Raw genomic sequence first — 144,179 nt, forward strand, 5'->3', positions numbered from 1 at the left:
CGCTGACATATATACAGGTGTGTGTGGGGAGGGGGCGCTAATATATCTATACAGGTGTGTGTGGGGGGGTGCTGACATATATACAGGTGTGTGGGGGGGGCGCTAACATATATACAGGTGTGTGTGGGGGGGGCGCTGACATATATACAGGTGTGTGTGGGGGGGGGCATATATACAGGTGTGTGTGTGGGGGGGGCGCTGACATATATACAGGTGTGTGTGGGGGGGCGCTGACATATATACAGGTGTGTGTGGGGGGGTGCTGACATATATACAGGTGTGTGTGTGTGGGGGGGCTGACATATATACAGGTGTGTGTGGGGGGGCGCTAACATATATACAGGTGTGTGTGGGGGGGCGCTGACATATATACAGGTGTGTGTGGGGGGCGCTGACATATATACAGATGTGTGTGTGTGGGGGGGGCGCTGACATATATACAGGTGTGTGTGGGGGGGCGCTAACATATATACAGGTGTGTGGGGGGCGCTGACATATATACAGGTGTGTGTGGGGGGGGCACTGACATATATACAGGTGTGTCTCTGGGGGGCGCTGACATATATACAGGTGTGTGTGGGGGGGCACTGACATATATACAGGTGTGTGTGGGGGGGGGCACTGACATATATACAGGTGTGTCTCTGGGGGGCGCTGACATATATACAGGTGTGTGTGGGGGGGCGCTGACATATATACAGGTGTGTGTGGGGGACGCTGACATATATACAGGTGTGTGTGTGGGGGGGGCGCTGACATATATACAGGTGTGTGTGTGGGGGGGGCTGACATATACAGGTGTGTGTGGGGGAGCGCTGACATATATACAGGTGTGTGTGGGGAGGGGGCGCTAATATATCTATACAGGTGTGTGTGGGGGGGTGCTGACATATATACAGGTGTGTGTGTGTGGGGGGGCTGACATATATACAGGTGTGTGGAGGGCGCTGACATATATACAGCTGTGTGTGGGGAGGGGGCACTGACATATATACAGGTGTGTCTCTGGGGGGCGCTGACATATATACAGGTGTGTGTGGGGAGGGGGCGCTAATATATATATACAGGTGTGTGTGGGGGGGCGCTGAGATATATACAGATTTCTGTGTGTGGGGGGGGGCACTGACATATATACAGGTGTGTGTGTGGGGGCGCTAACATATATACAGGTGTGTAGGGGGCGCTGACATATATACAGGTGTGTGTGGGGGGGGCACTGACATATATACAGGTGTGTCTCTGGGGGGCGCTGACATATATACAGGTGTGTGTGGGGAGGGGGCGCTAATATATATATACAGGTGTGTGTGGGGGGGCGCTGACATATATACAGGTGTGTGTGGGGGGGCGCTGACATATATACAGGTGTGTGTGGGGGGCGCTGACATATATACAGGTGTGTGTGGGGAGGGGGCGCTAATATATATATATACAGGTGTGTGTGGGGGGCGCTGACATATATACAGGTGTGTGTGGGGAGGGGGCACTGACATATATACAGGTGTGTCTCTGGGGGGCGCTGACATATATACAGGTATGTGTGGGGAGGGGGCGCTAATATATATATACAGGTGTGTGTGTGGAGGGGGGGCGCTGACATATATACAGGTGTGTGTGGGGGGGCGCTGACATATATACAGGTATGTGTGGGGGGGCGCTGACATATATACAGGTGTGTGTGGGGAGGGGGCACTGACATATATACAGGTGTGTCTCTGGGGGGCGCTGACATATATACAGGTGTGTGTGTGGGGGGGCGCTAATATATATATACAGGTGTGTGTGGGGGGGCGCTGACATATATACAGGTGTGTGTGGGGGGGCGCTGACATATATACAGGTGTGTAGGGGGGGCGCTGACATATATACAGGTGTGTGTGGGGGGGCGCTAACATATATACAGGTGTGTAGGGGGCGCTGACATATATACAGGTGTGTGTGTGGGGGGGCGCTAATATATATATACAGGTGTGTGTGGGGGGGCGCTGACATATATACAGGTGTGTGTGGGGGGGCGCAGACATATATACAGGTGTGTAGGGGGGGCGCTGACATATATACAGGTGTGTGTGGGGGGGCGCTAACATATATACAGGTGTGTAGGGGGCGCTGACATATATACAGGTGTGTGTGGGGAGGGGGCGCTGACATATATACAGGTGTGTGTGGGGGGGGGCGCTGATATATATACAGGTGTGTGTGGTGGGCGCTGATATATATATATACAGGTGTGTGTGGGGGGCGCTGATATATATATACAGGTGTGTGTGTGTGTGGGGGCGCTGACATATATACAGGTGTGTGTGTGTGGGGGCGCTGACATATATAAAGGTGTGTGTGTGTGGGGGGGGGGCGCTGACATATATACAGGTGTGTGTGGGGGGGGGGGCGCTGACATATATACAGGTGTGTGGGGGGCTGACATATATATACAGGTGTGTGGGGGGGGCGCTGACATATATACAGGTGTAACATAGAACAAAAGGTGTAGATTAACGGCCTATAATACACCACTCAGCGCCAAATCTTTCCTACAGCTATTCAGCAGTCCAAACGTTAATATATCAACTTTCTAGTTCACTATACAGTAAAGAGGAATAATACTAAGCAGCTGTTAAAAAAAATAAAAGATATACAAACAGTAGTATAAAAATATGAAAGTCCAATTCCTGTATGATTCAGATACTAAAACAGCACTGAAATTAAAACACATATCCTGCGGCCAACGCCACGTCAGAAACAAGTCTTTTGTGCAGTGATGATAGAGGAAATAGTTCAAAAAACGTTACAGGTGATCATTGATGATTGTTTAAAGTGTTGTCATAGCACCTTCCACCAAAACTCTCAGATTTCACCGCGTGAAGCACGCTCCCCTCAGGGGGTTAAACTCACCAGAAAACTCTAATGAGAAAGCCTTTAGAGTAAATGTTCCTCAACCAGTTAAATCTGCATCCTCACCATCCACAGAGATCCAATGACATAAGGGCTCCAAAAACATCATAAAATACAAGAAAATTGCACATAGCATAATCCTGTTTTATTGAGACGTTTTTCACAAATGCCAGAGAACCCCCCTATTTTAAACTACGTACACATTAAAAATATCAATCAAGCAAAACAAGTAGTAAAGAACAGCTCTGTCACTGTTTCCTCCGTCCAACGAGTCAGCGTGTGTCTTCCTGTGGGAACTGCAATCGCTTCCTGTTATGGAGCCGGCCGTCGGTGGAGCATAAACGTCACTTCCGGGTGATGACGTGTAGGTCACGTGCTTACGCGTTTCGTCATTTCCGACTTCAACAGAGGGCGTGACCACACGACATCCAGATGGGCTTTTATCTCCCCACCCTCTAGCGCATCCGCCAATGCGGCGCCAGCAGCCAAACATGACGGTGCTTGTCACTATGCACAAAGGGAGACGGAGGAAATATAATCATACAATAATATGCCCTAATAAAACCTCATTTAAAACAACTTAAAGTGGTTGTATACCCACTGTTTTTTTTTTTTTTTTCTACACCTGCAAAGGAAAAGGCATAATGAGCTAGTATGCACCGCATACTAGCTCATTATGAGATACTTACCTTAGAACGAGGCGCCGGCATCTCCACGCCGAGGGAGCTGACATTTCCCCTCGGTGTGTCTTCCGGGTATCGCGGCTCCGGCGCTGTGAGTGGCCAGAGCCACGACGTCGTCACTCCCGTGCATGCGCGCGGGAGACTTCTGTCCAGCAAGCTCCGGAGTTTGCCGGGCTGTCTGCTGAGAATCCCCTGTGCGCATGCGCCGCTGCAGTCAGCGGCCCATTGCGAGGGGAATATCTCCTAAACCGTACAGGTTGAGGAGATATTTTTTTTACCTACAGGTAAGCCTTATTATAGGCTTACCTGTAGGTAAAAGTAGAAAAAAAAGGTATACAACCGCTTTAAAAACAACAATAGAACGCATGCACTCTGAGCAATTGAAATGACAGCATCCTGAACTGGCATATGTAATAAATGACAGATGAAATGAAACATTATGGATAAATAATAAACCGTTACATTGGCAGACATAAAATAATTATTTCATATACCCATATAATAAAGATGTATGTCTTAATACACCTCGAGCAATTGATAATAAATATAAATATATTCTCTATATATTGTACTGTACTCCAATAAATTAAACACATATATATTAATTAAAAAATATATATATAAAATATAGAACACCAGCTCAAAAAAAAGGAGACATATTAAAATTCACTAAAAATTAATAAAAAATAATATAGTGAATTTAAAATAAATTTTAATTTTTCAAAAAAAAAAATTAACCAATGGAGAATAAATTAATAATCACTAATATCATAATCACTTGTCCAGATCGACATTTAACCCTTCGGCAATAATGTATCTACCAAGAATATCCATTGGGTCTGACGTTTGGATAATTCTCGCACCAGATTTGAGCCCCTCCAAAAAGGTTTTTAAATGGTCAATACCCCAAAATTTTAACCCTGAGGGGTATTGATTGTGAAGGATTTTAAAATGTAATGACACATTATGATCCTTAAAACCTAATTTGATATCGGCTATGTGTTCTGCGATCCGGATTCTCAGTAATCTTTTTGTGCGGCCTATATAGATTAACCCACATGGGCACTGCAGGGCATAGACAACGTATGCAGTGTTACATGTGAGGAACTCCTTGATTCTAAATTCTTTATTGTTAGATGTAGACATAAATCTATCGAGGGCTCTCAGAGGTCTATTAACTTCCCTACATGCACGGCATTTCCTACAAGTGTAGAAACCATCCCTATCCCAAAAAGGTGGAAGTTTGGATGGGGGATCAAACACTTTTTTCACGATTTTGTCCGCATAGTTCGGTGCCCTTCTGCAAATAAAACCAGGTTTCGGTGGAAGTGCTGGTTTAAGATCTCTATCCATAAGGAGAATATGCCAGTGAGACAAGAAAATAGCTTCATCTTCCTTATATTGGGCCAGGGGCTGCAGAGCTGGACGAAGGATCCAGAAAAAGAAGGAGAGAGCAGGATTAGGAGGAATTTTCAATCTGACTGACGTTACCCTGACTCATAAAGAAACCAATATCTTGAATCTGGGTCTGAAGTGTGGCTTAAAAAGACCTATCAATAAATTCGATGTTTTTATAGATGTACATAAATATATGAGAAAGATGAATATGAAGAAATATTTTTTAAATAAAAATTCCCAGCTAGTTATCAGTGTCTCGTCACTACCAACTAGGGATGAGCTTCGAGTTCGAGTCGAACATTAGCTGTTCGAAAGTTCGCCGAACAGCGAACAATTTGGGGTGTTCGCAGCAAATTCGAATGCTGCAGAACACCCTTTAAAAGTCTATGGGAGAAATCAAAAGTGCTAATTTTAAAGGCTTATATGCAAGTTATTGTCATAAAAAGTGTTTGGGGACCCGGGTCCTGCCCCAGGGGACATGGATCAATGCAAAAAAAAAGGTTTAAAAACGGCCGTTTTTTCAGGAGCAGTGATTTTAATAATGCTTAAAGTCAAACAATAAAAGTGTAATATCCCTTTAAATTTTGTACCTGGGGGGTGTCTATAGTATGCCTGTAAAGGGGTGCATGTTTCCCGTGTTTAGAACAGTCTGACAGCAAAATGACATTTGGAAGGAAAAAACCCATTTACACATAGAAGTTCATTGATAAAAACGGCATGGGAATTCCCCACAGGGAAACCCCGAACCAAAATTAAAAAAAAAAAGACCCTTCAGGTCTGGTATGGATATTAAGGGGAACCCCGCGCCAAAATTAAAAAAAAAAAATGACGTGGGGTTCCCCCTAAATTCCATACCAGACCCTTCAGGTCTGGTATGGATTTTAAGGGGAACCCCGCGCCAAAAAAAACAAAAAAAAAAACGGCGTGGGGTCCCCCCAAAAATCCATACAAGACCCTTATCCGAGCACGCAACCCGGCAGGCTGCAGGAAAAGAGGGGGGGACGAGAGTGCGGCCCCCCCTCCCGAACCGTACCAGGCCACATGCCCTCAACATTGGGAGGGTGCTTTGGGGTAGCCCCCCAAAACACCTTGTCCCCATGTTGATGAGGACAAGGGCCTCATCCCCACAACCCTGGCCGGTGGTTGTGGGGGTCTGTGGGCAGGGGGCTTATCGGAATCTGGAAGCCCCCTTTAACAAGGGGACCCCCAGATCCCGGCCCCTCCCCTGTGTTAAATGGTAAGGGGGTACTTACCCCTACCATTTCACTAAAAAACTGTCAAAAATGTTAAAAATGACAAGAGACAGTTTTTGACAATTCCTTTATTTAAATGCTTCTTCTTTCTTCTATCTTCCTTCATCTTCTTCTGGTTCTTCTGGCTCTTCTGGTTCTTCCTCCGGCGTTCTCGTCCAGCATCTCCTCCGCAGCGTCTTCTATCTTCTTCTCCTTGGGCCGCTCCGCACCCATGGCATGGGGGGGAGGCTCCCGCTCTTCTCTTCATCTTCTTCTTCATCCTCTTCTCTTCTTCCTTCTTCTCTTCTTCATTTTCTTCTCCGGGCCGCTCCGCATCCATGCTGGCATGGAGGGAGGCTCCCGCTGTGTGACGGCGTCTCCTCGTCTGACGGTTCTTAAATAACGGGGGGCGGGGCCACCTGGTGACCCCGCCCTCTCTGACGTACGGGACATGACGGGACTTCCCCGTGGCATTCCCCGTGACGTCACAGGGAAGTCCCGTCAAGTCACCGTGCGTCAGAGGGGGGTGGGGTCACCGGGTGGCCCCGCCCCCCGTTATTTAACCACTTCAATACCAGGCACTTAGACACCTTCCCGCCCAGACCAATTTTCAGCTTTCAGCGCTGTCGCAATTTGAATGACAATTGCGCGGTCATGCTACACTGTACCCAAACAAATTTTTTATCATTTTGTTCCCACAAATAGAGCTTTCTTTTGGTGGTATTTGATCACCTCTGCGGTTTTTATTTTTTGCGCAACAAATAAAAAAAGACCGAAAATTTTGAAAAAAAACAAGTTTTTCTTTGTTTCTGTTAAAACTTTTTTGTAAATAAGTACGTTTTCTTCTTCAATGACGGGCACTGATATGGCTGCACTGACGGGCACTGACGGGCACTGACGGGCACTGATACAGCGGCACTGATGGGCACCGATGAGGTGGCACCAATGAGGTGGCACTGATGAGGTGGCACTGACGGGCACTGATGATGGGCACTGATAGGCGGCACTGATGGGCACTGATAGGCAGCACTGATGGACACTGATAGGTGGCACTGGTATGCGGCAGTGATGGGCACTCATAGGTGGCACAGATGGGCACTTATAGGCGGCACTGATGGGCACTCATAGGTGGCATTGATGGGCACTCATAGGTGGCACTGATAGTTGGCACAGATGGGCATGGATGGGCACTGATAGATGGGCACTGATGGGCATGGATGGGCACTGACAGGTGGCATGAATGGACACTGATGGGTGTCACTGATGGCACTGCTTATTTGCAGTGATGCCCCTAAGGGTGGCATTGCTGGGCATCACTGCAACATAATGGTGCCAATCAGTGCCCATTTGTGGGCACTGATTGGCACAGATTTGGCACACTGGGCACATGTGGATGGCCATGGGGTACATACCTGGCCATCCACATGTTGCCCCTTCCCTGGTGGTCCTAGTGGCGATCCCTGGTGGTCCAGTGTGGTGATCTGCGGGGGGGCTGCGCTGATAAACAATCAGCGCAGACCCCCCCTGCCAGGAGAGCCGCCGATCAGCTCTCCTCACTCGCATCTGTCAGACGCGAGTGAGGAAGAGCCGATCAACGGCTCTTCCTATTGACAGCGTGATCAGCTGTGATTGGACACGGCTGATCACGTGGTAAAGAGCCTCCGCCGGAGGCTTTTTACCAAGATCAGTGTAGCGGTGTGTGATCGCCGCGATGCGCGCCCCCGGGGGCACGCTGCGGCATGTTATCCTGCTGGACGTCATATGACGTCCAGTCAGGATAACAGAACCACTTCCCGGACGTCAATCCGCTATAAGGCGGGCGGGAAGTGGTTAAGAACCGTCAGACGAGGAGACTCCGTCACACAGCGGGAGCCTCCCTCCATGCCAGCATGGATGCGGAGCGGCCCGGAGAAGAAAGAAGGAAGAAGAGAAGAGGATGAAGAAGAAGATGAAGAGAAGAGCGGGAGCCTCCCCCCATGCCATGGGTGCGGAGCGGCCCGAGAAGAAGAAGATAGAAGACACCACGGAGGAGATGCTGGACGAGAACGCCGGAGGAAGAACCAGAAGAGCCAGAAGAACCAGAAGAAGATGAAGGAAGGTAGAAGAAAGAAGAAGCATTTAAATAAAGGAGTTGTCAAAAACTGTCTCTTGTCATTTTTAACATTTTTGACAGTTTTTTAGTGAAATGGTAGGGGTAAGTACCCCCTTACCATTTCACACAGGGGGGGCCGGGATCTGGGGGTCCCCTTGTTAAAGGGGGCTTCCAGATTCCGATAAGCCCCCCGCCCGCAGACCCCCACAACCACCGGCCAGGGTTGTGGGGATGAGGCCCTTGTCCTCATCAACATGGGGACAAGGTGTTTTGGGGGGCTACCCCAAAGCACCCTCCCAATGTTGAGGGCATGTGGCCTGGTATGGTTCAGGAGGGGGGGCCGCACTCTCGTCCCCCCCTCTTTTCCTGCGGCCTGCCAGGTTGCGTGCTCGGATAAGGGTCTGGTATGGATTTTTGGGGGGACCCCACGCCGTTTTTTTGGGGGGTTTTTGGCGCGGGGTTCCCCTTAAAATCCATACCAGACCTGAAGGGTCTGGTATGGAATTTAGGGGGAACCCCACGTCATTTTTTTTTTTTTATTTTGGCGCGGGGTTCCCCTTAATATCCATACCAGACCTGAAGGGCCTGGTATGGAATTTAGGGGGACCCCCACGTCATTTTTTTTTTTTTAATTTTGCTTCGGGGTTTCCCTGTGGGGAATTCCCATGCCGTTTTTATTAATGAACTTCTATGTGTATTGTCGGCAATGCAATAGCCGCAGGTAGTTTTAAATGGGTTTTTTCCTTCCAAATGTTATTTTGCTGTCAGACTGTTCTAAACACGGGAAACATGCGCCCCTTTACAGGCATACTATAGACACCCCCCAGGTACGAAATTTAAAGGGATATTACACTTTTATTGTTTGACTTTAAGCATTATTAAAATCACTGCTCCTGAAAAAACGGCCGTTTTTAAACCTTTTTTTTGCATTGATCCATGTCCCCTGGGGCAGGACCCAGGTCCCCAAACACTTTTTATGACAATAACTTGCATATAAGCCTTTAAAATTAGCACTTTTGATTATTCATGTTCTTGTCCCATAGACTTTAACGGTGTTCGCGTGTTCAAGCAAACTTTTTTCCTGGTAGCATGTTCTGGTGTGAACTGAACAGGGGGGTGTTTGGATCTTTTTTTACAGAAAAGTGTGGTACAAACAAGAACATTCTTCAGCTTTTACAGGAGATTGATCTAACCGAAAGAGAAGAACTTTACCTGGTAACCACATCCCTTTATACCATCACACAGCATGATGATGCTTTATTAGCCCTTCACTGGGCCTTATGCCAGAGGGATGATATAACGCACAGCCAGAAGATCTTCATACGGAATGCCCTATATTTCTGTCTAGGCCACAACTAATTTTGGTATAGTGGAAACTTCTACTCCCAGAAACGAGGCGTTGCAATGGGTGCAAAATTCGCTCCCAGCATAGCGAACTTATTTATGGGTGAATGGGAGGACAAAACAATCTTTTCTGTTAAGAGGTATCAACTACTACTATATAGAAGATATATCGATGATCTGTTCTTTATTTCGTCAGGATCACTAACATCAACTGCAACACCAGCCATATAAGATTGACAAGTAAAATAAGCAAAAGTAATATAAATTTCCTTGATGTCAATATCTACAGGCAAGGGAATAAATTAGGTACTAGAGTACATTTCAAGCCCACGGACTCAGTTATCTACCTACACAAAGTGGACCTCACCCGATGTTGCTAAAAAATATCCCCAAAGGACAATTAACCCGAGTGAGGAGAAACTGCTCGAATGATGAAAATTTTGATTCCCAAGCATTGATTGTCAAGAAAAAATTCATAGAAAAAGGCTATTCTGAAGAACATTTAGATAGGATCATTGAAGGTGTTGCCTCAGTTCCGAGAGATGAGTACTTGAAGGATGCAATTCATCTCTCTAATGCTACTAATCAGGAATGGAGCTTAATTTCAGGCTTCCATGCCCAATATAAGGAAGTTGAAGCTATTTTCTTGTCTCACTGGCATATTCTCCTTATGGATAGAGTTCTTAAACCAGCACTTCCCACTAAACCTGGTTTTATTTACAGAAGGGCACCAAACTAAATAGTGAAAAAAGTGTTTGATCTCCCATCCAAACTTCATCTTTTTGGGATAGGGATGGTTTCTACACTTGTAGGAAATGCCGTGCATGTAGGGAAGTTAATAGACCTCTGAGAGCCCTCATTAGATTTTTGTCTACATCTTACAATAAAGAATTTAGAATCAAGGAGTTCATCACATGTAACACTGCATACGTTGTCTATGCCCTGCAGTGCCCAAGTGGGTTAATCTATATAGGCCGCACAAAAAGATTACTGAGAATCCGGATCGCAGAACACATAGCCAATATCAAATTAGGTTTTAAGGATCATAATGTGTCATTACATTTTAAAATCCTTCACAATAAAGGCCCCTCGGGGTTAAAATTTTGGGGTATTGACCATTTAAAAACCTTTTTGGAGGGGCTCAAATCTGGTGCGAGAATTATCCAAACGTGAGACCCAAAGGATATTCTTGGTAGATACATTATTGCCGAAGGGTTTAAATGTCGATCTGGACATAAATTGTTTTATTAGTGATTATTAATTTATTCTCCATTGTTTTGTTTTTTTTTTGAAACATTAAAATTTACAGTACAATATATATATATATTGAATATGTTTATATTTATTATCAATGCTCGAGGTGTTTTAAGACATACATCTTTATTATATGGTTATATGTTATTGAAATAGTTATTTTATGTCTGCCAATGTAACGGTTTATTATTTATCCGTAATGTTTCATTTCATCTGTCATTTATTACATATGCCAGTTCAGGATGCTGTCATTTCAATTGCTCAGAATGCATATGTTCTATTGTTGTTTTTAAGTTGTTTTAAATGAGGTTTTATTAGGGCATATTATTGTATGATTCTATTTCCTCCGTCTCCCTTTGTGCATAGAGCCGGCGGTGTCCGTTTGCCATAGTGACAAGCACCGTCATGTGTGGCTGCTGGTGCCAGATTGGCGGATGCGCTAGAGGGCGGGGAGATATAAGCCCAACTGGATGTCGTGTGCTCATGCCCTCTGTTGAAGACGGAAATGACGAAACGCGTAAGGACGTGACCTACACGCCATCACCCGGAAGTGACGTTTGCGCTCCACCGATGGCCCGCTCCATACCAGGAAGCGATTGCAGTGTCTGCAGGAAGACACACGCTGACTCGTTGGACGGCGGAAACGGTGACAGAGCTGTTCTTTACTACTTGTTTTGCTTGATTGATATTTTTAATGTGTACGTAGTTTAATATAGGGGGGTTCTCTGGCATTTGTGAAAAACGTCTCAATAAAACAGGATTACGCTATGTGCGGAACTTTTCTTGTATTTTATCACGTTTTTGGAGCTCTTGTGTCATTGGATCTCTGTGGATGGTGAGGATGCAGATTTAACTGGTTGAGGAACATTTACTCTAAAGGCTTTCTCATTAGAGTTTTCTGGTGAGTTTAACCCCCTGAGGGGAGCGTGCTTCACGCGGTGAAATCTGAGAGTTTTGGTGGAAGGTGCTATGACAACACTTTAAACAATCATCAATGATCACCTGTAATGTTTTTTGAACTGTTTCCTCTATCATCACTGCACAAAAGACTTTTTTCTGACATGGCGTTGGCCGCAGGATATGTGTTTTAATTTCAGCGCTGTTTTAGTATCTGAATCATACAGGAATTGGACTGTCATATTTTTATACTACTGTTTGTATATATATACAGGTGTGTGTGTGTGGGGGGGCTGACATATATACAGGTGTGTGTGGGGGGCACTGACATATATACAGATGTGTGTGTGGTGGGGTGCTGACATATATACAGGTGTGTGTGGGGGGACGCTGACATATATTAAGGTGTGTGGGGGGGCGCTGACATATATACAGGTGTGTGTGTGTGGGGGGGCGCTGACATATATACAGGTGTGTGGGGGGGCGCTGACATATATACAGGTGTGTGGGGGGTGCTGACATATATACAGGTGTGTGGGGGGGCGCTGACATATATACAGGTGTGTGGGGGGGCGCTGACATATATACAGGTGTGTGGGGGGTGCTGACATATATACAGGTGTGTGGGGGGGCGCTGACATATATACAGGTGTGTGTGGGGGGTGGCTGACAAATATACAGGTGTGTGTGTGGGGTGGGGATGAAATATATACAGGTGTGTGTGGGGGGTGGCTGACATATATACAGGTGTGTGTGTGTGGGGTGGGGATGAAATATATACAGGTGTGTGAGGGGGGCTGACATATACAGGGGCGTGGGGGGGGCTGACATATATACAGGTGTGTGGGGGGTGGGGATGAAATATATACAGGTGTGTGTGTGTGTGTGTGTGTATGGGGGAGAGCTGACATATACACAGGTGTGTGTGAGGGGGGCTGCCATATATACAGGTGTGTATGTGTATGGGGGGGCTGACATATATACAGGTGTGTGTGAGGGGGGGCGGGGGGCCCAGGTCTAAAGCTGTGTAAGGGGCCTAAAAATTTCTGATGGCTGCCCTGCTTACTGCTCACCATCTCCGGTCCTGAAAATTATTTCTTGAAAAGTGACTCTGAAATGTGAGATCTCACCACTCAGCCCAACACAACAATGCTAAAGTTCACATAAGTTCAAGGTAAACTCCTCACTGTCTTGAGGCAAATGACTCGCTGACCTCTATAATAAGTGGAGCAGTAGTAGTTGTCAAAACACATACATGCTTCAGTTTGCCGGAAACACATCTTCCATAGGAATAAGTAGTTACATACATAAAGAGAATGAGATCACTCTGTGAGTGGAGGTGAAGTTTGGTGGCGCTCAGGTGCAGGGTTCCCCTAAGAAGAATACAAAACAACCAAGGAACATTGGTTCCTTGGAACATCAACATTACCCAACTGGGTGGTCCTCACCTCACCTAAAGGTGCATGATCTTCCGTTGTAAGCCTTTGGTTGTTTCATGTCATGAGTCCAATTTAGTACTTTGACTGAGGCCAGCTTTAGACTTTTGCCGTGCAGTAACATACTGTATCATGGACATGTTAGTGTACCTGATTCTGATCACCCCCTAATTACCCCTCTTCCCCCCCCCCCCCCCCCCGTCACACTGACAACAAGCAGTTTATTTTTTTCTGATTAGTGCATTGGTGTCAGTTTGTGACAGTTAGTGTGGTAGGGCAGTTAGTGTTAGCCCCCTTTAGGTCTAGGATACCCCCCTAACCCCCCCTAATAAAGTTTTAACCCCTTGATCACGCCCCATCGCCAGTGTCACTAAGCAATCGTTTTTCTAATCGCTGTATTAGTGTCACTGGTGACGCTAGTTAGGGAGGTAAATATATAGGTTCGCCGTCAGTGTTTTATAGCGTCATATACTACCTAATAAATGTTTTAACCCCTTGATTGCCCCCTAGTTAACCCTTTCACCACGGATCACCATATAACTGTTACGGGTGACGCTGGTTAGTTCGTTTTTTTTTTATAGTGTCGGGGCACCCGCCGTTTATTACCCAATAAAGGTTTAGCCCCCTGATCGCCCGGGGGTGATATAACTTAGGTTTTAGGGTCAGATAGGGTCTGCGTCTCCCCAGGCAGCGTCAGGTTAGCGCCAGTGCCGCTAACACCCACGCACGCAGCATACACCTCTCTTAGTGGTATAGTATCTGAACGGATCAATATCTGATCCGATCAGATCTATACTAGCATCTCCAGAAGTTTAGGGTTCCCAAAAACGCAGTGTTAACGGGATCAGCCCAGATACCTGCTAGCACCTGCGTTTTGCCCCTCCGCCCAGCCCAGCCCACCCAAGTGCAGTATCGATCGATCACTGTCACTTACAAAACACTAAACGCATAACTGCAGCGTTCGCAGAGTCAGGCCTGATCCCTGCGATCGCTAACAGTTTTTTTGGTAGCGTTTTGGTGAACTGGCAAGCACCAGTGGCCTAGTACACCCCGGTCGTAGTCAAACCAGCACTGCAATAACACTTGATGACGTGGCGAGTCCCATAAGTGCAGTTCAAGCTGGTGAGGTGGCAAGCACAAGTAGTGTCTCGCTGCCACCAAGAAGAAGACAAACACAGGCCCGTCGTGCCCATAGTGCCCTTCCTGCTGCATTCGCCAATCCTAATTGGGAACCCACCACTTCTGCAGCGCCCGTACTTCCCCCATTCACATCCTCAACCAAATGCAGTCGGCTTCATGAGAGGCATTTTCTTTATGTCCTCCCGAGTACCCCTACCCAACGAACCCCCCCAAAAAAGATGTCGTGTGTGCAGCAAGCACGGATATAGGCGTGACACCCGCTATTATTGTCCCTCCTGTCCTGACAATCCTGGTCTTTGCATTGGTGAATGTTTTGAACGCTACCATTCACTAGTTGAGTATTAGCGTAGGGTACAGCATTGCACAGACTAAGCACACTTTCACAGGGTCTCCCAAGATGCCATCACATTTTGAGAGACCCGAACCTGGGACCAGTTACAGTTACAAAAGTTACAGGTGATATATGCCGAAGCGTGGGGGAAGCAGAGGGCGGAGGAGCGATTTGCTCCTACCTTTTGCGGGAGGATGCCCCCATGCTTTGGCATATATAAATGGTGCATGTATGCCCATCATTAGAAGTGGGTGGATGAAGGGAGGTATTCTAATGATGGGCATACCCACCGATCAATCTCTTTTTGTCGTTCAGCCCACAGGCTGCATGAAAAAAAAAAAGATTACAATATATGCCCAACAAGGACCAGCAACGTACTGGTATGTTGCTGGACTTTGAGTGGTTATACCAGAATGATGCCTGCAGGTTTAGGTATCATCTTGGTATCATTCTTTTCAGCCAGCGGTCAGCTTTCAAGTAAAAGCAATCCTAGTGGCTAATTAGCCTCTAGACTGCTTTTACAAGCAGTGGGAGGGAATGCCCCCCCACCGTCTTCCGTATTTTTCTCTGGCTCTCCTGTCTCAACAGGGAACCTGAGAATGCAGCCGGTGATTCAGCCAGCTGACCATAGAGCTGATCAGAGACCAGAGCTCCAAACATCTCTATGGCCTAAGAAACCGGAAGCTACGAGCATTTCATGACTTAGATTTTGCCGGATGTAAACAGCGCCATTGGGAAATTGGAAAGGCATTTTATCACACCGATCTTGGTGTGGTCAGATGCTTTAAGGGCAGAGGAGAGATCTAGGGTCTAATAGACCCCAATTTTTTCAAAAAAGAGTACCTGTCACTACCTTTTGCTATCATAGGGGATATTGGGGATGTTTACATTCCCTGAGATAACAATAAAAATGATTAAAAAAATTAAAGGAACAGTTTAAAAATAAGATAAAAAAGCAAAAAAATAATAAAGAAAAAAAAAAAAAAAAAAAAAAAAAAAGCACCCCTGTCCCCCCCTGCTCTCGCGCAAAGGCGAACACAAGCATCGGTCTGGCGTCAAATGTAAACAGCAATTGCACCATGCATGTGAGGTATCACCGCAAAGGTCAGATCGAGGGTAGTAATTTTAGCAGTAGACCTCCTCTGTAAATCTAAAGTGGTAACCTGTAAAGGGTTTTAAAGGCTTTTAAAAATGTATTCAGTTTGTCGCCACTGCACGTTTGTGCGCAATTTTAAAGCATGTCATGTTTGGTATCCATGTACTCGGCCTAAGATCATCTTTTTTATGTCATCAAACATTTGGGCAATATAGTGTGTTTTAGTGCATTAAAATTTAAAAAAGTGTGTTTTTTCCCCAAAAAATGTGTTTGAAAAATCGCTGTGCAAATACTGTCTAAAAAAAATAAATGAAACACCCACCATTTTAATCTGTAGGGCATTTGCTTTAAAAAAATATATAATGTTTGGGGGTTCAAAGTAATTTTCTTGCAAAAAAAAAATATTTTTTCATGTAAACAAAAAGTGTCAGAAAGGGCTTTATCTTCAAGTGGTTAGAAGAGTGGGTGATGTGTGACATAAGCTTCTAAATGTTGTGCATAAAATGCCAGGACAGTTCAAACCCCCCCCCCCCCCCAAATGACCCCATTTTGGAAAGTAGACACCCCAAGCTATTTGCTAAGAGGCATGTCGAGTCCATGGAATATTTTATATTGTGACACAAGTTGCGGGAAAAAGACAAATTTTTTTTTTTCCTGCACAAAGTTGTCACTAAATGATATATTGCTCAAACATGCCATGGGAATATGTGAAATTACACCCCAAAATACATTCTGTTGCTTCTCCTGAGTACGGGGATACCGCATGTGTGAGACTTTTTGGGAGCCTAGCCGCGTACGGGACCCCGAAAACCAAGCACCGCCTTCAGGCTTTCTAAGGGCGTAAATTTTTGATTTCACTCTTCACTGCCTATCACAGTTTCGGAGGCCATGGAATGCCCAGGTGGCACACCCCCCCCCCCAAATGACCCTATTTTGGAAAGTAGACACCCCAAGCTATTTGCTGAGAGGTATGGTGAGTATTTTGCAGACCTCACTTTTTGTCACAAAGTTTTGAAAATTGAAAAAAGAAAAAAAAATTTTTTTTTCTTGTCTTTCTTTATTTTCAAAAACAAATGAGAGCTGCAAAATACTAACCATGCCTCTCACCACATAGCTTGGGGTGTCTACTTTCCAAAATGGGGTCATTTGGGGGGGAGGGGGTTTGTGCCACCTGGGCATTCCATGGCCTCCGAAACTGTGATAGGCAGTGAAGAGTGAAGAGTGAATCAAAAATTTACGCCCTTAGAAAGCCTGAAGGCGGTGATTGGTTTTCTGAGCCCCGTACGCGGCTAGGCTCCCAAAAAGTCCCACACATGTGGTATCCCCATACTCAGGAGAAGCAGCTAAATGTATTTTGGGGTGCAATTCCACATATGTCCATGGCCTGTGTGAGCAATATATCATTTAGTGACAACTTTGTGCAAAAAAAGAAAAAATTGTCACTTTCCCGCAACTTGTGTCAAAATATAAAATATTCCATGGACTCAAGATGCCCCTCAGCAAATAGCTTGGGGTGTCTACTTTCCAAAATGGGGTCATTTGGGGGGGGGGGTGCCATCTGGGCATTTTATGGCCTTCAAAACTGTGATAGGTAGTGAGGAGTGAAAGCAAAAATTTACGCCCTTAGAAATCCTGAAGGCGGTGATTGGTTTTCGGGGCCCCGTACGCGGCTAGGCTCCCAAAAAATCCCACACATGTGGTATCCCCGAACTCAGGAGAAGCAGCTGAATGTATTTTGGGGTGCAATTCCACATATGCCCATGGCCTGTGTGAGCAATATATCATTTAGTGACAACTGTTTGTAATTTTTTTGTTGTTGTCATTATTCAATCACTTGGGACAAAAAAAATGAATATTCAATGGGCTCAACATGCCTCTCAGCAATTTCCTTGGGGTGTCTACTTTCCAAAATGGGGTCATTTGGGGGGGTTTTGTACTGCCCTGCTATTTTAGCACCTCAAGAAATGACATAGGCAGTCATAAATTAAAGTCTGTGTAAATTCCAGAAAATTTTCCCTAGTTTGTAGGCGCTATAACTTTTGCGCAAACCAATAAATATACACTTATTGACATTTTTTTTTTACCAAAGATATGTGGCTGAATACATTTTGGCCTAAATGTATGACTAAAATTGAGTTTATTGGATTTTTTTATAACAAAAAGTAGAAAATATCTTTTTTTTTCAAAATTTTCGGTCTTTTTCCGTTTATAGCGCAAAAAATAAAAATGGCAGAGGTGATCAAATACCATCAAAAGAAAGCTCTATTTGTGGGAAAATTTCGTTTGGGTACAGCATTGCATGGCCGCGCAATTAGCAGTTAAAGCGACGCAGTGCCAAATTGTAAAAAGTGCTCTGGTCAGGAAGGGGGTAAATCCTTCCGGGGCTGAAGTGGTTAATGTGCAACATGCCAAGTTAATATACATTGTAATGTGCATTAACCTGGTACAAAGGCTTGAAAGCCATCTAAAAATTGAGATTCTCAACAAATCTCCAGAACTGACACAAAAACACCGTTCTTTAAAGCCCAACTCCAGACAATATTTATTTTTGGTTTTGGATGGTGTGTTGAAGGGTTAGAACCTCTAACAGACCTTACTGCTCATCATCTCCGGTCCTGAAAATTATTTCTTGAAAAGTGACTCTGAAATGTGGGATCTCACAACTCATGTCAACTTTAGCATTGTTGTGTTGGGCTAAGTTTAGTGTAAACTCGTCAGTGTCTTGAGAAAAATTAATTGCTAACCTCCATAATATGTGGAACAGTTGTGGTTGTCAAGACACATGCATGTTGCAGTTTGTCACAAACAAATCTTCCATGGGAATGAATAGCTACATACATAAAGAGAATGAGATCACTCTGTGAGTAGAGGTGACGTTCAGTGGAGCTCAGGTGCAGGGTCCCCTTGAAGACAATACATAGCAACCAAGGGATTAACCTACCCAGTATCCATATGAGAGATGGGGCATCAACATTACCCAACTGGGGGGCCCTACGTCACCCAAAGATGCATAGTCTTTGGTTGTAAGCCTTTAATTGTTACATGTCATGAGTCCAATTTAGAACTTTTTTAATTCCTTTATTTCTGTTTCAAGATGGTACAGTTTAATAGTCAAAAAAACAAATGACAGTGTATACAAGAAAAACAGAAATGTGTAACAGAAAGGATTAGATGTTATATCAGCAGTGTCAAATAACGATTTCCTTGGTTATGCACTCTGTATAATACATGTAAGGGTGAGGCAGTATGACGGAGCTGTGCGTGTGCAAAACCGGGGAGGTTTCCAGACTGTTAATTACTTAATAACCCACTTAGGCTAGTATAGCTACCAGGGCCATACAGTGAGAAACGCATTCACAGCTGACTGGGAGGGATGCCTCCCGAGTGCCAGCTGAGCCCAGCCATGGGACACAACAGACGGGTGATGTAAAATAAGATATTCATAGTATCTGAGAAGACCAGCCCATGACTGGGAGAAATTTGGGCAAGGGAGGACTAGGGGAGAGAGGAAAGGCGGGGGGGGATAGGACTCCCCGAATGGGGGGGGGGGGAGGGAAAGTGAGGGGTAGGCAAGAAGGTAGCGGGGTAGAGGGGTGAAGAGGGGGGGAGAAAGGAAGATGGAGACGGTGCCCCCAACTAGGGAGTAGCCCAAGCCCCAGGGATTAATCAGGCTGTGCAACTTCTCGGAGGTCTGCTTCAGTGTAGATGTAATGTTGCCATGGTCGCCATGTCTCCCGGAAGGCCTCCTCCCTCCCGTACAAGGTGTTTCTTAGTTCATTCACCTTGGCAAACCACTGGGATTTCGTTGGTGGAGTCTCCGATCTCAAACACAAAGGGATGCATGCCTTGGCGGCATTCAATAACTGGATGGTAAGGGAGGCTTTGTATTTCTTGATGGGTCGCTTAAAGAGGTGCAGCAAGCACGCCCCGGGATCTCCCTTCAAGAGAGACATTAGTCGGGTGCCTGATTGTGCGTGCCACCTCCAACCAGTAGGGTTTGATTTTGGGGCAGTCCCAAAAGATGTGGAGCATCGTTCCCTCTTCCACACCACAACGCCAGCAAAGACTGGAGACTTGCGGGAAGAAACGGTGCAGAGTAGTAGGCACTCTATACCATCGGGTCATAATTTTATAGCATGTCTCTTGGACTCTGGTGGCCAAGGATGACTTCTGGGCAAAGTGTAAGATCTTCTCCCTCTGTGAGTCATTGAATCTAACTCCTAAATCCGCTTCCCACTTAGAGAGGAAAGGGGGGATAAACCATTCTGCTGGCAAAATCAGGGAGCAATAGATTAGAGATAGACAGCGGCGGGTCGGTTCTCTGCGGTGGCAGATTTGTTCCAGTTCCGTGAGCTGGCATGTTATGCCCAGGGTCCGTGCGCACTGGCATAAGAAGTCACACAGTTGGAGACCGCTCCAGTAGTCCAGTGGGGGGTCTGCAGCCGACATCCCCGCTTCTGCTGTGAGTTGGCTGTCTGGGCCCAGAAAGTCGTGGAGGTGAAGCCACCCCCCCGCAGTCATGCGCCTAAGAAAGGGCCTTGACGACCGGGGATTGGCACCATGGGGGTGGGCATCGGGGATACTGAGGAGTGTCGGAAGGCATCTCTAACCACCTCTATTGTGCTTCCTAGAGTGGGATGGTCAGTGATGTCCCTCGGCAGAGGAGTGGCGATCCATGGCCAGCTCTTGGCCATTCTGTCGGAGTCCTCCAACTCCATTGCCACCCACTGTTCAGCCTCCATGTGGCAATGTCAGTCGACCACTCTAGTGAGATGTGCCGCCCTGTAGTAGGCCTTCATGTCTGGGAGGCCGACTCCGCCCCTGTGCTTTGCCATATGGAGGAGTTGCAGTCTAATACGTGGTTTTCGATGCCACCAGAAAAAGTCGCGAAACATTGAGTCGATTTGTTTAAAGAATGGAGGGGGGAGGTGGATGGGAAGGGCTTGTAGCAAGTAAAGCACCCTAGGCAAGGCGGTCATCTTAATGGCATTGCATCATCCAAACCATGTTAAAGTAAGGGAATGCCAGTGGTGAAGGTCCGTTTTGAGACGTAGGAGTAATGGGGCGAAGTTCGCCTGATATAAGTCGGCAGGGTCAGAGGTAATGTCTACTCCCAGATAAGGAATAGTGTTGGTTGCCCAGCGTAGTTGGTATTCTGAACGCAGGAGGCGGACAATGTCTTTGCCCACTGTTATGTTAAGTAGGGAGGATTTGGTTAGGTTGATTTGAAACAAAGAGAGAGACCCATACTCCTGTATGGAATGAAGTAGGTTAGGGAGCGAGGTCAGTGGGTCTGTTAGCCAATTTAGAACTTTGACTGAGGCCAGCTTCAGACCTTTGCCTTGCAGTAATTTACCATGGACATGTTAATGTGAATGGAATGCCAACGCAACCAAACCAGAACAGGAATTCACACAGAGCATCTCAAGGTTATGGACCCAATACCCATCAGTTATGGTGTGTTGTGTTACTGCAATTTTTTTTTTTTTACCTTTATGTTTATTTCTTTTTAGGTGAGAGATTGCAGAAACCATGAGCAGAAAGTAAAAGTACGTTGCCATTGAACATTGTCAATAAGCCAATGCCTATGGAATACAGAACACACGTGCTCTAGAACAGAGATAAGGTAGGGATATATAAAAAATGGGCAGGGGGAAACAAACAGAAAAAGCCTATGTAGATCTTAGAAAATGTATGGTTCAGAACTGGCTTAATTTGAGTTCTTTAGATCAAAGTCAAGAAGATTCATCTCAATTCTGATACCTATTATAAGGCATGCAGGGATAATGACGTCTCCATGCGGACCTTTGTGACCAGAAGGACAGTTGCCTTCCATATTTGTTGCCAAACATTAATCCAATCTGTTTGCATATTCAGGTTGTGCACAAAGGACATGCTTTCAGGGGGTCCTTCTGTTTCCAGACCATCGCTATAGATCTCCTGGTAGCAATTATGCCGTAAAAAATAAAGCCACCGTGAAAAAAATGGTGTGAAAAAGTAAGCCACCCGACTCTTCCAGATTGATTTAGCAATAACTGTCACTACTTAAAGCGGAGCTCCACCCGGAAGGGGAAGCTTCTCTTGTTCACACCCTCCACTGCCACATTTGACACTTTTTTGGGGGGGAGCTGGTACCAGACTTTGACAGGTATACGCCCCCACTTCCGGGTGGGATCGACACTGTGATATCCAAGTATGTCCGGCCACTCCTCCTGCCCCCCCGCTGCCTTCTGGGATACACACACATGGGTCCCAGAAGATGGCGGGACCTTCCAGAAGGCACAGCACGACTCCTGCATGCGCAGTAGGAAACCGGCTGTAAAGATGCCGTCACCTGCACCCACAAGCCGAATGAAGAACCGACATCGCTGGATCCCTGGACAGGTACAGTCTGGAAAATAATTATTTGATCAGCTGCAGATTGTGTAAGTTTTCCCACTTACAAGGAAAATAAATGGTCTACAATTTTTATCATAGGTGTATTTTATACGATAGAGACAGAATATCAACCAAAAATCCAGAAAAAACATGATACAAATGTTAAAAAAAAAAGGTGTGACCGGATGGGCGGGTGTGAGTGGCGCTGCGGGATGGAGTGGGTAAGAAGGTGCTGTGTGTCCTCCCCCTCCTTTACCCCCCCTGCTCCTCCGGTCAGTGAAAGCTCAGGCTGAGCGGTGCTGCGGTGGAGAGTGTGCAGCATACGAGCCTTGAGCGGTGAGCTGTGTCCCGCTGGACGGAGAGTGTGGAGACGCGAGGCGCTCTGCTCCTGCTTTTCCTATCTTTACTGATTCATTACCGATCTCTGCAGAGCGGCCGAATGCTCTGCGGGACAGCTGGGAGTGACGTCACACGCCGCCGGGAGACACTCAGGAAGCGGCAGATAAGTGGCGAGGGCGTGCTGTAACAGTCAACGCTCGTCCATTGGAGCAAGATCTGGAGATTCTTCAAGGGATCCAAAGGATGAGACCCTTTAAAGGATGAGTATTTGATAACCTAGTACAGATGTAACAATCCTGCTGCTGTCTAGTGGAACTTTCCCTGCATGGTGGCTGGGACTGAAGTGTTAAGCACAAGTTAAGTGTCCTGTTTTTGGGAAAAGGAAGGGAAAAGAAAAGAAATTGATGTCTTTTGCAAGACTTTATGCTATTTAATTAGCAAACTGTTAAAACTGTCATGATGTTTGATTCCATAAGTGGGTAATAGGAACAGGTGCGAAAAAGTTCGTCATAACAGTCCCTGTCCCCTTTTTTATTTTCTCTCCTTAAATTAATGGGTCGTTACCTTAACTGCAGTGTACCTAGGCATAAGGTCGACCCAGAACCCACACCAAACTGAGAAGCTTGTAAGCGAGTTACTTTTGAGACTCTTAATTGCTGTACTAGCGAAGGTGCAAAGCAAAGGTGCACATGGTCCCAGGATTCTGGACTTGGGAGCTTAAACTGTCCCTTAGCTATTCAATTCCCTACTTGCAAAATATTTGATATCCGTGTCAGCTACAAGGCCTATATGTGTAAAGAACTGCTGGAATATTTTGTAAGAATAACTGGAATATTGTACGTGCTAAGCTCACTCATGCCCTACTTTTTCCTTGAAGCTATTTCAGCTACCTTAGAGGTTATTGCATTTAAGTGGAGCTTGGTTAACAGTAGGACATTGTAGCGCTAACCCTCGGTCGGAACCAACGGAGAGGCCGGCCGGGAGTGCAGCCAGGGCCGTCTTTAATATTGATTGGACCCTGGGCAAAACTTTTCTTGCCCCCCCCAATGCAGTTTCACTCACCACCTGCTCTGAGACATACATTAAAAAGCAGCTAGACTCAATATCGGTTTACTGAATCAGATAATCAGATCAGGCAGCTATTGCGATTGGTTGCCAGAGGTTACAGTATCATTACCACTCACTTACTGGTTGCTAGAGGTTACAGCACACATGACGGCACACTGAATAGTTGTAGAGGTTACAGCACATAATTTCTGCTTGTTGATTGGTTGCTAGAGATTACTGTGGATATGACCTCAGGGGGGCATGATATACATATCAATGCTGCCAGCCGACACTATTTACATATGAATGCCATCACTATTTACATAAGAATGGCGATATTTACACGTAAACACAGGGTCTGACAGGTGAGTACACAACACTAGGGCAGAACTGGGCAGCATTAGTAGCAGCACTTCACACTGAGATATTGGGACACAGCACGGGACTAAAACCTCGAGGGATGAGGGAATTTAAACCAGGATAGTTGGCAAGTATGAGGCAGCTTCTTTGGGCCCCACAACAATGATAGGGCCCAGGGCAGCTGCCCCTTTTGCCCTGCCTTAAAGACAGCCCTGAGTGCAGCGCTATTTTTGGCCGAACTAACAAAAGCGTGTAGCAATACAGGGTGCTGGTCATTGTTGTGACTACCAATTGCTGTCTTATTGCTTGGGTGTACTGGGCGTTTTTTTTTTTTTTTTTGTCAGGAGTATATGATGCAGCATTTGCGCCCTGCAAAGGATAAAAATCCTCAGCAATCAGTGGCGGCAGCAGCAGCAGCAAAATTGGAGCAATATGCCCACTCCCCCGCTGTGACCCCCCCAAAGAAGGGGTCACAATCTAAAACACAACAGGGGGGCATTTCCGATAGGAGAAGTCAGGGCCAGCCCCAGGTCCAGTCGCAGCCAGCCGTTGTAGCATCAATGGCCCAGTCAACCAAAACAAATAATAATAGAAGCCAGGGGCCGAGTGCTCAGAATGCAAATATGGGCATATCATCCGACCCTACCCTACCCTCAGAGAAAGAAACAACTCTAATGGATGTATTCATGGCAGTAAGCGTATGTAGTAGTTTGCTTAAAGAACTTTGTGAACAGATGAAGGGAGTGAAAGAAGATTTGACACTGGTCAGACAGGATCTACAAAAAACTGCAGAAAGAACATCAGCCCTGGAAGGAAGAATTAGCCTGCTGGAAGATGATATGTCCCCACTAGTTAAAGAAATGAAAAAGATGAAGGAACAAATAACCAAGCAAAGCCTCCAAACTGGATGAAATGGAGAACAGAAGTCGAAGGGATAATGTGAGGCTGGTGGGTCTGCCTGAAAAAAGTGAGGGTGTTAATCCTATGATGTTCCTAGAAAATTGGCTGAAAAGAATCATTTTCAAATACGTTACATAGTTACATAGTAGGTGAGGTTGAAAAAAGACACATGTCCATCAAGTCCAACCTATGTGTGTGATTATGTGTCAGTATTACCTTACATATCCCTGTATGTTGCGGTCATTCAGGTGATTATCTAATAGTTTCTTGAAGCTATCAATGCTCCCCGCTGAGACCACCGCCTGTGGAAGGGAATTCCACATCCTTACCGCTCTTACAGTAAAGAACCCTCTACGTAGTTTAAGGTTAAACCTCTTTTCTTCTAATTGTAATGAGTGGCCCCGAGTCTTATTAAACTCTCTTCTGCGAAAAAGTTTTATCCCTATTGTGGGGTCACCAGTACAGTATTTGTAAATTGAAATCATATCCCCTCTCAAGCGTCTCTTCTCCAGAGAGAATAAGTTCAACGCTCGCAACCTTTCCTCATAACTAAGATCCTCCAGACCCTTTATTAGCTTTGTTGCCCTTCTTTGTACTCGCTCCATTTCCAGTACATCCTTCCTGAGGACTGGTGCCCAGAACTGGACAGCATACTCCAGGTGCGGCCGGACCAGAGTCTTGTAGAGTGGGAGAATTATCGTTTTATCTCTGGAGTTGATCCCCCTTTTAATACATGCCAATATTCTGTTTGCCTTATTAGCAGCAGCTTGGCATTGCATGCCATTGCTGAGCCTATCATCTACTAGGACCCCCAGGTCCTTTTCCATCCTAGATTCCCCCAGAGGTTCTCCCCCCAGTGTATAGATTGCATTCATATTTTTGCCACCCAAATGCATTATTTTACATTTTTCTACATTGAACCTCATTTGCCATGTAGTCGCCCACCCCATTAATTTGTTCAGGTCTTTTTGCAAAGTTTCCACATCCTGCGGAGAAGTTATTGCCCTGCTTAGCTTAGTATCGTCTGCAAATACAGAGATTGAACTGTTTATCCTCCAGATCGTTTATAAACAAATTAAATAGGATTGGTCCCAGCACAGAACCCTGGGGAACCCCACTACCCACCCCTGACCATTCTGAGTACTCCCCATTTATCACCACCCTCTGAACACGCCCTTGTAGCCAGTTTTTAATCCAGGTACTCACCCTATGGTCCATGACAACGGACCCTATTTTGTACAGTAAACGTTTATGGGGAACTGTGTCAAATGCTTTTGCAAAATCCAGATACACCACGTCTACAGGCCTTCCTTTATCTAGATGGCAACTCACCTCCTCATAGAAGGTTAATAGATTGGTTTGGCAAGAACGATTCTTCATGAATCCATGCTGATTACTGCTAATGATATCGTTCTTATTACTAAAATCTTGTATATAGTCCTTTATCATCCCCTCCAAGATTTTACATACTATTGATGTTAGGCTAACTGGTCTGTAATTCCCAGGGATGTATTTTGGGCCCTTTTTAAATATTGGTGCTACATTGGCTTTTCTCCAATCAGCTGGTACCATTCCAGTCAATAGACTGTCTGTAAAAATTAGGAACAACGGTCTGGCAATCACCTGACTGAGTTCCCTAAGTACCCTCGGATGCAAGCCATCTGGTCCCGGTGATTTATTAATGTTAAGTTTCTCAAGTCTAATTTTAATTCCGTCCTCTGTTAACCATGGAGGTGCTTCCTGTGTTGTGTCATGAGGATAAACACTGCAGTTTTGGTTACTGAAGCCCCCCGATTCACTCGTGAAGACTGAGGAGAAGAATAAATTCAATACCTTTGCCATCTCCCCATCCTTTGTAACCAGATGTCCTTCCTTATTCTTTATGGGGCCAATATGGTCTGTCCTCCCTTTTTTACTGTTTACATACTTAAAGAATTTCTTGGGATTTTTTTTGCTCTCCTCCGCTATGTGTCTTTCATGTTCTATCTTAGCCGTCCTAATTGCACCCTTACATTTCTTATTGCATTCTTTATAAAGTCTGAATGCTGAGGATGATCCCTCAACCTTGTATTTTTTGAAGGCCTTCTCCTTTGCTTTTATATGCATTTTTACATTGGAATTAAGCCATCCAGGATTTTTGTTCACTCTTTTAAATTTATTACCCAATGGGATACATTGGCTAATGCCCTTATTTAATATGCTCTTAAAGCAAACCCATCTCTCCTCCGTATTCTTTGTTCCTAATATTTTATCCCAATTTATGCCTTTTAGCAAGGTTTGTAGTTTAGGGAAGTTGGCTCTTTTGAAATTCAGTGTCTTTGTGTTCCCTTTATGTTTCCTATTTGTGTGATTTATACTGAAACTAATTGACCTGTGATCGCTGTTACCTAAATTGCCCCGTATTTCCACATCTGTGATTAGGTCTGTATTGTTGGTAATCAGTAGATCCAGTAATGTTTTATTTCTAGTTGGTGTATCTACCATCTGAACCATAAAATTGTCCTGCAAGACATTAAGGAACTGGCGAGCCTTAAATGAATGCGCGGTTCCCTCCGCCCAGTCTATGTCTGGATAATTAAAATCCCCCATTATGATAACACTTCCCATCCTTGCTGCTAATCCAATTCGTGATAGGAGATCCGTCTCTACTTCCTCCTTCAGGTTAGGGGGCCTATAGCATACTCCCAGTATTATTTTCCCCTTAGCTTCATCCCTTTGGAGCTCTACCCATAAGGATTCCACCTCCTCTCTAGCTCCCTCAGTGATGTCATCTCTCACATTCGCTTGTACATTATTCTTGATATATAGGCATACCCCTCCCCCTTTTTTACCCTCTCTATTCTTGCGGTATAGGATATACCCTTGAATGTTTGCCAGCCAAACATGAGAGCTGTTGAACCAGGTCTCTGAAATTCCCACAAAATCCAAATCCTCCTTGTACAACAGTATCTCTAGTTCACCCATCTTGTCTGCCATGCTCCTGGCATTGGTGAACATGCCACATAGTTTAGACCGGTCGCATATTGTCCTCGTATTGGGTGTTTCAAAATTGCAACTAGGATTTGCTACTATACTCACCTTGTGTTTTTGTGCTTTGGTTAACCTACCACTAATGCCCCCCAACACTACCCTCTGGAATATCATCCGCGCTGGCTATCACTGTCTCTGAACCCTCCCCCCCATCGCCTAGTTTAAAAACCCCTCTAACTTTTTGGCCATCTTCATTCCCAGCAGATCTGCACCCTCCTCATTTAGGTGCAGTCCGTCCCTTCTATAGTACCGGTTACAGACTGAGAAGTCGGCCCAGTCCTCCAGGAACCCAAACCCCTCCTTACTACACCAGCTCTTCAGCCACTTGTTTACTTCCCTAATCTCCCTCTGCCTTTCTGGTGTGGCTCGATGTACCGGTAGTATTCCTGAGAATACTACCTTGGAGGTCCTTTTCCTCAATTTAGCACCTAAGTCCCTAAAATCGTTCTTTAGGACACTCCATCTGCCTCTGACTTTGTCATTGGTGCCAACGTGCACCATGACAGCCGGGTCTTCCCCAGCCCCTCCCAGTAATCTGTCCACAAGATCCGTGATGTGCCGAACCCGAGCGCCCGGTAGACAACATACTGTTCGGCGCTTCAGGTCTTGGTTACAGATTGCCCTCTCTGTCCTTCTAAGAACTGAGTCCCCTACCACCAGAATCTGTCTTTCCTTTCCCTTTGCTGCCCCCCCACTCTCACTGGAGGAGTTCTTCCCCTGGCAGCTAGGAGAGTCCCTCATCTCCAGCAGTGCTGGTCCCTGACTGGTTTCACCAATGACACTCAATGGAGCGTACTTATTGGGATGCTCCAGTCCTGGATCGGCCTCTCTGGCACTTCCCCCTCTACCCCTCCTGACTGTCACCCATCTACTCTTTGCTAGTGCCTGCACCTCTTTGTCTCCACCCGCCTCTGTGCTGGCCCCTGCCCGCACCTGCCGTGTACATTCCTGGCTCACCTTTAGTATGGAGGGACTTCTCAGTGCTGACAGTTGCTTCCCTAGATTCAGAACCTGGGCTTCCAGGGAAACAATGTGCTTACATTTTGCACAGCAGTATTCACCCTCGATCGGATGATCAAGGAACGCATACATGCGGCAAGATGTACAAAGAGTCGCCTCTCCACACCCGCCGGGCATCGTACCTATTAAATTTAGTGAGGATTTGGGGATTTTACCCTGTCCAAATTACCTAACAGCTAGCTTCCTGGCACTAATATTCAAGACAATACACAGGTACACAACAAGACAATACACAGGTACACAACAAGACAATACACAGGTACTCACAGACCTACGTGCAATCGCAGAACAGTCGCAGACCTACGTGCACTCGCAATACTCAAGTATACAGTACGCAATACACAAGTACTAACGATCCACACACACTACTCAGACAACACTCAGATACTCACACTACACAGGTAGTATGACCCCTGTTATAGCCTCCTGTTTTAAACTCTAGTTTTTAACTCCCACTTATACCAAGTTCCACAGCCAAAGACTGAGCACGCTCAGACTGAGTTCTACACCCAGTTAAATAGGCACCTGTGAGCAATTAATCACCCCCCTTAATTGATAGGCTGAAGGAACCAGAGGAAAAAAAAAAAAAAAAAAGCTATTTAAAAAGTGACAGAAAAAGGCAAATGAAAAACTAAAAGGAAAAGCTCCAAAAATGCACCCCAGCAAACCCAGCAATCAACAAGCAAGACTTATTCACTCTATAATTCTAGTTTTTAACTCCCACTTATACCAAGTTCCACTTACACAAAGTTCCACAGCCAAAGACTGAGCACGCGCTCAGACTGAGTTCTACACCCAGTTAAATAGGCACGTTCTCGATAGTAAGAGCACACAGGGTCCCCTTTAGGGCCCCTCCAGCTGAGGGTCACCCTAGACCTCTACTTATGAAGTTTCTTAATTACCAGGACAAAGTGATGCTGCTGCGAAAAACAAGGGAGGCGAGAAATATCTTTTTTAATAGTGTTAAGATATCGTTTTACTCTTATTTCTCGCCGGACCTGCAGAGGCGTAGAGCGGAGTTCATACAGTCTAAACGTACCCTACAAAAATTTAAGCTGTTCTATGCCCTTCTTTACCCAGCAAGACAACGTGTAACAGCACTGGGGGGAACCCAGTTTTTTGAATCTCCAGCTGGAGTTGAGAAGTGGCTGGAGGAAAATAAAGTGAAATTTTTTAGATACCCTGTAGAGGGGCAGGTGTGGTGCAGGCTGTATAGGATATCAAGATGGTATTATTGCTATGGTTTTAGTTTTTTTTTTTTGGGGGGGGGGGGGGTTGTTACACACAGTTGCTGTATGAGGAGTGTTAGATGGGAATGAATTATGGGAGTCAATGTGTGATACAGGTAGTATGGGAACCGGTTACTTTAAAACCCCTGGGGGGTTACCTAGATAGGTGGGGGGGAGGGGGGGGATTGGAGGTAGAAGAGGGGGGGATATTTAAGTTCGGAGGGGGGGAGGGAAGGTGGGGGGGCACGGGGTAGGGTGAGAGGGGAGGGGGGTGGGGGGGTGGTAGGTTTGGTAAAGCACTCACAGAAAGTAGTTATACCACTGGAATTTACCTAGGTTGGATCCAGGATTACACACAAAATTATGTTTGCAAGAAAATGCCACTTAAGCTACACAAGAAAGGGTTTTGTCAGTAATTACTTACTTAGATTGGTTACGATATGGCTATGATAAGCATGTCACTTAAACTCACTAATGAATTGGAAGTAGTAACGGCACCGAACTTACTGTTTAAAATATTGAAAGATAGAGGGGTGTTAAAGTTTCAGATTATAATGAATTTTTTTTTTTTTTTTTAGATATGGTCACCTGGTTAGTATATATATTTATTTGATATCCTGATGCAAGTTAAAACATTAAAAATAGGCTCCTGGAATGTCAGGGGACTGGGGACACCTCTCAAAAGGATGGCAGTACTCTCCATGATGGAGCAGAGTGGGGTAGACCACTAAAAATACACTCCAGCAACTACAGTCAAGGAAATATCAATGCCACCTTTCATGCGGTTTACTCCTCATACAGTAGGGGGGTAAGCGTCATGGTGAAAACAGGGGTGAATTTTTCCTGCAGGCAATCCAGTATAGACGAGGGGGGTCGATATATTTTTCTATATTGTTCAATTGATAGTACTATGTTTGTGGTGGTAAATATATACATCCTCCCGCCCTTTAACTTGGAGGTCTTGCTTAGACTGAATGAATTTCTGTTAGATAAAAAGGGGGTGCCGATCATAGTTGTTGGCGATTTCAACGAGATCTTGGATAGTAGGTTGGATAGATTTCCTGTACGGTCTCTCTCTAAGTCCATGGTGAAAAGCCGTTTGAGTCAATTCCTGGATGAAGTGGGGTTAATAGATCTGTGGAGGGTGCGAAACCCGGGTGTCTTGTAATTTTCTTGTTACTCAGCTTCGTACGCTGCCCTCTCAAGGATAGACCTGGTTATTGGGAATGATAGAGCATTACAGATTATTGAAAGAATTATATACTTGCCAAGAGGTATATCAGACCACTCCCCCATGGTGGTTACATTGAAGATAGGAGGGAACAATCCCCGGAAGGAGTGGAAAATAAATCCGTATTGGTTCGAATTGATTAAAAATCCAGATGGGGTTCTCCCTAAATTGAGAGAGTTTGTTGAAATCAATGAAGGAACGGCACCGCCTGCTGTGATGTGGGGCGCTCTGAAGGCCTTCTTTAGGGGTGTTCTAATACAGCACTTGGCCAAATTTAATAAAGAGGCTAGGATTGGGGAAGAAAAAATGTTGAGAGGTGCTCGAGGCCGAAAATAAATATATTAATGACCCAACCCCCCGAACGGGAAACATTTTGGCTAGATAAACAACAAGAGTATAAGGTAGTCGTTATGCAGAAAGCAGAGACTCGGTATCTCCTCCAGCGCCAGGCTTCCTCGTGGAGGGTGAAAGAGTGGGAAAGTTGTTGGCACAGTTGGTAAAGTCCAATACGGCTCCATCCACTATCCTTGCCATTAAATCTACAGGAGGAGATATATTTTCAAATACTCCAAAGATAGTGCAAGTATTTAGGGACTATTATAAAAATCTTTATACCTCTCAGAAAAAAGGAATGGAAGATCTGATGGAGGAATTCTTGGGAAACCTAGTAATACCATCTATATCACAAGAGGAAAGGGATCTTTTAGAAGCCCCAGTAACTCTTGCAGAACTGCAAGTAGCGATAGCCAGTATGGCAAACTCAAAATCCCCCGGCCCGGATGGCCTTCCAATAGAGGCCTATAAATATTATGGCGATGTCTTAATTCCAGAGTTGCTGAAAGCATTGGAAGGGGCACTCAGGGGGGGACACCTGCCTGCCTCGATGCTGGAGGCAACTATTATAATGCTCCAAAAAGATGGGAAGGACCCCCTGGACGTGGCCGCTTATAGGCCAATCTCCCTTTTGTGTACTGATGCCAAAATTTTGGCTAAAGTCTTGGCAATTAGATTAAATAAAGTTATCCATAAACTGGTCCATATGGACCAAGCAGGATTTATTGCCAATAGATCTACAAGTCTGAATATCAGAAGGGCCTTTTTGAATTTACAAGCGCCTACGGAGAATGTTCAAGAGCTGTGTTGACCCTAGATGTGTCCAAAGCTTTTGATAGTGTGGAGTGGGGATATATTTGGCGAGTCCTGGGGAAATTTGGATTTGGTCCCTCGTTTATCGGATGGATCAAAATGCTCTATGATAGACCCAAGGCAAGATTAAAAAAATGGCAGAATTCTATTAATAGGCGCCTTACAAAACACAATAATCGAAGCACTGGAGGCTGATTCGTTTCATTATGAATATCCAACAATCAAACTGATAATGAAACTTTGGAAAACAGTTAAAAAACAGATGAGATATGATGGGTTTACTGACTATACTCCCATCTGGAATAACCGAAATCTACAAGAAGTTCTTAAAGTAGGAAAAGTTAGAGAGTGGGAAAATCAAGGAATTAAAAATCTAAGACAACTTTATATAGGTAATACACTAAAGAAATTCCCAGAGTTGGAACGTGAATTCGATCTCTCACGAGCACCTTCTTTTCTTATCTTCAACTGGAGCACGCCCTCAAAGCTCAATTTAGGGAGCAGATTCTAGAGTGGAAAGAAATGCCCTTATTCCAAAGTATACTTCAAGTAACCCCCATTAAGGGGTTAATATCTAAGATTTATGGTCAATTCAGCAATACAGTTAATAAGGGGGGGTTACTGCAAGCTGTAAGAGCGAAATGGGAAGAAGATATAGGAGTACTGTCCCAGGCACAGTGGGAGAGAATCTTGGAGATAGGGCCCCTGCTATCAGTCTCCCCCCCACAGAAGATTTCGCACCTGATGCTGTTAAATAGAGCCTATTATACACCTAAACGGCTCTTTAAGTTTGGAAGAAGACCTAATGATAGCTGCCCCAGATGTCGGGGGACGGGGGATCTTATCCAAATGTTGTGGAGATGCCCCAAGCTGTTCCGTTACTGGGAGGGGGTGATTAATAGTCTGAGAGATATTTTTGGTATTTCATTGGAGGAGGCTATAGTATGCAGGGGCGTAACTAGAAATAGCAGGGCATGGGGCCCCCTGCAAACAGCCCCCCCACACACACAGCTGCCCTTGTGTCAATGCAGCGTGACCTGCGCCACATACAGCGTGACCTGTGCCCAATGCAGCGTGACCTGTGCCCCATACAGCCTGGTCTGCCTGTGCCCCATACAGCCCCACCTATGCAGAGGAAGAGGCAAGCCACCAGGATCAGCAGAGAGCGGGATTGCCCGCTGTAATAGCTTTCATTTGAATTTCCCGTCTTCCCGGGGCTCATCGTCACATAGCTCCACCTCTTGGCCCGACGCCTTTGATGACGTCACATGTCCCGCATTGGATTGGCGTTCTGTCTATCAAAGGCACCGGGCCAAAAGGTGGAGCTATGTGACGTGAGCCCCGGGAACACTGGAAGTTCTAATGAAAGCTCTTACATCAGGCAATTCAGCTCTCTGCTGATACGGACAGCTCGCCTCTTCCTTTCCTCTCTCTTCCCCTGGCTGGGAGACTGTGCCGGCGGTGCTCTTATCCTCACTGGGCCCCACTCGGCTGCGGGCCCCATAGCGCCCGCATGGGTCGCTATGGTGGTAGTTACGCCCCTGATAGTATGTATCCTGGGGTATAGACAGGTACAGGGGGAGAGGAAAAGTACTACATTGTCAATTTTGAGATGTCTGTTTCAAGCTACGAAAATTATAACATTACGGTGGCAGTCTAAGGAACCCCCCACAGTGAAAGACTGGATTGCCACAGTAAATATAGCTCTTTGTAGGGAAAGAACTGAGTACATTAAAAGGGGCAATCTCCAGGAATTTGACAAAATGTGGAGACCGTGGATGGAAAAGCTGGGCCGCCCTCAATAGGAAATATAGGTAATAAAGTAACGGTAGACAATACCAACCTGCCTAGTATACCAAGGCAATGTAATGGTAGATCGAAACAGGCTCCATAGTGGGGTTAAATCAACAGGCTTAACAATCATGAATAGAATCCTAGCCGGAAAAAAAAAAAGAGAGAAGGGAATTTTTTTTTTTTCCTTCTCTCCAACGTCTGTCTTTCTTTTAGGTTAGACCTGTAATCAAATTACGAGTTCTCTGGTAGGGGAGGGGGGTGGGGGTGGGGGAGGTGGGAGGGAAAGGTGTATAACCTAGGAACTATGACCACGATAATCAGTTTAGGTTATGTAATACTGGCAATGGGAGCTGGGCGCGGGGAGCCCCTTAGGCACTTTATAGACTCACAGGCTGGTATATGACTTCCAGGCTGGTATATGTAACCTCTATATCTCTATTCACTTACTATATTTAAACTAGTCAAGGTTCAATCCCTTTTGGTAAAAGAAAGGGAGTGGGAGGGGAAGGAAAAAAGGGGAAGAAATAAATAAATAATAGGCAAAGAAAGCAAATAAGATAAAGCTATAAGAATTTACCACAATGATGTGAAAACGAGAAGGAGGAGACGGTAAAATGAACGTTGAACTCATTTTGCTTCTTGATAATATTTGCTAAAGTGGTAAAAAAAAAAAAAAAAAAGAAAAAGAAAAAAAAAAAAAATGTTAAAAAAAAGGAGTTGCAGTTCAGTGAGTAAAATAAGTATTTGATCCCCAAGCAAAACACGTACTTGGTGAAGAAACCCTCGTTGGCAAGCTTGTAGTTGGTGACCAGGTTTGCACACATCTCAGGAGGCATTTTGGTCCACTCTTCTTTACAGATCTTCTCTAAATCCTTAAGGTTTCTTGGCTGTCTCCTGGCAACTAGAAGTTTCAGCTATATATATTTTCTATAGGATTAAGGTCTGGAGGCTGGCTAGGCCACTCCATGACTTTAATGTGCTTCTTCTTGAGCCACCCCTTTGTTGCCTTGGCGGTATGTTTTGGGTCATTGTCATGCTGGAAGACCTATCCATGACCCATCTTCAGTGTTCTGGCTGAAGGAAGAAGGTTCTCAATCAAGATTTTACAATACATGACCCCCGACCATTGGCCCCTCAATGCGGCATGGTCGGTCTGTACCTTTAGCAGAGAAATAGCCCCATAGAAGTTGCAGAGAACTGCAACTTAATTTATAACATTTTTTTGTGTGTTTTTTTTCTGATTTTTGGTTGATATTCCGTCTCTATCTTATACAATACACCTATGATAAGAATGATAGACCCTTCATTTCTTTGTAAGTCAGCAAACTTACACAATCTGCAGCTGATCAAATCATTATTTTCCACACTGTAAGTGCCTTATATTAAAAGTCAGCAGCTACAGTATATGACTTTGAACTTTTTTTGCCCAGACTGGAGCTCCTCTTTAACCGCATGCTGACCAGCCGCCGCAGTTATGCTGCGGCAACATGGCTCAGCTGCGTGAACCGTCGCCATGGTACGTCTCGCCACACGCGCACGCCCCCTGCTCGCCCACGGAGCCAATGCGAGTGCCCGGCAGTCTCCATCACCACCAGGCTCCCGCGATCGCTTGGGGCACACGGAGAACCGGGATCTGTGTGTGTAAACACACAGTTTCCGGTTCTCTGAGGGGAGAACAGACAGATCGTCTGTTCATACAGAGTATGATCAGACGATCTGTCATGTCCCCTGCACAGTCCCCTCCCCCTTCAGTTAGAACACACACTAGGACACACTTAACCCCTTCACTGCCCCCTAGAGGTCAACCCCACCTCAAAATTGTCGCTCTTTTTTTGTTTATATTGCAAAAAATAAAAACTGCAGAGGTGATAAAATACCACCAAATGAAAGCTCTATTTGTGGGAAAAAAAATTTGTTTGGGTGCAACGTCGCAGGACCGCGCAATTGTCAGTTAAAGCCGCGCAGTGCCGAATTGCAAAAAGTGCTCTGGTCTTTGGCCAGCCAAATGGTCCGGGGCTTAAGTGGTTAAGATGTTGAAGTAATATATATAACGCAAGGCTTTCTTTAGTCGATATTGTCTTGCAAAAAATACTTTTATTTTCTATGCAATCTAAGGCCAAAACAACAAAAAGAAATGAGTGTTTTTTTCTGTGATTTACATATAGTTACATAGTTACATAGTAGGTAAGGTTGAATAAAGACAACAGTCCATCCAGTTCAACCTGTGTAGGTGTGTATGTACGGAAAATCATTTCCCGTATCCCCGTATATTGTTTTTGCTAAAATGCACGTCCAAGAGTCTAAAACGATCCATACTTCCTGCCGACACCACCGATTGCGGAAAAGAGTTCCACATCCTTACCGTCCTGACAGTGAAGAAACCCCCTGTGCCGCTTAACCACCTCAATACCGGGCACTTACACCCCCTCCCTGCCCAGGCCATTTTTCAGCTTTCAGCGCTGTCGCACTTTGAATGACAATTACGTAGTCATGCAACACTGTAACCATGTGAAATTGTTATCATTTTCTTCACACAAATAGAGCTTTCTTTTGGTGGTATTTAATCACTCCTGGGTTGAAAACAAAATACCAAAAATTTTGAAAACAAAATATTTTTCTTAGTTTCTGTCAGTAAATTTGGTAAATAAGTAATTTTTCTCCTTCACTGATGGGCACCAATGAAGTGGCACTTATGGGCACTGATTAGGTGGCACTGATGAGGAGGCACAAATATGCCGCACTTATGGGAACTGATAGGTGGCACTAATATGTGGCACTGATGAGCACTGATAGGCGGGACTGGTGGGTGGCACTGGTGGGCACTGGGCACAGATAGGCAATACTGATGGACACAGATAGGCGGCATGGATAGGTGGCACTGATGAGCATTGATGGGTGGCATTGATGGGCAGCAGTGATAAGCATTGATGGGCAGCACTCATAGCCAGCACTGACTGGCATCACTAATGGCCACTGATTGCTGGCACTTGTGGGCACTGATTGCTGGCAATTGTGGGCACTGGTTGGCACTGATTGATGGCAGTGGTGGGCAATCATTGCTGGCACTGGTGGGCACAGAATTGTAATCAGGGCACTGATGATCAGTGCCCTGATTACATACCTAGCTGTCCCCTGTGAGGAGATGCCGCAGATCGGCTCTCCTCTCCTCACACTCTGTCAGAAGTCTATGGTTCAGTGCAGCAAACCCAGGAAAGCTGCTGGTGCACTGCGCTGCACCCGGGAATCAGTGTCAAAGCAGCCTGATAATCCTTTTTTTTATAAGTGCTAATATGACCATTGCAAAAGTGCAGTGTATGTGATGTTTAACCCCTTCAGGCTAACATAACACATATATGCCGCATGACTGGACTGTTTTTTATTATCCGTGGGGCCACATATATGCGTATATGTTTTTGTGCTGGGAGCGCGCCGCACAGCACATTTAAAGCACAGACATCGGGGTCTCACCGAGAGTTCCGGGTCCCATACTAAAGATCAGCAGTGGTGGCCCCTAATGCAGGGCGCGTGGGTGCCACCCTCTAATCCATGCAACTGGCCCCTAATCTCCATGCAGGGTGCCAGACGCATGAATTTCAACAGGTTTTTTTTTTTTTTAAGCACATGATTAGAGTCTGAGGCTCTAATTGTCTTAAAAAAAGGGTGGGCCCGGGGCGCAGAGCACTGCGCTCTAAGCCCACCCAGTTGTGTGACAATAGTGAATTAATATTCGCTAGTGTCTTCCTGATTCTCCTCCCGGACAATTAGGAAGCGGGTCCTGAGACCCGATAGGCTGAGAGGAGAAGCGAACGTGTTGGCCGGGAGTAGAAGCAGGAGGGAAGAGGAGGAGGTGCAGGGGGAAGCCACTCAGGAGGAAACGAAGCGGGAAGCCGCCAAAGCTGTCCGTGACCTGGATGGGATAAGTGCGGGGCTGGCAGGCGCACGGACAGATGGACGGGTGAGCGGGGGCGTCAGGTTGGTGGTGGTTTGACCGACTGACTCCCGTTTCCGAGTCACCTGATCGCTGTGATAGTCTCTGATTGGCTACCACAGTGATCAGTCACTGTCAAGCCCGCCCCTCTGTTTCTCTCTCTGTGAATGGAGGGGAGAGATACATTGTATATCTCTCTCTCCTTGACACCGTCCACTGCTCAAATTACCCTGATCAAAAGTTTACACACCCCAGTTCTTAATACCGTGTATTGCCCCCTTTAACATCAATGACAGCTTGAAGTCTTTTGTGGTATTTGTGGATGAGGCTCTTTATCTTCTCAGATGGTAAAGCTGCCCATTCCTCTTGGAAAAAAGCCTCCAGTTCCTGTAAATTCTTGGGCTGTCTCGTATGAACGGCACGTTTGAGATCTCCCCAGAGTGGCTCAATGATATTGAGGTCAGGAGACTGAGATGGCCACTCCAGAACCTTCACTTTATTCCGCTGTAGCCAATGACAGGTCGACCTCGCCTTGTGTTTTGGATCATTGTCATGTTGGAATGTCCAAGTACGTCCCATGTGCAGCTTCCTGGCTGATGAATGCAAATGCTCCTCCAGTATTTTTTGATAACATACTGCATTCATCTTGCTATCCATTTTGACCAAATTTCCTGTGCCTTTGTAGCTCACACATCCCCAAAACGTCAGTGATCCACCTCCGTGTTTCACAATAGGAATGGTGGACCTTTCATCATAGGCCTTGTTGACTCCTCTCTAAATGTAGCATTTATGGTTGTGGCCAAAAAGCTCAATTTTGGTCTCATCACTCCAAATGACTTTGTGCCAGAAGGTTTGAGTCTTGTCTCTGTGCTGTTTGGCGTATTGTAAGCGGGATACTTTGTGGCATTTGCGTAGTAATGGTTTTCTTCTGGCGACTCGACCATGCAGCCCATCTTTCTTCAACTGCCTCCTTATTGTGCATCTTGAAACAGCCAAACCACATGTTTTCAGAGAGTCCTGTATTTCACCTGAAGTTATTTGTGGGTTTTTCTTTGCATCCCGAACAATTTTCCTGGCAGTTGTGGCTGAAATTTTAGTTGGTCTACCTGACCGTGGTTTGTTTCAACAGAACCCCTCATTTTCCACTTCTTGATTAGAGTTTGAACACTGCTGATTGGCATTCTCAATTCCTTGGCTATCTTTTTTATATCCCTTTTCTGTTTTGTACAGTTCAGCTACCTTTTCCTGCAGATCCTTTGAAAATTCTTTTGCTTTCCCCATGACTCAGAATCCAGAAACGTCAGTGCAATACTGTATGAAAGATGAAAAGAATAAAAAAATTGCACTACCCATAAACACCTAACCAAAAATTTGATGCAAACCAAACCTATATAAAGTCCTGTGTAGGAGTGATCAACAATGTGAATAATGAATATAAAATAAATAAATAGATAAAAATCACAAATAACTGATTAAATAGAAACCAAAATTAATATTAAGTCCATGTGAAATAAGTTGATGGAAATAAACATCAATAATAAAAAATAAAAAACCATAAGTGCATAAATTAAATTGATCTTAAGAAACATAACATGAGCAATTGAATAAAAAATGCACCGGTGTACTGTGAGGTGAAGTCCATAAACAATAAATAATAATAATAATAAAAAATAATAATAAAATAATAGTAAAACAAAAAAAATGTTGTCCTCAAAAATCTGTGAATAAAAAGAAAGGCTGTGTAGAATCCACCACCAATTCAGCAGGAATGCGCCCTTACCAGAGCACCATGATCCCACATCACAGAGGATCAAGGAGAGCATGTAATAGACCACAAATTGGCTCCACAAGACAGCAGGCACGATCACAGGCTCTGGAAGACCACCTCACAACCAATCAGATCAACGTGTAGGTAACGTGGTACATAGAAGAAATAAACGCTCCAAATAGTGTGAAACCCAACAGCAGTTTATTAGTAAAAAAGTAATGCACTTACAATGTTGTATAAAAAGAAAGGCATGAAGTCTGGTGTGCTGGCCGTAGCACAAACAGACAGCCTGTTCCTTCTGGATGTACGAATGGAGCACGAGGTGACGTCAGTGCGTCGCTCCGCCCTATGCGTTTCATAACAACTTACGTCATCCAGGGGCACGGGCGGCGCGCTGCGTCACCTCTATTTATACAAGAAAAGCGTGTCAAGCCTCGTTCCGAGCCGACACATACCCACGGGCATGCACAATGGCGCAAAAAAGTGTCCAGCACACCAATCCAAACACAAACACCCAGAACAACTCAAAACAAAGGCTTGAACATTTAAAAGTAGTTAAAAATAGTCCACAGCCGAGCCAATATGGTCCGGATCAGATGCAAACCCCAATTAAAAAATAAACCTAAGGTGGATACAGAACACTATCGCATCGCCCACCCACATACCGGAAATACATCCAATGTATGTAAGGGTGCCACACTCAGCATTACGGCTGAGCGACACCCAGTGGGCAACACGAAAAACGTCCAAACCAAATAAAAAATCAAAAAAAAATTTTTTTTGTCCCAACCACACCAAAAGCTCACAGCAACATGGTTATTTGGTATAGATAGAAATAAAGACATGTATAATTCATAAAGAACATGTCCAGCTAAAATAATAACAAGTGGAATACCTAAATTAATAGCAAATTGAATATCTCGATTCAACCGCTATGAATAATAAATGCAAAAGGTGTGAAGGCTCAAAACGAGAATCAATCACAGACAAATAAAATCATACAATATGTACAGTAAATAGTACTTTAGACAACGGTTGATCACAACCATAATCATATATAAAAGATACCACCATAAATTAACAAATAAAATATAAATGTGGAGAATAACAGAAACCAGCAGACTAAGAATTATTAATGAATGCGTTAACGTCAGTATCCACATTCAAACCAAAAGGTACGTAAGTTTTGAGACGGTATACCCAAGACATTTCTTGTTTGGAGATCTCACTAATCAGTGAGCTACCCCTCCAGTGGGGCTTGTACTTGTCTATCCCCATATAGAGTGTATTGGAGGGGTCTCTGTGATGCACCTCATCATAGTGTCTGGAGACTGAATGGTTTTTAAAGCCCTTTCTAATATTGCTGATGTGCTCATTTAGTCTGACCTGAAGAGCCCTTTTGCTCCTCCCCACATATTGTAGCTCACATGGGCATTGGATGAGGTAGACCACACCCTCAGATGAACAAGTAATAAAGGGTTTAACTTCAAAGGCCCGGGAGGTACTAGTGGATACAAACTTACAGATCTTTCTGTCCTTACACCTGTTAAGGGAGCAGACTTGACAATTCTTGCACCGATAGTAACCAGTGAGGTTTTGAAAGAAACATCTGTTCTCTCTCGGGGGATCCAGAACATGGGAGCAATTCTATTCCCAAGTGAGGATGCTCCATTGAAAACTATCTGCGATTTCTCTGGTAATATATCCCTCAAAATCTGATCATTACCTAATAGGTGCCAGTGCTTCTGGATTAATTTCTTAATACGCCTGAACAGGGCTTTTTTCCTCAAACAATAGGTGCTGGAACTTAACCACGGCCCCACAAAACCCCTCCCCCACACACACCCTCCAAATCACATCAAATAGTGGGTGTCTTCAGTCAAATTTCACGAAAACAGTAGGAGGGTCTTAAAGGGGCATTAAATACCAGGATTGCATTACATACAGAGTGTAGAGCTGTCACTTGTAAACACAGAAACCAGACTTCTGTGTTTACAAGTGATTGTAGTGAGCAGGCACCAAAGGGTCTGAGCCAGAGGTGGTGGAACTGAGTTCCACCAAGTTCCCCCTGAAAAAAAGCCCTGCTCCTGAATTGCACCGAAAACGTCGTGATAAACGGCAGGGACATTTTTATCGTCCACCACCCGCTGCGGTTTATCCACCAAGAGTAACGATCTGTCCATATCCCTTACCCTTTTTACAGTTTGGGACAGTATTTGTGGGTCATAACCCTTTTCCTTTAAATCGAGTCGACAAAACAGCTGCCTGTTTGTCAAAAACATCGACCTCAGTACAGTTGCGCCTCAACCGAGGAAATTGACCAAAAGGAACAGCTCTAAGCCAGGGTTCATAGTGGCAACTGTCTGAGGAGATGTAGGAGTTTCTACCCGTCGACTTGAAATAAGTAGACGTGATGAATCTCTCCTCTTTAACTGTAATAGTCAAATCCAAAAAGTTGACTACCTCCAAACTTGCTTCAAAATTCAATTGAGTGCCCCTATTATTGTCATTAAGGAGTGCCATAAAGTCTAACAGGTCAGACTCATTGCCGTCCCATAGGAGAAGGACGTCATCGATATATCTAGCTCACAAGACCACTTCTGGTCTGTTATGGGCTTATGGATGAAAGGTGCAAGGGTCTGTCAGGAGTCCAGAAACTCCTCGTTGACCTTTTATACACACAAATTACAAGCAAACAGATCACAGGTGAGGATGGTTACCTTTAATAGCCCTTCCAATTCCTTTGTGTCAACTTGTGTGCATGTTATGAGGCCAAAATCACCAGGGTGTGTAAACTTTTGATCAGGGCCACTTGGGTAGTTTGTTGTGATTATGATATAAAACACAGTTGATTGATAATAAATGGCTTCAGCCAAACACCAACCATGAGTGAAAGAAAAGTTTTTTGTGTTATCATTCATATTCTCTGAAAATTAGCCAAGAAATCATAAATTCTACCAGGGTATGTAAACTTATGAGCACAACTGTATCAACATTTCTTGTTTTTATATTGTTTTGTATGGATTATTGGAAATCACGTTCAGTCTTTTTTATATGTAAAATAAAATAAGATTTTTTTTTTTTCCGTAAATGTGTGTATTGCCTTACCGGTACCGAGATAGTCCTCTATTTCTCAGTGGAGACCGGAACGGATTCTTGATTTTTTTTTTATAGGTATCAAGAATCCGGTCACTACAAACTTCAGAGTAACAGGAAGTCTTTTCTCCTTTGTACAATTGTTAGCAGATTGTAATCAATGGAATGTGACAACTTATATTTCTATCAATGAGTATCATGTGAAATAGTTATATGCCGATAAATACGGTAATTACATGCTTTAGGTAAACGGCCAATTTCCTCTTACCTATACAAAAAGCAGAATTTGTGTTGGGGGGCGGTGGAGGAGTACACAGTGTCGTTTTCATGGTGACGGCTGTGGCCAAACACATGAAGAGGTATATATTAGGGCACAAAGCTTTGGGGGTGTCACAAGTCTCCTCCAGCTCACAATGGCAGCACAAGCAAGCATCCTCCTCCTGGCCGCTCTCTGCATTGGGACAGGTAAGGGGGCCACTGATGTCCTATAATAATTCTTATTAGGATACTAAAATGGTGTATGTCAAGTCAAAAACTTTTTTAGCGAGAGTTACATTTTTATTTTATTCATTTTATTTATTTATTTTTGTCATTTAGGCAGTTTTTTTTTTTTTTTTTTTACAATTTAGTGTTCTTTGGTGTTTTTTTTTTTTTTTTTGCATTTGATCATTGTTTATATACTGTCACTTTTTAATTTCATTTTATTTTTCGCTGTCTGTTTTAGCTTTTATTTTTCTGTGAAAAAACATTAATATATTGAGGCTAATGAGGGGGCCAGTATTTTTAGAACAAGAACAGATAAAGTATAGAAGGAAGGATCTTCTGCCATTTAAACCAACTGAACCCCTAAAAACCACCAAAAACCACCAAAAAAATGCATATAAACAAATAATATAGCATAAAAAAATATAGCTATGTTGTGTTGTAAATGAGTGTTTATACAAAACAAAAAAAACAATAAAAATATTGTTAAATAGTATAGTTAATAAAATATTGTTAATATAAATATATAAAAAAATAGCATATTAAATAAATGTATTTATTAAATAAATGTGTTGTAAATGAGTGTTTATACAAAAAAAAACCAATAAAAATATTGTTAAATAGTATAATTAGTAAAATATTGTTAATATAAATATATGAAAAAATAGCATATTAAATAAATTATATAGCATATAAAATTGCTATACAAGTCATTTTGAAATTTGATCAAATGAAAAGCTGCCTTTCCATTCTAATCTGAAGTTGTAATTTTTAGAAAAAGGTTAAAAAAATGAATGTGACATGGCAACTTATTACCACATTAGAGTAGTTATTATTATTATTATTTTTTTTTTTGGGGGGGGGTTATTTAGGGTAGTTTCGTTTTTTTCATTTAGAGTTCTTTGGTGCTTTTTCACTTTTTTTGAATTTGATTATTGTTTTGTATACTGTCACTTTTTAATATTCTTTTTTTTTTTTTTTTTTGCTGTTTGTTTTAGTTTTTATTTTTTCTGTGAAAAAACATAAAATATTAAGGCTAACGAGGGGGGCAATATTTTTAGAACAAGAGCAGATACAGGGTAGAAGGAAGGAACTTCTGCAAGTCTTAAAACCCATCAAAGACCAAAAAAAAAACCAAAGACAGAAAAAAAAGCATATAAACAAAATAGTATAGCATAACAAATATAGCTATGTTCTATTGTAAATGTGTGTTTATACAAAAAAACAATAAAAAATATTGTTAAAATAGTATTATAAATAAAATATTGGTAATAAAAATGTATGAAAAAAAAAAACACATTAAAAATCTAATCTGAAATTGATGAAATTTTAAAAAAGTGTTAGAAAAAAATGAAATGCGATACTGTTACTTATTACCATATTATGGTAGTTAAAGTATTATATTTTGAGGTTGAGGTTATTTAGGGTAGTAACCAGTAGCGTTGCCAGGGCCGTGACCTACCTACACTGACGGTAGTGAACTACCTACTCTGACCTACCTACACTGACGGTAGTGAACTACCTACACTGACCTACCTACACTGACGGTAGTGACCTACTTACACTGACCTACCTACACTGACAGTAGTGACCTACCTACACTAACGGTAGTGACCTACCTACACTGACATTTACATACAGTGACCTACCTACAGTGACCTGCCTGACCCACATACACTGACATTTACATACACTGTCTGACCTACCTCAGCCGTGGTGTGCGGTGTCACAGCAGCCAGGCAGTCAGTCAGAGGAGGAGAGCGGCCCACCCGAGCGCCGAGCGGGGATCTCACAGTGGCGCGGCGGCCGCATTGTAATTCCCGCCTTCTGGAGCCTGCAGCGCCTATGATGGACGTCACACGTCCCACGGTCCCAGCATTGGACCAGGGGAACGTCCATCATAGGCGTTGCAGGCCCCAGAAGGCGGGACCTGCTATGGCACTTGGCCAAACTCGGCGGCGCTCGGGATCAGATCGGTCCCAGCGCTCGCCACTCAGGGCTTACAGTTGTGAGCTGCATGCCTGAGGCTCGGGGCTTTTCGGGGGCACATTCGGGACTTCAGCCACATCTAGCCACCCCCTCCCGACGCCCCTGGTAGTAACCTGGAGGAATTTTGTACATCGGTAGTGTATGGATCGCCCTCAGAACTGTCGTTTATTGCTTGTGTGATTGGCTGACTGATTTTCTCAAAAAAACTGCGCCAAGATGCATGTCAAATTTTTAGGCACCCCCTGCAACAGGAATTTCTTTTTTCCTTAGGATGCTAAGCATTCATTACTTCTAAAGGGGTGCAGACCCTGCAACTTTATTCATGACGTCACTGAAAGTGCAACAGGTGGTTATAATGAACATAGCCCCTCCCTCCTCCTTCACCATTTAGGATTCAATCTAGAAAGGACATGGTGGAACAAAAAGCTTTTTCTTTAGAACAAAAAAAAAGAAGGTAGGACTCTGCAACAAAATTTGTTAAAATCACAGATCACCCCGTGCTAAATTCAAAAGGGAAGTTACACTTTAACCACTTGACCTCCGGAAGATTTACCCTCCCCCCCGGCATGACCAGGCCATTTTTTGCAATAGGTCACTGCCTTACTTTAATTGACAATTGCGCGGTCGTGTGATGTTGTATACAAATAAAATCAATGTCCTTTTTTCCCCCACACATAGAGCTTTCTTTTGGTGGTATTTGATCACTATGTAACTCTGTAACCACTGCGGTTTTAATTTTTTTGGGCTATAAACAAAAAAAGACCAACAATTTTTTAAAAAAAAACTATATTTTTTTATTTTCTGCTATAAAACATTCCCAAAAAAAAAAATAGAAAAAATCAAATATCTTCACCAATTTAGGCCAATATGTATTCGGCTACTTATTTTTGGTAAAAAAAAAAAAAAATCCCAATAAGCGTATATTGATTGGTTTGTGCAAAAGTTATACTTATAAAGTTGTATCTCCAAACAATGGGACAGATTTCCGGAACTTTTATTTATTTATTTATTTTTTTACTAATAATGGCGGCGACCAGCGACTTATAGGAGGACTGCGATATTGTGTAGGACAGTCGTACACTGACTGACACTTTTGGCACTTTTTGGGGACCAGTGACACTAATACAGCGATCAGTAGACATGTGCAATTTGTTTTGTTCCAAATTCGTTTTGACAAAATTCAACAGATTCCTTAATTCGGAAATATTCGAATTGATGAAAACTCGTTTAACAATTTTTTTTCCGAAAACGAAAATTCGAAAACTCAGGAAATTAGGAATTTCGGAAATTCAAAAATCCGAAATGCGAAAATTTGTAAATTAATAATATATTGTTAAATAAAAAATATATGAACAAATAGCATATTTTTAAAAAATGATATAGCGTATAAAATTGCTATACAAGTCATTTTGAAATTTGATAATATTAAAAGCCACCTTTCCATTCTAATCTGAAATTGTTGTAATTTTATAAAAATATACAAAAAATTGAATGCGATATTGTAAATTATTACCATATTATGGTAGTTAAATTATTATTTTATTTTTTTTTTTTGAGGGGGGTAGGGTCTTCTGCAAGCCATTTAAACCAATTGAAGCCCTAAAAACCACCAAGGTTTTCTCTTATCAATAGACTTGCAGGTAAAAACATTGAACTTCCCCATCTCAACTGCTTACTTTCAAAATGTCCCGGATATCCAAAAATTATTCGAAAAAAATATTCAAAAATCCGAATATTCGATAATAAGAATGAAAATCTGAAAAATCAAAAGAACGTAAATCTGAAAATAAGAGCGAAAAACCGAAAATTCAAACACCTGAAAATTCGAAAATCCGAAATAACTAACTAATAGGGATGAGCCGAACACCCCCCGGTTCGGTTGGCACCAGAACCTGCGAACGGACCGAAAATTCACACGAACGTTAGAACCCCATTGACGTCTATGGGACTCGAACGTTCGAAATCAAAAGTGCTCATTTTAAATTTGCTAATTTGCATGGTATTGTCCTAAAAAGGGTTTGGGGACCCGGGTCCTGCCCCAGGGGACATGTAATCATTTTTAAAGGAAAAAAAGTCATTTAAAACTGCTTGCGGCTTTAATGTAATGTCGGGTCCGGGCGATATGGATGAAAATCAGTGAGACAAACAGCATGGGTACCCCCCAGTCCATTACCAGGCCCTTTGGGTCCTGTATGGATATTAAGGGGAACCCCGCACCTAAATAAAAAAAAAAGGAAAGGCGTGGGGCCACCAGGCCTTATATACTCTAAACAGCAGTATACAGGCGGTGCAAACAAGACAGGGACTGTAGGTTTGTTGTTAAGTAGAATCTGTTTGTAATTTTGAACTGGTACATTTATAACGTGTTTAGCTCCAGCCAAAAAATCTATTTTAATTTTTTTGGAAAACATAGGTGTGACATTTGTTTTGCTGTCTGTGCTCCTCTTCAGAAGATTTCACCTCACTTTTTGTCCCAATGACAAATGTTTTTTGAAAATTTGGGTTTTTTGTGAAACAAGGATTGGTGATAAAGCATCAGTGGAAAGGAGAAACATTTTTCCCATATTAACTCTTTCAGAAGAGAATTTCCCTTCCTAGGGGTAGATTTCATCTCACTTCCTGTTGTCTCCTTCCGTTTGCAAGTAGGAGTCATTTGTAAGTTAGATGTTTGAAAGTAGGGGCCTGCCCTATATACTCAGCAGAAATTTGGGCCTTAGGTGTTGTTGTGGCCACAACACTGCAAGCCCTCACAGGGCCCTGCTGTGAAATATTAGATCAAGAATTGTAATTACATGCCCCTGTTGAACAGGGGCAGAAAAATTGGGCCTTAGGCACTGGTGCTGGTGCCACAACACTGCAACCCCTCACAGATACTCTAGTTGGAACGCAGAAACGAGCCCTGCTGCAAAGTATTGCATCAAAAATTGTAATTACACGCCCCTGTTAAACAGGGGCTGAAAAATTGCGCCTTAGGCACTGGTGGTTGTGCATAGAAACCAAAAATGTTCTTACAAGCTATCAGCGTGATCATTGAGGAGGAAGAGGATAATTACTCAGGATAGTCACTCAGCATCAGCATAGGCAGTCCGTTGAAGGGATCTGAGATTTCAAAAAAAATTATTCGGTCATCAGCATCAGGTGCTTGGAAGCTGGTGGTGATCCAAGACTGATTCATTTTTATGAAGGTCAGTCAATCGACCGAGTCGGTGGACAGATGCACCCTGTGATCAGTTACAAAGCCTCCAGCAGCACCGAAAGAACGCTAGATGCAGGACAGGCCAGTAGCTCAATTGCATACTGTGCAAGCTCTCACCAGTGATCCATCCTCAAGATCCAGTAACCCAGAGGATTTTCGGTGGGAAAGGTGTCCAAGTCAGATCTTGCCTCTAGGTATTCCTGCACCATGTAAAACAGACGCTGGCGATGGTTGCTGGAACCGATCATACCTTGGGGCTGCAGACCAAAAAAATGTCTGAACGCATCAGTCAGACGGCCACCTTCTCCACCGCTCCTTCTTTGACTGACCGAAACCTCAGCAACACGTTGTCCAGAAACAGGAGTTTGTAACCTCCCAGTCTCTGGGAACACGTTGCACAGACCTTTCTGCAAGGCCTCCCGAAGATGTTTCATCCTCTGCTCCCTCTGCGATGGCAAAATAAGGTCTGCAACCTTACCTTTGTAACGTGGATCAAGGAGGGTTGCCAGCCAGTATTGGTCCTTCTCCTTGATACCACGAATATGAGGATCCTTATGCAGGCTTTGCAGGATCAGGGAGGCCATGCAGCATAGGTTTGCTGAGGCATTCGGTCCGGAGTCCTCTGGGTCACTAAGGATGACATGGTCCGCAGCCACCTCCTCCCAGCCACGTACAAGTCCATGTGTTTCTTGGGACTGATCCTTTAAAGAGTGCTGCTGATGCTGAGTGCCAGGCTCCACCTCCATACTGACACAATCCTCCTCCTCCTCGTCCTCTTCCTATGTGATCGGCGGGCACGCAGGAACACTGTCTGGATAAAGGAGGCCTTGAGAGCTAAGAACGTCCTCCTCTTCCTGCCTCTGTTCTGCCTTAAGTGCCCTGTCCATTATTCCACGCAGCGTGTGCTTCAACAGGTGGACAAGGGGGACAGTGTCACTGATGCATGCACTGTCACTGCTCACCATCCTCGTGGCCTCCTCAAATGGTGACAGGACAGTGCATGCATCCCTGATCATGGCCCACTGGCGTGGGGAAAAAAAACAAGCTCTCCTGACCCTGTCCTGGTGCCATAGTTGCACAGGTACTCATTGATGGCCCTCTGCTGCGTGTGCAGCCGCTGCAGCATGGCCAACGTTGAATTCCACCTGGTGGGCACGTCAGAGATTAGGCGGTTCTTGGGCAGGTTAAACTCCTTTTGGAGGTCTGCCAGCCGAGCACTGGCATTATATGACTGGCGGAAATGCACACAGACTTTCCTGGCCTGCCTCAGGACATCCTGTAAGCCCGGGTACCTACCCAAGAACCGCTGCACCACCAAGTTAAGGACGTGAGCCAAACAGGGCACATGGGTCATTTGTCTCTGTCGGTAGGCAGAGAGGAGGTTGGTGCCATTGTCGCAAACCACCATTCCTGCCTTAAGTTGGCGTGGCGTCAACCACCTCTGAACCTGCCCCTGCAGAGCTGACAGAACCTCTGCCCCAGTGTGGCTCCTGTCCCCCAAGCACACCAGCTCAAGCACCGCATGGCATCTTTTTGCCTGCGTACTTGCGTAGCCCCTTGAACGGCTACGGCGCACCGCTGGTTCCGAGGACAAAGCACAAGAAGAGGCCATGGAGGAAGAAGAAGAGGAGGGGCTGGAGGAGAGAGGTGTGTCACAATCATTACTAGTGGCATTTTGGAGGCGTGGTGGCGGAACAACCTCCAACACTACTGCACCTTGTCCTGCATCCTTCCCAGCTGCCAGCAGTGTCACCCAATGCGCGGTGAAACTTAGGTAACGTCCCTGTCAATGCCTGCTGGACCATGAGTCAGCGGTAATTTGCACCTTACCGCTGACCGCCCTGTCCAGCGAGGCATGGACATTGCCTTCCACATGCCGGTAGAGAGCCGGAATCGCCTTCCATGAGAAAAAGTGGCGTTTGGGTACCTGCCACTGAGGAACCGCACATTCCACAAACTCACAGAAGGGGGCAGAGTCTACCAACTGAAAAGGCAGCAGTTGAAGTGCTAGCAATTTTGCCAAGCTAGCATTCAACCGCTGGGCAGCTGGGGCAGGGAAATTTGCCTGGTACAATCTGACGTCGGTGTACCAAAAGCAGATTGCCCACAAGTACTTGACTGTGACACACCTAATGCCCCGTACACACGGTCGGACATTGATCGGACATTCCGACAACAAAATCCATGGATTTCTTCCGACGGATGTTGGCTCAAACTTGTCTTGCATACACACGGTCACGCAAAGTTGTCGGAAAATCCGATCATTCTGAACGCTGTGACATAAAACACGTACGTCAGGACTATAAACGGGGCAGTAGCCAATAGCTTTCTCTTTATTTATTCTGAACATGTGCGGCACCTTGTGCGTTGGATTTGTGTACACACGATCGGAAATTCCGACAACGGATTTTGTTGTCGGAAAATTTTATAGCCAGCTCTCAAACTTTGTGTGTCGGAAAATCCGATGGAAAATGTGTGATGGAGCCTACACACGTTCGGAATTTCCGACAACAAGGTCCTATCGCACATTTTCCTTCGGAAAATCCGACCGTGTGTACGGGGCATAATTCTACACCTTCATTCCTCTCAGTGCAGGTCTCAGAGAGGACTGAAGGTATAGTGGGGTTGGAGATCTCAGCTGATGAGGAGCAAGGAGAGGTCCTCTTTGTTCTTTGGTGTGGGTCTTTTAGATACGCTTGCCAACAAACTGCATGGCAGGTCAACATATGTCTGGTCAAGCATGTGGTGCCCAAGCGGGAGATGTTTTGGCCACGCGAGATACGCTTGAGACATATGTTGCAAATAGCAGCGGTGCGATCTGATGCACTCGTATCAAAAAAGGCCCACACCAAAGAACTTTTGGAATAACGCACAGAGACAGCAGCGCCCTGCACATGTGGAGTTTTGGGGTGTGATGCAGTCAATGTGCAGCCCTTAGGCTGGCCCCTGGAGGGCATCCTGCCTCGTTGGTGATGTGCCTCCTGCTCCTCTCTCCTATCAGGCACCCACGTTGAGTCAGTGACCTCATCATCCCCTCCCTCCTCATCACTGGAGCAAACCTGGCAGTATGCTGCAGCAGGGGGGAGCATGACTGCCAGATTGCTGTCCTTCTTGGGCACCCCCTCTGTCCGTGCTCACGTTACTGCCTTCATCTAGCTCAGTATCATCATCAGAGCCTTCTAAACGCTGGGCATCCTCCTGCAGCATGTACCCAACACTGTGGTCAAAAAGTTCGAGGGACTCCTCAGGAGAACATGGTGGGGCTAGGGAAGGAGTCACTGATGCCATTGAGCCGAGGGAAGAGGCCACGTTGGCAGCTGTTTTGCCAGACAAAGTACCCTGAGCATGGGTGAGAGAGGATGAGGAGGATGAGGACGGCTTGGTCATCCACTCGATCAAGTCTTCCGCATGTTGCGGCTCAACACAGCCAACTGCCGTAAAAAAGGCCAAGCGTGTCCCACGGCTGAGGAGGATGCACGGTCTCCACGACCAGCACTGTTGCCTCTAGACACAGAGCCTGCTTGCCCTCTTTTATTGGCTTGTGACTGTCTGCCTCTCCTTGTTGGCCTTCCGGACATACTAATGGCCTGTAGCTGCACTATGCTGGGATATATATATATATATATATATATATATATATATATATATATATATATACTGATACTGCAGCTAGCAAAATCAACTGCCTGCCTGTGGTATGAGAACACCACCAACCTTCTACAGGTAGCCTTACCTGAACACTGTGCAGAGCTTGCAAAAAACTAACTTGTAGCTTATTTAGCTGCCTGCGGTAGTGATAGGATCAGGAAAACACCACCAACCTTCTACAGGTAGCTTTAGGTGAACACTGTGCAGAGCTCGCAAAAAACTAACTTGTAGCTTATTTAGCTGCCTGCCGTAGTGATAGGATCAGGAAAATACCACCAACCTTCGACAGGTAGCTTTAGGTGAACACTGTGCAGAGCTTGCAAAAAACTAACTTGTAGCTTATTTAGCTGCCTGCGGTAGTGATAAGATCGGGAAAACACCACCAACCTTCGACAGGTAGCTTTAGGTGAACACTGTGCAGAGCTTGCAAAAAACGAACTTGTAGCTTATTTAGCTTCCTGCGGTAGTGATAGGATCAGGAAAACACCACCAACCTTCTACAGGTAGCTTTAGCTGAACACTGTGCAGAGCTCGCACTACACTAACTTGTAGTTTTAGCTGAACACTGTGCAGAGGTCGCACTACACTAACTTGTAGTTTTAGCTGAACACTGTGAGGAGGACGCACTACACCAACTTGTAGTTTTAGCTGAACACTGTGAGGAGGACGCACTAACCTAACTTGTAGCTTTAGCTGAACACTGTGCAGAGGTCACACTAAACTAACTTGTAGCTTTAGCTGAACTCTGTGAGAAGGAAGCACTACCCTAACTTGTAGCTTTAGCTTAACACTGTGCAGAGGTCACACTAAACTAACTTGTAGCTTTAGCTGAACACTGTGAGGAGGACGCACTGCACTAACTTGTAGCTTTAGCTGAACACTGTGCAGAGGTCGCACTACACTAACTTGTAGTTTTAGCTGAACACTGTGAGGAGGACGCACTACACTAACTTGTAGCTTTAGCTGAACACTGTGCAGAGGTCGCACTACACTAACTTGTCGTTTTAGCTGAACACTGTGAGCAGGATGCACTACACTAACTTGTAGCTTTAGCTGAACACCGTGCAGAGATCGCACAACACTAACTTGTAGTTTTAGCTGAACACTGTGCAGAGGTCGCACTACATTAACTTGTAGTTTTAGCTGAACACTGTTCAGAGGACACACTACACTAATTTGTAGCTTTAGCTGAACACTGTGCAGAGGTCACACTACACTAACTTGTAGTTTTAGCTGAACACTGTGAGGAGGACGCACTACACCAACTTGTAGCTTTAGCTGAACACTGTGAGGAGGACGCACTAACCTAACTTGTAGCTTTAGCGGAACACTGTGCAGAGGTCACACTAAACTAACTTGTAGCTTTAGCTGAACTCTGTGAGGAGGAAGTACTACCCTAACTTGTAGCTTTAGCTTAACACTGTGCAGAGGTCACACTAAACTAACTTGTAGCTTTAGCTGAACACTGTGAGGAGGACGCACTACACTAACTTGCAGTTTTAGCTGAACACTGTTCAGAGGACGCACTACACTAACTTGTAGTTTTAGCTGAACACTGTGAGGAGGACGTACTACACTAACTTGTAGCTTTAGCTGAACACTGTGCAGAGGTCGCACTACACTAACTTGTAGTTTTAGCTGAACACTGTGAGGAGGACGCACTACACTAACTTGTAGCTTTAGCTGAACACTGTGCAGAGGTCGCACTACACTAACTTGTAGTTTTAGCTGAACACTGTGAGGAGGACGCACTACACTAACTTGTAGCTTTAGCTGAATACTGTGCAGAGGTTGCACTACACCAACTTGTAGCTTTAGCTGAACACTGTGAGGAGGACGCACTACCCTAACTTGTAGCTTTAGCTGAACACTGTGCAGAGGTCACACTAAACTAACTTGTAGCTTTAGCTGAACACTGTGAGGAGGACGCACTACACTAACTTGTAGTTTTAGCTGAACACTGTTCAGAGGACGCACTACACTAACTTGTAGTTTTAGCTGAACACTGTGAGGAGGACGTACTACACTAACTTGTAGCTTTAGCTGAACACTGTGCAGAGGTCGCACTACACTAACTTGTAGTTTTAGCTGAACACTGTGAGGAGGACGCACTACACTAACTTGTAGCTTTAGCTGAACACTGTGCAGAGGTCGCACTACACTAACTTGTAGTTTTAGCTGAACACTGTGAGGAGGACGCACTACACTAACTTGTAGCTTTAACTGAACACTGTGCAGAGGTCATACTACACTAACTTGTAGCTTTAGCTGAACACTGTGAGGAGGACACACTACACTAACTTGTAGTTTTAGCTGAACACTGTTCAGAGGACACACTACACTAACTTGTAGTTTTAGCTGAATACTGTGAGGAGGACGTACTACACTAACTTGTAGCTTTAGCTGAACACTGTGCAGAGGTCGCACTACACTAACTTGTAGTTTTAGCTGAACACTGTGAGGAGGACGCACTACCCTAACTTGTAGCTTTAGCTGAACACTGTGCAGAGGTCGCACTACACTAACTTGTAGTTTTAGCTGAACACTGTGAGGAGGATGCACTACACTAACTTGTAGCTTTAGCTGAACACTGTGCAGAGGTCGCACTACAGTAACTTGTAGTTTTAGCTGAACACTGTGAGCAGGACGCACTATACTAACTTGTAGCTTTAGCTGAACACCGTGCAGAGGTCGCACAACACTAACTTGTAGCTTTAGCTGAACACTGTGAGGAGGACGCACTACACTAACTTGTAGTTTTAGCTGAACACTGTTCAGAGGACACACTACACTAACTTGTAGTTTTAGCTGAACACTGTGAGGAGGACGTACTACACTAACTTGTAGCTTTAGCTGAACACTGTGCAGAGGTCGCACTACACTAACTTGTAGTTTTAGCTGAACACTGTGAGGAGGACGCACTACCCTAACTTGTAGCTTTAGCTGAACACTGTGCAGAGGTCGCACTACACTAACTTGTAGTTTTAGCTGAACACTGTGAGGAGGATGCACTACACTAACTTGTAGCTTTAGCTGAACACTGTGCAGAGGTCGCACTACAGTAACTTGTAGTTTTAGCTGAACACTGTGAGCAGGACGCACTATACTAACTTGTAGCTTTAGCTGAACACCGTGCAGAGGTCGCACAACACTAACTTGTAGTTTTAGCTGAACACTGTGCAGAGGTCACACTACACTAACTTGTAGTTTTAGCTGAACACTGTGAGGAGGACGCACTACACCAACTTGTAGCTTTAGCTGAACACTGTGAGGAGGACGCACTACACTAACTTGTAGCTTTAGCTGAACACTGTGCAGAGGTCGCACTACACTAACTTGTCGTTTTAGCTGAACACTGTGAGCAGGACGCACTACACTAACTTGTAGCTTTAGCTGAACACCGTGCAGAGGTCGCACAACACTAACTTGTAGTTTTAGCTGAACACTGTGCAGAGGTCGCACTACATTAACTTGTAGTTTTAGCTGAACACTGTTCAGAGGACACACTACACTAATTTGTAGCTTTAGCTGAACACTGTGCAGAGGTCGCACTACACTAACTTGTAGTTTTAGCTGAACACTGTGAGGAGGACGCACTACACCAACTTGTAGCTTTAGCTGAACACTGTGAGGAGGACGCACTAACCTAACTTGTAGCTTTAGCTGAACACTGTGCAGAGGTCACACTAAACTAACTTGTAGCTTTAGCTGAACTCTGTGAGGAGGAAGTACTACCCTAACTTGTAGCTTTAGCTTAACACTGTGCAGAGGTCACACTAAACTAACTTGTAGCTTTAGCTGAACACTGTGAGGAGGACGCACTACACTAACTTGCAGTTTTTGCTGAACACTGTCCAGAGGACGCACTACACTAACTTGTAGTTTTAGCTGAACACTGTGAGGAGGACGTACTACACTAACTTGTAGCTTTAGCTGAACACTGTGCAGAGGTCGCACTACACTAACTTGTAGTTTTAGCTGAACACTGTGAGGAGGACGCACTACACTAACTTGTAGCTTTAGCTGAACACTGTGCAGGGGTCGCACTACACTAACTTGTAGTTTTAGCTGAACACTGTGAGGAGGACGCACTACACTAACTTGTAGCTTTAGCTGAACACTGTGCAGAGGTCGCACTACACCAACTTCTAGCTTTAGCTGAACACTGTGAGGAGGACGCACTACCCTAACTTGTAGCTTTAGCTGAACACTGTGCAGAGGTCACACTAAACTAACTTGTAGCTTTAGCTGAACACTGTGAGGAGGACGCACTACATTAACTTGTAGTTTTAGCTGAACACTGTTCAGGGGACGCACTACACTAACTTGTAGTTTTAGCTGAACACTGTGAGGAGGACGTACTACACTAACTTGTAGCTTTAGCTGAACACTGTGCAGAGGTCACACTACACTAACTTGTAGTTTTAGCTGAAGACTGTGAGGAGGACGCACTACACTAACTTGTAGCTTTAGCTGAACACTGTGAGGAGGACGCACTACACTAACTTGTAGTTTTAGCTGAACACTGTGAGGAGGACGTACTACACTAACTTGTAGCTTTAGCTGAACACTGTGCAGAGGTCGCACTACACTAACTTGTAGCTTTAGCTGAACACTGTGAGGAGGACGCACTACCCTAACTTGTAGCTTTAGCTGAACACTGTGCAGAGGTCAGACTAAACTAACTTGTAGCTTTAGCTGAACACTGTGAGGAGGACGCACTACACTAACTTGTAGTTTTAGCTGAACACTGTTCAGAGGAAGCGCTACACTAACTTGTAGTTTTAGCTGAACACTGTGAGGAGGACGTACTACACTAACTTGTAGCTTTAGCTGAACACTGTGCAGAGGTCGCACTACACTAACTTGTAGTTTTAGCTGAACACTGTGAGGAGGACGCACTACACTAACTTGTAGCTTTAGCTGAACACTGTGCAGAGGTCGCACTACACTAACTTGTAGTTTTAGCTGAACACTGTGAGGAGGACGCACTACACTAACTTGTAGCTTTAGCTGAACACTGTGCAGAGGTCGCACTACACTAACTTGTAGTTTTAGCTGTACACTGTGAGGAGGACGCACTACACTAACTTGTAGCTTTAGCTGAACACCGTGCAGAGGTCGCACAACACTAACTTGTAGTTTTAGCTGAACACTGTGAGGAGGATGCACTACACCAACTTGTAGCTTTAGCTGAACACTGTGCAGAGGTCACACTAAACTAACTTGTACCTTTAACTGAACACTGTGAGGAGGACGCACTACACTAACTGTAAATAGTCTAGCTGCCTGACTGTGTTACTAATAGGATCAAAAGAACACCAGCAATTTTATTCAGGTAGCTGTAAATACTGTAACAAGACAAGCCTGCCTGTCAGTAGGAAGATAACAGGAATGGATCTAGCTAAACTGAATACAGTATATATATATATATATATATATATATATATATATATATATATATATATATATACACACACAACACCTGGGATGCATATATATACACAATACACTGTAAGTGCAGCTAACTCACTGACTGTCCTGCCTAATCTAGCTAACTCAAATGAAATGACACTGTCTCTCTCTCTCTCTCTAAGCACGCTGGAACACACTACACAGGTCCGCCGTGCAGGCGACCTTATATAGTGTGGGGCGTGTTCTAAACCCCCTGAGCCATAATTGGCCAAAGCCACCCTGGCTTTGGCCAATTACAGCTCTCTCTACTGACGGCGCTGTGATTGGCCAAGCATGCAGGTCATAGTGCATGCTTGGCCAATCATCAGCCAGCAATGCACTGCAATGCCGCAGTGAATTATGGGCCGTGACGCGCCACACAAATTTGGCGCGAACGGCCCATAACGTTCGCAATTCGGTGATCGATCGAACAGCCGATGTTCGAGTCGAACATGGGTTCGACTCCAACGCGAAGCTCATCTCTACTAAATAATAATAACTATTACTAACTATTAAATTATAGGTATTGGAATTTCCTGTCAAATATGGCTGTTAGTGAACGTAACGAACACGAATTTACCTGAAGTTATGAATTATCCAAAATAATGAATGCCGCATCTAAACAAATGGAACGTAATTAATTAATAATAATAATAATAATAATAATAATAATCGGAACAAATTATTAATAAATAATACAAACTTTTTATTATTATTGCTTATTATTATTTATAATTATTATTTAGTTACGTTCGATTCGTTAGATGCGGCATACCCCCCTAACCCCCCCTAATAAAGTTTTAACCCCTTGATCACCCCCTGTCATCAGTGTCGCTAAGAAATCATTTTTCTGATCGCTGTATTAGTGTCACTGGTGACACTAGTTAGGGAGGTAAATATTTAGGTTCGCCATCAGCGTTTTATAGCGACGGGGACCCCCATATACTACCTAATAAATGTTTTAACCCCTTGATTGCCCCCTAGTTAACCCTTTCACCCCTGATCACCGTATAACCGTTACGGGTGACGCTGGTTAGTTTGTTTATTTTTTATAGTGTCAGGGCACCCGCCGTTTATTACCGAATAAAGGTTTAGCCCCTGATCGCCCGGCGGTGATATGCGTCGCCCCAGGCAGCGTCAGATTAGCGCCAGTACCGCTAACATCCACGCACGCAGCATACGCCTCCCTTAGTGGTATAGTATCTGAACGGATCAATATCTGATCCGATCAGATCTATACTAGTGTCCCCAGCAGTTTAGGGTTCCCAAAAACGCAGTGTTAGCGGGATCAGCCCAGATACCTGCTAGCACCTGCGTTTTGCCCCTCCGCCCGGCCCAGCCCAGCCCACCCAAGTGCAGTATTGATCGATCACTGTCACTTACAAAACACTAAACGCATAACTGCAGTGTTCGCAGAGTCAGGCCTGATCCCTGCGATCGCTAACAGTTTTTTTGGTAGCATTTTGGTGAACTGGCAAGCGCCAGCGGCCTAGTACACCCCGGTCGTAGTCAAACCAGCACTGCAGTAACACTTGGTGACGTGGCGAGTCCCATAAGTGCAGTTCAAGCTGGCAAGCACAAGTAGTGTCCCGCTGCCACCAAGAAGAAGACAAACAGGCCCGTCGTGCCCATAATGCCCTTCCTGCTGCATTCGCCAATCCTAATTGGGAACCCACCACTTCTGCAGCGCCCGTACTTCCCCCATTTACATCCCCAACCAAATGCAGTCGGCTGCATGAGAGGCATTTTCTTTATGTCCTCCCGAGTACCCCTACCTAACGAACCCCCCCAAAAAAGATGTTGTGTCTGCTGCAAGCGCGGATATAGGCATGACACCCGCTATTATTGTCCCTCCTGTCCTGACAATCCTGGTCTTTGCATTGGTGAATGTTTTGAACGCTACCATTCACTAGTTGAGTATTAGCGTAGGGTACAGCATTGCACAGACTAGGCAGACTTTCACAGGCCATCACATTTTGAGAGACCCGAACCTGGAACCGGTTACAGTTATAAAAGTTAGTTAAAAAAAAGTGTAAAAAAAAAAAAATATATAAATTAAAAAAAAATAGTTGTCATTTTATTGTTCTCTCTCTCTCTATTCTCTCTCTCTATTGTTCTGCTCTTTTTTACTGTATTCTATTCTGCAATGTTTTATTGTTATTTATGTTTTATCATGTTTGCTTTTCAGGTATGCAATTTTTTATACTTTACCGTTTACTGTGTTTTATTGTTAACCATTTTTTTGTCTTCAGGTACGCCATTTACGACTTTGAGTGGTTAGATTGGTTATACCAGAATGATGCCTGCAGGTTTAGGTATCATCTTGGTATCATTCTTTTCATCCAGCGGTCGGCTTTCATGTAAAAGCAATCCTAGCGGCTAATTAGCCTCTAGACTGCTTTTACAAGCCATTGAAGGGAATGCCCCCCCCACCATCTTCCGTGTTTTTCTCTGGCTCTCAACAGGGAACCTGAGAATGCAGCCGGTGATTCAGACAGCTGACCATAGAGCTGATCAGAGACCAGAGTGGCTCCAAACATCTCTATGGCCTAAGAAAACGGAAGCTACGAGCATTTCATGACTTAGATTTCGCCAGATGTAAACAGCGCCATTGGGAAATTGGGAAAGCATTTTATCACACCGATCTTGGTGTGGTCAGATGCTTTGAGGGCAGAGGAGAGATCTAGGGTCTAATAGACCCCAATTTTTTCAAAAAAGAGTACCTGTCACTACCTATTGCTATCATAGGGGATATTTACATTCCCTGAGATAACAATAAAAATATAAAAAAAAAAAATGAAAGGAACAGTTTAAAAATAGGATAAAAAAGCAAAGAAACAATAAAGAAAAAAAAAAAAAAAAGCACCCCTGTCACCCCCTGCTCTCACGCTAAAGCGAACGCAAGCGGCGGTCTGTCGTCAAACGTAAACAGCAATTGCACCATGCATGTGAGGTATCACCGCGAAGGTCAGATCGAGGGCAGTAATTTTAGCAGTAGACCTCCTCTGTAAATCTAAAGTGGTAACCTGTAAAGGCTTTTAAAGGCTTTTAAATCTGTAGGGCATTTGCTTTAAAAAAATATATAATGTTTGGGGGTTCAAAGTAATTTTCTTGCAAAAAAAAATAATTTTTTCATGTAAACAAAAATTGTCAGAAAGGGCTTTATCTTCAAGTGGTTAGAAGAGTGGGTGATGTGTGACATAAGCTTCTAAATGTTGTGCATAAAATGCCAGGACAGTTCAAAGCCCCCCCAAATTACCCCATTTTGGAAAGTAGACACCCCAAGCTATTTGCTGAAAGTCATGTCGAGTCCATGGAATATTTTATATTGTGACACAAGTTGCGGGTAAGAGACAAATTTTTTTTTTTTTTGCACAAAGTTGTCATTAAATGATATATTGCTCAAACATGCCATGGGAATACACCCCAAAATACATTCTGCTGCTTCTCCTGAGTACAGGGATACCACATGTGTGAGACTTTTTGGGAGCCTAGCCGCGTACGGGACCCCGAAAACCAAGCACTGCCTTCAGGCTTTCTAAGGGCGTAAATTTTTGATTTCACTCTTCACTGCCTATCACAGTTTCGGAGGCCATGGAATGCCCAGGTGGCAAAAAAAACCCCCAAATGACCCCATTTTGGAAAGTAGACACCCCAAGCTATTAGCTGAGAGGTATAGTGAGTATTTTGCAGATCTCACTTTTTGTCACAAAGTTTTGAAAATTGAAAAAAGAAAAAAAAAATGTTTTTTCTTGTCTTTCTTCATTTTCAAAAACAAATGAGAGCTGCAAAATACTCACTATGCCTCTCAGCAAATAGCTTAGGGTGTCTACTTTCCAAAATGGGGTAATTTGGGGGGTTTTTGTGCCACCTGGGCATTCCATGGCCTCCGAAACTGTGATAGGCAGTGAAGAGTGAAATCAAAAATTTACACCCTTAGAAATCCTGATTGGTTTTCAGGGCCCCGTACGCGGCTAGGCTCCCAAAAAGTTCCACACATGTGGTATCCCCATACTCAGGAGAAGCAGCTAAATGTATTTTGGGGTGCAATTCCACATATGCCCATGGCCTGTGTGAGCAATATATCATTTAGTGACAACTTTGTGCAAAAAAAAAAAAAATGTGTCACTTTCCCGCAACTTGTGTCAAAATATAAAATATTCCATGGACTCAACATGCCTCTCAGCAAATAGCTTGGGGTGTCTACTTTCCAAAATGGGGTCATTTGGGGAAGTTTTGTGCCATCTGGGCATTTTATGGCCTTCAAAACTGTGATAGGTAGTGAGGAGTGAAATCAAAAATGTACGCCCTTAGAAATCCTGAAGGCGGTGATTGGTTTTCGGGGCCCCGTACGTGGCTAGGCTCCCAAAAAGTCCCACACATGTGGTATCCCCGTACTCAGGAGAAGCAGCTGAATGTATTTTGGGGTACAATTCCACATAGGCCCATGGCCTGTGTGAGCAATATATCATTTAGTGACAACTTTTTGTAAATTTTTTTTTTTTTTGTCATTATTCAATCACTTGGGACAAAAAAAAAATATTCAATGGGTTCAACATGCCTCTCAGCAATTTCCTTGGGGTGTCTACTTTCCAAAATGGGGTCATTTTGGGGGGGGGTTGTACTGCCCTGCCATTTTAGCACCTCAAGAAATGACATAGGCAATCATAAACTAAAAGCTGTGTAAATTCCAGAAAATGTACCCTAGTTTGTAGACGCTATAACTTTTGCGCAAACCAATAAATATATGCTTATTGACATTTTTTTTTACCAAAGACATGTGGCCGAATACATTTTGGCCTAAATGTATGACTAAAATTGAGTTTATTGGATTTTTTTTATAACAAAAGTATAAAATATCATTTTTTTTCAAAATTTTCGGTCTTTTTCCGTTTATAACGCAAAAAATAAAAACCGCAGAGGTGATCAAATACCATCAAAAGAAAGCTCTATTTATGGGAAGAAAAGGACGCAAATTTCGTTTGGGTACTGCATTGCATGACTGCGCAATTAGCAGTTAAAGCGACGCAGTGCCAAATTGGAAAAAGTCCACTGGTCCTTAGGCAGCATAATGGTCCGGGGCTAAAGTGGTTAAATACATTCACTAACAGCCAAATTTGAAAAGAAATTCTAGTACCTATAATTTATTAGTTAGTTATTATTTCAGATTTTCGAATTTTCGGATTTCCGAATTTCCGAAATTTCTAAATTATTTGAAATAACAAGTTTCGATCATAACAAAGTACCTTGAAAAACTAAAAAAAACCCCAAAAAAACAAAAAAAAACCAAATAAAACTAAAACAAACACATTTTTCAGCAATGCACATGTCTTGTTAAATGTGCTCCTAGCCAGTGTTTTAGTGTAGTGGGGGAGGTGCTTTTACTAGGGGAAGGCATGGATTTGTGTCTTTGCTTTGCAGGAACACAGGATCCATGCCTTCCCTGCTTTGCTTACATAGATAGATCACCGGTCTGTCTCTCTGCCTAATGATCAGCGGGCGTCGGTGGACATCGAGTTCACGGCACCCGCAGATCAGCTCCCTCTGTGCATAATCACAGTGCGATCGGGTCGCTAGCGCCGTATATGTAAGTTATACAGTCGGCAAGTGGTTAAGTGAAATTTGCTACAAAAAGGAAAAAAAAAAAAAAAAGCAGTGTTTTATTTTCCTTGCAGAAACAGGATCATCAAGGTCAGTCAGCACTTGCTGCATCCACCATAAGACCTCCGCGTCCATAGCTGCGGGGGGCAGGTTGGCAAAGCACACTGTTACTCTTCCACCTTGCCAACTCTTCAGCCAGGATTTCAGAGTTGTCAGCTGGTATTTCCTGATAGTCCCAGGGAAAGGGAGCGCAGACCTGGCGCTGAGCAGAATCTAGCAGCTGTCTATAGGCAATCTCCAGCTCCCATTCCTGATTGACTAGAAACTACAAATCTTCTAGTGCCCAGGGAACGTCTGAGATATTCGGCATCCGTTCTCTACATTTCCAGATTTCTTCCAAACGCCACTCCAAATCGCTCCCAAAGTCAGGGCCCTGTGACAGCCTCTCTAATAACTGCCCCAGGTCGCCGTAGCCAAAGCCTTCTGTTGGGGTGTCGTCCGCTGTCCACGGGCACACTTGGGCTACACACCAGCGGAGGGCTCTGTAGCTCTCAGCCAACCACATCTCCACCTGGACCAGCCTGGTTAACTCAACTTTCTCTTCCTTATGTGGTTGTTCGCCCAAAAACACCATTCGCACTTCGTACTCCGACCAGTACTTTTCGTGGAAGGAGGAGAGAATTTTTCCCCGGTGTTGCTGCTCATGGGCTAATGCTTCCTTCCAGAGTTTCCAGCGGATAGAATCATACCATCCCAACAGTACCTGCTCTGATACTGGTCCTCTGTGCTGTATCTGCATCTCTCGCAACCTCCTTCCAAATTCCTCTTCCATGGCAGCTGGTATCTGTACCTCAACTCCTCTCCTGCTATCTGGGCCTTGGATCTAGGTGGAGGTTTGGATGTCCCAGACTGAAGGAAGCATCCCACCTCTTGCCTCCAATGTAACGAAATGTCCCACACTCCGCTTGAGTGCTTTCGTCATATACCGCTTCCTCCCAGTCTAAATATAGATATCAGATATTCCAACCGCTGATAACAAACAAGACAATACTTTTTTGGTTGCTCACTATGAACTCTTTATTAGAACAGGAATACAGTCTTATATACAGTTGAAGAGGAGGTCCCCCCCGCTCATATTACTCTAACAATACACCTGTAACCAGAAACATAAATTAGCATGAGCTAATTAACTAATCCTTTAAAGCAGCCGATGTGACTCCGTGCCCACCTGGCCATTGTTGTGATTAATCAGGATTTCACTACAGGTCAGACTTGTTGTCACCGAGCTTCACACGGTATATTATATATTATCATAAGTATAAACACAGGACACCTTCATACAATAGCAGGGTTAATTAGCACAAATAACAATGGGTGAAAGACTCTTAGAAGCCACACAAGTAGACAACAGGAGACCCAGGGCTCTCCAGATCTCATTAATCAGCATTCCTTTCACATACATCTGCTATATGAGTCTCACACTGGCAGAAACCATCATGGCCTCCTTAATAATGTCCTTTTGCATTACATACAGAATATCTTCCTAAATTCTTGTAGCTCCTTTAAATGCCAGGGCCCATAGTCGGTAGGGAAGAGGCTAGCATTCAGTCCCCTCCAAAAGGCTCTGTCCCGGGTGAGTCTATCACACTTCCTATCCACAGTGCCTTGAAAAACGTAAATGTATTTTATTTGGGATAGACCAACACAAAGTGGCACATAATTGTGAAGTGGAAGGAAAATGCTAAATGATACAAATAAATATGTGAAAAGTGTGGGGGGACATTTGTATGTCGCCCCCCTGAGTCAATACTTTGTAGAACCGCCTTTGTCTGCAATTACAGCTGCAAGTCTTCTTGGGGATGTCTCTACCAGCTTTGCACATCTAGAGAGGGAAGTTTTTGCCCATTCTTCTTTGCATAATATCTCAAGCTCTGTCAGATTGGATGGAGAGCGTCTGTGAACAGAAATGTTCAAGTCTTGCCACAGATTCTCAATTGGATTTAGGTCTGAACTTTGACTGGGCCATTCTAACACATGGATATGCTTTGATCTAAACCATTTCATTGTAGCTCTGGCTGTATGTTTAGGGTCGTTGTCCTGCTGGAAGGTGAACCTCCGCCCCAGTCTCAAGTCTTTTGCAGATTTTCTTCTAAGATTGTCCTGTATTTGTCTCCATCCATCTTCCCATCAACTCTGACCAGCTTCCCTGTCCCTGCTGAAGAAAATGATGCTGCCCCCACCATGTTTCACAGTGGGAATGGTGTGTTCAGGGTGATGTGCAGTGTTAGTTTTCCGCCACACATAGCGTTTTGCTTTTAGGTCAATAAGTTCAATTTTGGTCTCATCTGACCAGAGCACCTTCTTCCACATGCTTGCTGTGTCCCCCACATGGCTTCTCACAAACTGAAAACGGAACTTCTTATGGTTTTCTTTCACCAATGTCTTTCTTCTTGCCACTCTTCCATAAAGGGCAGATTTGTGGAGTGCACGACTAATAGTTGTCCTGTGGACAGATTCTCCCACCTGAGCTGTAGATCTCTGCAGCTCCTCCAGAGTTACCATGGGCCTCTGGCTGCTTCTCTGATGAATGCTCTCCTTGCCCGGCCGGTCAGTTTAGGTGGACGGCCATGTCTTGGTAGGTTTGCAGTTGTGCCATACTCTTTCCATTTTTCGGATGATGGATTGAACAGAGCTCCGTGAGATGTTCAAAGCTTTGGATATTATTTTATAACTGAACCCTGCTTTATACTTCTCCACAACCTTATCCCTGACCTGTCTGGTGTGTTCCTTGGCCTTCATGATGCTGTTTGTACACTAAGGTTCTCTAACAAACCTCTGAGGGCTTCACAGAACAGCTGTATTTGTACTGAGATTAAATTACACACAGGTGGACTCTATTTACTAATTAGGTGACTTCTGAAGGCAATTGGTTCCACTAGATTTTAGTTTAGGAAAATTTCAAGGGGTGTGAATACTTTTTCAAGGCACTGTATGTGGTTTTCAATTGGTAAAGTCAATTTGTTAGAAAATTGAATGGTGAAAGCAAACTAAATTATGAAATATAAATATTTGCACAAATGTTTGTTAGAAAAGGAGGAGGAGTGATGGGGGAGGGGTGAGACTCAAAAGAAGAAAGCTTGATCGGGTCGGGGAAGACTTTTTTTAATTCTATGTGACTCTTGCATGCCATAGTACATGGATTTCCCACTTCTTTAGATTGTCAAGAAGGAGCCTTCAGATGTTCTTCTATGTTGCCTTCTCCAAAATGGCGACTTTTTTTTTTTGTGTTGGAGATTTTCCCTCACTTCCTGTCTGAGGAATGTGATGTCATGTTGCGATATTAAATTAACGAATCAAAGACAAGGAAATATAGTAATTGTAAAGTTGTAACTGTTATTTTGGTGCAAATGACGGTGTACTTCTCACTTTTATTAAAAGGTGGAGTAATGCTTTAATTTGTTCTCTTTCAGCCCATTCCCTGCAATGTTACACGTGTGTCTCTGCGACCAGCAACAGAGACTGCATGACAGCGACTAACTGCACATCCACACAAGGCTACTGCGAGACCATTGTAGGAAGCGCTACAGTCCGTAAGTCACTTTATATCCAACATGAGGTCAAAGAGCACAAATTAGCCATAATGAAGTGTAAAGAACAAGACCAAGTTGCAGCAGATCAGCAATCGATAGTGTATATAGAGGAATGATAGTGGGTGTATATAGAGGAATGATAGCGGGTGTATATAGAGGAATGATAGTGTGTGTATATAGAGCAATGATAATTTTATTATTATTATTATTATAAACGATTTATAGTACCAACAGTTTACGCAGCGCTTTACAATGTATAAGGGGGACAACACAATTACAGTACAGTTCAATACAGAAGGTACAGGAGAGCCCTGCTCGTAGAGCTTACATTCTAAAGGGAGGGGGTGGTGGTACAAAAGGTAATAGCTGCAAAGAATGATTTGATGGGGGTGGCTCGGGGACAGTTATGTGGGTGTGGGATAGGCTTCCCTGAATAAATGAGTTTTCAGGGATCTCCTAAAGGTGGACAGGTTAGGGGCTGATCGGACATACTGGGCTAAGGAATTCCAGAGGATGGGAGGAGAGGCTCTGGAGAAGTCCTGAAGGTGAGCATGGGAGGAGGTAACAAGGGAGCTAGAGAGCAGGAGGTCCTGGGAGGAGCGGAGGGGGCGATTTGGGCGATATCTGCAGATGAGATTGGTGATGTAGATGGGGGCGATGTTGTAAATGGCCTTGTATGTTATGGTTAGCATTTTGAATTTTACACGGCGGGGTAGGGGAAGCCAGTGAAGGGATTGGCAGAGAGGAGCAGCAGTCACGGATCGATTAGTGAGGTGTATTAGTCTAGCAGCAGCATTTATAATAGACTGAAGGGGAATAGCCTGCTTAAGGGTAGGCCATTAAGGAGAGAGTTGCAGTAGTCGAGGCGGGAAATTATCAAGGAGTGAATAAGTTGCTTTGTGGTGTCATTAGTCAGGAAGGGTCGAATTCTGGAGATGTTGCGGAGGTTAAGGCGGCAGGATTTAGCCAGTGATTGGATATGGGGTGAAGGAGAGGAGAGGTCAAGGATTACATCCAGGACCCTGGCATGTGTGGAGGGACCAATGGTTGTGGTGTTATTTTATGGTGAAGTCACAGGAGGGGGACCGTGAAGGAGGAAATATAACAAGCTCAGTTTTAGAAAGATTAAGTTTGAAGAAGTGGTGTGACATCCATACCGATATGTCATTCAGCAAGTTTGAGATCCGTGAGGAGATAGAGGGGGTGAGTTGAGGAGTGGAGAGATAGATCTGGGTGTCATCAGCATAGAGGTGGTATTGGAAGCCATGGGAGGTCATCAACTGGCCCAGGGAAGAGGTATAGAGTGAGAAAAGGAGAGGCCCAAGGACGGAGCCTTGGGGTACCCCAACAGAAAGAGGAAGGGGAGCGGGGGAGATGGAGTTGTAAGTGACACTGAAAGTGCGCTGAGATAGGTAGGAGGAGAACCAGGATAATGCAGAATCACGGAAGCCAAGGGAGTGTAATTTGCTGAGGAGCAGCAGGTGGTCAACTGTGTCAAAGGCAGCAGAGAGGTCTAAAAGTATGAGTATGGAGTAGTGCCCATTGGTTTTGGCAGTTATTAGGTCATTGGTGAGTTTTAGTAGGGCAGTTTCAGTAGAATGTTGTGGGCGGAAGGCACACTGTAGGGGGTCGAGAAGGTTGTTGTCCATAAGGTAGCGACTCATTTGGTCATGAACAGGGCGTTCGATGAGCTTGGAGGCAAACGGGAGCAGGGAGATAGGTCTTAGGTTATTCAAACAGGTGGGGTCTAGTGAGGGTTTTTTGAGTATGGGGGTAACCAGTGAGTGTTTGAGCGGGGAAGGAAAGGTGCCGGAGGAGAGGGAGAGGTTGGAGATGTGGGTTAGGGAGTTGAGGATAGAGTGGGAAGGTGGTCGCAGTAATTGAGAGGGGACAGGGTCCAGGGGACATGTAGTGAGGTGGGCCATGGAGAGGAGTTTATCAACTTCGTAATGATAGTGTAATGATAGTGGGTGTATACAGAGGAATGATAGTGGGTGTATATAGAGGAATGATAGTGGGTGTATACAGAGGAATGATAGTGGGTGTATACAGAGGAATGATAGTGGGTGTATACAGAGGAATGATAGCGGGTGTATACAGAGGAATGATAGTGGGGTATACAGAGGAATGATAGTGGGGGTATATAGAGGAATGATAGTGGGGGTATATAGAGGAATGATAGCGGCTGTATACAGAGGAATATTAGTGGGTGTATACAGAGGAATGATAGCGGGTGTATATAGAGGAATGATAGCGGGTGTATAGAGAGGAATTATAGCGGGTGTATAGAGAGGAATGATAGTAGGTGTATACAGAGGAATGATAGTGGGGGTATACAGAGGAATGATAGTGGGGGTATATAGAGGAATGATAGTGGGGGTATACAGAGGAATTATAGTGGGTGTATACAGAGGAATGATAGTGGGGGTATATAGAGGAATGATAGTGGGGGTATACAGAGGAATTATAGTGGGTGTATACAGAGGAATGATAGTGGGGGTATATAGAGAATGATAGCGGGGGTATACAGAGGAATGATAGTGGGGGTATATAGAGGAATGATAGTGGGGGTATATAGAGGAATGATAGTGGGTGTATACAGAGGAATGATAGTGGGGGTATATAAAGAATGATAGCGGGGGTATACAGAGGAATGATAGTGGGGGTATACAGAGGAATGATAGCGGGGGTATACAGAGGAATGATAGTGGGGGTATACAGAGGAATGATAGTGGGGGTATACAGAGGAATGATAGTGGGGGTATATAGAGAATGATAGTGGGTGTATACAGAGGAATGAGAGCGGGTGTATACAGAGGAATGATAGTGGGTGTATACAGAGGAATGATAGTGGTGGTAAATAGAGAATGATAGTGGGGGTATCAAATCCAAAAAGAAGAGGAGACTTTCTCATACAAGTACTGTACATGGTACAGCAGGATAACAGGAATATGAAGTGCTGGGTTAACAAACACTTTAAAGTAGATGTAAACCCTCCATACACCCAGTGAAGTGAACAGCCTCAGATGATACACAGAGATGAAACAAATCTCCCTACATAAGTTTTATTTGTATATCTGCTGTCTTCTGTTTTCTGCACTCCTTAGAAAGTGCAGATCGTGTTAGAAATCTTGTTTCCTCTTCCAGCAATAGGAGGGGAGTCTGGGCATACACTGTGTGAGAGCTGATTGGAGGAAAAGCACCCCCCCCCCATATAGATAGAAGAATGAATAAACCTGCAGAGCTGCAGTCTGAATAGACAAGCTCTCTGCTAATCTCCCTCTAAGCTCCCTCCCCGAAACTAATTTTCAGCTGCTTTTATCTCCTGTGCTGGAGAACTTGTCAGAAGGTATCATGCTGATAACAGAGGAACGGAGCAGCAGAAAAACACAGCACTTAGAGCTTTACAGAGAGATAAGTAAACACTACAGATATATGTGCTTAAGTCAAATTTCATGAATGGGGTTACATCCACTTTAAGCACTGATTTACACAGTAATTCCATCCCAGATCCAGATTTCATTCAGGAAGGATATTAGGCTGAAAATTAAAGACTGTTATATTTGTTCTCTCTCTAGTTGGAGTTTCTGTAACCTCAATAGCCAAATCCTGCACAGCCAGCTGCACGGCAAGCAGTGGCAGTGTCTTAGGGATGGCGTCGGGCTACACATCCTGCTGCACCACCGACCTGTGCAACACCAGCGGAGCCAACAGCATCAAGTCCAGCTATTCCATCATTGTCCTGGTGGTGGGAACCCTTGTGATGGTCATCGGCAGCTCCCTTCTCTGATATAAGAAGTGGGATAACACATTGTCCAATCAGCATCAATAAAAACAAGATGTAATGTGAAAGCTTTGAATTGTTTGTCCGTTTCTTGCAATGTGTATAGAAGCCTTTCTCAATCTTTTCAACACAGAGGAACCCTTAAAATATCTTTCCGACTTCAGGGAACCCCCCCCCCCCCCGCTAAAAATTCCTATATCTACAACTCATGATACAGTAAAAGTATTCATACCCCTTGAAATTGTCCACATTTTCTCATGTTACAACCAAAAACGCAAATGTATTTTATTGGGATTTTATGTGATAGACCAACACAAAGTGGCACATAATTGTGAAGTGGAAGGAAAATGATAAATGGTTTTCAACACTTTTTTTTTACAAATAAATATGTGAAAAGTGTGGCGTACATTTGTATTCAGCCCCCTTTACTCTGATACCTCTAACTAAAATCTAGTGCAGGGATATGCAATTAGCGGTCCTCCAGCTGTTGCAGAACTACAAGTCCCATGAGGCATAGCAAGACTCTGACAACCACAAGCACGGCACCCAGAGGCAGAGGCATGATGGGACTTGTAGTTTTGCAACAGCTGGAGGTCCGCTGATTGCATATCCCTGATCCAGTGGAACCAATTGCCTTCAGAAGTCACCTAATTAGTAAATAGAGTCCACCTTTGTGTAATTTATTCCCAGTATAAATACAGCTTTTCTGTGAAGCCCTCAGAGGTTTGTTAGAGAACCTTAGTGAACAGACAGCATCATGAAGGCCAAGGAACACACCAGACAGGTCAGGGATGAAGTTGTGGAGAAGTATAAAGCAGGGTTCAGTTATAAAATAATATCCCAAGCTTTGAAAATCTCACGGAGCTCTGTTCAATCCATAATCCAAAAATGGAAAGAGTATGGCACAACTGCAAACCTACCAAGACATGGCCGTCCACCTAAACTGACAGGCCGGGCAAGGAGAGCATTCATCAGAGAAGAGCCAAGAGGTCCATGGTGACTCTGGAGGAGCTGCAGAGATCCACAGCTCAGGTGGGAGAATCTGTCCACAGGACAACTATTAGTCGTGTTCTCCACAACTATGGTCTTTATGGAAGAGTGACAAGAAGAAAGACATTGGTGAAAGAAAGTACTAAGAAGTCCCATTTGCAGTTTGCGAGAAGCCATGCGGGGGACACAGCAAACATGTGGAAGAAGGTGCTCTGGTCAGATGAGACCAAAATTCAACTTTTTGGCCTAAAAGCAAAACGCTATGTGTGGCGGAAAACTAACACTCCACATCACTCTGAACACACCATCCCCACCGTGAAACATGGTGGTGGCAGCATCATGTGGTGGGGATGTTTTCCTTGTTGATGGGAAGATGAATGGAGTCAAATACAGGGCAATCTTAGAAGAAAACCTGTAATGCCCTGTACACGCGACCAGTTTTGCTGTCGGAATAAACTCCAAAGGTTTCTCCGACAAAAAAAAACAAACAAAAAAAAGCACACAGGGATAAAGGTATCCAACTGGTATGTGATTTAAAGAAAAAACAAGCCACAGTTGACAAACCAGTGTAAATGTAAATATCCTCTGAAGTCCTGTCTCAATGACATAACATGTGTGCACATCCGTTGCCACTGGCAAGGGGTTTAGAGCATCTAACCACAAAGGGTTGGGGCGCAGGGATAGTGTGCCAATGTACCCAAAAAAGCAGGAAACATAAATGCACATATCTGCACATCTATATGTACACATACGTGCATACATACCAATACATATGCACGTATAAGCCTAAACGTGCAAGTGGATTTACAGTGAAGAGGAGTATTAAAAGGAATATACTATATACCTGGCCGAAGCAGAGCAAAAGGAGCGGGCAAAGAGAGAGAGAGAGAGAGAGAGCTGACCCCGGCCGTGAATCTGCCAAGCTGTGCCCAAGCAAAAAGATCTGTCCACCAGGGGGCTTGGAAAGACTCTGGAAGGGTCAATTACTGGACAACTGCAATAAAGGTATCAATAATAAGGAGGGGTAAGGAAATGAAAACATCTGAATTTAGACAGAGGTAAATATAGTATGTTTGAACTTAAAAACTTGCTGAGGGAAAATCCCCAAATTGGGTATCTGAAGGTGAAAGCATAGTAGAATGATAGAATATCCCCACAGTACAGCAAGACAGCATAGCAATATAAGTTTGATTTACCTGGTGTGTGTATAAGGGCACAACTGACAGGGACAGCCTTGATTCACCCGTGCAGCAACAGCAATCAGCTGCATTGGTGAAGGGGTTTTAAACACAGGGATGATTGGTGATAGCCAATCAGAGCCTGTATCCAGTCAGAGGGGCGGGGCTAGCCGGGGTGTCCCCCGAGACGATGGCGCACACGCGGCGCCTCCCAACACACCCAGAGGGGAGGTGGACAGTGACGTCCCGCATCGGGGAAGACGCGGTGACGTCACGCCCTGGATGCCAAGGCAGGGAAAACAGTGTGTGGGCATCCCCGTCCCGCAGCGCACAAAAACACAAGTCATGTGACCCGGAGAAGACCGGTCACATGACATAGTGTAAGAAAAGCACCGAGCGGCCCCCGTGCACCGAGTGGGGGAACCGAAGCCAAGAGACCTGCAACGATAGTACAGAGGTGCCCCAACGGAGTCAAGGGCAAGAAGAGCCAAGGGATAAAATAGGGATCAATGGCCAAAAATACTGTATAAAAGACAGGGTGGTACATGCTATAACAGAAGAAGAACAATTGGGCACTGAGATAAAAGTAATCATGGTGGATAATTGATACATATGACTCAAATGACAGCGTGATAGTATAAATTGCAAAAAAGGAACAGACATACATAAATGTTGAATGTTAATGGGATATGGCAGAATGGGACAATCCTAAGGAATTGACTACTTATCCCCAGATACAGTGATATTATACTTAAAGGATGATGAAAAGGAGAAACGAAAGAGGCTAAATAAGTATAAAGGGTTCAGCAAAAACCCCCGGGTACATGTGTGTAATGAGGGGGGGGGGGGGGGATGGATGGATTTAGGAAGGGTCTGGTGGTTCCCACTCAGACCCTCCAGATGAAAAGCCTTCTAGAAATGGTTTGAAAGATATTGACCCATTTAGGCCAGGTGGTGAAGTGGCATTTAGGCGGAATATCCACCTCTGTTCACGCTGGAGCAATGTCCTGTTCCAATCCCCACCCCGCATGCCGGGGTGGACGCGGTCGAGAATAAAAAAGGACACCAGAGGGCAAACCCCATCATGGACGCTGGTGACGTGTCTTCCCAGGGGGAGACTCGGGTTACATGTCTGCATGGAGGCAAGGTGGTGGTAGGCTCGTCGCCAAAATTCTTGGATGGTTTTGCCTACATAGAAGCACCCACAAGCGCATAGAAGAAGGTAGACTACACCGGGCGTACTGCAGTTTACGTAATGTCTTGGTGAGTATCTCTCCCCATTGGGGAGTGTTACATTTTTTGAAGTGTTGATAAAGCGACAATAGCCACATCCACTGCATGTGAATGTGCCGAAATGTTTACAGGGATCCATCTGGCCTCTTTCTTTGAATTCACTCGATACCAAGTGGTCACGAAGTGACCTGGCTCTTCTGAAAGTAAAAGAGGGGGTATTAGGTACAAAGGGACCTATGATCCATTGTTAGGACATGCCAGTATTTCTGCACAATTGCTTTAATTTTTTGGTGTTGATTGGAGAATTCAGTAATGATGGATATTGGGTTCTCCTTTCGGGTTTTAGAAGATGGATTGTATAGTAAATCGTGCCGAGATCTGTTGCATGCCCTATTAAAGGCTCTTTTCAAACAAGTCTTGGAGTATGCGCGACTCAGGAGTCTTGTCCTAAGAAGATCAGCCTCCTTCTTTAATATAATGTTGTCTGTGCAGTTCCTGCTAATCCTGAGGTATTGGCTGAAAGGGATGGAGTTTACAAGTGCACGAGGATGGAAAGATGAAGTTTCCCGCCGTCGTCTTTCTATAGAGACTGCTGGTCAGACGTCCATCTTCATCTTTGTGAATGGTCACATCCAGGAAGGTGATATTGGAGCTGTCATGTGTCATCGTAAAGTTGAGATTGAACTCATTGTGGTTGAGCTCGGTCATGAAATCCTGTAGCAGTTCTGGGGATCCATCCCACACCAGGAACACGTTGTCGATGTAGCGCATCCACATCAACACGTGCTCCATGAAGGGGGTCAAACTTTCATCTCCGCTGATCGCAAGTTCCCACTCCCCCAGGTACAGATTGGCGTACGATGGGGCACATCGCAACGCCCTGTACCTGGAGGAAGTGGGAACCATTAAAGACAAAGTGATTATTGTGAAGAATATATTCGAGAGCTCCCAGAATGAACTCCTTGGTTTGCTGACTGATCCCATTTTTACATGATAAGATGCGTATAATACAGAGAAGTCCTTTATCGTGTGGAATGCTATTGTAAAGTGCTTCCACATCTACTGCTACCAGGATGGCTGTTGATGGAATACAGACCCCATCGATGTTTTGAAGTAGTTTCAAGGTGTCTTGTATGAAGCTGGGAAGCTGCGCCACATAGGGGTGGAGGTGTCCATCCACGTATTTACTAAGTTTTTCAAGGATTGAGCCATTGCCTGATATGATTGGTCTACCAGAAGGTTTCTGGAGACTCTTGTGTAACTTAGGCAAGCGATAAAAGGTAGGTATCCGTGAATTTCTAGTTCTTACCTATTCCCATTCGTTTTTGCTCAGGATGTTGGAGGCCGGGGCCTTGTCCACTAGGTCATAGAATTCCTGATTGAACCTCGTGTCTTTAGTATGATTTAGTTTATGATTTTCTGTAATAAAATTGATATATTTTTTACATTCTCTTTATACTTCATTTGCCATCTGCCCTATTTAAAGTCCCACCCATAGGAATTTCTCTCTTTTCAATAAAATACATTTAGGTTTTTGGTTGTAACATGACAAAGTGTGGAAAATTCCAAGGGGTATGGATACTTTTTCAAGGCACTGTATATTAGTGTGATGGTCAGTGGGAAGAATGCTCCTTACACTTGACATCATTGGGAAAAATTATAACCTCAGAGATAGCTACAAAGATCAATGATGTCTCTGGGAAACTTATATGAGAGGTAGAAATTGTTCATTACTTAAGAAACTCCTAACAACCTCTACAGGAACCCTGGTGGGGAGACCTTGATCTACAGCATTAGACAGCAGACACCTCCATACAGGGACTTGTGCAAAAATACCAATGATGCCATTTGTTCTTCTCATGTGCTTTTAGGCCTCATGCACACTGGACATTATAAAAATGGCAGCAGCATTAGCTGTAGAATGCTGTGGTAAAAATGCGAGTTTTTTTTGCGTTTGCTTTTTTTTTTAGCGTCTTTCAACAAAACTATACTCCCACAAAGGTTTAAGGCTCTAAAACGCTCATAAATGCTGGATAGCCGCGTTTTTCAGAGTTAGAGCGTTTTTACAGCTGGAAAAACTCCTTTTTCAGGTGCAGTTTTTTTTTTTTTTTTTTTCAAAAAATGCTTATAACAGCCTCTGTCTGCATGGACACATAGGATAACATGTTGGGGAGATTACTTGCTGCAGAAAAAAAAAAAAAAAAAAAAACGCCTAACACCCAAAACAGCCGCTGTAAAAAAAAAAGAGTCCAGCGTGCATGAGGCCTTATCTAATCATTTGGTTTTTCTGATATCCCAACAAAAAGCATTATATTTCTTTCAAAAATATTTGGTTGATTTTTGTTGACAATGAAAAAAGAGTGCAAAAAGTGAAGATGTCATGAAAAGGAAGCACAAGTCGAAGTTTACATTAAAAAATTCATTGGAAACCTTGGAAAGGATGATGGATCAGCAGATAAAACCTTCTAGATGGCATATGAGGAGGGAGTTTATGGTATCAGAATTGTTGGTTTGGTGTCCACTGCCTTTTGCGGTTTATAATTTGGAGAAAATCACTATAGTTAAAGTGTATGTAAACAATCACCTTCCATACCTCGCAACTTTTTGAGATGGGAATGAGGGACACCTATCAGCAAAAGTATGCAGGCATAGGACACACCCCTTGCCAAGCCCCCTTAAAGGAGAATTGTACAAAAAAAAGATTGGTTGAACCCACAAATATTTTTTTTACCACTACTATTCCTCTATATTGGCTTTTGGAATTTACAAATGCAGCAATTTAGAAATCAGATGAAAGGTTTTAGCACTGGGAAACACTTTTTGATAGATAAAAAGTGCATTTTATATACATCTATATAGATCAGACCAAAATTAGGGACAAATGAGGAGGAATGAGGGACAGAGGGACATTGCTCCAAATCAGGCACAGTCCCTCCAAATCAGGGACAGTTGGGAGCTATGACCTTGTAAGACAACCCATTAATAATTCTCCCTTTCATGCCTAAGTCTATTTCTGACATGTGTTGCTTACAAGTTAAAATCCATATTTATTTATTTATATATATATATATATATATATATATATATATATATATATATATATATATACATAAAAGAACATTATAAACACTTTTCCCCTTTTTTTTTTTTGTAATTGATCACATTCCCTCTATTCTCAGCTGCATAAGAGCTGGGGGAGGAGCAACAGCAGTACACTGATCTTCCCTTTGAAAGGCTGTGTAGGGGGGGAGTGTCAGAACAATTCTAATCATTGGAGGAGAGCAGGCTGAGTTCCCAGCATAGCTAGAGAATGGACTACGCTGTGCTTTCATGTCTAGTGTGGTCATTTTTTAACAGGAAAGCAGAGGGACTAGCAGGATCACCAGATATTTTACACATAGGAAGCGTTACAATGAGAACAGGAGACTTCTTCATACAAGTGCATGGTACAGCAGGCACATATCAGGAATATGAAATGTTGGGTTTACATATTCTTTAAATGGTCAGTCCTTAGTTATTGTGAAAAGAAACAAAGGAACCGCGCTCTTATATCATAAATACATATCACCATAGTGAATAAACAAATATATAAATACATCTTCATTTAAATGATAACAGATACATAAAAATTGTGAAGTATAAATCCCACATGTTAATAACGTCCTCAGTGAGTATAGGAAAGGTTCCTCACCATGCAGACACACAATGCACCTACCAGACTTAATTGACCCCTATTACAGGGAGTCAAATTCCGCATATGGGAAAATCCAAGATTTTTTTTTTTTTAAAAGCCCATGGTGTGTGAACACACTCCTATAAACTCCACCCGGTGCCAAAAAAAGTGCACACACATAAAGAGTGATACACAAAACGTGCAACGGGTGTACACATAGTCCTCCGAAATCGAAGGACCCTGCCTTGATCCCCCTGGGGTGTTAGGCTCCAGATCCAGGACTGGGGTACTTACACTTGGTCCATCTTGCCGAAACCAGATCCATCTTGTGACCCCCTACAGGACCCCCCAGCACTGCCACCGCGGAGATGGCGCGGGACCACAGCCTCCTCCAGTCCCTACCTACGTTCATCCAAGGATCCCCTCTGGAAGGTCTGCCGAAACAGACCCACCCAAGTGCTAGGTGGGGCTCCCCTGAAGGGAGACCCCATGAGAGAGGGCGAACCAAGCCAGAAGGCCATGTCCACCCCCTCCCAAGACTTTCAGGGCAGGCACGAGGACCTACACCCTACAAGTCAAAACCGTGTACAAACAAAAAAAAGACAAAAAAGCGACAAACAAAGGGCTTAGAAATTGAAAAAAGGGAGAAGCACTCAGATTGCCACATCCGTAAACATGAGAAAAAGGGGGATATTAAATAGTAACCAAAAAATCGGACTTTATAGGCATGGAAACAATGGGGAAAGTAACACAACTAATATTGAATCAAAGTATTTATTGAAAAAAGTACATCAATTCATAGATAATGTTCAAAAGAAAAAATAAAAACATAAATCAAATGATACAATTTGTACATTGAGCCATTATACGTTATGCGTCTACGCTTTTCGCCGTGAGGCTTCTTCAGGACACAAACGAGGTTCAAAATTGTAACAGAGAAGGGACAAAAGCGAATCTCACTATCTGCAAATTAGATATATTCCAATTAAAATCAAGAAGGATCGAACTGCGTCGCTTTAACTGCTAATTGTGCGGTCATGCAATGCTGCACCCAAACGAAATTTGCGTCATTTTCTTCCCACAAATAGAGCTTTCTTTTGATGGTATTTGATCACCTCTGCCGTTTTTATTTTTTGCGCTATAAATGGAAAAAGACCGAAAATTTTGAAAAAAAATGATATTTTCTACTTTTTGTTATAAAAAAAATCCAATAAACTCAATTTTAGTCATACATTTAGGCCAAAATGTATTCGGCCACATGTCTTTGGTAAAAAAAAATGTCAATAAGCGTATATTTATTGGTTTGCGCAAAAGTTATAGCGTCTACAAGCTAGGGTACATTTTCTGGAATTTACACAGCTTTTAGTTTATGACTGCCTATGTCATTTCTTGAGGTGCTAACATGGCAGGGCAGTACAAACCCCCCCCCAAATGTCCCCATTTTGGAAAGTAGACACCCCAAGGAAATTGCTGAGAGGCATGTTGAGCCCATTGAATATTAATTGGTTTTGTCCCAAGTAATTGAATAATGACAAAAAAAAAATTACAAAAAGTTGTCACTAAATGATATATTGCTCACACAGGCCATGGGCATATTTGGAATTGCACCCCAAAATACATTCAGCTGCTTCTCCTGAGTTACGGGGATACCAAATGGGTGGGATTTTTTGGGAGCCTAGCCGCGTACGGGGCCCCGAAAACCAATCACCGCCTTCAGGATTTCTAAGGGCGTAAATTTTTGATTTCACTCCTCACTACCTATCACAGTTTTGAAGGCCTTAAAATGCCCAGATGGCACAAACCCCCCCCCAAATGACCCCATTTTGGAAAGTAGACACCCCAAGCTATTTGCTGAGAGGCATGTTGAGTCCATGGAATATTTTATATTTTGACAAGTTGCGGGAAAGTGACACATTTTTTATTTTTTTTGCACAAAGTTGTCACTAAATGATATATTGCTCACACAGGCCATGGGCATATGTGGAATTGCACCCCAAAATACATTTAGCTGCTTCTCCTGAGTATGAGGATACCACATGTGTGGGACTTTTTGGGATCCTAGCCGCGTATGGGGCCCCGAAAACCAATCACCGCCTTCAGGATTTCTAAGGGCGTAAATTTTTGATTTCACTCCTCACTACCTATCACAGTTTTGAAGGCCATAAAATGCCCAGATGGCACAACCCCCCCCAAATGACCCCATTTTGGAAAGTAGACACCCCAAGCTATTTGCTGAGAGGCATGGTGAGTATTTTGCAGCTCTCATTTGTTTTTGAAAATGAAGAAAGACAAGAAAAAACATTTTTTTTTCTTTTTTCAATTTTCAAAACTTTGTGACAAAAAGCGAGGACTGCAAAATACTCACTATACCGCTCAGCAAATAGCTTGGGGTGTCTACTTTCCAAAATGGGGTTATTTGGGGGGGTTTGTGCCACCTGGGCATTCCATGGCCTCTGAAACTGTGATAGGCAGTGAAGAGTGAAATCAAAAATTTACGCCCTTAGAAAGCCTGAAGGTGGTGCTTGGTTTTCGGGGTCCTGTACGCGGCTAGGCTCCCAAAAAGTCTCACACATGTGGTATCCCTGTACTCAGGAGAAGCAACAGAATGTATTTTGGGGTGTAATTTCACATATTCCCATGGCATGTTTGAGCAATATATCATTTAGTGACAACTTTGTGCAAAAAAAAAAAATTTGTTTCTTTCCCGCAACTTGTGTCACAATATAAAATATTCCATGGACTCGACATGCCTCTCAGCAAATAGCTTGGGGTGTCTACTTTCCAAAATGGGGTCATTTGGGGGGGGGGGGTTGAACTGTCCTGGCATTTTATGCACAACATTTAGAAGCTTATGTCACACATCACTCACTCTTCTAACCACTTGAAGACAAAGCCCTTTCTGACACTTTTTGTTTACATGAAAACATTTTTTTTTTTTTGCAAGGAAATTACTTTGAACCCCCAGACATTATATATTTTTTTTTAAAGCAAATGCCCTACAGATTAAAATGGTGGGTGTTTCATTTTTTTTTTCACACAGTATTTGCGCAGCGATTTTTCAAACGCATTTTTTGGGGAAAAAACACACGTTTTTAAATTTTAATGCACTAAAACACACTATATTGCCCAAATGTTTGATGAAATAAAAAAGATGATCTTAGGCCGAGTACATGGATACCAAACATGACATGCTTTAAAATTGCGCACAAACGTGCAGTGGCAACAAAATATATACATTTTTAAAAGCCTTTAAAAGCCTTTACAGGTTACCCCTTTAGATTTACAGAGGAGGTCTACTGCTAAAATTACTGTCCTCGATCTGACCTTCGTGGTGATACCTCACATGCATGGTGCAATTGCTGTTTACATTTGACGCCAGACCAACGCTTGCGTTCGCCTTAGCGCAAGAGCAGGGGGGGACAGGGGTGCTTTTTTTTTTCTTTATTATTTTTTTGCTTTTTTATCTTATTTTTAAACTGTTGCTTTCATTTTTTTTTTTTAATCATTTTTATTGTTATCTCAGGGAATGTAAATATCCCCTATGATAGCAATAGGTAGTGACAGGTACTCTTTTTTGAAAAAATTGGGGTCTATTAGAACCTATATCTCTCCTCTGCCCTCAAAGCATCTGACCACACCAAGATCGGTGTGATAAAATGCTTTCCCAATTTCCCAATGGCGCTGTTTACATCCGGCGAAATCTAAGTCATGAAATGCTCGTAGCTTCCGGTTTCTTAGGCCATAGAGATGTTTGGAGCCACTCTGGTCTCTGACTAGCTCTATGGTCAGCTGGCTGAATCACCGGCTGCATTCTCAGGTTCCCTGTTGAGACAGGAGAGCCAGAGAAAAACACGGAAGACGGTGGGGGGGCATTCCCTCCCACTGCTTGTAAAAGCAGTCTAGAGGCTAATTAGCCACTAAGATTGCTTTTACATGAAAGCCGACCGCTGGCTGAAAAGAATGATACCAAGATGATACCTAAACCTGCAGGCATCATTCTGGTATAACCACTCAAAGTAGTGAATAGCGTACCTGAAGACAAAAAAATGGTTAACAATAAAACACAGTAAACTGTAAAGTATAAAAAATTGCATACCTGAAAAGCAAACATGATAAAACGTAATAACAATAAAACATTGCAGAATAGAATACAGTAAAAAAGAGCAGAACAAGAGAGAGAGAATAGAGAGAGAGAGAGCAATAAAACGACAACTATTTTTTTTTTTATTTTATATATTTTTTTTGTAACTAACTTTTATAACTGTAACCGGTTCCAGGTTCGGGTCTCTCAAAATGAGATGGCATCTTGGGACACCCTGTGAAAGTGTGTCCTAGTCAGTGCAAATCTGTACCCTACGCTAATACTCAACTAGTGAATGGTAGCGTTCAAAACATTCACCAATGCAAAGACCAGGATTGTCAGGACAGGAGGGACAATAATAGCGGGTGTCACGCCTAGCGGGTATCAAGCGGTGGGTTCCCAATTAGGATTGGCGAATGCAGCAGGAAGGGCATTATGGGCATGACGGGCCTGTGTTTGTCTTCTTCTTAGTGGCAGCGAGACACTACTTGTGTTTGCCTCCTCACCAGCTTGAACTGCACTTATGGGACTTGCCACGTCATCAACTGTTACTGCAGTGCTGGTTTGACTACGACCGGGGTGTACTAGGCCGCTGGTGCTTGCCAGTTCACCAAAACGCTACCAAAAAAACCTGTTAGCGATCGCAGGGATCAGGCCTGACTCTGCAAATGCTGCAGTTATGTGTTTAGTGTTTTGTAAGTGACAGTGATCGATCGATACTGCACTTGGGTGGGCTGGGCTGGGCTGGGCCGGGCGGAGGGGCAAAACGCAGGTGCTAGCAGGTATCTGGGCTGATCCCGCTAACACTGCGTTTTTGGGAACCCTAAACTGCTGGGGACGCTAGTATAGATCTGATCGGATCAGATATTGATCCGTTCAGATATTATACCACTAAGGGAGGCGTATGCTGCGTGCGTGGGTGTTAGCGGTACTGGCGCTAATCTGACGCTGCCTGGGGCAACGCATATCACTGCCGGGCGATCAGGGGGCTAAACCTTTATTCAGTAATAAATGGCGGGTGCCCTGACACTATAAAAAATAAACGAACTAACCAGTGTCGCCCGTAACGGTTATACGGTGATCAGTGGTGAAAGGGTTAACTAGGGGGCAATCAAGGGGTTAAAACCTTTATTAGATAGTATATGGGGGTCCCTGACGCTATAAAACACTGACGGCGAACCTAAATATTTACCTCCGCAACCAGTGACACTAATACAGCGATCAGAAAAATGATCGCTTAGCGACACTGGCGACGGGGGGTGATCAAGGGGTTAAAACTTTATTAGGGGGGGTTAGGGGGGTATCCTAGACCTAAAGGGGGCTACCACTAACTGCCCTACCACACTAACTGTCACAAACTGACACCAATGCAGTAATCAGAAAAAAAAAAGAAAAAAACAAAACTGCTTAGTGTCAGTGTGACGGGGGGTGATTAGGGGTGATCGGGGGGGGGGATCGGGGGGTAAAGGGGGGTGTATTGTGTGCCTGGTATGTTCTACTGTGTGTGTAGTGTTTGTGCACTCACATTGCAGTCTTCTCTCCTCGGCGCTGGAGCGGAAAATACCGAGCCAAGGAGAGATGACATCATTTCCTCTGCCTCTGTGTACTATACAGAGGCAAGGGAATGATTCCATTGGCTGGGAGGGATCGCGAGGGGGGGGCCACGAATGGGTGGCCTCTCCCTCACCTCCGATCGCCGGGGGACAAACACCGACTGCCTCGGGCACCGGGGGGTGGGTCCGATTGGAGATCATGTACAGGTACGTGATTCTGCCTGCCCGTGCCATTCTGCCGACGTACATCGTCGTGAGGCGGTCGGCAAGTGGTTAAAAACCTATGCTGAACTGGCCAAGAGAGCACTGAGACAGAAAGACATCAAACAAAAAACAAAATACAAGATAGGATACTTTCAAGAGAATGAGCCTCATGTACAAATTCATAGCAGCCGGGAAGTTTCCAAATATGTGGAATACTTATAACAGACTGTGAGAAGAAAAACATCCTGTTGGTTTTAAATAGCAATGCATCTAGCAATGAAACACAGATAGGACATAAAAAGTGAAATACCTACTGTTTGATTTTATATAAATAGCTCTAGCAGGGGCAGGTGTACATCAAATATCCGAAAGTAGGAATAACCAGGTAAATGGATGACCATAGAGAGGTCCAAAATCCAAAAAAGGAGAGACCTTGACAATGTTCAAAGATAGCAGCAGCAACATGTAGTAGAACAGGCATATACTACCTATATATATAGAGTGTAGGAGAGGAGTACCGTTAGTAAGCTCAGTAAAGTACATAATAATTACAGAAAAATGTGAATCCGTACTTACTTTAACTTAGCAATAGATCGATGTGCCCCTGGGAGACAGCCGGGTGTTGTACACGGCGTCCCAGGGAACACACAGACTATTCATAATGCCTAATTACGTCACACTAATCAGACTTGACAGCGTCACATGACTCAGTCACGTTCGTCCGTCAGTGGTGAGTTGGATTCTGGGGATTGTCGGCAGCACAGAGTGGACCTACACTAGGTCCGTGCAACTGCGAGAACACCGTGCAGCGCGACTAAGCATGACAAAGACAGCGCCGCGCGACTCAATCGGATCCGGCCGTCGTCACTGAGATATAAGACAATATAAATCTTGCAGAGCGGGCCTCCGTCCAGTCTGCGCACGTGCCACCCAGATATCAGACAAACTGAATTATGGGGATTGTAGGCAAAAATGACAGATGGAGCACTGTTTAAAACACAGATGGAACAAAAGAAGGACCTTAATGTAAAAGTGAATGCTGCATACATATATAAATATATAATATATAAATAAAGTGTTTGGTGACCCAGCCCAGTGGAGTGGTAAGTATGAGGTCTTTTTTTCCATTGACCTCTCTTGCCAACCATCCTTTTTGCCCCAATCCATTTAGTCATCTACACACACTCACTATTTCGATGACTTCTGTTATAGATACACTAATCATGTATCCGCCCCTGCAGAGCGAGAAGAGACTGGCGAAACGCGTAGGACACCATCAATGCTATTTGCATGCTCATATTGTTGGGTATCCGTAGTTGGTCATATCATGTTTACATACTGCTTCAACTCATGCCTGTGTACTTTTACACTCCAGATGATGTATGTGTATCTATTGGTTTTAGCAACTTATTATGTATATTGCTGCTTTTTATGGATGTATAAATTATTTGTAATGAATTTGTATTTGTTTTTTACCCATGCTGTAAAACTAGGCCACTATGCTGGGTAACGCACAATTAATTGCTGCACTCTGTAATCAATAAATTAATTTTATTGCATTTATTGTGAACGTGTGCCAAATCTCTCCCACCTCATTCAAAGTCCCAGGGCTATCTTTTCCCTCTTTTTGCGTTTCTGGGAGTAGAAGTTTCCACTATACCAAAAATAGTTGTGGACTAGACAGAAATCTAGGGCATTCCGTATGAAGATCTTCTGGCTGTGCGTTATATCATCCCTCTGGCATAAGGCCCAGTTAAGGGCTAACAAAGCATCATCATGCTGTGTGATGATATAAAGGGATGTGACGTCCGCGGTTACCAGGTAAACTTTTTCTCTTTCGGTTAGATCAATCTCCTGTAAAAGCTGAAGAATGTTCTTTGTGTCCCGTAAATACGTTCTTGTTTGTACCACACTTTTCTGTGAAAAAAGAACCAAAAACGGTTCTATTCGCGATGTAATGGATCCAATCCCATTAACAATGGGTCTCCCAGGAGGGCATTGTATATCCTTATGGATCTTGGGTAGGGTGTAAATAGTCTGGATTCTGCTACTACTTGGTGTTAAATATTTCTTCTCTATATTGCACAGGACTCCTGCTGAGTACTCCAATTCTACCAACACTTTTAGTTCCCCTTCATATTGTGTGGTTGGGTCTCTTTATAATTTTTTATAGGTGTCATCATCCATTAACATCTCTGTCAGTTGATTGTGATAGAATTCTTTTGTGAGTATCACCACACCTCCGCCTTTGTCAGCTGGCCTTATGATTAGTTCTTTCCTTTTTTCCAGAATCTTAATCCCCTCTTGTATGTGGCGTGGATTCACATCTTTTTTTGGTATTAAACCTTCCAAGTCTCGTAGGACGAGTCCTTTGAATACTTCCACCTGTTGGTTAGTGCCATTTAGAGGGTTAAAAAGTGACTATCCGTTGGTACTGACGAGACACTGGTAACTGGCTGGGAATTTATATTTAAAAAATATTTCTTCATATTCATCTTTCTCATATATTTATGTACATCTATAAAAACATCGAATTTATTGATAGGTCTTTTTAAGCCACACTTCAGACCCAGATTCAAGATATTGGTTTCTTTATGAGTCAGGGTAACGTCAGTCAGATTGAAAATTACTCCTAATCCTGCACTCTCCTTTTTTTTCTGGATCCTTCGTCCAGCTCTTGGCCCCTGACTCTTGGCCCCTGGCCCAATATAAGGAAGTTGAAGCTATTTTCTTGTCTCACTGGTATATTCTCCTATTTCCAATTCCACTGAAACCTGGTTTTATTTACAGAAGGGCACCAAACAAAATAGTGAAAAAAGTGTTTGATTCCCCCATCCAAACTTCCATCTTTTTGGGATAGGGATGGTTTCTATGCTTGTAGGGAATGCCGTGCATGTAGGGAAGTTAATAGACCTCTGAGAGCCCTCGATAGATTTATGTCTACATCTAACAATAAAGAATTTAGAATCAAGGAGTTCCTCACATGTAACACTGCATACGTTAAAAAAAACAGAATGAGTGCAGCGCTAAAACTAAATATGAATTGTATATCATACTAAAAATAACCATAAAAAAGTGATTGATCCACCAAAAATGAAATATAAATACATAGAACAAATCTCCCATAAAGGACAGAGACAGATGTCTCACCATATATCACATGTGAGAAATTATAAAATAAAAAAGTGATATAATAAGTCCCAAATATAAATATTACAGAAAATCAAAAAAGTCCATAAATAAAGTGAATAGATGATCAAAGTGCATATAATCAGGAGAGATGTGACACAGGTGAATCCAGCATCCACAGTGACTAGCACCCAAGTGAGGTATGAGGCTCCTTACCAGCTCAAGATGACCACTATGACAGTGGTCTCACCAGGCATTTGGGAAATTATCAGGTCACCCACAACCTATACCGATCTATCCAGTAGTAAATGTGGAACTCAGAAGACAAAATCAAGAAAAAGCTCCCATAGCGTAAAATTGCAAAACAGTGTGATTTATTGAGCTAAAAGATTGCACTTACAAGAATCTTCCTTCAAAGACAGCGTGTAACCGAACATAACGATCGCGGCGTCTCCACGAGCTTCCGCCTGCTTACTGTGTATGTCCCATCAATCACAGAGAAAACGTAATGACGTCAGCGTCACAGGCTCCTCCCTACGCGTTTCGTCACGATAGGACGTCGTCTGGGGATTGGCCGAGTGACGCGGTCATCACGTTTATGTGGGACACAACTCAAGTAATCAAACTTGTAGCTGAGTGTGACTGGAGAGAGGGTTGCATTTTGGCTACTGCCGACGTTGCTTCCCTCTATACTGTCATATCTCATGAACATGGCTTTGAAGCTGCTAAATTTTACTTGGAACAGGACCAATCCTTACCTGCCAATCAGAGGGAATTTGTTTTAAATCTTTTGACTTTTGCTACCAGTCATAATTATTTTTGGTTTGGGGGGGATTTTTTTCTGCAGACAGTCGGTGTGGCTATGGGGGCAAAGTTCGCGCCCAGCCTAGCGAACCTCTTCATGGCCCGCTGGGAAAGTGAAGAAATTGATGCTAATCCCCCTAAAGAGCTACACCTCTGGAGAAGGTACATCGACGATGTCCTTCTCTTGTGGGAGGGCGATTTACCTTCTCTTGAGGCTTTCTTTCACAAGCTCAATTCAAATGACAGAGGGATCTCCCTGCATTATGAGACTAGCCACACTCAAATTCATTTCCTAGACCTTAATATTTGTGTCAAGGATGGTAAATTGATTACAACTACTCACTTCAAAGAAACCGACCGTATTGCCTATATTCCGCTCAACAGTTGTCATCATGCCTCTTGGCTTAGGGCAGTTCCTAAAGGGCAGTTCCAGCGGATTAGGCGTAATTGCACCAACTTATCAGATTATCAGCAACAGGCCCAGATCCTTAAAGTGAGATTTCTGGACAAGGGATACGATGAGAGGGAGATTAATGAAACCATTATCAGTGTTGGCAATATGAACAGGGACACTATGCTTCAAGGACCCAGTAGGATCAACCAGGGAGATACTAATAAATTTGCTTGTTCCCTAGTGACAGGATATTCCAACCAGCATTTCTCAGTCAGTAAGATCTTTAAGAGGTATTGGAACCTGCTGAAGAACGATAAAGTGTTGGGTCCAGTTCTCCCTGACCATCCTGTAGTTATTTTCAGAGGAGCACCCTCTTTGCGCCATAGGATAGCCCCTAATGTTGTAAACCCCCCCAAAACCATCTCCTTTTTTCAAAGCATGAAGGGTTTTTACCCCTGCAGGAAGTGTGAAATATGCCATATTAACTCTTTTAGAGGACGCAGGTGTGAATCTTTTCAATCTACCCAAACCAATAAATCGTATAATATAGAGTCCTTTATTACATGCTCGACGGAGTGTGTAGTTTATATGATCCAGTGTCCATGCTCTAAACAGTATATAGGGCGTACCAAGAGAGCCCTGCAGGTACGCCTTTCTGAGCATATAGGGAACATTAAACGTGGCTTTAGTAAACATAACCTTTCTAGACATTATGCGAAATACCATAATAAACAGCTTAAGGGGACCTTGTTTGTTGCTTTGGATAAGCTCCAGCCCCACTGGAGGGGTGTTAATAAAGTGAGAGCCATATCTAGGTGTGAAACGAAATGGATTTTTTTGATGAAATCCTATGTACCCCTAGGCCTTAATGTTGACTGGGACATAAATTGTTAAAAAAACATAAACGTGATGACCGCGTCACTCGGCCAATCCCCAGACGACGTCCTATCGTGACGAAACGCGTAGGGAGGAGCCTGTGACGCTGACGTCATTACGTTTTCTCTGTGATTGATGGGACATACACAGTAAGCAGGCGGAAGCTCGTGGAGACGCCGCGATCGTTATGTTCGGTTACACGCTGTCTTTGAAGGAAGATTCTTGTAAGTGCAATCTTTTAGCTCAATAAATCACACTGTTTTGCAATTTTACGCTATGGGAGCTTTTTCTTGATTTTGTCTTCTGAGTTCCACATTTACTACTGGATAGATCGGTATAGGTTGTGGGTGACCTGATAATTTCCCAAATGCCTGGTGAGACCACTGTCATAGTGGTCATCTTGAGCTGGTAAGGAGCCTCATACCTCACTTGGGTGCTAGTCACTTTGGATGCTGGATTCACCTGTGTCACATCTCTCCTGATTATATGCACTTTGATCATCTATTCACTTTATTTATGGACTTTTTTGATTTTCTGTAATATTTATAATTGGGACTTATTATATCACTTTTTTATTTTATAATTTCTCACATGTGATATATGGTGAGACATCTGTCTCTGTCCTTTATGGGAGATTTGTTCTATGTATTTATATTTCATTTTTGGTGGATCAATCACTTTTTTATGGTTATTTTTAGTATGATATACAATTCATATTTAGTTTTAGCGCTGCACTCATTCTGTTTTTTTTTGGTGTTTTGGAGTTTAGTATTGGACTTTTAGTGCTGGCAGCTTTTACAATTCACTTATCAATTTACACTGTTCTAGCGCAGCGTTAACCCTTTTCTTGGGTTTTTTATTTTAACACTGCATACGTTGTCTATGCCCTGCAGCGCCCATGTGGGTTAATCTATATAGGCCGCACAAAAAGATTACTGAGAATTCGGATCGCAGAACACATAGCCAATATCAAATTAGGTTTTAAGGATCATAATTTGTCATTACATTTTAAAATCCATCACATTCAAGACCCCTTGGGGTTAAAATTTTGGGGTATTGACCATTTGAAAGCTTTTTGGAGGGGCTCAAATCTGGTGCGAGAATTATCCAAACTTGAGACCCAATGGATATTCTTGGTAGATACATTATTGCCGAAGGGGTTAAATGTCGATCTGGACATAAATTGTTTTATTAGTGATTATTAATTTATTCTCTATTGGTTATTTTTTTTTGAAACATCAAAATTTATTTTAAATTCACTATATTATTTTTTATTCATTTTTAGTGAATTTTAATATGTCTCCTTTTTTGAGCTGGTATTCTATATTTTATATATATATTTTTTAATGGATATATATGTGTTTAATTTATTGGAGTACAATACAATATATAGAGAATATATTTATATTTATTATCAATGCTCGAGGTGTTTTAAGACAAACATCTTTATTATATGGTTATATGAAATAATTATTTTATGTCTGCCAATGTAACGGTTTATTATTTATCCGTAATGTTTCATTTTATCTGTCATTTATTACATATGCCAGTTCAGGATGCTGTCATTTCAACTGCTCAGAGTGCATGCGTTGTTTTTAAGTTGTTTTAAATTAGGTTTTATTAGGGCATATTATTGTATGATTCTATTTCCTCCGTCTCCCTTTGTGCATAGAGGCGGCGGCGTCCGTTTGCCATAGTGACAAGCACCGTCATGTGTGGCTGCTGGTGCCAGATTGGCGGATGCGCTAGTGGGCGGGGAGATAAAAGCCCACCTGGATGTTGTGTGGTCACACCCTCTGTTGAAGTCGGAGATGACGAAACGCATAAGAACGTGACCTACACGACATCACCCGGAAGTGACGTTTGCGCTCCACCGACGGCGGGCTCCATACCAGGAAGCGATTGCAGTGTCTGCAGGGAGACACACGCTGACTCGTTGGACGGAGGAAACAGTGACAGAGCTGTTCTTTACTACTTGTTTTGCTTGATTGATATTTTTAATGTGTACGTAGTTTAATATAGGGGGGTTCTCTGGCATTTGTGAAAATGTCTCAATAAAACAGGATTATGCTATGTGCAACCTTCCTTGTATTTTATGATGTTTTTGGAGCCCTTGTGTCATTGGATCTCTGTGGATGGTGAGGATGCAGATTTAACTGGTTGAGGAACATTTACTCTAAAGGCTTTCTCATTAGAGTTTTCTGGTGAGTTTAACCCCCTGAGGGGAGCGTGCTTCACGCGGTGAAATCTGAGAGTTTTGGTGGAAGGTGCTATGACAACACTTTAAACAATCATCAATGATCACCTGTAACGTTTTTTGAACTGTTTCCTCTATCATCACTGCATGACATCTGACATGGCGTTGGCCGCAGGATATGTGTTTTAATTTCAGTGCTGTTTTAGTATCTGAATCGTACAGGAATTGGACTGTCATATTTTTATACTACTGTTTGTATATATACAGGTGTGTGTGTGGGGGGCTGACATATATACAGGTGTGTGGGGGGGCGCTGACATATATACAGGTGTGTGTGGGGGGGTGCTGACATATATACAGGTGTGTGTGGGGGGGGCTGACATATATACAGGTGTGTGTGGGGGGTGCTGACGTATATACAGGTGTGTGGGGGGGCGCTGACATATATACAGGTGTGTGTGTGTGGGGGGGTGCTGACATATATACAGGTGTGTGAGGGGGGCACTGACATATATACAGGTGTGTGTGGGGGGTGCTGACATATATACAGGTGTGTGTGTGGGGGGCTGACATATATACAGGTGTGTGTGGGGGGTGGCTGACATATATACAGGTGTGTGGGGGGGTGCTGACATATATACAGGTGTGTGTGTGTGGGGGGGCACTGACATATATACAGCTGTGTGTGGGGGGTGGCTGACATATATACAGGTGTGTGTGTGTGGGGTGGGGATGAAATATATACAGGTGTGTGAGGGGGGCTGACATATACAGGGGCGTGAGGGGCTGACATATATACAGGTGTGTGTGTGTATGGGGGGAGCTGACATATATACAAGTATGTGTGTATGAGGGGGCTGACGTATATACAGGTGTGTGTGGGGGGGCTGCCATATATACAGGTGTGTATGTGTATGGGGGGCTGACACTGACATATATACAGGTGTGTGTGAGGGGGGGGGGGCGGGGGGCCCAGGTCTAAAGCTGTGTAAGGGGGCCAAAAATTTCTGATGGCTGCCCTGCTTACTGCTTACCATCTCCGGTCCTGAAAATTATTTCTTGAAAAGTGACTCTGAAATGTGAGATCTCACCACTCAGCCCAACACAACAATGCTAAAGTTGACATACGTTCAAGGTAAACGCCTCAATGTCTTGAGGCAAGTGACTCGCTGACCTCTATAATAAGTGGAACAGTAGTAGTTGTCAAAACACATACATGCTTCAGTTTGCCGTAAAAACATCTTCCGTAGAAATAAGTAGTTACATACATAAAGAGAATGAGATCACTCTGTGAGTGGAGGTGAAGCTTGGTGGCGCAGTTTGGTGGCGCTCAGGTGCAGGGTTCCCCTAAGAAGAATACAAAACAACCAAGGAATTAACCTAACCTAACCTAGCATCCTTATGAGAGATGGGACATCAACATTACCCAACTGGGTGGTCCTCACCTCACCTAAAGGTGCATGGTCTTCCGTTGTAAGCGTTTGGTTGTTTCATGTCATGAGTCCAATTTAGTACTGTGACTGAGGCCAGCTTTAGACTTTTGCCGTGCGGTAACATACTGTACCATAGACATGTTAGTGTAACGTCCCGTTCTGAGATGTAAAAAACTACACTAAAGGTTTTGCATATGGCAGAAACATCCACATAGGTAGGACACCCAATGTTAGAGGTGATTTATTCTTCCAAAGCAAATACACATTTGCATACTTGTGCTGACTAGTATTCCAATGTTTCTTTCCCCCTCTCTGCTAACGTGACCCCAGTGCTGACAGAGAGGGTCAAACAAGGATGCTGTGCAGGTGCCTGATGTCCTCCTTGTCAACGGACGACATCATTGGTTGCTAGGATGCTGGCAGCTAAAAGATTCTGAGTGCACAGTGAAAATCTGTGACTTTGTGTAAGTAAAAGGCAGTGTATATACACTTTTTGGGCAATTTGTATGCATTTTGCCAAGGCACTCCTGAAGAAATCTGTAGGCACCCTGGTTGAAAAAGGCTGCACTAAAGCAATACACTTGGGTTACAGCATGCCCCAATACAAAGCAATGCACTACCTTCTATTGCCATGCAGTACGTTGCCAAAAAATGGTTAGGTGTTGTTTTGGGTGGACTAAGATGAGCCTACAGACAGATTTAAAATTGATGGGCCGTCTTTACGCAAGATACATTAATGTGCAACATGCCGTGTTAATATACAATGTATTGTGCATTAACCTGGTGCAAAGGCTTGAAAGCCATCTAAAAATTGAGATTCTCAACAAATCTCCAGAACTGACATAAAAACACTGTCCTTTAAAGCCCAACTCCAGAAAAAATTATTTTTGGTTTTGGATGGTGTGTTGAAGGGTTAGAACCTCTAACAGACCTTACTGCTCACCATCTCCAGTCCTGAAAATTATTTCTTGAAAAGTGACTCTGAAATGTGGGATCTCACAACTCAGCCCAACACAACAATGCTAAAGTTGACATAAGTTTAGTGTAAACCCCTCAGTGTCTTGAGAAAAATGAAATGCTAACCTCCATAATATGTGGAACAGTTGTGGTTGTCAAGACACATGCATGTTTCAGTTTGCCACAAACAAATCTTCCATGGGAATGAATAGCGACATACATAAAGAGAGTGATATCACTCTGCGAGTAGAGGTGACGTTCAGTGGAGCTCAGGTGCAGGGTCCCCTTGAAAAGAATACGCAGCAACCAAGGGATTAACCTACCCAGCATCCATATGAGAGATGGGGCATCAACGTTCCCCAACTGGGGGGCCCTACGTCACCCAAAGGTGCATAGTCTTCGGTTGTAAGCCTTTGGTTGTTTCATGTCATGAGTCCAATTTAGAACCTTGACTGAGGCCAGCTTCAGACCTTTGCCTTGCAGTAATGTACCATGGACATGTTAATGTGAATGGAATGCCAACGCATACTGTACACTTGTGTTACAACGTCCCCCAATACACAGCAATGCACTGCCTTCTATTGCCTTGTAGTATCTTGCCAAAAAAGGGTCAGGTGTTGTTTTGGATGGGCTAAGATGCACCCACAGACTATTCAAAATTGATGGGCCATGGAGTGGAGGTGGAGTTTGGTGAGTTCAGGTCCAGGGTCCACCTGAAGAGAATATATAACAAACAAGGGATCACTTATCCAGCATCCAAATGAAAGATGGGGCATTAATGTTACACGAATAGAGGGGGGGACCTCCCATCACCCAATTGGACACAGTCTTCCATTATAACTCTTTAGTTGTTTCATGACAAACCAAGGAAATCACTTATGCAGCATCCACATGAGAGATGGGGCATCAACTTTACCCAACTGGGGGGCCCTCACCTCAGCCAGTGGTGCATAGGCTTCCATTGTAAGCCTTTGGTTGTTTCATGACATGAGTCCAATTTAGAACTTTGACTGAGGTCAGCTTCAGACCAATGCCTCGCAGTAATGTACCATAGACATATTAGTGTAAATGGCATGCCAACGCACTAAAGCAATGCACTTGTGTTCTAGCGTTCCCCTATACATAGTAATGCACTACCTTCTTCTACCATGTAGTACATTGTCAAAAAAGGCTCAGATGTGTTTTTTTTTGTTTATTAACTTGGCAAAAAGGTGTGAAGCCGGCCTAAAGATTAGGATTTTAGGCAAAACTCCAAAACTGACAAATGTATTTTTGGGATTTTGGATGGAGTGGTGAAGGGTTAAAATCTCTAGCAAAACTTTTACTGCTCACCGTCTGTATCAATGACACCCCTGTGACACCAGAACAAGCCATGAGGGGGACGGGGGGAAGTAACCAGAACAGGGATTCACACAGAGCATCTCAAGGTTATGGATCCAATACCCATCAGTTATGGTGTGTTGTGTTACTGCAATTTTATTTTTTTTACCTTTATGTTTATTTCTTTTTAGGTGAGAGATTGCAGAAACCATGAGCAGAAAGTAAACGTACGTTGCCATTGAACATTGTCAATAAGCCAATGCCTATGGAATACAGAACACACGTGCTCTAGAACAGAGAAAAGGTAGGGAGATATAAAAAAGGGGCAGGGGGAAACAAACAGAAAAAGCCTATGTAGATCTTAGAAAATGTATGGTTCAGAACTGGCTTAATTTGAGTTCTTTAGATCAAAGTAAAGAAGATTCGTCTCAATTCTGATACCTATTATAAGGCATGCAGGGATAATGACGTCTCCATGCGGATCTTTGTGACCAGAAGGCCGGTTGCCTTCCATTTTTGTTGGCAAACATTAATCCAATCTATGTTTGCATATTCAGGTTGTGCACAAAGGACATGCGTTCAGGGGGTCCTTCTGTTTCCAGATCGCCGCTATAGATCTCCTGGCAGCAATTATGTCATGAAAAATAAAGCCACCGTGAAAAAATGCAGTGAAAAAGTAAGCCATCCGACTCTTCCAGATTGATTTAGCAATAACTGTCACTACTTAAAGCGGAGCTCCACCCGAAAGGGGAAGCTTCACTTGTTCACACCCTCCACTGCCACATTTCACACTTTTTTTGGGGGGGGAGCTGGTACACGACTTTGACAGGAACACGCCTCCACTTCCGGGTGGGATCGACACTGTGATATCCAAATATGTCCGGCCACTCCCCCTCTCCCCCCCTGCCTTCTGGGACACACACACGGGTCCCAGAAGACGGCGGGACCTTCCAGAAGGCGCAGCATGACTCGTGCATACGCAGTAGGAAACTGGCTGTAAAGATGCTGTCACCTGCACCCAGAAGCCGAATGAAGAACCGACATCGCTGGATCCCTGGACAGGTACGGTTTGAAAAATAATTATTTGATCAGCCGCAGATTGTGTAAGTTTGCCCACTTACAAGGAAAATAAATGGTCTACATTTTTTATCATAGGTGTATTTTATATGATAGAGACAGAATATAAACCAAAAATCCAGAAAAAACACATCATACATACGTTAAAAAAAGGAGTTGCGGTTCAGTGAGTAAAAAAAGTATTTGATCCCCAAGAAAAACACGTACTTGGTGGAGAAACCCTCGTTGCCAAGCACAGAGGTCAGACGTTTCTTGTAGTTGGTGACCTGGTTTGCACACATCTCAGGAGGGATTTTGGTCCACTCTTCTGTACAGATCTTCTCTAAATCCTTAAGGTTTCTTGGTTGTCTCCTGGCAACTAGAAGTTTCAGCTCCTTCCTATATATTTTCTATAGGATTAAGGTCTGGAGACTGACTAGGCCACTCCATGACCTTAATGTGCTTCTTCTTGAGCCACTCCTTTGTTGCCTTGGCGGTATGTTTTGGGTCATTGTCACGCTGGAAGACCCATCCATGACCCATCTTCAGTGTTCTGGCTGAAGGAAGAAGGTTCTCATCCAAGATTTTACATTACATGGCCCCGTCTGATGGCCCCTCAATGCGGCAAAGTCGGTCTGTATCTTTAGCAGAGAAACAGCCACAGAGAAGTTGCAGAGAACTGCAACTTAATTAATAAAATGTGTTTCTTTGTGTTTTTTTCTGGATTTTTGGTTGCTATTCCGTCACTATCATATAAAATACACCTATGATAAAAATGATAGACCCTTCATTTCTTTGTAAGTGGGCAAACTTACAAATACTGCAGGGGATCAAATCATTATTTTCCACACTGTGCCTTATATTAAAAGTCAGCAGTTACAGTATTTGACTTTTAACTTTTAAGATGTTGAAGTAATATATATAATGCAAGGCTTTCTTTAGTCGATATTGTCTTGCAAAAAATACTTTTATTTTTTATGCAATCTGATGCCACGTGCACACGATTGGAAATGCCGCCAGCAAAACTCTGATGAGAGCTTTTGGTCGGAAAATGCAACCGTGTGTACGCTCCATCGGACTTTTGCTGGCGGAATTCCAGCCAGCAAAAGATTGAGAGCATGTTCTCTATTTTTCGGTCGGAAAAAGTTCCTATCCTAAAATGAGATTGTCTGTATGCAATTCGGACACGCAAAAAATCACATGCTCAGAATCAAGTACGAGACAAAAGCGCTCGGTCTGGTAAAACTAGCATTCATAATGGAGATAGCACATTCGTCACGCTGTAAATTTTTGGATCTTTTAATGCAGCGCATTCTCTTCTGCTTTTTAATGCTAAAAAAATGAATTTGTTTTGCTGCTGATATTCACACAGAGTTCTGACAAACTTATTTCTTTATTATTTCTCGTGATCTCCTGAATAATCTTCTTTGGTTTTAAAGCCAGATCTCCATAATAATGTTTAGAATTATTTTTTATAGTCATTTTTTTTTAAATCAAGATCTCCTTTTTTTTTTGTGTCAAGTTTCCACAACAACATTATTATCTTGTATTTTTAAAGCTCAAGGAGGTTGGTTGTTGTCCCTTGTTAAATTGACATTGTATTTTTGAAATGTACCTGCCTACTCTCAAACAAACTGTCCTTTTTGAAGAAAAACACATAGGCAAGTATTTTCATATAAAAAAATCTCCATTTATTCTGGCTCATAACAAAATAAAGAGGAAGGCAACGCTGGAGAAACTGCTTGAATTTGCGAAGCCTTTGTACCCCAGAGCAGACATCAACTCTTTGTAACTAAAAATTGGTAGCCTGAGAAGTCCATATAACAGGAAGCACAATCTGGTCCAGGACCCACAGAGATCAGGAACAGCAGCAGATGACATATATGTCCCCAGGCTGTGGTACTACAACAGCCTGCGTCTTCTGTCAGACCAGACTGAACCCAGGCCCTCACTTTCATTTCTTCCTTGCAGCCTTCCTTCCACGCTTCCCTGCAGCCTTCCCTGCAGCCTTCCTTGGAGGCTGTGGCTCTGGAGGTGGACTTGTGGCAGGAGGAGGAAGAGGAGGAGGAGGATGGGAGAGCGCACATAAGAGCATATTCTCACTAATTTGGCCCCTCAACCCCTTCTGAAGGGCCTGAAAAATATTATTCTCATACATGAAGCATTGGCCCTCCTCCATTTGCTGCAATTTTGCAGCTACATAGCAGCCATAGGCCTCTTCAGCGTCGGGGGGGGGGGTTTCAGGGCCGCATTAGCTTCCTTAATGAGGCCCAGTGCTGCCTCCTCCATGTTACTCCCCTTCCTGGCCCTTTTTGTTGTAAGGTGGAGGGGGAGGAACCTTGGATTAGGTGAGGCTACTGGGCCTGGGCACCTCCTGGCTGACATTTACCCCCGCCTCCTCCTGACTGACACTTAGCCCCGCCTCCTCCTGGCTGACGCTTACCCTCGCCTCCTCCTGTCTGCCACAATCCAGAGCCTCGTCCTGGCTGAGGTCTTCCTGTGTGTGAAAAAGGGACATAGTTTTAGTTTTTGGTTCATCAATCACACACAATTTTCAGCTCATAACTGTTGTAAATTGAATGCTAATAAATAGAAAGAATATCATTCTGAGCCCAGCATTTTTCATTCTTGTCCCAATCATTTTTGGCCCCTACTGTCTATTGATATGTCAAACACTTTTTGTTCAATCATTCATTTGTTATCAATAATAACATCTAGTTAACAACAATAATTTTCGGACAATAAATATGTTCAAAAATACTATACCTGGCCCCAACTGGGCTCCTCAACTTCTTCCAGGATGGAAGGCCCAGGTTGGTCCTCGGAAGCCTCAGCTGGGGTTGAGGGAAGGGTTGAGGGAAGGGTGGAAGGAAGTGTAGAAAGTGATTCCCTGGCTTCAATCTGGTCTTCCAGAAACCGCATCCTGTTGTAGTACCACAGACTGGGTACATACACATCCCCTGCTGCTGCTCCTGATTTTATGGAAGCCTGGACCTTATTAAGCTCCTTCCTATATGTGCTTCTCAAGCTACCAATTTTCTTCTCCACAAACTCGATGTCTGCGTCAGGAACCTGCGTCCTCACAAATTGCTGCATTTTCTCCAGCGATGCCTTCTTAGCTGGTTTATTTCGATATAAGGGGTTTTTAACCTCCCACAAATTTCTCATATCGCTGTATCTGGCTATGAACTGGCCCATAAATTCAGGGTCTTTGAATTGTTTCATATTTGCTGCAAGACAAAACACAAGACAAAAACACTAATATCAGGCTAAACTCTCCTAATCTTATCCCAATATAGGCCTCAATCTCAAATCAGTATAGGCCACTGATGTACCAAGTTAAAATGTTACCTTCGTTCTCACAATCGGCACTTCCTCCACTCACAGATCGTACGTACCACACACATGTGTTAGCTTTATATACACTGCGCATGCGTGAAACTCTGCCCGCGTCGCCCGCCCCTGACGTTCTTTCTAGAATATTCCCCGCCCCTTCTCTTCTGTCGCAATGGGAGAGGAACATGGCGGAGACACAGCAGGTGTGTAATAGCAGTAACGAGGAGGAAAGCCCGGAGCCAGAAACGTCCCGATCCCGCAGGAGATTTAAGACCTCAAATATGGCCTTTGTAGAGATGGTGGACATCTTGAAGAGGGCTGACTATGATGGGAAGTATGGACCGTACCTAAACCCAAATGTGAGAAAAGCCAAGATCATGACTGAAGTTGTGAAGAGTCTGCCCAGGAATTTTGGGGTACGACGTTCCAAGGAGCAATTGAGGAAACGCTGGTCAGACCTGAAAAAGGGAACAGGATCAGTACAGAAGGATCAAGAAAGTGCTTCTAAAAAGTAAGTACTTGTCATGTGTTCCTATTATTATTATTATTATTACTTGCATGCTGCTCCATGTGCTTTACTTTACTGTTCTACACTTTAAAATAGCTACTTTCATGTTCATGGGCACAATAATCGGTCGTAGGAAACATCGTTCGTTTGCCAACTAAATACGATGTTTTGGGTAGATACAGAGTTAACTACATTTGGTCATGCTAATTTGTATTAAAAGTAGTTTAGGACATTGTTGTCTAGATGTGTTTGAAACTAGACAGAATTGCAAACTTTATTCAGTGCAATGTAAGGAGAGGACACTCAGCAGCTGTTTACACATCTGGACTCAGGAGCACTAGTGTGGGACACAAGAACAAACTTTTTAGGATCTCCCACCCAGGTACTCCAGTGGATACTTGGGGTGTCTCCATGTGTGAAACTTGTCCAAAAAAGGTAAGTATTCCAACTTTGGTAAGGGAAAAAAATCATGTCTTCAGCTTGGAACTCTGCCAAAACAAACAACTGTACCCCACTTCCAAGCAATGTTTCATATTCCTATTTCTGGCCTCAAATATGTGCTAAGTATACCTTTTGTTTCATTCTCATTGGGGAGAAAAGACTACGGACGTCTGAGGACACCAGGAACCTCCCATCTGCTGAAGAAGGGGAACAGAGGACACCACAACCAGAGGATGTGGAGAAAGGAGAGGTGGTTGAAATTGTCACCACAACAGGTGAGTGTCTGAGACCACAGATTCAGGTAATAGATGTATGCCTACATATTTATAATACACGGTGTGTATTTTTTCTTTTAGGTGATGTGCATGTTGTGGAAGAACAATCTCCTCATTTCACGAGTGACAGTGCACAAAGGCTAATCCTTGACATAATGTTTTTTAGTCAGGATTTAGACCTCATCAAGCAAAAAACAAATGACATAGAACAGAAACTGAAGAACATGATTGATGTACTAGGAAGAATCTAAATAACAACAAAATGACACCATTTTCTATTTTTGGGGACCATTTTTTTCAAATTTTTGACGCGTTTTAAAAGCCAAATTTTGAAGATGCACACGATGTGTCAACATGTGCTATCTGCCATCAGGGGATATCAATGTACGCGTTTTGTGGGTGCAACCCCTTCCTCGTAACTCAAGTAGGTGAGAGGAAGTGGTTGCACCCCCAAAACACGTCCATTGATCCCCCATGATGGGAGATAGCACATGTTGACATTAGGCATGGGATCAGGAGGGAAATCAGTGTCACTTACAATTCTACTTCCTCCACTCCTCTTTCCTTCTCCGTCGGGGTCCCCCAAGGTTCTCTTCTTGGACCTTTTTTATTTTCAATCTACACCTCTTCCCTGGGTCAGCTGATAGCCTCTCATGGCTTTCAATATCATTTCTACGCTGACGACACACAAATCTATCTCTCCACCCCTCAACTCACTCCATCAGTCTCCTCACGCATCACTAACTTACTACCAGACATATCTGTATGGATGTCACACAACTTCCTCAAACTCAAGTTGTCCAAAACCGAGCTTATAATATTTCCTCCCCCACATGGCTCATCCCCTGACTTATCTGTCAAGAGCAATGGCACAACCATCCACCCATCCCCACATGTCAGGGTGCTAGGTGTTATTCTGGATTCTGAACTCTCCTTTCGGCCCCACATCCAATCACTTTCCAAAACGTGCCGCCTCAACCTCCGCAACATCTCTAAACTACGTCCCTTTCTAACCAATGAAACCATAAAGCTCCTGATTCACTCCCTAGTAATCTCTCACCTCGACTACTGCAACTCCCTCTTCATTGGCTTACCTTTAAATAGACTATCCCCCCTTCAGTCCATCATGAATGCTGCTGTCAGACTCATCCACCTTACAAACCGCTTAGTATCTGCTACCCCTCTCTGCCAATCCCTCGACTGGCTGCCACTCGCCCAACAAATTAAATTCAAAATACTAACAATAAGTTACAAAGCCATCCACAACTCTGCCTCCAGCTACATCACTAGCCCAGTCTCAAAATACCAACCTAATCGCCCTCTCCGTTCCTCCCAAGACCTCCTGCTCTCTAGCTCCCTCATCACCTCCTCCCATATCCACCTCCAGGACTTCTCCCGAGCCTCGCCCATCCTCTGGAATTCCCTACCCCAATCTATCAGACTGTCTCCAAATTTATTCACTTTTAGGTGATCCTTGAAAACTTTCCTCTTCAGAGAAGCCTATCCTGCCTTCATCTAACAACTGCACTATTTTCTCCATTAGCTCATCCCCCACAGCTATTAACCTTTTGTATAACTTGACCCTCCCTCCTAGAGTGTAAGCTCTAATGAGCAGGGCTCTCTGATTCCCCCTTGTATTGAATTGTATTGTAATTGTACTGTCTGCCCTAATGTTTTAAAGCTCTGCGTAAACTGTCGGCGCTATATAAATCCTGTATAATAATAATAAATAATAATAATCCCCAGTTTGACTCCCAATTTGTGTGCATCTTCAAAATTTGGCTTTTACAGGTGTGACATCACCTCATCTGATGAAGGCAAGATCAACACATTTTTGACACTATAATGTCTGATATTGCCTTCAGTTTTTCAATGTTGAACTTTGTAAGTTCCTGAGTTGTGTATGTTATGTTTTGAAACATGCCTGTTTATGTACTAAAAAAAATATTTTCAAGGTAAAACTTTATAAAAAGAAGATTTAAAAAAAAAAATAAAAATACGTTTTACAACGCACATGTGAATGTGCACGGAGTAAAAGGTTTTATACTCAACAGTGTGTGGCTTCTTCTTTCAATGCTCAATACCAGTTTTTGTATTAAATTGGTATTTACAGTGACAATGGGTGTTATTTAATAATGGAAAAACCACTTGGCACTACAAGTGCACTAGGAGAACCTAGGAGACAGCTTAAAAGAAACACAAGCAGTAAATCAAAATTAAGATTTTATTAGATAATTTTTCTTTTTAATATAGAAAATATTTACAAATTTGCCCCCCTACCCGTAAAATAATCTACATATTTTTGATGCACTTCACGGGCGCTTTGGGGGGGCAAGCCAGGACGGCCAGCTTCCAGGGCCGTCATTGTATTTTCTGGAAGTCCGGCCTCAGGCCCAACTGAGGCAACATAATTCAGAGCATTTCTCTTTAAAAAATTGTGAAGTATGCAGCATGCTAGAACTGTGGTTCAGTTTGTACTCCGCCATGTTTATTGCCTTAAGAAATAGGTGGAACCGGCTGGCCATTATCCCAAAGGCTTTCTCCATGACTCTTCTGGCTCTGGCCAGCCAGTAATTAAAAACCCTCTTCTACGGGGCGAGGGTCCTCTGGGGCAATGGCCTCATCATGTGATTACCCAGACCAAATGCTTCATCAGCGATAAAAACAAATGGGAGTCCTTCAACGTTCTCTTCCACAGGTGGCAATCCCAAGCCACCAATCTGGAGACGTCGGTAGAACTTGGTCTGGGCAAAGACTCCACCATCCGACATCCAGCCATTCTTCCCCACGTCCACATAGAGAAACTCGTATGTCGCTGACACCACCGCCATCAACACAATATTATTGAAACCCTTATGATTAAAATAGTATGACCCCAAGTGGGGTGGTGGGACGATGTGGACATGATTCCCATCGATTGCCCCTCCACAGTTAGGAAAGTCCCAACACAGAGCAAATTGGGAAGTCACAGTCTGCCATTCCTGTGGCGTTGAAGGAAACTGTGGAGTCAAAAAAGAAAAAAAAGATTAGTACTTTTGCACATAACATTGCGAGCAGATTAGACACAAACATTCTTGGCCAACATCAGTATAACATTTATTTTAAGGAGTATTTAAAGACAAAAATATAAGGTCCACTTATCAGATTCCTCACCCCCTCTGATGGCCCATTGGAAACATTTTAGGGGGGAGGGTTATAAATGAGTTTTGGACCCCAAAAAAAGCCTCTGGCACTCTGCCTGAGTTTAAGGACAACAATAACATTTGGACACATTTTAGGGGGTGTTTAGGGTAAAGCACTACAATGGAGCTGACAAAATACATTGTTAAGTGACTAGGCTAGGTGTGTGTGGGCCCACGATAGCATGCTGGGGAGGTTAGTGAAGGCAAATATGCAAGAAGTACAAAAAAGGAACATTAAAAAGTTACAGCATGCATGGGCACAAAGGGGATATTCGCAGCTATTACAATTATGGTAATTAAGCAATGATGAAAGAAATACAAAACATTAGCATACATTAAATTAGGGATGAGCTTCGAGTTCGAGTCGAACCCATGTTCGGCTTTAACATCGCATGTTTGACCGTTCGTCGAATTTCGAACGTTTTGGGCTGTTCGCGCGAAATTCGAGTGGCGCGTCACGGCCCATAATTCACTGCGGCATCGCAGTGCATTGCTGGCTTATGATTAGCCAAGCATGCACTATGACCCGCATGCTTGGCCAATCACAGCTCCGTCTGTACAGAGAGCCCTAATTGGCCAAGGCTAGGGTGGCTTTGGCCAATTATGGCTCAGGGGGTTTAGTACATGCCCCACACTATATAAGGCCGCCTGCACGTCGGCCCTGTGTAGTGTGTTCCGGCGTTGATAGAGAGATAGAGAGAGAGACAGTGTCATTTGATTTAAGTTATATAGAGTAGGCAGGCGAGTCAGTTAGCTGCACTTACAGTGTATTGTGTATATATATGCATCCTAAGTGTTGTATATATATATATATATATATATATATATATATATACATATATATATACACACACTGTAATCAGTTTAGCTAGATCCGTTCCTGTTATTCTCTTCCTACTGACAGGCAGGCAGGTGTTTTTACAGTATTTACAGCTACCTGAATAAAATTGCTGGTGTTCTTCTGATCCTATTAGTCCTATTAGCTACAGTATTTACAGTTAGTGTAGTGCGTCCTCTGCACAGTGTGCACCTAAAGCTACCTGAAGAAAATTGGTGGTGTTCTTCTGATCCTATTAGTACCGCAGGCAGCTGCAGTATTTACAAGTTAGTGTAGTGCGTCCTCTGCACAGTGTGCACCTATAGCTACCTGAAGAAAACTGGTGGTGTTCTTCTGATCCTATTAGTACCGCAGGTGGCTGCAGTATTTACAGTTAGTGTAGTGCGTCCTCTGCACAGTGTGCACCTAAAGCTACCTGAAGAAAATTGGTGGTGTTCTTCTGATCCTATTAGTACTGCAGGCAGCTGCAGTATTTACAAGTTAGTGTAGTGCATCCTCTGCACAGTGTGCACCTAAAGCTACCTGAAGAAAAGTGGTGGTGTTCTTCTGATCCTATTAGTACCTCAGGCAGCTGCAGTATTTACAAGTTAGTGTAGTGCATCCTCTGCACAGTGTGCACCTAAAGCTACCTGAAGAAAATTGGTGGTGTTCTTCTGATCCTATTAGTACCGCAGACAGCTGCAGTATTTACAGTTAGTGTAGTGCGTCCTCTGCACAGTGTGCACCTAAAGCTACCTGAAGAAAATTGGCGGTGTTTTTCTGATCCTATTAGTACCGCAGGCAGCTGCAGTATTTACAAGTTAGTGTAGTGCATCCTCTGCACAGTGTGCACCTAAAGCTACCTGAAGAAAATTGGTTGTGTTCTTCTGATCCTATTAGTACCGCAGGCAGCTGCAGTATTTACAAGTTAGTGTAGTGCATCCTCTGCACAGTGTGCACCTAAAGCTACCTGAAGAAAATTGGTGGTATTCTTCTGATCCTATTAGTACTGCAGGCAGCTGCAGTATTTACAGTTAGTGTACTGCATCCTCTGCACAGTCTGCACCTAAAGCTACCTGAAGACAATTGCTGTTGTTCTGCTTCTATTAATACCACAGGCAGGCAGCTGCAGTATTTACAGTTAGTGTACTGCGTCCTCTGTTCAGTGTGCACCTAAAGCTACCTGAAGACAACTGCTGTTGTTCTGATCCTATTAATACCACAGGCAGGCAGCTATAGTATTTACAGTTAGTGTACTGCGTTCTCTGCTCAGTGTGCACCTAAAGCTACCTGAAGACAATTGCTGTTGTTCTGATCCTATTAATACCACAGGCAGGCAGCTACAGTATTTACAGTTAGTGTACTGTGTCCTCTGAACAGTGTGCAGCTAAAGCTACCTGAAGACAATTGCTGTTGTTCTGCTCCTATTAATACCACAGGCAGGCAGCTACAGTATTTACAGTTACTGTACTGTGTCCTAAAGCTACCTGAAGACAATTGCTGGTGTTCTCATACTAATAATACTACAGGCAGGCATTTGATTCTGCTAGCTGCAGTATCAGTATATATATACATCCCAGCTTTGTGCAGCTACATCTCACTGCAGGCCATTAGTATGTCTGGAAGGCCAACAAGGAGAGGCAGACAGTCACAAGCCAATAAAAGAGGGCAAGCAGTCTCTGTGTCTAGAGGTAATTTTTTTCGGCAGCTGGCCGTGTTGAGCCGCAACATGCGGAAGACTTGGTAGAGTGGATGACCAAGCCGTCCTCATCCCCCTCATCCTCTCTCGCCCAGGCTCAGGGTAATTTGTCTGGCAAAGCAGCTGCCAACACGGCCTCTTCCCTTGGCTCCATGGCATCAGTCACTCCTTCCCTAGCCCCACCATGTCCTCCTGAGGAGTCCCCCGAACTGTTTTACCACACTGTTGGGTACATGCTCCAGGAGGATGCCCAGCGTTTTGAAGGCTCCAATGAAGGTACTCAGCTAGAGGAAGGCAGTAACGTGAGCCCAGAGAGAGGGGGTGCCCAAGAAGGATAGCAATCTGGCAGTCATGTTCCCCCAGCTGCAGCATACTGCCAGGTTTGCTCCAGTGATGAGGAGGGAGGGGATGATGAGGTCACTGACTCCACGTGGGTGCCTGATAGGAGAGAGGAGGAGGAGGAGGCACATCTCCAATGAGGCAGGATGCCCTCCAGAGGCCAGCTTGAGGGCAGCACACTGACTCCATCACACCGCAGAGCTCCGCATGTGCAGAGCACTGCACTGCTGTCTCTGCGCGTTATTCAAAAAGTTCTTTGGTGTGGGCCTTTTTTGAGATGAGTGCATCAGATCCCACCGCTGCTATCTGCAACATATGTCTCAAGCATATCTCGCGTGCCAAAACATCACCCGCTTGGGCACCACATGCTTGACCAGACATATGTCGACCTGCCATGCAGTTCATTGGCAAGCGTACCTAAAAGACCCACACCAAAGAACAAAGCGGAACTCTCCTTGCTCCTCATCAGCTGGGATCTCCAACACCACTATACCTTCAGTCCTCTCTGAAACCTGCACTGAGAGAAATGAAGGTGTAGAATTAAGTGTATCACAGCCAAGTACTTGCGGGCAATCTGCTATCGGTACACCGACGCCAGATTGTACCAGGCAAATTTCCCTGCCCCAGCTGCTGCACTGCCGAAAGAAGTTCGCTCCCAGCCATCCACATGCCCACCGGTTGAATGCTAGCTTGGCTAAGTTGCTAGCACTTCAACTGCTGCCTTTTCAGTTGGTAGACTCTGCCCCCTTCCGTGAGTTTGTGGAATGTGTGGTTCCTCAGTGGCAGGTTCCCAAATGCCACTTTTTCTCACGGAAGGCGATTCCAGCTCTCTACCAGCATGTGGAAGGCAATGTCTTGGCCTCGCTGGACAGGGCGGTCAGCGTCTGATTCACATTTTGCAGGATTACCTAGGGGCAAGATCAGACTTGGACACCTTTCCCACCGAAAATCCTCTGGGTTACTGGGTCTTGAGGATAGATCACTGGCCAGAGCTTGCACAGTATGCAATTGAGCTACTGGCCTGTCCTGCATCCAACGTTCTTTCGGAACGCACATTCAGTGCTGCTGGAGGCTTTGTAACTTATCACAGGGTGCGCCTGTCCACCGAATCGGTCGATCGGCTGACCTTCATAAAAATGAATCAGTCTTGGATCACCAGCTACCAAGCACCTGATGCTGATGTAACCGATTGATTTTTTTTTAATGTGAGATCCCTTCAAGACTGCCTATTCTGATGCTGAGTCACAATCCTCTTCCTCCTCAATTTTCATGCTGATAGCTTGTAAGAACATTTTTGGTTTTGGGCACCGCCACCAGTGGCCAAGGCCCAGTTTTTCTGCCCCAGTTTAACAGGGGCGTGTAATTACAATTTATGATGCAATACTTTGCAGCAGGGCTCATGACTGTGCTCCAACTATAGTATCTGTGAGGGGTTGCAGTGTTGTGGCACCAGCACCAGTGCCCGAGGCCCAATTTTTCAGCTCCTGTTTAACAGGGGAGTAAAAGTACAATTTTTTATGCAATACTTTGCAGCAGGGCTCATTCCTGCGCTCCAACAATAGCATCTGTGAGGGTTTGCAGTGTTGTGGCAATTTTTCTGCCCCTGTTTAACAGGGGCGTGTAATTACAATTTTTGATGCAATACTTTGCAGCAGGGCTCATTCCTGCGCTCCAACTAGAGTATCTGTGAGGGGTTGCAGTGTTGTGGCACCAGCACCAGTTCCCAAGGCCTAAATTTTCAGCCCCTGTTTAACAGGGGCGTATAATTACAATTTTTGATGCAATACTTTGCAGCAGGGCTCATTCCTGCGCTCCAACTATAGCATTTGTGAGGGGTTGCAGTGTTGTGGCACCAGTGCCTAAGGCCCAATTTTTCTGCCCCTGTTCAACAAGGACATGTAATTACAATTCTTGATCTAATATTTCACAGCAGGGCCCATTCCTGCGCCCACCAAGAGTAACTGTGAGGGCTTACAGTGTTGTGGCAACACCACCACCACCACCAAAGGCCCAATTTTTCTACCACTGTTCAACAATGGCATGTAATTACAATTCTTGATCTAATATTTCACAGCAGGGCCCGTTCCTGCGCCCACCAAGAGTAACTGTGAGGGCTTACAGTGTTGTGGCAACATCAACACCTAAGGTCCCAATTTCTGCAGAGTATATAGGGCAAGCCCCTACTTTCAGACATCCAACTTACAAACGACTCCTACTTGCAAACGGAAGGAGACAAAGGAAGTGAGATGAAATCTACCCCTAGGAAGGGAAATTCTCTCCTGTAAGAGTTAATTTGGGAAAACGTGTCTCCTCTTCACTGATGCTTTATCACCAATCCTTGTTTCACTAAAAACCCCAAATTTAAAAAAAAAATTGTCGTTGGGACAGAAAGTGAGGTGAAATCTTCTGAAGAGGTGCACAGAGAGGAAAACAAATGTTACAGGGGTGATAACCCTTCCCTATGTTTTCCAAAAAGCTTAAAAATAGATTTTTTGGCTGGAGCTACACTTTAAAAATGTACCAATTCAAAATTACAAACAGATTCTACTTAACAACAAACCTACAGTCCCTGTCTTGTTTGCACCGCCTGTATACTGCTGTTCAGAGTATATAGGGCCTGGGGGCCCCACGCCTTTCCTTTTTTAAATTTGGGTGCAGGGTTCCCCTTAATATCCATACAAGACCCAAAGGGCCTGGTAATGGACTGGGGGGTGGGGGGTACCCATGCAATTTGTCTCACTGATTTTCATCCATATTGCCAGAACCCGACATTACATTAAAGCCGCAGTTTTAAATGACTTTTATTCCTTTAGAAATGACATTTTGTGCAGGGACTGTTCTAAACACGGGAAACACGCGCCACTTTACAGGCATACTATAGACACCCCCCAGGTACGATATTTAAAGGAATATTTCACTTTTTTTTTTCACTTTAAGCATCATTAAAATCACTGCTCCCGAAAAAACGTCCGTTTTTAAAACATTTTTTTCCATTGATACATGTCCCCCCGGGGCAGGACCCCGGGTCCCCAAACCCTTTTTAGGACAATAACTTGCATATTAGCCCTTAAAATCAGCACTTTTGATTTTGAACGTTCGAGTCCCATAGACTTCAATGGGGTTCTAAAGTTCGCGCAAACTTTCGGTCCGTTCGCAGGTTCTGGTGCGAACCGAACCGGGGGGTGTTCGGCTCATCCCTACATTAAATACATAGAATGTGATGGTAAAGGAGAAAACTTACCCTAATATAGTCGTTCTGCAGGACCTGGATGATGGCAGAACAGGTCTCTGGAATAATGATCCCCAGAGCCTGGGGGGAGATGCCTGTAGAGAACTTGAGGTCCTGTAGACTTCTCCCCGTCGCCAAGTACCACAACATGGCGACTAGCCTCTGCTCCGGAGTGATGGCTTGCCACATGCAGGTGTCCTGCTTTGGAATATAAGGGGACAGCAAAGCCAACAGATGGTAAAAAAGAGGTCCGTCATCCGGAGAAAATTCCTGAAATCATCAGGGTTATTCTCCTGGATCTCACACAGCAAAGGCATATTAGAGAATCGGTCACGCTGGAGCAACCAATTCTTGGTCCATAAACTCCTCCCCACTCTGTTCATGGACTGGTTTTGGGTCAAAGCAAGAACCCCAACACCAAGTCCCCACACAGCACGAACTCTACGATGAGTACATACCTGCAACATGGCTTCAAAACGGTCGGCTGGTCAGAACAAACTAACAGAACGCACTGAAGAACAGAAAGGCCTGTGAAGAGCGAGCTGAAAATCAGAAATGAGCGGACAAGAACGCACTGAAAAACAGATACGAACTGACTACACGCACTGAAAACCAGATACAAATCCACAAGCACAAACTGAAAGAGCAGTAACGATCGGAAAAGCACGAGCCTGAAAAGCGTGAATCGTCTCTCATTAAACTTTTATTAACACGAGATAAACACAATATTAGCAGAAGGAGCCCAAAGGGTGGCGCACTGGGTACTGAACTTCCGTTTTCTAGTCCCATCGTACGCTTTGTACGTCACCGCGTTCTTGGCGGTCGGAATTTGGTGTGACCGTGTGTATGCAAGACATGCTTCAGCGGAATTCCATCCGGAAAACTATCCAAGATTTTTCCGATGGAAATTCCGCTTGTGTGTACGCGGCGTAAGACCAAAACAACAAAAAGAAATGAGCATTTTTTTCCTGTGATTTACATATAGTTACATAGTTACATAATAGGTAAGGTTGAATAAAGACAACAGTCCATCCAGTTCAACCTGTGTAGGTGTGTATGTATGGAAAATCATTTCCCGTATCCCCGTATATTGTTTTTGCTAAAATGCACGTCCATAAGTCTAAAACTATCCATACTTCCTGCCGACACCACCGATCGTGGAAGAGAGTTCCACATCCATTCCGGCCCTGACAGTGAAGAAACCCCCCTGCGCAGCTTAATCACCTCAATACCAGGCACTTACACCCACTCCCTGCCCAGGCCATTTTTCAGCTTTCAGCGCTGTCGCACTTTGAATGACAATTGTGCGGTCATGCAACACTGTAACATGTGAAATTGTTATCATTTTCTTTACACAAATAGAGCTTTCTTTTGGTGGTATTTAATCACTCCTGGGTTAAAAAAAAAAATACCAAAAAGTTTTTCTTCAGTTTCTGTCAGTAAATTTTGTAAATAAGTAATTTAACTCCTTCACTGATGGGCACTGATGAAGTGGCACTTATGGGCACTGATTAGGTGGCGCTGATGAGGAGGCACAAATATGCCGCACTTATGGGCACTGATAGGTGGCACTGATATGTGGCACTGATGAGCACTGATAGGTGGCACTGATGGATGGCACTGGGCACACATAGGCAGCACTGGTGGGCACAGATAGGCGACACTGATGGACACAGGAGGCACTGATGGGCGGCACTGAGGAGCACTGATGGGCATTGATGGGTGGCATTGATGGGCAGCAGTGATGAGCATTGATGGGCAGCAGTGATGAGCATTGATGGCAGCACTGATACCCTGTTTCCTCGAAAATAAGACCTAGCGTGATTGTCGGTGATGGCTGCAATATAAGCCCTGCCCCCCAAATAAGCCCTAGTTAAAGTCCTTGTAGGTCTTATTTTCAGGGTAGGGCTTATTTTCAGGGAAACAGGGTAGGGCTTATTTGGGGGGTAGGGCTTATATTGCAGCCATCACCGACAATTACGCTAGGTCTTATTTTTGGGAAACAGGGTAGCCAGCACTGACTGACATCACTAATGGCCGCTGATTGCTGGCACTTGTGGGCACTGATTGGCTGCAATTGTGGGCAATGGTTTGCACTGATTGCTGGCAGTGGTGGGCAATTATTGCTGGCACAGGTGGGCACTTAATTGTAATTGGTGTAATTTCCAAGTCATCTACACAGGGGCTTCCTGTCTTAGTAGTCCCAGTCCTGTCCTGTCTGGCGCTGAGCGACTTGGAAATTACACCAATCACTGCTTGACACTGCGGCAACATCTGAGTACTCAGCTGGAACCTTCTGGCCCGGGGGTGGGGTTCGCTCTTGGTTGCTGATTATACCCTATGGATCCTATTGAGGCACTGTTTTCCATGTCTGGAGAAAGGCCCTGGCCGGGTATTTGGCCACAAGCTTTCCTAGCTTGCCTTATGGTAAGCGCGCACTTCATGTGGTGTTGGCACTTTGTTTGCGGTGGAGGATTCTTCAGTATCATTTTCACGTATACACTCAAAGCACAGACATTGGGGTCTCACCGAGAGTTCCGGGTCCCATACTAATCATCAGCAGTGGCGGCCCCTAATGCAGGGCGTGTGGGTGTCACCCTCCAATCCATGCGACTGGCCCCTAATCTCCATGCAGGGTGCCGGACGCATGAATTTCAGCAGGGTTTTTTTTTTTTTTTTTAAGCACATGATTAGAGCCTGAGGCTCTAATTGGCTTCAAAAAAGGGTGGGCTCGGGGCACGGAGCACTGCGCTCTAAGCCCACCCAGTTGTGTGACAATAGTGAATTAATATTCGCTATTGTCTTCCTGCTTCTCCTCCCGAACAATTAGGAAGCGGGTCCTGAGACCCGATAGGCTGAGAAGAGAAGCAATTGTTTTGGCTGAGAGCAGAAGCAGGAGGGAAGAGGAGGGGGTGCAGGGGGAAGCCACTGAGGAGGAAACGAAGGGGGGAAGCCGCCAGAGCTGCCTGTGACCTGGATGGGTTAAGTGCGGGGCTGGCAGGCGCACGGACAGATGGATGGGTGAGCGGGGGCATCTAGTTGGCGGTGGTTTGACCGACTGACTCCCGTTTCCGCGTCACCTGATCGCTGTGATAGCCACTGATTGGCTACCACAGTGATCAGTCACTGTGAAGCCCGCCCCTCTGTTTCTCTCTCTGTGAATGGAGAGAGAGATACATTGTATATCTCTCTCTCCTTGACACCATCCACTGCTCAAATGACCCTGATCAAAAGTTTACATACCCCAGTTGTTAATACCGTGTATTGCCCCCTTTAACATCAATGACAGCTGGAAGACTTTTGTGATATTTGTGGATGAGGCTCTTTATCTTCTCAGATGATAAAGCTGCCCATTCCTCTTGGGAAAAAAGCCTCCAGTTCCTGTAAATTCTTGGGCTGTCTTGCATGAACGGCACATTTGAGATCTCTCCAGAGTGGCTCAATGATATTGAGGTCAGGAGACTGAGATGGCCACTCCAGAATCTTCACTTTGTTCCGCTGTAGCCAATGACAGGTCGACTTGGCCTTGTGTTTTGGATCATTTTCATGTTGGAATGTAGGGATGAGCTTCGTGTTCGAGTCGAACCCATGTTCGACTCGAACATCGTCTGTTCGCCTGTTCGCCGAATTGCGAATGATATGGGCCGTTCGCGCCAAATTCGTGTGGCGCGTCACGGCCCATAATTCACTGCCGCCTGAACAGAGAGCCGTAATTGGCCAAAGCCAAGGAGGCTTTGGCCAATTATGGCTCAGGGGATTTAGTACACGCCCCACACTATATAAGGCCGCCTGCACGGCGGCCCTGTGTAGTGTGTGTTCCGGCGTTCATTGAGAGAGAGAGAGAGACAGACAGTGACATTTGATTTGAGTTAGATAGATTAGGCAGAACAGTCAGTCAGTTAGCTGCACTTACAGTGTATTGTGTATTTATATATATATATACACTGTATTCAGTTTAGCTAGATCCGTTCTTGTTATCTTCCTACTGACAGGCAGGCTTGTCTTGTTACAGTATTTACAGCTACCTGAAGAAAATTACTGGTGTTCTTTTGATCCTATTAGTACCACAGTCAGGCAGCTAGACTATTTACAGTTAGTGCAGTGCGTCCTGCTCACAGTGTTCAGCTAGATCCGTTCCTGTTATCTTCTTACTGACAGGCAGGCTTGTCTTGTTACAGTATATACAGCAACCTGAAGAAAATTGCTGGTGTTCTTTTGATCCTATTAGTACCACAGTCAGGCAGCTAGACTATTTACAGTTAGTGCAGTGCGTCCTGCTCACAGTGTTCAGCTAAACCTACAAGTTAGTAGGGTGCGTCCTGCTCACAGTGTTCAGCTAAACCTACAAGTTAGTGGGGTGCGTCCTGCTCACAGTGTTCAGCTAGATCCGTTCCTGTTATCTTCTTACTGACAGGCAGGCTTGTCTTGTTACAGTATATACAGCAACCTGAAGAAAATTGCTGGTGTTCTTTTGATCCTATTAGTACCACAGTCAGGCAGCTAGACTATTTACAGTTAGTGCAGTGCGTCCTGCTCACAGTGTTCAGCTAAACCTACAAGTTAGTGGGGTGCGTCCTGCTCAGAGTGTTCAGCTAAACCTACAAGTTAGTGCAGTGCGTCCTGCTCACAGTGTTCAGCTAGATCTGTTCCTGTTATCTTCTTACTGACAGGCAGGCTTGTCTTGTTACAGTATATACAGCTACCTGAAGAAAATTGCTGGTGTTTTTTTGATCCTATTAGTACCACAGTCAGGCAGCTAGACTATTTACAGTTAGTGCAGTGCGTCCTGCTCACAGTGTTCAGCTAAACCTACAAGTTAGTGGGGTGCGTCCTGCTCACAGTGTTCAGCTAAACCTACAAGTTAGTGGGGTGCGTCCTGCTCACAGTGTTCAGCTAGATCCGTTCCTGTTATCTTCTTACTGACAGGCAGGCTTGTCTTGTTACAGTATATACAGCTACCTGAAGAAAATTACTGGTGTTTTTTTGATCCTATTAGTACCACAGTCAGGCAGCTAGACTATTTACAGTTAGTGCAGTGCGTCCTGCTCACAGTGTTCAGCTAAACCTACAAGTTAGTGGGGTGCGTCCACCTCACAGTGTTCAGCTAAACCTACAAGTTAGTGGGGTGCGTCCTGCTCAGAGTGTTCAGCTAAACCTACAAGTTAGTGGGGTGCCTCCTGCTCACAGTGTTCAGCTAGATCCGTTCCTGTTATCTTCTTACTGACAGGCAGGCTTGTCTTGTTACAGTATATACAGCTACCTGAAGAAAATTACTGGTGTTTTTTTGATCCTATTAGTACCACAGTCAGGCAGCTAGACTATTTACAGTTAGTGCAGTGCGTCCTGCTCACCGTGTTCAGCTAAACCTACAAGTTAGTGGGCTGCGTCCTGCTCACAGTGTTCAGCTAAACCTACAAGTTAGTGGAGTGCGTCCTGTTCACAGTGTTCAGCTAAACCTGCAAGTTAGTGGGGTGCGTCCTGTTCACAGTGTTCAGCTAAACCTACAAGTTAGTGGGGTGCGTCCACCTCACAGTGTTCAGCTAAAGCTACCTGTAGAAGGTTGGTGGTGTTCTCATACTACAGGCAGGCAGTTGATTTTGCTAGCTGCAGTATCAGTACATATATATATATATATATATATATATATATATATATATATATATATATATCCCAGCTTAGTGCAGCTACAGGCCATTAGTATGTCTGGAAGGCCAAGAAGGAGAGGTAGACAGTCACAAGCCAATAAGAGAGGGCAAGCAGGCTCTGTGTCTAGTGCTGGTCGTGGAGATGGTGCATCCTCATCAGCACGTGGCCGTGGGACACGCTTGGCCTTTTTTTCGGCAGCTGGCCGTGTTGAGCCGCAACATGCGGAAGACTTGGTCGAGTGGATGACCAAGCCGTCCTCATCCTCCTCATCCTCTCTCACCCATGCCCAGGGTACTTTGTCTGGCAAAGCAGCGGCCTCTTCCCTCGGCTCAATGTCATCAGTGACTCCTTCCCTAGCCCCACCATGTCCTCCTGAGGAGTCCCTCGAACTATTTGACTACAGTGTTGGGTACATGCTCCAGGAGGATGCCCAGCGTTTGGAAGGCTCTGATGATGATACTGAGCTCGATGAAGGCAGTAACATGAGCACGGACAGAGGGGGTGCCCAAGAAGGACAGCAATCTGGCAGTCATGCTCCCACTGCTGCAGCATACTGCCAGGTTTGCTCCAGTGATGAGGAGGGAGGGGATGATGAGGTCACTGACTCAACGTGGGTGCCTGATAGGAGAGAGGAGGAGGAGGAGGAGGTGGCACATCATAAGGGCAGCACATTGACTGCATCACACCCCAAAGCTCCACATGTGCAGGGCGCTGCAATCTCTGCGCGTTATTCAAAAAGTTCTTTGGTGTGGGCCTTTTTTGAGACGAGTGCATCAGATCGCACCGCTGCTATTTGCAACATATGTCTCAAGCGTATCTCGTGTGGCCAAAACATCTCCTGCTTGGGTACCACATGCTTGACCAGACATATGTTAACCTGCCATGCAGTTCGTTGGCAAGCGTATCTAAAAGACCCACACCAAAGAACAAAGAGGACCTCTCCTTGCTCCTCATCAGCTGAGATTTCCAACCCCACTATACCTTCAGTCCTCTCTGAGACCTGCACTGAGAGGAATGAAGGTGTAGAATTAGGTGTGTCACAGCCAAGTACTTGGGGCAATCTGCTTTTGGTACACCGACGTCAGATTGTACCAGGAAAATTTCCCTGCCCCAGCTGCTGCACCGCCGAAAGAAGTTTGCTCCCAGCCATCCACATGCCCAGCGGTTGAATGCTAGCTTGGCTAAATTGCTAGCACTTCAACTGCTGCCTTTTCAGTTGGTAGACTCTGCCCCCTTCCGTGAGTTTGTGGAATGTGCGGTTCCTCAGTGGCAGGTACCCAAACGCCACTTTTTCTCACGGAAGGCGATTCCGGCTCTCTACCGGCATGTGGAAGGCAATGTCCATGCCTCGCTGGACAGGGCGGTCAGCGGTAAGGTGCATATTACCGCTGACTCATGGTCCAGCAGGCATGGACAGGGACGTTACCTAAGTTTCACTGCGCATTGGGTGACTCTGCTGGCAGCTGGGAAGGATGCAGGACAAGGTGCAGTAGTGTTGGAGGTTGTTCCACCACCAGGCCTCCAAAATGATTGTGACACACCTCTCTCCTCCACCCCCTCCTCTTCTTCTTCCTCCATGGCCTCTTCCTGTGCTTTGTCCTCGGAACCAGCGGTGCTCCGTAGCCGTTCAAGGGGCTACGCAAGTACGCAGGCCAAAAGATGCCATGCGGTGCTTGAGCTGGTGTGCTTGGGGGACAGGAGCCACACTGGGGCAGAGGTTCTGTCAGCTCTGCAGGGGCAGGTTCAGAGGTGGTTGACGCCATGCCAACTTAAGGCAGGAATGGTGGTTTGCGACAATGGCACCAACCTCCTCTCTGCCCTCCGACAGGGACAAATGACCCATGTGCCCTGTTTGGCTCACGTCCTTACCTTGGTGGTGCAGCGGTTCTTGGGCAGGTACCCGGGCTTACAGGATGTCCTGAGGCAGGCCAGGAAAGTCTGTGTGCATTTCCGCCGGTCATATAATGCCAGTGTTCGGCCGACGGACCTCCAAAAGGAGTTTAACCTGCCCAAGAACCGCCTAATCTGTGACATGCCCACCAGGTGGAACTCAACATTGGCCATGCTGCAGCGGCTGCACACGCAGCAGAGGGCCATCAATGAGTACCTGTGCGACTATGGCACCAGGACAGGGTCAGGGGAGCTTGGTTTTTTTCCCCACGCCAGTGGGCCATGATCAGGGATGCATGCACTGTCCTGTCACCATTTGAGGAGGCCACGAGGATGGTGAGCAGTGACAGTGCATGCATCAGTGACACTGTCCGCCTTGTCCACCTGTTGGAGCACACGCTGCGTGGAATAATGGACAGGGCACTTGAGGCAGAACAGAGGCAGGAAGAGGAGGACTTCCTTAGTTCTCAAAGCCCCCTTTATCCAGACAGTGTTCCTGCGTGCCCGCCGATCACACAGGAAGAGGATGAGGAGGAGGAGGAGGAGGAGGAGGAAGATTGTGTCAGTATGGAGGTGGAGCCTGGCACTCAGCATCAGCAGCAGTCTTTAAGGGATCAGTCCCAAGAAACACATGGACTTGTTCGTGGCTGGGAGGAGGTGGCTGCGGACCATGTCGTCCTTAGTGACCCAGAGGACTCCGGACCGAATGCCTCAGCAAACCTACGCTGCATGGCCTCCCTGATCCTGCAAAGCCTGCGTAAGGATCCTCGTATTTGTGGTATCAAGGAGAAGGACCAATACTGGCTGGCAACCCTCCTTGATCCACGTTACAAGGGTAAGGTTGCGGACCTTATCTTGCCAGCGCAGAGGGAGCAGAGGATGAAACATCTTCGGGAGGCCTTGCAGAAAGGTCTGTGCAACGCGTTCCCAGAGACTGGGAGGTTACAAACTCCTGTTTCTGGACAACGTGTTGCTGAGGCTTCGGTCAGTCAAAGAAGGAGCGGTGGAGAAGGTGGCCGTCTGACCGATGCGTTCAGACAATTTTTTGGTCTGCAGCCCCAAGGTATGATCGGTTCCAGCAACCATCGCCAGCGTCTGTTTTACATGGTGCAGGAATACCTAGGGGCAAGATCAGACTTGGACACCTTTCCCACCGAAAATCCTCTGGGTTACTGGGTCTTGAGGATAGATCACTGGCCAGAGCTTGCACAGTATGCAATTGAGCTACTGGCCTGTCCTGCATCCAGCGTTCTTTCGGAACGTACATTCAGTGCTGCTGGAGGCGTGGTAACCGATCACAGGGTGCCTCTGTCCACCGACTCGGTCGATCGACTGACCTTCATAAAAATGAATCAGTCTTGGATCACCACCAGCTACCAAGCACCTGATGCTGATGTAACCGAATAATTTTTTTTGAAATCTCAGATCCCTTCAAAGACTGCCTATGCTGATGCTGAGTGACTATCTCTGAGTAATTATCCTCTTCCTCTTCAATCATCACGCTGATAGCTTGTAAGAACATTTTTGGTTCTGGGCACCACCACCAGTGCCTAAGGCACAATTTTTCTGCCCCTGTTTGACAGGGGCGTGTAATTACAATTTTTGATGCAATACTTTGCAGCAGGGCTCCTTCCTGCGTTCCAACTAAAGTGTCTGTGAGGAGTTGCAGTGTTGTGGCACCAGCACCACCACCACCACCACCACAGGCCCAATTTTTCTGCCCCTGTTCAACGGGGGCATGTAATTACAATTCTTGATCTAATATTTCACAGCAGGGCCCATTTCTGCACCCACCAAGAGCGAGTGAGGACTTACAGTGTTGTGGCACCAGCACCAGCACCACCACCACCAAAGGCCCAGTTTTTCTGCCCCTGTTCAACAGGGGTATGTAATTACAATTCTTTATCTAATATTTCACAGCAGGGCCCTGTGAGGGCTTATGTTGTTGTGGCCACAACAACACCTAAGGCCCAAATTTCTGCTGAGTATATAGGGCAGGCCCCTACTTTCAAACATCTAACTTACAAACGACTCCTACTTGCAAACGGAAGGAGACAACAGGAAGTGAGATGAAATCTACCCCTAGGAAGGGAAATTCTCTCCTGTAAGAGTTAATATGGGAAAAACATTTCTCCTTTCCACTGAAGCTTTCCAAACCTTGTTCCACAAAAAACCCCAAATTCTCAAAAAACATTTGTCATTGGGACAAAAAGTGAGGTGAAATCTTCTAAAGAGGAGGAAAGACAGCAAAACAAATGTCACAGGGGTGATAACCCTTCCCTATGTTTTCCAAAAAGCTTAAAAAAGATTTTTTGGCTGGAGCTAAACACGTTAAAAATGTACCCGTTCAAAATGACAAACAGATTCTACTTAACAACAAACTTACAGTCCCTGTCTTGTTTGCACCGCCTGTATACTGCTGTTCAGAGTATATAGGGCCTGGTGGCCCCACACCTTTCCTTATTTTAATTTGGGTGCGGGGTTCCCCTTAATATCCATACAAGACCCAAAGGGCCTGGTAATGGACTGGGGGGTACCGTTTGTCTCACTGATTTTCATCCATATTGCCAGGACCCGACATTACATTAAACCCGCAAGCAGTTTTAAATGAGATTTTTTCCTTTAAAAATGACATTTTGTGCAGGGACTGTTCTAAACACGGGAAACACCCGCCACTTTACAGGCATACTATAGACACCCCTCAGGTACGATATTTAAAGGAATATTTCACTTTTTTTTTTTTTACTTTAAGCATCATTAAAATCACTGCTCCCGAAAAAACGGCCGATTTTAAAAGTTTTTTTGCATTGATACATGTCCCCTGGGGTAGGACCCGGGTCCCCAAACCCTTTTTAGGACAATAACATGCAAATTAGCCTTTAAAGTGAGCACTTTTGATTTCGAACGTTCGAGTCAAATAGACGTCAATGGGGTTCTAACGTTCGTGCGAACTTTCGGTCCGTTCGCAGGTTCTGGTGCGAACCGAACCGGGGGGTGTTCGGCTCATCCCTATTGCAAAGTCCAAGTACGTCCCATGCACAGCTTCCTGGCTGATGAATGCAAATGTTCCTCCAGTATTTTTTGATAACATACTGCATTCATCTTGCTATCCATATTGACCAAATTTCCTGGGCCTTTGTAGCTCACACATCCCCAAAACATCAGCGATCCACCTGCATGTTTCACAGTAGGAATGGTGGACCTTTCATCATAGGACTTATTGACTCCTCTCCAAATCTAGCGTTTATGGTTGTGGCCAAAAAGCTCAATTTTGGTCTCATCACTCCAAATGACTTTGTGCCAGAAGGTTTGAGTCTTGTCTTTGTGCTGTTTGGCGTATTGTAAGTGGGATACTTTGTGGAATTTGAGTAGTAATGGCTTTCTTCTGATGACTCGACCATGCAGCCCATCTTTCTTCAAGTGCCTCCTTATTGTGCATCTTGAAACAGCCAAACCACATGTTTTCAGAGAGAGTCCTGTATTTCACCTGAAGTTATTTGTGGGTTTTTCTTTGCATCCCGAACAATTTTCCTGGCAGCTGTGGCTGAAATTTTAGTTGGTCTACCTGACCGTGGTTTGGTTTCAACAGAACCCCTCATTTTCCACTTCTTGATTAGAGTTTGAACACTGCTGATTGGCATTCTCAATGCCTTGGATACCTTTTTATATCCCTTTCCTGTTTTATACAGTTCAACTACCTTTTCCCGCAGATCCTTTGACAATTCTTTTGCTTTCCCCATGACTCAGAATCCAGAAACGTCAGTGCAGCACTGGATGAAAGATGCAAGGGTCTGTCAGGAGTCCAGAAACTGATTGACCTTTTATACACACACACTAATTACAAGCAAACAGATCACAGGTGAGGATGGTTACCTTTAATAGCCATTCAAACCCCTTTGTGTGCATGTTATCAGGCCAAAATAACCAGGGTATGTAAACTTTTGATTAGGGTCATTTGGGTAGTTTCTGTCATTATGATTTAAAAAGAGTAAACAGAGTTGATTGATAATAAATGGCTTCAGCCAAACACTAACCATGAGTGAAAGAAAAGTTTTTGTGTTATCATTCATATTCTCTAAAAAATGGCCAAGAAATCATAAATTCTGCCAGGGTATGTAAACTTATGAGCACAACTGTATCACCGTTTCTTGTTTTTATATTGTTTTGTATTGATTATTGGAAATCACGTTCAGTCTTTTTTTATATGTAAAATAAAATAAGATTTTTTTATCGCAAATGTGTGTATTGTCTTACCGGTACCGAGATAGTCCTCTATTTCTCAGTGAAGACCGGACCGGATTCTTGATTTTTTTTTATAGGTATCAAGAATCCGGTCACTACAAACTTCAGAGTAACAGGAAGTGTTTTCTCCTTTGTACAATTGTTAGCAGATTGCAATCAATGGAATGTGACAACTTATATTGTGTCTTTCTATCAATGAGTATCATGTGAAATATAATTACATGCTTTAGGTAAACGGCCAACTTCCTCTTATCTATACAAAAAGCAGAATTTGTGTTGGGGGGCGGTGGAGGAGTACACAGTGTCGTTTTCATGGTGATGGCTGTGGGCAAACACATGAAGAGGTATATATTAGGGCACAAAGCTTTGGGGGTGTCACAAGTCTCCTCCAGCTCACAATGGCAGCACAAGCAAGCATCCTCCTCCTGGCCGCTCTCTGCATTGGGACAGGTAAGGGGGCCACTGATGTCCTATAATAATTCTCATTAGCATACTAAAATCGTGTATGTCAAGTCAAAAACTTTTTTAGCGAGAGTTACATTTTTATTTTATTTTATTTATTCATTTTATGTATTTATTTTTGTAATTTAGGCAGTTTTTTTTTACAATTTAGTGTTCTTTGGTGTTTTTCTTTCTTTTTTTTTTCCATTTGATCATTGTTTGTATACTGTCACTTGTTATTTTATTTTATTTTTCGCTGTCTGTTTTAGCTTTTATTTTTATGTGAAAAAACATTAATATATTGAGGCTAATGAGGGGGCCAGTATTTTTAGAACAAGAACAGATACAGTGTAGAAGGAAGGATCTTCTGCCATTTAAACCAACTGAACCCTTAAAAACCACCAAAGACCAAAAAAAAAAAAAAAAAAACCAAAGACGAAAAAAAAAAAATCCATATAAACCAAATAATATAGCATAAAAAATATAGCTGTGTATAGCTATATATATGTTGTGTTGTAAATGAGTGTTTATACAAAAAAAACCCAACAAAAATATTGTTAAATAGTATAATTAATAAAATATTGTTAATATAAATATATGAAAAATAGCATATTAAATAAATGATATAGCATATAAAATTGCTACACAAGTCACTTTGAAATTTGATAAAATGAAAAGCTGCCTTTCCATTCTAGTCTGAAGTTGTTGTTAGCTATCACTAGAATGTAGCTATGTTGTGTTGTAAATAAGTGTGTAAACAAAAAAAAAAAACAATACAAATATTGTTAAATAGTATAATTAATAAAATATTGTTAATATAAATATATGAGAAAAATAGCATAGATATTAGAGCTTTCTTTTGGTGGTATTTGATCACTATGTGATCACTATAAACAGAAAAAGACCAACATTTTTTTTTTTTTTTTTAAAAACAATAATTTTTTTATTTTCTGCTATAAAACATTCCCAATAAAAAAAATGCAAAAAATGCAAAAAATCAAATGTCTTCATCAATTTAGGCCAATATGTATTCTGCTACTTATTTTTGGTAAAAAAAAAAAATCCCTATAAGCGAATATTGATTGGTTCGTGCAAAAGTTATAGCGTCTACAAACAATGGGACAGATTTATGGAACTTTTATTTATTTATTTTTTTACTAATAATGGCGGCAACCAGCGACTTATAGGAGGACTATATTGCGGCGGACAGCCATACACTAACTGACACTTTTTGGGGACCAGTGACACCAATACAGTGATCAGTAGACATGTGCAATTTGTTTCGTTCCAAATTCGTTTTGACAAAATTCAACAAGTTCGTTAATTCAGAAATATTCGAATTGATGAAAACTCGTTTAACAATTTTTTTCCGAAAATGAAAATTCGAAAACTCGGGAAATTCGAAATTTCGGAAATTCAAAAATCCGAAATTCGAAAATTTGTAAATTAATAATACACTGTTAAATAAAAAATATATGAACAAATAGCATATTTAAAAAAATGATATAGCGTATAAAATCGCTACACAAGTCATTTTGAAATTTGATAATATTAAAAGCCACCTTTCCATTCTAATCTGAAATTGTTGAAATTTTATAAAAATGTTCAAAAAATTTAATGCGATATTGTAAATTATTACCATATTATGGTAGTTAAATTATTATTATTTTTTTTTGGGGGGGGGGGGTAGGGTCTTCTGCAAGTCATTTAAACCTATTGAAGCCTTAAAAACCACCAAGGTTTTCTCTTATCAATAGACTTGCAGGTAAAAACATTGAACTTCCCCACCTCAATTGCTTACTTTCAAAATGTCCCAAATATCCAAAAATTATTTGTAAAAAATATTCGAAAATCCTAATGTTTGAAAATAAGAATGAAAATCTGAAAAATAAAAAGAATGAAAATATGAAAATAAGAGTGAAAATCCGAAAATTCAAACACCTGAAAATTCGAAAATCCGAAATAACTAACTAATAATAACTATTACTAACTATTAAATTATAGGTATTGGAATTTCCTTTCAAATTTGGCTATTAGTGAGCGTAACGAACACGAATTTACCAGAAGTTATGAATTATCCAAAATAATGAATGCCGCATCTAAACAAATGGAACTTAATGAATTAATAATAATAATCGGAACAAATTTATAATAATAAACAATACAAACTTTTTATTATTATTATTATTATTATTATTTATTTACGTTCCATTTGTTAGATGCGGCATTCATTATTTTGATCATTCGTATCTTCGGATAAATTCATATTCGATACATTCACTAACAGCCAAATTTGAAAAGAAATTCTATTACCTATAATTTATTAGTTAGTTATTATTTCAGATTTTCGAATTTTCGGATTTCCAAAATTCTGAATTTTCTAAATTATTTGAAATAACAAATTTCGATCATAACAAACTACCTTGAAAAACTAAAAAAACAAAAACAAAAAAAAACAAATAAAACTAAAACAAAAAATGTTTCCGCAATGCACACATCTAGTTAAATGTGCTCCTAGCGCTTCCTTCCAGAGTTTCCAGTGGATAGAATCATACCATCCCAACAGGACCTGCTCTGATACTGGTCCTCTGTGCTGTATCTGCATCTCTCACAACCTCCTTCCAAATTCCTCTTCCATGGCGGCTGGTATCTGTACCTCTCCTCCTCTCCTGCTATCCGGGCCTTGGATCCAGGTGGAGGTTTGGATGTCCCAGACTGCAGGAAGCATCCCACAGCTTGCCACCAATGTAACGAAACGTCCCACACTCCGCTTGAGTGCTTTCGTCATATACCGCTTCCTCCCAGTCTAAATATAAATATCAGATATTCCAACCGCTGATAACAACAAACAAGACAATACTCGTTTGGTTGCTCACTATGAATTCTTTATTAGAACAGGAATACAGTCTATATACAGTTGAAGAGGAGATTTCCCCCCTCCTGCTCATATTATGCTAACAATACACCTGTAACCAGAAACATAAATTAACGTGAGCTAATTAACTAATCCCTTAAAGCAGCCAATGTGACTCCGTGCCCACGTGGCCATTGTTGTGATTAATCAGGATTTCACTACAGTTCAGACTTGTTGTCACCGAGCTTCACACAGTAGATTATATATTATCATAAGTATAAACACAGGACACCTTCATACAATAGCAGGGTTAATTAGCACAAATAACAATGGGTGAAAGACTCTTAGAAGCCACACAAGTAGACAACAGGAGACCCAGGGCTTTCCAGATCTCATTAATCAGCATTCCCTTCACATACATCTGCTATATGAGTCCCACACTGGCAGAAACCATCGTGGCCTCCTTAATAATGTCCTTTTGCATTACATACAGAATATCTTCCTAAATTCTTGTAGCTCCTTCAAATGCCAGGGCCCATAGTCGGTAGGCAAGAGGCTAGCATTCAGTCCCCTCCAAAAGCCTCTGACCCGGGTGAATCTATCACACTTCCTATCTACAGTGCCTTGAAAAAACGTACAAGTATTTTATTTGGGATAGACCAACACAAAGTGGCACATAATTGTGAAGCGGAAGGAAAATGATAAATGATACAAATATATATGTGGAAAGTGTGGGGGGATTTGTATGTCGTCCCCCATTGGGATTTTATGTGATAGACCAACACAAAGTGGAACATAATTGATAAGTGGAAGGAAAATTATAAATGGTTTTCCAAATTTTTTACAAACAAATATGTGAAAAGTGTGGGGGATACGTTTGTATGGCGCCCCCCTGAGTCAATACTTTGTAGAACTGCCTTTGTCTGCAATTACAGCTGCAAGTCTTTTGGGGGATGTTTCTACCAGCTTTGCACATCTAGAGAGGGACATTTTTGCTCATTTTTCTTTGCAAAATATCTCAAGCTCTGTCAGATTGGATGGAGAGCGTCTGTGAACAGCAATTTTCAAGTCTTGACACAGATTCTCAATGTGATTTAGGTCTGGACTTTGACTGGGCCATTCTAACACATGAATATGCTTTGATCTAAACCATTCCATTGTAGCTCTGGCTGGATGTTTCGGGTCGTTGTCCTGCTGGAAGGTGAACCTCCACCCCAGTCTCAAGTCTTTTGCAGACTCTAACAGATTTTCTTCTAAGATTGTCCTGTATTTATCTCCATCCATCTTCCCATAAACTCTGACCAGCTTCCCTGTCCCTGCTGAAGAAAATGATGCTGCCACCACCATGTTTCACAGTGGGGATGGTGTGTTCAGGGTGATGTGCAGTGTTAGTTTTCCGCCACACATAGCGTTTTGCTTTTAGGTCAAAAAGTTCAATTTTGGTCTCATCTGACCAGAGCACCTTCTTCTACATGTTTGGTGGGTCCCCCACATGGTTTCTCACAAACTGCAAAAGGAACTTCTTATGACTTTCTTTCACCAATGGCTTTCTTCTTGCCACTCTTCCATAAAGGCCAGATTTGTGGAGTGCAAGACTAATAGTTGTCCTGTGGACAGATTCTCCCACCTGATGTGTGGATATCTGCAGCTCCTCCAGAGTTACCATGGGCCTCTTGGCTGCTTCTCTGATGAATGCTCTCCTTGTCAGTTTAGGTGGACGGCCATGTCTTGGTAGGTTTGCAGTTGTGCATTTTCCGATGATGGATTGAACAGAGCTCCGTGAGATGTTCAAAGCTTGGGATATTTTTTATAACCTAACCCTGCTTTAAGCTTCTCCACAAATTTATCCCTGACCTGTCTGGTGTATTCCTTGGCCTTCATGATGCTGTTTGTTCACTAAGGTTCTCTAACAAACCTCTGAGGGCTTCACAGAACAGCTGCATTTGTAATGAGATTAAATTACACACAGGTGGACTCTATTTACTAATTAGGTGACTTCTGAAGGCAATTGGTTCCACTAGATTTTAGTTAGGGGTATCAGAGTAAATGGGGCTAAATACAAATGTACCCCCACACTTTTTAGATATTTGTAAAAAAAAAAAAATTATAATTTTTATTTCCACTTCACAATTATTTGCCACTTTGTGTTGGTTTATCGCATAAAATCCCAATAAAATACATTTATGTTTTTGGTTGTAACATGACAAAATGTGGAAAATTTCAAGGGGTGTGAATACTTTTTCAAGGCACTGTATGTGGTTTTCAATCGGTAAAGTCAATTTGTTGCAAAATTGAATGGTGAAAGCAAACTAAATTATGAAATATAAATATTTGCACAAATGTTTGTTAGAAAAGGAGGAGGAGTCATGGGGGAGGGGTGAGACTCAAAAGAAGAAAGCTTGATCGGGTCGGGGAAGACTTTTTTTAATTCTATGTGTCTTGTACATGCCATAGTACATGGATTTCCCACTTCTTTAGATTGTCATGAAGGAGCCTTCAGATGTTCTTCTATGTTGCCTTCTCCAAAATGGCAACTTTTTTTTTTGTGTTGGAGATTTTCCCTCACTTCCTGTCTGAGGAATGTGATGTCATGTTGCGATATTAAATTAACGAATCAAAGACAAGGAAATATAGTAATTGTAAAGTTGTAGCTGTTATTTTGGTGCAAATGACGGTGTACTTCTCACTTTTATTAAAAGGTGGAGTAATGCTTTAATTTGTTCTCTTTCAGCCTATTCCCTGCAATGTTACACGTGTGTCTCTGCGACCAGCAACAGCAACTGCATGACACCGACTACCTGCTCATCCACACAAGGCTACTGCGAGACCAGTGTAGGAACCGCTACACTCCGTAAGTCACTTTATATACAACATGAGGTCAAAGAGCACAAATTAGCCATAATGAAGTGTGAAGAACAAGACCAAGTTGCAGCAGATCAGCAATCGATAGTGTATATAGAGGAATGATAGTGGGTGTATACAGAGGAATGATAATGGGTGTATATAGAGGAATGATAGTGGGTGTATATAGAGGAATGATAGTGGGTAGTGGGTGTATATAGAGGAATGATAGCGGGTGTATATAGAGGAATGATAGCGGGTGTATACAGAGGAATGATAGTGGGTGTATATAGAGGAATGATAGTGGTTGTATATAGAGGAATGATAATGGGTGTATATAGAGGAATGATAGTGGGTGTATATAGAGGAATGATAGTGGGTGTATATAGAGGAATGATAGGGGGTGTATACAGAGGAATGATAGCGGGTGTATATAGAGGAATGATAGCGGGTGTATATAGAGGAATGATAGCGTAATTATTATTATTATACAAGATTTATATAGCGCCAACAGTTTACGCAGCGCTTTACAATGTATAAGGGGGACAACACAATTACAGTACAGTTCAATACAGAAGGTACAGGAGGGCCCTGCTCCTGAAGGCGAGCATGGGAGGAGGTAAAAAGGGAGCTAGAGAGCAGGAGGTCCTGGGAGGAGTGGAGGGGGCGATTTGGGCGATATCTGCAGATGAGATTGGTGATGTAGATGGGGGCGATGTTGTGAATGGCCTTGTAAGTTATGGTTAGCATTTTGAATTTTACACGGCAGGGTAGGGGAAGCCAGTGAAGGGATTGGCAGAGAGGAGCAGCAGTCATGGATCGATTAGTGAGGTGTGTTAGTTTAGCAGCAGCATTCATAATAGACTGAAGGGGGGATAGCCTGCTTAAGGGTAGGCCATTAAGGAGAGAGTTGCAGTAGGCGGGAAATAATCAAGGAGTGAATAAGTTGCTTTGTGGTGTCATTAGTCAGGAAGGGTGGAATTCTGGAGATGTTGCGGAGGTTAAGGCGGCAGGATTTAGCCAGTGATTGGATATGGGGTGAAGGAGAGGAGAGGTCAAGGATTACATCCAGGACCCTGGCATGTGTGAAGGGACCAATGGTTGTGTTGTTGATATTAATGGTGAAGTCACAGGAGGGGGACCGTGAAGGAGGAAATATAACAAGCTCAGTTTTAGAAAGATTAAGTTTGAAGAAGTGGTGTGACATCCATACCGATATGTCATTCAGCAAGTTTGAGATCAGTGAGCAGATAGAGGGGGTGAGTTGAGGAGTGGAGAGATAGATCTGGGTGTTATCGGCATAGAGGTGGTATTGGAAGCCATGGGAGGTTATCAACTGGCCCAGGGAAGAGGTATAGAGTGAGAAAAGGAGAGGCCCAAGGACGGAGCCTTGGGGTACCCCACAAGAAAGAGGAAGGGGAGCGGAGGAGATGGAGTTGTAAGTGACACTGAAAGTGCGCTCAGATAGGTAGGAGGAGAACCAGGATAATGCAGAATCACAGAGGCCAAGGGAGTGTAATTTGCTGAGGAGCAGCAGGTGGTCAACTGTGTCAAAGGCAGCAGAGAGGTCTAAAAGTATGAGTATGGAGTAGTGGCCATTGGTTTTGGCAGTTATTAGGTCATTGGTGAGTTTTAGTAGGGCAGTTTCAGTAGAATGTTGTGGGCGGAAGGCAGACTGTAGGGGGTCGAAAAGGTTGTTGTCCGTAAGGTAGCGGCTCATTTGGTCATGAACAAGGCGTTCAATGAGCTTGGAGGCAAACGGGAGCCAGGACATGGGTCTTAGGTTATTCAAACAGGTGGGGTCTAGTGAGGGTTTTTTGAGTATGAGGGTAACCAGTGAATGTTTGAGCGGGGAAGGAAAGGTGCCGGAGGAGAGGGAGAGGTTGAAGATGTGTGTTAGGGAGTTGAGGATAGAGTGGGAGTTTATCAACTTCGTAATGATAGTGTAATGATAGCGGGTGTATACAGAGGAATGATAGTGGGTGTATACAGAGGAATGATAGTGGGTGTATACAGAGGAATGATAGCGGGTGTATACAGAGGAATAATAGTGGGGGTATATAGAGGAATGATAGTGGGTGTATACAGAGGAAAGATAGTGGGTGTATACAGAGGAATTATAGCGTAATGATAGTGGGTGTATACAGAGGAATGATAGCGGGTGTTTACAGAGGAATGATAGTGGGTGTATACAGAGGAATGATAGTGGGTGTATATAGAGGAATGATAGCGGGTGTATACAGAGGAATGAGAGCGGGTGTATACAGAGGAATGATAGTGGGTGTATACAGAGGAATGATAGTGGGGGTATATAGAGAATGATAGTGGGTGTATACAGAGGAATGATAGTGGGTGTATACAGAGGAATGATAGTGGGGGTATATAGAGAATGATAGTGGGGGTATCCAATCCAAAAAGAAGAGGAGACTTTCTCATACAAGCACTGTACATGGTACAGCAGGATATCAGGAATATGAAGTGCTGGGGTAACAAACATTTTAAAGTGGATGTAAACCCTCCATACACCCAGTGAAGTGAACAGCCTCAGATGATACACAGAGATGAAACAAATCTCCCTACATAAGTTTTATTTGTATATCTGCTGTCTTCTGCTTTCTACACTCTTTAGAAAGTGCAGATCGTGTTAGAAATCTTGTTTCCTCTACCAGCAGTAGGAGGGGAGTCTGAGCACACACTGTGTGAGAGCTGATTGGAGGAAAAGCACCCCCCCCCCCCTCCATATAGACAGAAGAATGAATAAACATGCAGAGCTGCAGTCTGAATAGACAAGCTCTCTGCTAATCTCCCTCTAAGCTCCCTCCCGACACAAATTTTCAGCTGCTTTTATCTCCTGTGCTGGAGAACTTGTCAGAAGGTATCATGCTGATAACAGAGGAACGGAGCAACAGAAAAACACGGCACTTAGAGCTTTACAGAGAGATAAGTAAACACTACAGATATATGTGCTTAAGCCAAATTTCATGAATGGAGTTACATCCACTTTAAGCTCTGATTTACACAGTAATTCCATCCCAGATCCAGATTTCATTCAGGAAGGATATTATGCTGAAAATTAAAGACTGTTATATTTGTTCTCTCTCTAGTTGGAGTTACTGCAACCTCAATAACCAAATCCTGCGCAGCCAGCTGCACAGCAAGCAGTGGCAGTGTCTTAGGGGTGGGGTCGGGCTCCACATCCTGCTGCACCACCGACCTGTGCAACACCAGCGGAGCCAACAGCATCAAGTCCAGCTATTCCATCATTGTCCTGGTGGTGGGAACCCTTGTGATGGTCATCGGCAGCTCCCTTCTCTGATATAAGAAGTGGGATAACACATTGTCCAATCTGCATCAATAAACAAGATGTAATGTGAAAGCTTTGAATTGTTTGTCCGTTTTTTTGTGTATAGAAGCCTTTCTCAATCTTTTCAACACAGAGGAACCCTTAAAATATCTTTCCGACTTCAGGGAACCCCCCCGCTAAAAATTCCTATATCTACAACTCATGATACAGTAAAAGTATTCATACCCCTTGAAATTGTCCACATTTTGTCATGTTACAAACAAAAGCGTAAATGTATTTTATTGGGATTTCATGTGATAGACCAACACAAAGTGGCACATAATGGTGAAGTGGAAGGAAAATGATAAATGGTTTTCAACATTTTTTTTTTACAAATAAATATGTGAAAAGTGTGGCGTACATTTGTATTCAGCCCCCTTTACTCTGATACCTCTAACTAAAATCTAGTGCAGGGATATGCAATTAGCAGTCCTCCAGCTGTTGCAGAACTACTTTTTTTGATATATTGTTTAAATAAAATCAAAAAACATTTTTTATCTTTTTTTGTTGACAATCTATGCCTTTAAAGTCCCACTCTCTTTGGGGAAAACCTTGCTTGCATTAAAATTTGGGATGTTGGCTGATTCTAGCAGATGAGTTATTGTTTTTACACCTCCGATCTTTTGATATAAAAGCCAATATAAAGGAATAGTAGCGGTAAAAAAAGCACTTGTGGGTTTAACCAATCTTGTTTTTTGTACAATTCTTCTTTAAGGGGGCGTGGCAAAGGGTGTGTCCTATGCCTACATACTTTTGCTGATAGGTGTCCCTCATTCCCATCTCAAAAAGTTGGGATGTATGTGAACAGTAGGGGTGGCATCTATAAACATGTATATACGAATATAGACGGAAAGTATTAAAAATAACTTCACACAGGACCAATCAGAACAAGTAATAACTAAAAAGGTATAGTAATGTTGGTCCCAGCTGATATTTATATTATTATATTTAGAGGATCAAACCAATACATTTTAGACCAACATAGAACCTAGGAAGCTAAATATCATGGAAAGATGACACCGGCTAACACTGCGGCAGCATAAAGAAGCAACCACACAGGGCTTCAAATCCACATAGTCTGCAAAAGCAAAAGCGCGACCAGTCAATACAAGAAGGAAAGTTTATCACCAAGTATTTAGGTGAATAAAAGAAGCTACATACCAAGCCAGAAACACTAACTAAGGACATATGAATGGATCCTAGATGGGAACCGCTGGTGGGGTGGATGCCATAATATAAGGCTGTAGTCAGCAGTCTTATATACACATCCCAGTCAGGCGTGCGAAAGACTTCCGCATCACCTGACTCGGCCTAATTGGGATGCACGCGCAACTACGCCCGGCCGCGCATGCACACACCGTATGGAAGGAAAGGAAACAAAGTTGAGTGGTGTGAGCATCCCAACAAGGACCAAAGGGCAATGGGCTCCCCCCCAGGGAAACCACCGGGAATAAGAGCTGCTAGAAAAGCAACTAGCCAGGGGGTAACACCGAGGGGAGCACCAAGCCCAAGGCCTAATGCCGCTAAGCCGCCACGGATCTGGCAAGACTGCAGCTGGATGGCCGTACACGTGGACGACAGTGCCAGATACCATAACAAGGACAGCCGATCGATGCAATCCTGCAATAACATACAGGAAGAGACCAATAGCTACTTCAATTTTAGAAGATTATAAAATGAAAAATAAGATAAATTTTTCATATATGTAAACAAAAAAAATATACCTAATAATGATAACATATGACAGAGCATTTGGACATTGAATATACGAAGGCAGGAAATGCCAGAACTAAATAATAAATAGTTAATAAATAAATTCAACCAAAAAACACAACAAACAGAGACAGGTACCAGAACAGCACTGAAATGTATCACAGCAGTCAGAAATGGCAAATTCAAGATTTAATATATGAGGCATTAGTTCATTAATTCCAGGTAGATGTGTGGCATTCAAATGTTCTATCCCTTTGGTTTCCTGTTGCAATATTCTTTTGTCCCAATCACCCCCCCCCCCCCCAGAGTCCTGCTGTATGACTGCCAGGACTATGAAGGTAATTCAAGATGTAGTAAATCAGTGGTAGAGATCTAGATGTCTACTTATAGGAGTCACCATTTTACCATTGATGAATGTATAGATATCGTCGTTTATCCTCTGGCACAGTTGGCGAATTGTCTTGCCGACGTAAAATGCCCCGAATTGACAGGTCATGAGATAGACAACTCCCTGGGTACTACAGTCCGCCCGAAAGTGGGGATAGAAGAGTTACCCATTGGGTAGACTGAATCTGGAACCGGTACAAATCCAGGGGCAAAAAGTACAGTGACCACATCTAAACATCCCCTTTGTTTACAGTGGTATATCCACACATAGGAGTATAGTGGCTTCTAGTGAGTTTGTCACGTAAGGAAATGGCACATTTGAACATGATTTCGGGATAAACACCAATGTACTTGGTGAGAGTTGGATCATCATGCAAGATATACAATGATTGGCCAAAACCTCTCTCAACTGATGTTGCTCATGAGATGTAGACGTAGATGTCCCATTAGGACGAAATGCGTCGGCCAAGGTTCATCGCTTTCTATATTTCCATTTGGATGAGAGTGGACGTTGTGTGCGTTCTGGATGAACGCAGGTCGGTCGAGATCCTGGAGATCGTTGGAAGACATCCCTGGAGATTCTGGGTTCCTGTATCCATTGGAGAAGACCATCCTTCCTTGCATCTAAGCCTTTATGATTCGGTGTCGCTGACATCCGGGTCCAACTGCTCTGGTAAGGGTATCCTATCTAATTCATTTTTTGGATTCAACCACTGTTGATGTTCTACATTGCACCCGACACGTTTGAAGAATATCACTTGGATTTTCACTTCATCTCTTTGGACTCATGTTATGAGATTCTATGAATATGTTGGACTTTTGAACTTTTTGTGCACTTTTCATTGGTACACATATTTTGCTAGCTCTACAATTTTTTGCACCTTCTAATTTGAATTTTTGTCACATTTTAGTGTAGCTGCTGTTCATTTAGTTAGATTTTTTGGATTATTATTATTATTTTTTTGATATTTTGTGCAGTATTAGTTTATTCCACAAAAAGTACAGTGACCACATTAAAACATCCCCTTTGTTCACAGTGGTATATCCACACATAGGAGTATAGTGGCTTCTAGTGAGTTTGTCACATAAGGAAATGGCACGTTTGAACGCAGTCTCGGGGTGATCACCAATGTACTTTGTAATGCCGCGTACACACGGTCGGACTTTTCGTCTACAAAAGTCCGACAGCCTGTCCGACATACTTCCGACGTACCTTCGGCGGACTTGCGGCAGACTTTCTTACGAACGGACTTGCCTACACACGACCACACAAAAGTACGACAGCCTAGTACGCGGTGACGTACACCAAGTCCGACGAGACTATAAAACGGAAGTTCAATAGCCCGTACGACACCCTTTGGGCTCCTTCTGCTAATCTCGTGTTTATCTCGTGTTAGTAGAAGTTTGGTGAGAGACGATTCGCGCTTGTGAGACTCGTATTTTTCAGTTCGTTTTAACTGTTGTTCAGTCTGTGCTTGTGAGGTTTGTATCTGCTTTTCAGTGCGTTTGGTCAGTTGGCATTGAGAAATCTTTGTTTTATTGGCCGCTCGTTCCTGATTTTCAGGTCGTTCTTCACAGGCCTTGCTGTTCTTCAGTGCGTTCTGTTTAGTGCGTTCTGACCAGCCGACCGTTTTGAAGCCATGTTACCTGTACGTACTCGTCGTAGAGCTCGTGCATTGTATGTGCTTGGTGCTGTAGTTTATTCTTCAGCCCAAGACCAGTCCATGAACAGGGCGAGGAGGAGTTCATGGACCAAGAATTGGTTGCTTCAGCGTGACCAGTTCTGTCACATGCCTTTGCTCCGTGAGATCCGTGAGAATAATCCTGAGGATTTCAGGAACTTTCTCCGGATGACGGACCCCGTTTTTGACCGTTTGTTGGCTTTGCTGACCCCCTATATCAGCAGGCAGGATACCTGCATGAGGCAAGCCATCACTCCGGAGCAGAGGCTGGTCGCTACCCTGCGGTATTTGGCCACAGGGAGAAGCCTGCAGGACCTTAAGTTCTCGACAGGCATCTCCCCCCAGGCTCTGGGGATCATTATCCCAGAGACCTGTTCTGCCATCATACAGGTCCTGCAGAAGGACTATATTAAGGTAAGATATTTTTCTTTTATTAGCATCACATGTTCTTTTATGTAATCTTTGATAATGTAATGTATTTCTTGCTTCAAACACTACTTACCATCATTGCAATATAGTGTGAATGTCCCCTTTTTATCCTCACACATGCTGGAATTTTTTCCTGTTATTTTTTGTCATGCATGTATATTTTCCTTCAATAACCTTCCCAGCATGAAGTGATGGGAACATATCCACCTAGTCTACTCATTTTGAATGTATTTTGTTTGAGTGTATTTAGTGTGCTTATAATTAGCAATTATCTAGATTTCACAACTCCCCCACCCCCCCCCCCCACCTAAACTCACTCCAAATAGTGTGCTGCTAATGAGCAATTATCTAGATTTCACAACTCCCCCACCCCCCCACCTAAACTCACTCCAAATAGTGTGCTGCTAATGAGCAATTATCTAGATTTCACAACCCCCCCACCCCCCCCCCCACCTAAACTCACTCCAAATAGTGTGCTGCTAATGAGCAATTATCTAGATTTCACAACCCCCCCACCCCCCCCACCTAAACTCACTCCAAATAGTGTGCTGCTAATGAGCAATTATCTAGATTTCACAACCCCCCCCCCCCCCACCCTCGTTAAAATTTGCTTGAATGTTCTGTGGTGTTGATTTGTCTAAAGCAAATATATGTTGCAGTTTGCAAAATGCATGTGCACTCTACAAGTGCATTTGTTCCAGTGCTTTAGTAAATGAGCAGAAGCTCTGCTGATTTCCATCATCAAATCATATGCAAGCCTCAAAGTGTTTTCATTAATTGCCCTTGCCTGTGATTGTGTACTCCTTGCAACATGAATGCCTTTTTACATTACCTCATTTACTGTAAGCTGGTTAGCAACTGCACCTGCAGAGTGCGACAACTGCAGTCTTGTAGCCTTTTTAGTCCCTAAATTCCTGCGTGTCCTAAAAGTAATCTTTTTTAGGGATTTCACAACCCCCTAAAATGTAATCAATGTTCCATCAGAGGGGGTGAGCAATCTGATAAGTGTGCCTTTCCATATTAGTTATTCCAGAAGAATTAAATTATTGAATGTTATACTGATGCTGGGGAATAATGTTTTTAATTGTCTAATTTTCTTGCAATGTTAGCTTCCAAATTAATTGATTTTGGTTTTCTTGTTTGATTCCCCAGTTTCCTTCAACGCCACAGGAATGGCAGACTGTGGCATCCCATTTTGCCAGCCGTTGGGACTTTCCCAATTGTGGAGGGGCTATAGATGGGAAACATGTCCACATTGTGCCACCACCCCATTCGGGGTCATATTATTTTAATTATAAGGGGTTCCACAGTATTGTTTTAATGGCGGTGGTGTCGGCACACTATGATTTTTTATATGTGGACGTGGGGAAGAATGGCCGGATGTCGGATGGAGGAGTATTTGCCCAGACGGAGTTCTGCCAGCGTCTCCAGAGTGGTGGCCTGGGATTGCCACCTGATGAGGATAACGTGGAAGGACTCCCCTTTGTCTTCATTGCCGATGAAGCCTTCGCTCTCAGCAAGCACCTCATGAGGTCATTCCCCCAAAGAACCCTCACCCCGGAGAGGAGGGTTTTTAATTACCGGCTGGCCAGAGCTAGAAGAGTGGTTGAGAATGCGTTTGGAATTCTGGCCAGCCGGTTCCTCCTGTTTCAAACAGCCATTAATTTGGCGGAATACAAACTTAATTTTATCATTTTATCGTGCTGCATTCTGCACAACTTTTTAAACAAGCATTCTCCCAATTATATAGGCACAGTTGGGCCTGAGGCCGGACAAATAGAAGCCAACCTTACAGGCCTGGATACTGTCCGTACTGGCTTGGCCCCCCAAAGTGCCCGTCAAGTTAGACAGCAATATGTTAATTATTTTATGGGTAGGGGGGCCATTGCAATGGGCCAGGATATATAATTTTTTACAATAAAAAAAATATTGAGGAAATCTGGCATTATATTTATTGCTTGCCTTTCTTTTGGGCTGTCTCCTAGGTTATGGTCGAGCAGTTGTAGTGCCAACTGTATTTTAATTTTAAATGTCTAAATAAGCTCCATTGCCACTGTAAACAACTTTTTTACAATTATAACCAAACTGATACTGAGCCTTGAAATAACAAACCACACATTTTTTTAATTCCTATAAGGAGATGTTTTTATTAATGGTTGTTATGCATTCAGTTCTGCATTTAGTATAAAATGTTCATAGACAAAAATATAATGATATCTTAATAATGTAGAAAAATATAATTATATTTAAATATTTCTACCTAATCCACAAAAAAATATTTTTGTCTTTTTGATTTTCGCAAACAGGCTTTTTTTTTTTTTTTTTTTTTTGGAAAATCAAGTTTTGTTGTTTTTTTTGTTTTTTGGAAAATCAAGTTTTGTTTTTTTTTTTTTTTTTAAAAGCAAGTTTTTTTATTTATTTTTTTTTTAATCAAGTTTTTTTAGTTTTTTTGGGTTTTTGAAAATCAAGTTTTGTTATTTTTTTTTTTGTTTTTTTTTAAAATCAAGTTTTTTTAGTTTTTTTTGGTTTTTGAAAATCAAGTTTTTTTAGTTTTTTTTGGTTTTTGAAAATCAAGTTTTTTTAGTTTTTTTTGGTTTTTGAAAACCAAGTTTTTTAGTTTTTTTTGGTTTTTGAAAATCAAGTTTTTTTTAGTTTTTTTTGGTTTTTTAAAATCAATTTTTTTTAGTTTTTTTTGGTTTTTTAAAATCAAGTTTTTTTATTTTTTTTTGGTTTTTTAAAATCAATTTTTTTTGTTTTTTTTGGTTTTTTAAAATCAAGTTTTTTTATTTTTTTTGGTTTTTTAAAATCAAGTTTTTTTGTTTTTTTTGGGTTTTTGAGAAAATCAAGTTTTATTTTTTTGTGGATTTTTGAGGTATTTACGAGAAACAGCCCTCCTTTTTTACATTAGGTTAAACAGCCATTTATGTTCTGCCAAAAAAAGAAAGAGAAGGCCCAGAATGGGGTCAGCAAAACAGGAAATGAAGGACATGATTGATGTTTTGGGGTTTAAAAAAGGGCATTTAGATTCGACCCAAAACATCAATCATGTCCTTCATTTCCTGCTGCATACGATCCAGCCGATTACGCATTTCATCCATGTCTTTATTCCAGGCCATTATTTGACCAATTAGCCGTTGGGCACTTTCTGAGGTGAAATAGTCACTTCTTGTTGTACCTAAAGTGGAATGAAACCAAAAAATGTCTTTAGAAATATGCACACATACATAGTTTACCTTACCATAAATAAAGCTGTTGTCTCAGACACTGACCTGGTGGGGTGCCCATGTAGCCTAATTCCTCCACATCCTCGGGGGTGGCACTGTTGCTTGAATGAAGCACAACCAGATCCCCTAAAATAGAGTAGACAAATTACATTAAACAAAAGGCAGCCATGCATAGATTAACGTAAGCTGGTGTGTCAGACACTCACCTGGTGGGGTGCCCATGTCGCCCACCTCTCCTTCCTCCACATCCTCAATGGGACTTGGGCTGATTTCCCAGTCATGTTTTGCTTGGGGTGGACTGTCTTCTTGTTGGCTGAGTGATTTTTCCCCTATGTGAAACAAAAAATTATTAATCTAATTAGCACACAGATATTTTAGTACATAGTAATTTTCCAACATTTGTAGTGAAGTGGTTTGTGTAGAGTTCCTATTTTACCTCAATATTTAAAATTATAAAGACATATCGGATAGATAGATATCAATATCTCAAAATATAGTTAATAATCTTTTGATCTCTCTCTATATCTGGAACAAAATCTCTAAATATCTAACTAAATGTAAAGCCAAAAAATTAAGATAACTTAAAATATTCAAAAAGAATGTTTTACATTTCTATATCTATCTATCTACCTATCTCTATATTTCTCTCTCTCTATATATTTCTCTCTCTCTCTCTCTCTATATATATATCTATATATATATCTATAGATATATATATCTATATATATATATCTATATATATATATATAGATATATATATATAGATCTATCTATAGATATGTAACGAGGTTTATTAAAAGATCGTTTAAAACGATGAACAAAAAATCGGATAGGAAGGAAAAGCACATGGAGCAGTATACAAGGTAATAAACACAAGAGAAAAACACGACAAGTACTTACTTTTTTTAAGAACTTTCCAGATACGTCGGTATTGATCCGGCTCCCTGAGTTTCAGGTCAGACCATCTTTTTCTCAATTGATCTTTGGAGCGCTGGACCCCAAAAGATGCCTGCAAAGTCTCCACGACCTTCGCCATTATTTTGGCCTTGCGCAAATTTGGCCGTGCGTACGGCCCATAATTGCCAACATAGTCGTCTTTGTGAAGAATGGCCACCATCTCCACCATCTCTTTAAAACTCATATTAGAGGCCTTAAATCTAGGCCTCATAGATTTAGTTGACGTTCCAGCCTCTGGGCTGTCTCCACTACCTGAGGTCGTCAACATTTCAGGTGTCTCCGCCATTCTTTAACTCCACTACGCGCCGTAACAAAAAATGGGCGGAGAACATGAGTTAAAATCGAACGTCAGGGGCGGGCGACGCAGGCGGAGTTTCACACATGCGTAGTGTATAAAGAGGGGCCTTGCGCACGTGTCGTACGTACGTTCTGTGCGTCGAATTAGGGGGCGGAGAACATGAGTTAATTTCGAACGTCAGGGGCGGGCGACGCAGGCGGAGTTTCACACATGCGTAGTGTATAAAGAGCCTTGCGCACGTGTCGTACGTACGTTCTGTGCGTCGAATTAGGGGGCGGAGAACATGAGTTAATTTCGAACGTCAGGGGCGGGCGACGCAGGCGGAGTTTCACACATGCGTAGTGTATAAAGAGGGCCCTTGCGCACGTGTCGTACGTACGTTCTGTGGTAGGTGATAGTGGACCAGGACGTTACAAAACGAAGGTAATTTTAGATATATATTTTTTGGGTTTTATGGTCATGACTTTGTAGCAAGCGGCCTATATGGCTTGATAGATTGATGAGGCCTACATAGGGAGAAGATGATGAGGGGTTAGCAGGAACCTATAATAAGTGTTTTTTGTCTTGTGACTTCATCTTTTCCAGATATAATGAATCCCCTATTTAAGGATCCAGAGTTCCTTACAGCTTTTATTTCGAAATATCGAGAGATGAGGAATTTGTGGGAGGTGAAACACCCTCAGTATTATGCAAAGCATGTGAGGAAGTCAACGCTGGAGAGACTTCTGGCCTTTGTCCAGGCGACCATCCCGGAAGCAACAATGGAGACATTGCTCAAGAAAATTGGGGTCTTGAGGAACATGTATAAGAGGGAGCATAAGAAGATCCAGGAATCAAGGAGATCAGGAGCATCAGCAGATGATGTTTATGTACCCAGGCTGTGGTACTACAATCAACTCCGTTTTCTGGATGACCAGAATGAAGCCAGGCCATCACTTTCAACCCTTCCCTCCACCCTTCCCTCCACCCTTCCCTCCACCCCAGCAGAGGCTGATGAGGAGCAAGCTGGGTCTTCCATCCTGGATGAACCAGATATGACCATCTGGAGTCAGGTAAATTATTTTAACAAATATTTACTGTACTAATATTAATGATGTTAACTGGATGTTATAATTGTCTAAAATAATTTTTCACTCAAAATTGTGTATACATATCAATTGACAGTAGTGGCTAAATATGTTTGGCACCTGCTTGAAATAATTAGGGTGTCTGATTAGACTCTTTTATTAAAGAGATGTATTCACATTGAATTTGCTATTCATGAGAAGCAAACTGTGTGTCATTGATGAACCCAAAAAAATATACTCAAACTATTGTCCTTTTTTTATACACAGGATGAGTCCATCCAGGAGGAATGTGGGGAAAGTGGCAGGCAGGAGGAGACCGGGCCCATGGACAGCCTGGAGGAGGCCGGATTCACCATCATCCTGGAGGAGGCTGGGCCCAGTGTCAGGCAGGAGGTGGCTGCTCCCAGTGAGGTGGCTGCTCCCAGTGAGGTGGCTGGGCCAAGTGAGGTGGCTGGGCCAAGTGAGGTGGCTGGGCCCAGTAGGAGCCTGACCGAATCCCAAATGCCTCCCCTCCACCTTCCCAAAAAAAGGGCCAGGAAGGGGATGGTCACACAGGACGCATCCCTGCGCCTCATGCAAGAGGCCACCCGTTTTTTAAGGAGCCCCCCCGAAGCGGAAGAATCCTATGGCTGCTACTTAGCCAGCAGGCTTCTTCAGATGGATTGGGAGCAGCGCCTCATTTGTGAGCGCCTATTTGGGGAAACAATCCATAAGGGGCTGCAGGGCACGCTAACACAAAACACCCAACTACATGAGGCAGCCCCCCCTCCTCCTCCTCCTCCTCCTCCTCCTCCTCCTGCCACAACTGAAACACCAGAGCCACAGCCTCAAAAGAAGGCTACAGGGAAGGCTGCAGGGCAGCGTGGAGGAAAGGCTGCAGGGAAGAGAAGAAAGTGATGACCTGGGTTCAGTCTGGTCTGACAGAAGACGCAGGCTGTTGTAGGACCACAGTCTGGGGACATCTAGATCATCTGCTGGTGCTGTTGATCTCTGGGATTCTTGGACCAGATTGTGCTCCCTCTTATATGGACTCCGCAAGATCCCAATTTTCTGGTACACCGACTTTTTCCAGCGTTGACTTCCTCTTTATTTTATTTTGACCATGAATAAATGGATCTTTTTTGAGTTTAGCAAAAGACTTTATGTGTTTTCTTTGAAATCATTGATTTTACACACAATGTTAAATTAACAAGGGACAACAATCTCATTGAGTTTTGAAAAAACACACCAAAAATACATTACTAATGTTAATAATGTTCAAGTGATAAGTCTTGAAAATAAAAAAAATTACATAACCAAAAACGGTGCTTTGGGTTAACTTTATCTAAAAACTAAAAAATAATCACTATAAAAAAAAAAAGAATAATGGGTTCTTTGTGGTAACTTTACAAACCTAAAAAAAAAAAAAAAAAGGGGAAAAAGTATTATTAGTATGGAAACATTGTTTTTAAAATGCATACTATATCATTCATGAGATCAAAGAGAAAAAGAATCCAGAAATCAGTTTGGGAGAACTCTGATTATGAATAGCAAAACACCTTCGTTCTTTAGAGCATTCGTAAAGAAGAAATAAAATGCGCTGCATTCAACGATCACAGATTTTGCAGCGTGATGAATGTGCTACCTACAATATGAACACTAGTTTTACTAGACCGAGTGCTTCCGTTTAGTTTTTGCTTATGAGCATGCGTCGTTTTTTTGTCCGTCGGACTAGCATACAGACGAGCGGACTTCGGGGTCCGTCGTAGTTACGACGTAAAGATTTGAAGCATGCTTCAAATCTAAAGTCCGTCGGATTTGAGGCTAAAAAAGTACGTTGAAAGTCCGGAGAAGCCCACACACGATCGGATTACCAGCCAGCTTTAGTCCGTCAGCGTCCGTTGGACTTTTGTAGACGAAAAGTCCGACCGTGTGTACGCGATATAAGAGTTGGATCATCATACAATGCTTCATGCCAATGATTGGCCAAAACCTCCCTCAACTGATGTTGCTCATGAGAATATTGAGTAATACATTTTACTGTAGAAATGGGATCTGATTTAACCTTGGTCTTATAGAGTAGTAAATTTCTTGATTGTTGAAATGCCCTATTCTATATGCCTTACGTAAGAGTGACTTTGAGTAACCACGCAGTAGGAGTCGCCCCTTCAAAAGATCCGTGCAGTGCTTAAAGTCGCTATCATGGGTACAATTTCTTCTAAGCCTGATGTATTGGGCGTAAGGGATGCTGCGAATAAGCGTAGTAGGGTGTGCACCTGAGGCATGAAGAATAGTGTTTCCAGCAGTTTCCTTTCGATAAAGTGTTGTGGCCTGGCAATTATCACGATCTTTATAACAATATACCAAGATGTGTATGGATATTCTTACTAATCAGTCCTGGTACCACAGGATTGTGAACACCTCCACCAAACGTTTGAGAGGACAGAAAATTTACACTATATATATATACACACATACACATGCACATGCATGTGTGTTTGAGCTTTGGTGTGTACACCTAAATGCAGTTTGTTATGTCACCACTAGATGTCAGATTTTACTACCATTTCAAGAAGTTACAAAATGACAGTTTTCAGTGTGAATTTCAGTATTTTACTGGCAAACAAGTACCAAATGCAATAATGTGGTTAAAGAAGAACTAAAGGCAAAAAAAATGTATTTCTCTTTTTGGTAAAGTAAGGGCGGGTTATCATAACCCATCAGTTTTTTTTTCACCTGTCTTCAACTGGGAAAATATACCTTCTCAGGGGTTGTAAACCCTCGTTTTTTTTTTTTTTTTTTTTTAAATAACAAACATATCATACTTACCTCCACTGTGCATGTCGTTTTGCACAGAGTGGCCCCGATCTTCGAACTCTGGGGTCCCCCAACACTGCGCAGGGCTCCTCCCCGCATCGGTAAACCCCCCTAAGAGAAGTGCTCTCCCGGGGGGTTTACCTTGCGGGCGCGCTCCCGAGTTCAGCATTTGCATCCATAGACACAGAATGCCAGACTCGGCCCCGCCCCCCGGAGCCTGCGTCATTGGATTTGATTGACAGCAGTGGGAGCCAGTGGGAGCCAGTGGCTGCGCTGCTATCAATCTATCCAATCAAGAGCCGAGAACCTCGGCCAGAGAGGGACAGTGCGTCTCCCTGGGGGGGGGGGGGGGGGGGCGGTCAGTGACAGAACAGAAGTTTTTTCACCTTAAAAGGAACACTAAAGATATATATATATATATATTTTTTTAAATAACAAACATATCATACTTACCTCCACTGTGCAGCTCGTTTTGCACAGAGTGGACCCGAACACCGACTTCTGGGGTCCCTCGGCGGCTGTTTCAGCTCCTGCCCGCAAGAACTAATCACCTTCATGTGAGCTCCCTCGCATGGTGGTGAGTTCTTGCGGGAGCGCTCCGGTGATACAGCCGGCGGCCATAGCCGCTCACTGTATCACTCGGCCCCGCCCCCCCCCGC

At 43.6% G+C, this 144,179-nt stretch overlaps 1 protein-coding gene and 1 long non-coding RNA gene across 2 annotated transcripts; both read left to right on the plus strand.

The window, feature by feature from the left end:
• The first annotated feature begins 11,463 nt into the window (after positions 1-11,463).
• Positions 11,464-70,620, plus strand: LOC141145767 (uncharacterized). The gene is made up of 4 exons (XR_012244629.1): positions 11,464-11,541; positions 21,309-21,421; positions 66,903-67,022; positions 70,601-70,620. It is a non-coding gene; the product is annotated as an uncharacterized lncRNA (long non-coding RNA).
• Positions 70,621-121,871: 51,251 nt separating this feature from the next.
• Positions 121,872-131,000, plus strand: LOC141145768 (lymphocyte antigen 6E-like). Its single transcript, XM_073632645.1, has 3 exons — positions 121,872-121,938; positions 127,515-127,634; positions 130,729-131,000. Exons 1-3 carry the CDS (start codon positions 121,887-121,889, stop codon positions 130,938-130,940), a joined length of 384 nt encoding a protein of 127 aa, XP_073488746.1. The 5' UTR covers positions 121,872-121,886; the 3' UTR covers positions 130,941-131,000.
• Positions 131,001-144,179: the final 13,179 nt, after the last annotated feature.

This window comes from Aquarana catesbeiana, linkage group LG05 (genome assembly GCF_042186555.1).
Source record: "Aquarana catesbeiana isolate 2022-GZ linkage group LG05, ASM4218655v1, whole genome shotgun sequence".
Classification (NCBI taxonomy): Eukaryota; Metazoa; Chordata; class Amphibia; order Anura; family Ranidae; genus Aquarana; species Aquarana catesbeiana.

Coding starts and splice junctions, on each gene's coding strand:
- LOC141145768 (XM_073632645.1), top strand. CDS start 121,887: ATGGCAGCACAAGCAAGCATCCTCCTCCTGGCCGCTCTCTGCATTGGG. Junction 121,939..127,514: donor CGCTCTCTGCATTGGGACAG/GTAAGGGGGCCA, acceptor GTTCTCTTTCAG/CCTATTCCCTGCAATGTTAC. Junction 127,635..130,728: donor TGTAGGAACCGCTACACTCC/GTAAGTCACTTT, acceptor TTCTCTCTCTAG/TTGGAGTTACTGCAACCTCA.